We start from the raw sequence: 144179 nt of genomic DNA on the forward strand, positions 1-144179 counted from the left end.
GAGGTGCTTCCTTGGCTCCCAGGTTGTCTTTTGGTAAAAAAAATCTCCAAAAAGTTTCGCTGCGTTTGGACTCCGTTTGGTAGGGATATTCTGCGAAGTAAAAAACAAGCAAAAAACATCAACTGGCACTGGGCACTATGTCAATAGGTTAGTCCCAAAAATGATATAAAGTTGCTATAAAATGATTGTAAAACATCCAAGAATGATAATATAATAGCATGGAAAAACAAAAATTATAGATACCTTGGATACGTATCAACATCCCCAAGCTTAATACCTGCTCGTCCTCGAGTAGGTAAATGATAAAAATAGAATTTTTGATATGGAATGCTGCCTAACATGTTCATCACATATTCTTTCTTTTGGAGCATGGACATTTGGACTTTTATATGGTTCAAAGCAATAGTCTATATTTGATATGAGGACTTCAATACTCAAGCATATCAAGAAGCAACCCTCCCTTTCAAAATATCAACACTAAAGAAAGTTATCCCTAGCGCATCATGCTCAATCATTGATCCATTCACGAAACACAGTCGAATATTAGCTACATCCAATGCTCAAGTATGATCATAGTGCTCCCTAGTTGGTGCTTTATAAGAGAAGATGAGACTCAAATAAAAATAAAAATTGCATAAATTAAATAGATAGGCCCTTCGTAGAGGGAAGCAGAGATTTGTAGAGGTGCCAGAGCTCAATAAATTTAAGTGAAGAACATGAGCTTAAAAAAATTCATGCTATAAAAAGAACTTCAAAGAGTGCCCCAAGATTTCTACCGGAGAAACAAAGACGAGAACATGCATCAACCCCTATGCATAGATTGCCCCAATGTCACCTCAGGAATCCGCGAGTTAAGTGCCAAAACACACATCAAGTGAATCAATATGATACACCATTTTCACCACGGATATTCATAGCAAGGCATACATCAAGTGTTCTCAAATCCATAGAAGTATTCAATCCGATAATAATGACATCTCAAAGGGAAAACTCAATTCATCACAACAAGATGGAGAGGGGAAAACACCATATGATCCAACTATATTAACAAAGATCACGATACATCAAGATCGTGCCAAATCAAGAACACGAGAGAGAGAGAGATTAAACACATAGCTACCGGTACAAACCCTCAGCCACGAGGGTGGACTACTTCGTCCTCATCATGGTGGCTGCCGGGATGATGCAGATGGCTTTGGGTGATGATTTCCCCCATTCGACAGAGTGCCGGAATAGGGTCTAGGTTGGTTTTTCGTGGTTATAGAGGCTTGCGGCGGCGAAACTTCTGATCTAGGTTAACTTTCAGTTTTTTTTGAATATATAGGATTTTCAGTGTTGGAATCACGCTAAGATGGGCCTCAGCGGCCCCACTACCCACCAGGGCGCGCCAGGGGGGGGGGTGGCGCGCCCTGGTGCCTTGTGGGCAGCAAGGGCCCCCTCCAGTGGTTCTTTGCTCCGGTATTTTTCTTTTCTTCCGAAAAAATCATAAAAAGGTTTTGTCCAATTCTGAGAACTTTTATTTCAGCAGAAAAACAACACCAGGGTAGTTTTGCTGAAAATAGCGTCACTCCGGGTTAGTTCCATGCAAATCATACAAATACCATATATAATTATTGTAAACATGGCATGAATACTTCATAAATTATAGATACGTTGGAAACGTATCAGCATCCATGTCGTAGTTTTGTCACGGCAGATGTCCTAGTGTGAGGACTTAGTCCTGAGGCCATCACAACCGGGTGATTAGCTTGTCGGGGTTGAACAGAATCGTGAGACACGAGATACCAGGTTCAACCCCTCATGATCGAGGTAATAGCCTACTTCCTACTTGTTTTCTTATTGCTTGGAGATCAATTACAAGGGAGCGGATTCGCTTGACCTAGCAATTGATCGATTGTAACTTAGCCCTATCTGCCTTTGGGGCTTGCCTTTATATACAGGTCGAGATCCAGGGCTTACAAGAGTTCGGGTTGTACTATGATCCATGACTTAGTATGCTTTTGACTTGTCTTGTTTCCTAAGAAAGGAAACTCCAGGCGGCTTACACTTCTGGGCCTTGAGTCACCGTTTTTGGATACTGGGCCGCGAGCCAGCCTGCTTGGTGAGCCGCCCTGCCAGTCTTGCTCCTCAGCGCTACAGCCCATCTTGAGTTTTGCTCATTAGCCGCCACTTGGATGACCCGACCCAATATGGCGGGTCATATCGTGGGGTCATATCCCCAACATTAGCCCCCAGATTGATTTGAATTCATTCATGTCAATTTCCATCATCTTAACCTGGCAGCTTATCTTGCGGTCATGTTCGCATCCTTTCCGGGTCCTAAAATGCTGGCCTGTGATGCTTCCAGACTTGTTGTTTTCTTCACATCTTATTGCTGACGTCATTCTCCAAAAATTTAGGGAGCCCAGGATGACATCATAACAAATCTTTGAGTAAATCCATTGGAGGCGTCCCTGGCTCCAAAAGTTACTGCGCCCCCTCAATTATCGTGCCTGCCATTTTTCTCATCTCTTCACCTTATAAATACACACGGGGCCCCTCCTTTTCACTTCTACCTTCACCCCCGTCTTCAAACTCAAGCTCTCCTCATTGGACCGCCTTCGCCCTAGCTCGTCCGTTGCCGACTAGCTCGTCCAGGACCGTGACGCTTCCCAGCTTCCACCGGAGCTTGGTCAAACACCTCCGCCGTCCTCAGCAGCAGTCAGGTATACTAGTTCCTTCTCCTCAGATCTACATTAGTTCTTTCATAGTTTGTTTAAGTTCTTCGGCGTTGAGTTACGCTTTGCCTCCATCACCATTTTAGATCTAGTTTTCTTCCATGAATTTCTCATAGAGATGCAACGGAGCTTATTTCAATACCATTTTTGTATTTGCGAACCCTAGATCCTCCATAGAATATGTGAACAGATTAGTAGCCACTTCCGATGCTCGTCTTAGGTTTAGGAAATATTTTCCTTTTTCTATCATTTATAGATCCATAATCATAGGTGCTTCAGTAGAAACTTGTTTGTACCATACTTACCAGAACACAAGCAATCTCCAATTCAGAATAAGACGCCCTTATGTTTTTACCGGCTCATTATTGTAATTGTAACCCGCCAGATATTTAGAGATTGCCCCTGTTGTCAAGCCGGCTTACCTGTTGGGATACTCACTCATCATTAATAGATATGCCGTCTTATCTTTAGCCACATCTACTAGTGCATCGCCTCATCACATAATTCACCTGGCAAGTTATCACTTTGCAAATGACCCGCCATTTATTTTTCTGTAGTTCTTATCCTTACTTAGGCAGCTCGTCATGGCAAAAACCACAATTTGTAACTGGGTGAGTTCCCAAGTTTCTCAACTCGTGCTCAACGATTATAAGGAACAAGGTCTTCTGCCTGCTCAAGAGGAGATTGGCTAGCGAGCTCCTTCTCCAGGAGAGAATCTTCCCCAACCCGGCAAAGGAGAAGTCGTGGTCTTTATAGACCATCTCCTCAGAGGCTTCTCTCCTCCCGGGTCAAAATTCTTCCGGGACTTCTTACATTTCTTCAATCTTCATCCACAAGATCTTGCCTCAAATTCCATATCCAACCTCTGCCAGTTCCAAATTCTATGTGAAGCGTATCTGCAAATGGAGGCCACTGTTCCTCTCTTCAAGGAATTTTTCTACATCAACCGTCAGACAGAATTTGCCAATGGCCCCAGCCTAGAACTCGGCGGGGTCTCGATTCAGGGGTGGAGAGACGGTTCCTTTCCTCCAGTCACTCTACCAAGTCACCCTAAAGGATGGATTAAGACTTGGTTTTGTTGCAAGAACACAGCTCCAGCTGATGAGAACCCCTTACCGGGTTACATATCTGATCGTCTTCCTATTGATTTTGACCTCCCTAGCCGGGTTACCCCAGAAGAGCATGTTGAAGCCCCCATGTATATCCAAAACTCAGGGCCTTATTGGCCAATGGTTTAACGGGGGTTGACTTAACCAGGTGCTGGGTTACTTAGAGAATCCTACCCTTGAGTCGCCGGCCGCCCAATGTGCAATTATTCAGGCGACTCAAATGATGCTCAACGATACAGTCGTGTGAACTTAGAAGTTGGTGAAATAAACAAGATCGTGAAGAAACTTCTTAGGGAGCCTCAGGAGAACCGCAACAAGATGGGGTTGCAACCATTCTTCAAGCTTAACCCGTATCCTCCGGTGAGTGTAACTATTTGTCCGGTTATCAACCTTTACATATTCAGTATTTCACTTATTAACCTTGTTCAACTATACATGCCAACTCCCCATTCTGGAGTAAGAAGAGGAAAACACACGCGACCAAGACTAAAACTGCGCCGGCTCAAGAAAGAATAAACCTGCTGCTGTGAATGAATCAGTAGCGAGGGGCGAGTCACCGATAGATGATAATCAGTCAGAGGTAGAACTTGACTCCCTTGGCTATCTTTTTATTGAGCTCGCTGATGCTTCTTATTCTCAGGGTGATGCTGCAACAAGCCGGGCTGATGATGCTGAGGTAATTTCCATCTCTTCCGTCTCCGAATCCTTGCCTCCCAAGAACACTAGGTGGGTCATTCGAAAAGTAAGATTTTGTCATCCAGATGCTCCTTTAGATCCAAACTTTATTTTGAAGAAAACCTAGCATGAGTCAAGGCGCCAAACCCGGAGCAGCTGTGGAGAGCTGCTGGCCGGCTTATCTCATGAACAATCCGCTCGCAAGCGACGCAATGAGGTGCCACACAGTCCAACTTTTTCTCTTCCACGAGCCAACCGTATTGGCAACCTCTTAATCCCTCTGATTCCAATTATCAGGAGTCGCCGCCATCCTCGGGGATTCGTCTGCTACTCAACTGCCAGCTTTGATTATAAACCCCGGGTAAACAATTTTATCAACTGTTGGCACCTTGTCACAACCACTATTGTGTGCTTTTTGAATATGTTGTCTTGATCGCAGGGCCAAAGCTAAAGCCAAGAAGAGAAAAGTTGGCAAGTCATCAACTACTGCTGAGATCCCTGAGTCAGAGGACCAAACTTTGGTGACCCCTAAGGCCCGCACTGAAAACCTCGAGGACCACCATGATGACTAAGTTGAACCACCCAAGCAAAATGAACCAGCAGCTACTAAAGCAATGGATGCCGAGGCTAACCCGACGGATGATCTTAACCCGCCAAGTCCTGCTCCGGCTTTGAGCCCTGCCAAGGCGGCTGAAGATGTTGCTCCTTATGAAAAGAACCAGGATGAAGTTACCATTACTGGGAAGGCTTATAAATCTCCAGAAACCTCCAATGTGCTGACCAAGCTCACTGCAAAAGATGAGATGCCCGTGTCTGAAAAGGGAAACTTGAACTACCCAACTATGAGGATTTAGCGTGGATGAGCTGCCACTACAAAAAAATACACTTCCGTGATGATGCGTGTTTGTCACCGTAGGTCACGTTTTCTGTCATGCATGTACATCCATGACGATTTTATGACAGAATCAAGATAGTCATACCTATGCTGTCGTAGAAGTGTTCCATGACAATATGAAAATTATCATCATGGAAGTGTCTACTTCCATGATGATAAATGGCGAGTCATGGAAGTGCTTTCGTCAAAGGTAACCGACACGTGGCATCCACTGTAATGGGTCGCCGTTAAGCTATCGGGTTCCGGTTTGGATCCGATAGCCCATTAATAGCCTGGACCAATGGGGATTTTCCACGTGTAAAATTCTGAATGGCAAGAGGAACCACGTATCGGCTCAGTGTTGGGACAGATGTCGTCCACTCATTCGACGGGAGGCGCCTATGATACGTCGACACGTGGCACAGCCCAATAGAGGCCCATTCAGGTGAAAAGGCCAACCCGTTTGAATTGGTCAAAAGGTAGCGGGCCGGCCCACGGAAAGCCTGTAAACGGCCTGTTCGCATATAGCCCATTTATAGCCCGCTAACTCATGAGCCGTTATGGCCTATGTGAATTAGGACCCCTAGCGTCATCTGGGCCCTCCAATATGATTCCAGCCCATTGTAACTTCTGGCCCATGGACGGCCCATGACATGTTTCGGCCCATACGAGGCCCTTTGTAACTCTAGGCCCATTAAAGGCCCATGGTGAAACTGGCCCATAATGAACAATGTAACACTTTACACCAATTAACGACCCATTATTCCTTTGGGCCGTTTCCAGCTTGTGTTACCTTTCGGCCTTCTAAGGGCCCATTTATTCTTGGGCTCATTTCCAGCATTCGGTTACCTATGGTCCATTACTGGACTGTTCCGCTTGTGGGCCAAATTTAGCCTGTGGTTACAGTCGACCCATTTGTGGCCCGGTAACCCGTTGGGCTGTTTTCATAGCATCATCATATAAGGTCCATTAACGACCCGTGATGCATGTCGATAGAATTAAGCTCGTTATACATTTCGGCCTATTAACGACCCGTTATGGTCGGGCCATCATAAACACACGTTTTCCACTCTAGCCCGTTTATGGCCCATTTTGCGAACCGTTATTGCTCCACGACCCATGTTTGGCCAATCGATCATACGGCCCATAGAAGGCCCATTGATTATACGACCCCTAGAAGAACCGTGGATCCTACGGCCCATAGGAGGCCCATGGTCACTGTAGCAGGTAGCAGGACCATGGTTACAACGGTCCATATGTTGTCCATGCTTATTGTGGCCTAGTTATAAAAAATAGGTTATTGTGGGCACTACAAAAACACGGAAAGAGAACTGCAGTGACTACAAGCAAACAACTAAACAAGACAATAAGGAAATAAATAAGCAAGCAACTAATGCTAGGCTATTACAGTTATTACACATATTACATCCACTGGGCATCAAAGTTCACCACCAGTGCAAATAGAGGGAACAAAGCAGCATATCACATACAATAGTTGTCAAAGTTGGCGACCAGTGCAAATAAACGCCGCAGCAAAACAAGTCCGGAAGTAAACCACTTCAGAAGAGTTCAAGAAACAATATCATGGGTACCCAGCATGCTGGCAAGATGCCTATCAAGCTTATTAACTTTCTTGTTTGGCGCTTAAATCCTCCAGCGCTTGCTGTTGCACCAATAAGTATGCGTCTGAATTCTGCAGGGACTTCCTCAGTCCTTTGGCTTCATGTCGCAGCACATTTGATCGATGTGCTTCAACTTGAAGTTGAGACTCAAGAAGACGATCTGATTTAGGCAGCGAGTTCGAAGAGCTTGTGCCAGCAGTAGTGGCCAGTAACTCAAACACTACATAAGACATGACTTTGGGGTTGTCTCACTATCGTCAAGATAGTTTTTATCAGCTTTCTTGGAGACCAACAGGGATGTCTCACTATCTTGAACCTTATCTGCATTATTTCCTTTACCATTTCATAACGGGGTACTCTTCTCCAATATTTTGTCCGCATTCTAATAGAGAAACAAGCAGACACATCACATGTTTACCATGTTGTATATGAAACTCATTTTGGTAAATCAGTTCAGTAGTAAAGTGGACAGGATAACAACATGAAACAAACATATATCTATGTATCATGGTCACTATATGGTCTATATCATTCTAGTTTTTGTTGCCAAATCAAGATAGAGACACAGTTTAAATAATATTTGTTTAAGACAAAGCAACATAGACAGAATATAAGTGTGGGAAACTACAAAACAATAACAACACTTGTAATGTGCATGACATGAGAACATAACTGTTTATTCAATTGAAACTGAAATCAACATAGAGCAACTTACAATAGAAAACCAGTTAAAGAAACATGTTTAAAACATACCTGTTGTGCCATTGGAGTTTCAATTCCATCCTTCAAATTTGGAAATAGTTGGTATGGGAAAATACAGTGATGCAAGAGCAAAGGAGTATGAACCATAGCTACAGAACCTGACATGAGAACAATTCTTCTTCTCCTTTAAGTGTTGAGTTGGGGTTCGGAGTGGTGGTCCTCGTGCTTTGGGCACTGCAGTTGCCTTACTAACTGCTCGTGTTTGGGTGCTCTGTGGTGGAGACAGTGCTGTGTCAACTGGAACTGGGTTACTATCTGCTGGGGTTGGGGTTAGAACGGGTGTAGCTGGTTCTCTGTCCACCTAGGGGTACAATCTGTGAGAGTCTGGGTTATGAATGTTGGGGCTGGTTCTTGGGCAAGTACAACTGTGGTTCTATCTGCATCAACTGGTAGCACTATATTTTCCGAAGACCGTGTTGTTACTCCCTTAGATACTGCCATCACCCCCTCCAATTCAAATGGATGATAAACAAAAAAAGTAATTGGATGTACATACATTGTTTGATAGACAGATGCAATGGATAGTGGGGAATAAAACAGGGCATGAAATAATTCACGTTTATGTTGTCTAACCAAACATGATAGCATGACACAATTTCACATATATGATGGCTAACTAAACAGGATAGCATGACACAATTTCACATATATGATGGCTAACTGAACAGGATAGAAAGACATAATTCAAAATATGATGACTATGTAAACAGGATGACATGATATAACTATATGATGTGTTTATTAAATAGGTTGGCATGCCATAATTCACATACATGCCGCCTATGGAAACATGATAACATGATATAATTCACGGATAGAATGACATAATTCAAAATATGATGACTGTAAACACTAAACAGGATGAGATGATATAACTATATGATGTCTTTATTAAATGGGTTGGCATGCCATAATTCAGGTAGATGCTATCTATGTAAACATGATGGCATGATATAACTCAAATATATGATTTATATACTAAGCAAGTAAGCATATGTCAATCGCATATATGATGTAAAAACTAAGCAATGGAAGACAACATATGCATGATATGAGTAATATAACCCTGCCAAGTTTGAGCATAGACCTCAGGGGGGAAATAGGACTGGTCATCTATCTCTGAATCCTCCTCTGAGGAGCTATCTGTAACTAGCAAGATGTCTGCTTCAGCAGGTAGCATTGTTACTCTGAAGACCTTGTTTTCACTCTAGGTACTTCCATCACCGCTTCAAATGGTTGATGCACAGGAAGAGTAGTTGAATATACAAACATTGTCGAAAAATGGAATACATAATACAAAAAAAGGATAGCATGATATAATTCACATATATGATGATTGGCTGAACAACATGGCATTGCATAATTCACATATATAATGCCTTGCAACAAGATAGCATTGCATAATTCACATATATAATGTCTTGCAACAAGATGGCATTGAATAATTCACATATATGGTAATTAGACACTAAACAGGTGGCATTCACACAAAGCATGTCTAAACTAAGCAAATGACATAACAATGCAAGACACCATATGCATGATATGAGCAACATAACCCTGGCAAGTTAGAGCAAACACCTCGGGAGTGAAATAGGACTGGTCATCTGTCTCTGAATCCTCCTCTGAGGAGCTACCCGTAACCAGCTAGATATGCGCTTTGTCATGGGATATCCGTGGCCACCTATTGGACCGGGTTGCCCCTTGCTGGTTCGGCGGGGGGAGGTCGCGTTGCACAAAGAGCAGATCAGCGTGCGGCAGCACGGCAGAGAGCACACAAGCAATTTACCCAGGTTCAGGCCGCCGCGAGGCGTAAGACCCTACTCCTGCTTTGGTGGATTGATGGTGGAATGAGCATGGTGACGCATAGTACACTTTCCCGGCAGGGTTTGCCTCGGGGCCGCAACGACTACGAGCGGATGGTGGCTTGGGTTCATCAACTTTCCAACCCTTCCTACGAGTGCCATGGGCATCCTTTTATAGATTAAGGGGTCACCAAAGTGGCAAAGTGGTCATTATCCACCGATATGATAGTGAACAGTGCTATCATACCTAACTCTACGGGCTGATAGGTTGCATTAAAAGCACCACTTAGTGTCACATCACCGGTCGCCCGGCAAGGCCTGCCGGGCTATCTTGCTAGCTCTGCACCTGTTCTCTTGACACGTCGCAGGACGGGTGTCATCTGCGGGTTTCTTCTGTAGGAAATGGCTACCATGTGGAGAATGGCTGCCACTTAATCATCTTGCAGCTTGACACCGCACTGATTGATGACGTGAGTCGTGTTTGAGTGGTTGGTGGGGTGGTTTTGCCCCTGCAAGCCCTGGCAGGCTCTGCCGGGGAGCCTTGATTGCTTGCTTCTGGTGGTGGCCTCGCCCCTTGCCGGGCTCGCCTGCCCAGCAAGGGAGGCCCTTCTCTTGCCGGTATCTTGCTCCTCAGGCTCGATCTTGGTCCCTCTGGGCTGCATGTTGGTTCTTCAAATCTCTTGGTTCTTCAATATCTGACTTAAGCTGATGCTTCAATCTTGATCTTGTGCCTATGCACAGTTGGGCAACAGACCCAGGGTTTGTTACACCGACAGAAGCCCTCGGGCCTACCCCAAATGCGCTGCCGAGCGTCGTCGAGGTAGGGCCTAATAAGTGCATAGGTAGGATCGCTGAAGGGGTTGGCCCCTTAAGGTTTCCATTGCTGCTTCATTAGTCTTGATTTCGGGGCGGTTTCCGATTTCCCCGTGCGTGGTGTGAAGCCAATAATGGTGGGGCCGCTCCAGTGATGGCCTGTGAATGACTTTAACACATGGGGTAGAAATTGCCAATTTACTCTTCCCACAGTGCGCCCTTATCCTTGGCCACGTATGCTGCATGCATCGCGCGGGGTAGGTAAGGGAGGCGCGTGGCGCGGGAGAGCATCTTGGAGAGGGTCCGCCCGCCTTGAATTGGCGGAGGAGGGCGGTGGTCACCCATTAATGGAGCAGCTGCCCTTCCCCGCCTGCCCTATAAAGGGAGGGGCGGAGGAGGGCGGAGTCATCCATCTTTGTGTTCTCCTTCTTCTTCTCTTGTTTTCTGCTTTCGCCGGCGATGCCGAAGAGAGGAGCCTGGGGCCAGCCCCCGGGCTTCTGCTTGGGATTTCCCTTGGATCTAATGGGGAGGTTCGGGCGGTGCGGCGTCGACGCCGGGAGTGGCAACCCCGATGTGCTTGCCGCCAGGTCGCCCGTGGCCTTGACTTCAGTGGGAGGGGATGCAAACAACACCATATCGTGGCTCAAGATGAGCACGGCGCGTGGTAGTCGACCGCTCCCCATTCTCCCTCCTTCTGCGGCAACCGGGAGGAGCCGTAGGAGAGATTCGCCGCTAATGGGGGCGAATCTGGCTCCTCCTGGGCGCGATCTTCTCGTCGAACAGGAAGGTGCCTTGCTTTCTCACACGTCTTCAGGACATGTGGTGACTTCCAACGCCAGGGCTCCCGGGGGCGACCATGCTCTTTGTAGAAGGGCTTAGAGAGCATGGTGCCCGGCGTGGTGGTCGTGCTGAGGTCTTCGGGTGGTAGTGATGTGGACGGCAGCGACAACCCACGACACGTCAAGAAAGGGGGCGACCATCCCAACGAGTCGTGTTTGTCGGTGACTCCGTACCTCCCATCTGGTCCTCCGGCAGCGTCACCATCCACGCCTGCCCTCTGGTTTCTTCCTCCTTGCTGGGGAGCACGCCGTCCTAATCCTTGGGAGGCGCCGAATCCCAGCTGTGCCCGCCTCCGGCCCCTTCGACCTCTTCCTGCAGGGGATGGACAGGGGCAAAGGTGGGGCACTTATCTTTTTTTTCAATCTTAAACTAGCCGGCAATTGCCAAATTTTAATTCAAATAATGTAATCTCTCGAGTCCATTTTTGTGTTCTATAATGCTTGTACTTGTATTAGCATATAAACGAAAAAGATGAACCTTGCCGGGAACCCTTGCATGTGTACGTCCATGCAGAGGTGGAGTGCCTCTTTAATAAAAATAAATGAGTTTTTCCTGGCAGGATATCCTGCCAGCACCCTCTTTGTCTGTCGAAGAGCTCCGTCTGCCGGGGAACAGAAAGAGGGGCCAGCCCGCCAACTCCTTTTTACCAAAGGCTACTGCGACCATCCTGGCTGAAGCAACGTTCGAGTCATAGATGGGAGCACCTAAGTTTCAAAAGAGAGGCGAGGTTTTCTCATGCAAAGTTATAGCTTTACAGAACACTAATGGACAAGAGGTAAACTTATCTGTTTTGGCTTGCCGGGGATCGTTGTGCCGTGCAATCTTCTCATCCTTTGTCGAAGTCAAGTTCACGACAGGAACCTGCAACTCCATGTAGATGAGAATGAATGCAGGATGCAATCCTATCTATATGCATATGCAAATGCTCATGAAATGCTTATGCACTGATCTGGGTGTGCTCATGCATGCATGCAATCTTAGTTGGGCCCCCCTACAACGCTTCTTTATTTTCTCTTGCACGGGGTCATCGCCCCGGATTTGTACAAGGGGTTACATGTAGCTGAGGCAAGTCCTGTACAAAAGGGTGGCTGTCGGGTAGTGCCCGGCAGCCTCGCGCCTTACGGGTAGTACTTACGGAGATGCTCAATATTCCATGAGTTTTGCAACTAAGTGCCATCCCCGGTCTCCAGATGGACTGTGCTAGGTTTGGTGACTCGTACCACCCGGTAAGGGCCTTCCCACTTCGGTGACAGCTTGTTTGTACCCTTGGCAGACTTAACGCGCCTAAGGACAAGGTCACCTTCCTCAAAACACCGGGCATGAACCCTGCGGCTATGATAGCGACGCAGGGCTTGCTGGTAGCATGCAGCACGCGTAGCAGCCCGGAGACGGTTCTCCTCGAGTAGCACAGTGTCGTCATGCCGGTGCTGATCTTGCGCTACTTCATCATAGGCAAGCACTCGAGGGGACACGTAAATGAGTTCCGTGGGGATAACTGCTTCTGCCCCGTAGACCAGGGAGAAGGGAGTCTGCCCGATAGCTCGGTTAGGTGTCGTTCTGAGGGACCAGAGAACTACCGACAGCTCCTCGATCCACCGCCTGCCATGCTTCTGCAGCATATTGAAAGTTCTTGTCTTGAGTCCACGAAGCACTTCAGCGTTCGCCCTCTCAGCTTGTCCATTGCTCCGGGGGTGTGCCACAGAAGCGAATTAGATCTTGCATCCGAGGGCATGAACGTATTGCATGAAGGCGTGGCTCGTGAACTGGGTGCCGTTGTCAGTGATGATCCTTGCCGGAACTCCGAAACGACACACCAATTCTTTCAAGAACTTGATAGTTGACTGAGCAGTCACCTTTCTCACGGCAGTCACTTCCGGCCACTTTGTAAACTTGTCGATGGCAACGAACAAGAATTCAAAGCCCCCGGTTGTTCAGGGGAAGGGGCCGAGGATATTGAGCCCCCAGACCGAAAATGGCCATGATAGAGGGATTGTCTGAAGGGCTTGGGCAGGCAGGTGTGTTCTCTTGGAATGGAACTGGTAGGCTTCACATGTCATGACGAGCTCGACTGCATCTTGGAGGGCTGTGGGCCAATAGAATCCTTTCCGGAATGCTTTCCCAACAAATGCCCTTGATCCAATGTGTGAGCCGCACATTCCTCTGTGAATCTCAGCCAGCAGTTCCTTTCCATCCTCCCGGCAGACACACTTCAATTTCACACCGTTGGGTCTCCTTCTGCGCAGAGTGTCATCGACAAACTGATACATACTGGCCCTCCGGGCTACTTTCTCAGCTTCATCTTGGTCACCAGGGGGTTCTCCAGTTCGGAGGAAGTGGACAATGTGCCTTGCCCAAGTTGGAGCCTGGGGCTCGGCAACGAGGACTAGCGGCACCTCCTCTGCTGCGGGAGCACCAGCCTCGTTCGCGGGGTCCATAGGCCCGGCTGGAGGGGGTGGTTTGGTAGGCTATGAGGAGTTGTTTCCAGCAGGGTCTCTGCCAGGAGCGGACGGCTCGACCGGGAGAGGCTTACCGTAGTCCAACTTTCTCCTTTTCCGGCCACTGTGGCTAGTGATACGGAGGGCTGAGAGAGATGGAGAACAAAAGTTCCTGGTTCCACAGGAAGCTTCTGCACAACACACTTTGACAGGTGATCAGCTATGCTGTTTTCCGCACGGGGTACGTGCTCTGTTTGCAACCCATCAAAGTGTTCTTCCAGTCTCCTCACTTCCTCGACGTATGCTTCCATCAATGGGCTTTGATAATCCTTGTTGACTTATCTCACCATAAGCTGTGAATCTCCTAAAATGATCAACTTCTTAATTCCCAATTCTGCTGCAATCCTGAGCCCGGCAAGGAGCCCTTCATACTCAGATGTATTGTTGGTGGCTTCTTCCTGGGCAAAGTGTAGTTGGACGATGTACTTCAAGTGCTCCCCGGAGGGGGCAACAAGAAGCACGCCAGCCCCCGCACCTTGTAGGGAAAAAGCACCATCAAAATACGTAATCCATTCTTGGGGTGATTCCTTGCCGGGGAGAGATGTTTCTGTCACTTCCCCATCAGGGGTTGGCGTCCATTCTACAATAAACTCTGCCAGTGCCCTGCTTTGAATAGTAAATGTGCTCTCAAACTTCAAACCAAAGCTGAATAACTCCAAAGCCCACTCCACTATTCTGCCGGTGGCCTCAGGGTTTCGAAGTATCCTTTGCAACGGGAAACGAGTGTCAACCGTGATCTCATGGGCTTGGAAGCAGTGGCGCAGTTTCCTTGAGGCCATGATGAGGCCAAATATCAAATTTTGCACGCCAGAGTACCTCGACCTAGCCCCTTGTAACAAGGAGCTGACGGAGTACACTGGGCGCTGCACCACTTTCTTCCTTGCAGCGTCCTTGGGGTTGCTCTCATTGCCCTGCTCATTGCTATTATGATCCTTTTCTGACTCTGCCGTGATCTGGCCACTTTCTGCCTCATCTACCTCTCGCTGTGCTACCAAGGCCGCACTGACCACTTGGTTGGTTGTCTCCAAGTAAAGCAATAACGGCTCTTGGGGTTTGGGTGCAACCAAGGTAGGCACAGACGATAGGTAGGCCTTCAATTCTTATAGAGCCGCATCTGCTTCCGTGGTCCACTTCATAGGCCCTGCTTTCTTCAAAAATTTAAAGAACGACAGGGCACGCTCGGGACTTGGAAATGAATCTGCTTAGCACGGCAACGCATCCCGTCAAGCGCCTTACATCCTTAACTGTCCTTGGTGCTTGGATCTGCTCAATGGGCTTGATCTTGTCGGGTTTGGCTTCGATCCCCCCATGGGACACGAAGAATCCAAGTAGCTTTCCGGAGGGAACACCGAATACACACTTCTCCAGATTAAGCTTCAAGTTGATCTTGCGCAGATTAGCAAATGTCTCCTCCAAATCCTGGATAAGGGTGGTCTTATCCTTGGTTTTGACCACAATGTCATCCATATAGGCTTCTATATTTCTGTGCAACTGTGGCTCAAAACCAATCTGGACTGCTCTTGCAAAAGTGGACCCGGCACTCTTTAATCCGAAAGGCATGCGGACAAAGCAGTACATACCACATGGAGTGATGAACGATGTCTTCTCCTCATCTTCTTTGAACATGAAGATCTGGTGATATCCGAAGTGTGCATCCAGAAAGGAGAGCAAATCACAACCTGAAGTGGAATCCATGATCTGGTCGATGCGCGACAAGGGAAACGGGTCCTTCGGGCAAGCCTTGTTGAGATCTGTGAAATCAATGCAAAGCCTCCATTTCCCATTCGCCTTTCGGACCACCACTGGATTTGCTAACCACGTAGGATGCAGTACTCCTCTAACCTAACCAGCTGCCTCTAGTTTCTTGATTTCCTCGGCAATGAATTGTTGCCGCTCAAAGGCCTGCTTCTGGACTTTCTGCTTGATGTGTCGGGCATGTGGGCAGACAGCAAGGTGGTGCTCGATTACCTCACTAGGAACACCGGGGATATCAGATGGTTGCCAGGAAAACACATCGATATTGGCCCGCAGGAAGGCAACGAGCGTGCTTTCCTATTTGTCATCAAGGGTGGCACTGATAGTGAAAGTACCATCAACGCCAGCCAGCCCTGCCAGGACCTTCTTCACTTGGGCTGCAGTAACCTTGGATCTCTTGCTGTTGGAACACTCCGACACGTCGTCAATGGGTGTCGTGCACTCGGAGGGGGCACGCTTCCCGGACTCCTTGCCGGAGGTCCTACAATCCCTCTTCTTTCCTTTGCTTTCCTTGGTGGCGCAGCCTCTGCTGCGACTGCATCCCGGTACATCTTGTCCACGCAGATAATTGCATCCTTCTCATCTGACAGGATAGTGATGACTCCCAGTGGCCCAGGCATCTTCAAAGTGTTATAAGCATAGTGGGATGCTGCCATGAACTTAGCCATTGCCGGGTGTCCCAGAATCCCATTATACGGCGGGGGAGATCAACCACATCAAACACAATCTTCTCAGTCCGATAGTTCAGTTCTCCCCCAAACGTCACCGGCAACGTAATCTTCCCCTTGGGGTGGCTCCTGCTGGGATTGACTCCTTGAAACGTGTCGGTGACTTCTAGCTCCTCTTCTCCTATTTGAAGCTTGTTGATGACTGCCAGGGAAATCAGATTCAACCCGGCCCCGCCATCCACTAACATCTTTGTGACCTTGAGGTTGCGAATTGTTGGGGAGACCAACAATGGCAAACACCCTACTGCTATGGTGTGGCCAGGGTGATCCTCCTCATCAAAGATGATGGGCATGCGGGACCACTTGAGCGGCTTCCGGGCCTCTGGCGTTGGTTCCACAGCATTGACCTCTCGTGCCCATCGCTTGAGTTGGCGATGAGAGGTGTGCAAAGATGCACCTCCATCAATGCACAGGGCGTCAGTGGCCTTCTGAAATTCCTGCTCACTGGTTTCCTCTTCATTCCATTCATCACTCACATCATCACAGATTTCCTTCTCTTGGCCCCTGGCGTGTCTTCCTTGGTTCCGAAAGGGTTTGTCGGGGCGATTCGCTTCACCGCCTCGACCCTTACCACCAGCAGCATTCTGACCTTTTTCCTTATCAAGCCTATCATACTCTGCCCTCCGTTTCTTGACAAGCTGCTCAACCTGATAACACTCCTCAAGGTCGTGGCCTTTGGTCCGGTGGATCTTGTAGTACGACCCATCACCTTTCCCAACTTTTTCCGCGGCAGCGGCTTCCCGGCAGGCAGCGCACGTGGCAGCTTTCTTCCCCGGGGCCTCAGCCTTGGCCTTCTTGCCGGTACTAGGTGTGCCCGAACCTTCTACAGTCATCATTGCCTTATCTCTTGGCTTCTTACTGCGCTTCTTGCCCTTTCTCTGACTGGTTGATTCATCTTCATCCTCTGAATCAACATTGATGCATTCCTCCTCTCCGGGAAACTTCCTTCCTTCCTCCATCCGAGCACACTTATCCATCAGTGTGTATAGCTCCTTCACAGTCTTGGGCAACTGCACATTCATCTTAGAACGAATGCGACGGTTGCACACATTGGACTGGAAGGCTGCTATAACGGCTGCCGAATGGATATTTGGAATATTTCTATGAACTTTACTGAATCTCTATAAATACTTACGGAGGGTTTCTCCTTCCTTCTGCTGGAGAAGTTGCAGGTCGTTGGGACTGCCGGGCTCTTGGTGGCCACCGGTGAAGGCACTGATGAACTCGTGGCACATATTTGCCCATGACGAAATGGAGTTCTCCGGCAGGTGCATCAGCCAAGACCTCACATTGGACTTGAGGGCCAAAGGGAAGTAGTTGGCGAACACCTTCTCATCTCTTTCCCCGGCAGCCTGAACAGCGATGGTGTAGATGCTCAAGAACTCTTTCGGGTTCAGCCTCCCGTCGTATTTCTCAGGTATCTCTGGCTTGAACGTGCGAACAGACGGCCAACGGACTTGCCGCAGCTCTCGTGTAAAGACAGGGCAGCCGACCTCGAAAGGTAGGCACCCGCCAAAGCAGGCTCATCGACTTTGAGGCCGCCACACCAGTCGGTCTGGCGGAGGTCGTCGTGGCGCCGATCCATGACGACGCGCGCGTCTCCCCGCTGCCTATCCTTCGGGGCTCGACGTTGGCCTGGACGTGCTTGAGGGTCGGAAGAGGCCATCGAGATGTCATCGGGGTCTTGATTCGGCTACGCCCGCGTCGGCTGCCATGGTGGGGACTGCACGGTGGGGACGGTCCCCTCCGTCTGGCCAGCAGTACAGGCGGTTGCTGTCGCTTGGGGAGGCCGTGGTGGGCCAGCCCGCTGTGAGCCCCCAGCCTTAGCAAAATCGAGCAGGCTCTGGATAGTGGCATGCCATTCATCCATCTGCTCGGCTGCTGGCGGAAACCTTAGCAGTAACTGAGCTCGAGCCATAGCCTCAGTAGCTGTGCTTGGCATAGATGTTGATGACGTCGACCGCACCGTCGCCCGGCTCCTGATGGTGCCAGCGGCGGCGACGGTGACGGTGGGGGTGCCGTGTCCACGTAGCTGTAGGACGACCACCTGGGCAGCGGGGTCACGCGGCGGTGGTGCTTAAGGGTCAGCGGCTCCGTTGAGCGTAGTGGTCTGGTCGACTTGTCCGGGAGGAGGCATGTTGACCGCGGTCGCTCCCGCGGTGGGGGCGGCCGGAGGGCGATGGTTCACCCTGGACCGAGCGTCGTTGCTGTGGCTGTGCTCGTCAGTGGGGGGGGGGGGAGGGTGCAGACGGAGTGACCCCCTCGCCCGCAGATTGTGGAGTATGACCGCCAAGGCGTTGCTGATGCTGTCCTCCTTCGACGTCTTCAGCCCCTGTGTCGGCCGCAGGGGGAGTGGAGATGGCGCCACCTACTCCAACCACGCCCCTAGCAGCGTTCACGTCCTCGCCCGCCCCCGCATCCACGGAGCCTTCGAGGTGGGCGGATGGGCCGAAGGGTCGGACTTCTTCTTAGGCACCATGGTCGATGGCGTCGTCGAAGGTGAAGATGGCGATGAAGATGACGCGCTGTGCACGCCTTCAGGTTCGCGTAAGCGAGCCCCCTACCTGGCACGCCAAAGATGTCGCGGGATATCCGCGACCACCTATGGGACCGGGTGGCCCCTTGCTGGTTCGGCGGGGGGACGTCGCGTTGCACATAGAGCAGATCAGCGTGCGGCAGCACGACAGAGAGCACACAAGCAATTTACCTAGGTTCGGGCCGCCGCGAGGCGTAAGACCCTACTCCTGCTTTGGTGGATTGATGGTGGAATGAGCATGGTGACGCATAGTACACTTGCTCGACAGGGTTTGCCTCGGGGCCGCAGCGACTGCGTGCGGATGGTGGCTTGGGTTCATCAACTTTCCAACCCTTCCTACGAGTGCCATGGGCCTCCTTTTATAGATTAAGGGGCCACCACAGTGGCAAAGTGGCCATTATCCACTGATATGATAGCGAACAGTGCTATCATACCTAACTTTGCGGGCTGACAGGGTGCATTAAACGCATCGCTTAGTGTCACATCACTGGTCGCTTGGCAAGGCCTGCAGGGCTATCTTGCCAGCTCCGCACCTGTTCTCTTGACATGTTGCAGGATGGGTGTCATCTGCGGGTTTCATTTGTAGGAAATGGCTGCCATGTGGCGAATGGTTGCCACTTAATCATCTTGCAGCTTGACACCGCACTGATTGACGATGTGAGTCGTGTTTGAGTGGTTGGTGGGGTGGTTCTGCCCCCGCGAGCCCCGGCAGGCTCTGCTGGGGAGCCTTGATTGCTTGCTTCTGGTGGTGGCCCCGCTCCTTGCCGGGCTCGCCTGCCCGACAAGGGAGGCCCTTCTCTTGCCGATATCTTGCTCCTCAGTCTCGATCTTGGTCCCTCTGGGCTGCATGTTGGTTTTTCAAATCTCTTGGTTCTTCAATCTCTGACTTAAGCTGGTGCTTCAATCTTGATCTTGTACCTGTGCACAGTTGGCCAACAGACCCAGGGTTTGTTGCACCGACACGCTTCATCAGATAGCATAGTCTTCTCTGAAGACCTTGTTTGCACTCCAGATTTTTCCATCACCGTGTCAAATGGCTGATGCACACGAAGAGTAGTTGAATGTACTAACATTGTTGACAAATGTAATACGTAATGAAAAAAAGGATGGCGTGATATAATTCACATATAAGATGACTGGCTAAGCAGGATCGCATTGCAAAATTCACATATATGATGCCTGGCTAAACAAGACAGCGTTGCATAATTCAGATATACGATATAGAAACTAAACAGATGACATTCACACAAAGCATGTCTAAACTAAGCAGATGACATATTTGATGTATAAAGTAAGCAATGCAAGGCGCCATATGCATGATATGACCAACATCAGCATGCCAAGTTAGAGCGAAGACCGCAGGGGGTAAATAGGAGTAGTCTGCTCCTTCTGAATCCCCCTCAGAACAGTTATCTTCCTCTTGATTACAATCTGGAATGGGTGGAGGGGGGCTGCCTTTGCGCCCACCATGGAGTGACGTCTTCATGAAATTTTATTGCCACGCAAGGCTCGTCTCTTTTGCTCTACATGTTCAGTTCCATTGTGTACAATAACTGGCATGCATAGGAATAAAACATAGTGAGATTATGTCAGGAGTGTTTGTAGAAATCTAGAGTGATGGTAGCAACCTGTGGATAAACCCAAAACCAATGATAGCAGGTAGATAACGGCTTCAATTAAAAAATATAGATAACGGCTTCCTTACTGTTTGTTTCCCACCCAACATGAAACTCATAGTAGACATCAGAGATTAACCAGATAGTAGACACATACTATTGATTGCGGCCCCGTTATGAACCCAACAACCATTTAAAAACTCAAGTTTGAGCATTAGTTTGGAGTTGACTCAGAGTCTAATCGTTGAACATGACGATAAAGTAGCATGTAATATTAAGCGATGCATAACGTAAGCAAACACGAAAGAGTGCGACCTCTCTTGCTGACCCGTGTAGTCCTCGAGGTCATCTCCTCGGTTGATGATGGTAATGCAGTTGTCATGGCTGCCGGCGGCGGGGAAGAAGATCTAAGGCGGCAAAAGACAGTCTGGAGGGTTGATCCCTGCTGTGGTGGACCCTTTTGTCGTTCGAGCAGCTGAGCTGGGGTGGATGATGGCGCAGCAGAAGCGGGACAAACCACACAAGGTTTTCTTTGACAACTATCTATAAGAGAAGTAATTCTGTAAGGGCTCGTTTGAATTGGAAGATTCTAACAACGCAGGGATAGGAAATACACAGTAATAGGATAGGAATGCATGTGCAAAATGGAGAATTTAACATCATAGGATTTCTGTCAATATGGGTGTTTGGTTCACAGGAATTGGAAGGTCACAAGAATGCAAAGAAGCATGGTAAATTAAGTCAAACCACAAGAAAATGTACAGTTATAATGCTATTATGCTACTATCACTTAGTCTTGTTCTTCATGAATAGTAATTTGAAAAGGAGGGCCAAGTGGATATTAAAATTCCTACGGCTTTCCTTCGAAAGAGACACTAAAGGAACAAATCCTATAGTTTTCATTTGCTCCACTCCTTTGAACCAAATGCATTAATAATAGTACCATAGGAAACTTTCCAATTCCTATGTTTTTCCTTCATTTCTCCTTTCAACCACTGGCAATTCTAGTAGGCAGGCTTGAACAGGCAAAAGCCTACACTCCAAAAATGTTTTTGTGCTACTTTTACTACTTTCGACACAAGCCACTGCCCTACTAACTCAACTCCCAGGCCCATCTACACATGCACAGCTCAAACACGCAGAAATAAATAATGATGGCTTTCGAGTGAGTCCATCATGGATAGCGAAGTTGCCTGGTACCTCACCGCATGTCACATAGGAGAAACTAATCGTATTTCATGTTACTGCGTGTGCTCAATGGACAATATATATAACATGTAGAGTAAAAAAAACGTTGCGACAAGTGTAGAACCTCTTTGGCGAAGCCATGTAGATCTCAGCATCATTGGGTTGGTCGCTGAGGATGCTGCAGCTGATGTGGCAGTCGGAGGAGGGGAAGAAGATCTTCAGCGTCTGGAGATGGATCCAAGGGTACTGCTTCGCTGTGATGGAGGGTTTCGTCATTGGAGCAACTCCGGTGAGGTATACGATGGTGAGGTTGAAGCAGGACAAGAGAGACAACGTTAACCTAAAGTGGTATTCTAATAACATCTTCGATAGATGATGTAAAATACATAACCAAAAAGTGCTAGATGTAAAATACATCAACCGCTCATCTTTGAACATAACTGTGGAAACTAAATTTAACAGTGAAACTAATTTTACTGTCGAAACTGAATTTTGCTGTCGAAACTGAATTTTACTGTCCAAAATGAATGCACTAGTAGCAGAAAAGCAGTGCACTAATAGTTTTGGCTGCTCGAGCACTAGTGGCAGAGTAGCAGTGATCTAAATCGGTAGCCGCTCCAGCAGGGACCGTACTACCAGAGTGCAGCCGGGGCAGAGCAGCAGCAGCGCCCAGAGTAGCAGCGCGTGCGAGAGCCGGGGCGGCTGGTCGTGTAGCAGCATCTCGGGTAGCAGCAACAGGAGCTCGAGCGAGAGCCGGAGCTGCTGCTCGTGCAGTAGCAGTGCGTGCAAGATTAGACCAGCAGTGCAAGCAAGAGCAAGAGCAAGAGCAAGAGCATCAGTGCGAGCAAGAGCTAGAGCAGACTAGGCAGGGGACCGAGAGAAAGAGCAGCAACGTGAGTAAGAGCGAGAGCAGACCAGGAAGGGACCGAGAGCAAGAGCAAAGTAGCAGCACGAGCGAGAGCCGAAGTAGCAGCAGCAGGGCCAGCGAGAGCTAGAGCAGCAGCAGCAGCTTCGACTGATGTGGACGTCATCGCCGAGGGAGCGACGCCGTGGAGGAATTGGCTGCGACGCCGCCGTAGATGGAGCCGCGCCATGGCGGCTCAGGGCTGAGCGCCGGCAGCACCGTGAGATTGAATCAAGAAGAAACTGCAGCGATTAGTGTAGAACCTCTTTGGTAGCGCCGATTAGGCCTTAGCTTCATCCGAGGAATCGATGATGGTGCTGCTCTTCCGGTGGTGCAGGTGAAGACGATGCTGTGGGAATGGAGGTGGCACGAAAGACGAGGCGAACATCGGTGCAGCTCCTTGGAGGTGGAGGATGGGGTGGCTGAACTGGCAGGATGATGAGATCGACGACGGATCCTCATCCGGTGCGGTGAATGAGGGACGTCGAGCTATTGCGGTGGACGATGTCGTCGGGGAAGAGGCTCCGGCTCGGTGGCGGACGGAGGAGGCTATGGGGCTTCGCCGATTTTTGCGGCCTTGGTGTACGAATGTGAGGGGGGGGGGGAGGGGATGTGAGGGGGAACCATGGCTTAGGGACGCGCTTGTCCAAAATGTGGGGTAAGTTATGAAAGTAGCCCCACCAATTTGAACTAGGTGGTTCTTTCGGTTCAGGGGTATCACGGGAATTTTAGGAGCACAACGAGACAAAGAGATATCTTAAATTTCAGGATAACAAGGCGCGGGTTGAAATTAACGGACAAGCCTAACGCGTACTGTACCAAATCAATTCGCGCTTCCCTGAATGAAAAAAAAACAAAAAGAAATCAATTCACACCACACAAGAGAGTCTAGTCCCGTGTACTGTACCAAATCAATTTGCACTACAAATGCCATTCAAAACTTTCAATCCATGTTATGTTCAATTAAAATATTTCACTACTCAAATGAACATTTAGTGCATTCCAAACGTATATACTACCGCTTCAATATGAACTAAATTTGAATTCATTTCTCTATTTGAATAAGATCTACAATCATGATTGTTGTCAAGTTAAACCATTTGAATTTGTTTCTCTATTTTAATAAGATCTACAATCATCATTATTGTCAAGTTAAACCATCGTTTGTATATTATCTTCACAGCACACCACATGATTATTGTCGAGTTAGATATAAACTATGTGTACTATATGAACTCGAACTCGATTTTTCGAATCCACTTTATGTTGATTTCATATCACAGTACATTTCAAGCTCTAGCTAGATCTTCATAATCTAAACCATGTTTCATATGTATAATGTGTTTATCACATAATGCATGGTGCCCCCCTACGCCTACAAGTATTTAGCTGTGAGTTGCAAACGCCACACATTATCACAAATTCAAATAAAATGTGAGATTGTTCGATATATATAGTATGGTTTAGATTGTTCAATATTTAGTTGTGAGTTGCAAACGCCACACATTATTACAAATTCAAATAAAATGTGAGGTTGTTTGATATATAGTATGGTTTAGATTGTTCGATGTTTAGCTATGAGTTGCAAATGCCACACATTATCACATTATAGTATAACATGTCCAAAACCACCCATATCACATCTATATTCATGCATGCATAGGTTTATAACACTATGATCTCTTATTCAAATATATGAATCCACTTTCATATCGAATTATGATCTTTGTTAGTCTCTTACACCCACATAATCCTCTAACCTTTGTAGCTAGCACTAACTTTCTCTCGTGCATGCACACGCCCTCCTCACCCTCCCACCTCAGCATTTTATCCATTGTGCACATTCATTTTTTCTTTAGGTCGTTCTCCCACAGTCTCCACAACTCCTTCTTTCCGACACACACCGATCGATAAACCTCTCTAGCGATGTCTGCCTACCACATACACACACACACACTTTCCATCTCCTCCTTTCTCTGTCCATGCCTCATGTCTCTCATACTGTCCCACACACAGACTCTCTCTCCCCAGCCTGCCTACCCAACGATTCCATGGCCTAGCTCGACGAACCCGAAGAACACGAGACACAGAGGTTTATACTGGTTCGGGCCATCATGTGGTGTAATACCCTACTCCAGTGTGGTGGTGGTGGATTGCCTCGAGGGTTAGTATGAACTAATACTGTGACGCCCGGATAATCAAGCTACAATAACCTCTGCTAATGACGCCACGTCACTTCGATTACTGTTGCTAACCTCGCGTTAGTTCGAAACTGATTAAAATTCAAATTCAAAATTTGGCAAATAATAAAAGTTTTCAAAAGTTAAAACTATAATGTTCCCAATGTGACAAATAAATCATAAGTAATTATGGTGGAGGATCCACATTATTATAAAATAATTAAAGGCACTAAAATACATAAAACAATGATCGAAACAATAACTTAAATGTCTTTTTAATTAATAGAGAATACAAGGTACTTTACTTTTGTCCCGAACTTTTTGTGAGAACAGTTGATTTTACAAATCTAATTGAGGGGTGGGTTTCACTTTTTCTAAAAACTATAAACTATTAAATAAGTAAAAGAAAACAAAAACAAGGAAATAAATAAAAAACAAAAGTAAAACAAAACAAAACGTAAAAGAACTCCCCATGGCCAACTGGGCCTTGGTCCAGCCGGCTGGCCACAGCCACCCCGGGCAGGCCGGCCCACCCCCACCAGCTAACCCTAGCTCGATCTACCCTCTCGATTCCCCATCTTTCCTTTGTCTCCCTGTGAGCGCCGCCTCACACGCACACGCAGTCGCATGGGGGGGGGGAACGCCTCTACTCGATCCCCTTATCCCTCCCTCGCTTTCCCTCCTCGCGCCACCGCTGACCAGCGCCTCCCCGTCGCCTTGCTGCTCACCTCCTAGCCGCCATGCTACGGTGCCCTCTGCCTCCGCCATGCGCTCCATCCTTCCCCACGCGGCGCATCTCGTTCTACTGCTCGCCTCCTTCCATGACCAGTCGCTGCTTGCGCCATGGTCGCCGTGTGCGTCTTCCCCGCCGCCAAGCATCACCGTCGTCCCCGCGCGGTGAGGCCATGTCTGGCCACTCCGTCGTCATCCACTACACCGTCATCAAGGAGTAGAACGAGCTGGGATGTGCCAAGTCGAGCAGATCGACTTCAGCTACCCGCTTCAGCCGCCGGCGTTCGTCGTCGACTATGGCGAACCCCTGCTGCTCCTAAGCTTTCGCAGAGCCTCCATGAGCTCCCTATGTGAGCTTCGTTCGTTTTTCTTCTCCCAAGTACTCGAACCCCTACTGCTGCTTGCTATTGGCGTTGCCATCGCTCCGGTCGTCGCCTCGCTCATCCACTAGACCTCACCGCTGCCCGCACGCCGTGGCCGCCGTCCCCACCCGGGGCCGCACCCTCCCTCCTGGCGGAGTTCGCTCCCCTGGTGGCCATGGGCGCACGCCCGCGCCCGCACGCCCGCGCCCGTAACCCGACGCCTAATAGGCCCCCTGTGCCTATGACAGACGGGGCCCACGCCCAAAAATAAAACAAAAAAAGATTAATTAAATAATAATTGTTAATTAATTAATTAATTAGTTAGTAAGTTAATTAGTCAACTTAAATAACCTGCTACATAACCTAATCAACCATATTAGTTAATCAAATGTTGTTTAGCAAAACATGTATCAATGACATGCGGGTCCCATGGGCCCTTTTGACCAGTTAATGGTCCAGCCAATCGCTGACTGGTCTTTTGACCAGAGCCCCACCTCTCAGCCATTAGACACACTCTGGGTACACTTCCTGTGTACCCGTAGCATCTAAATACAAATTTAATTTCAAATTAAATTAAATCCAGAAATTAGAAAATCATTTTAATTTTTTTATAAAATTAATATAAAATAAATCGTAGCTCGGATGAAAATACTTTGTACATGAAAGTTGCTCAGAACGACGAGACGAATCCGGTTACGCAGCCCGTTCGTCCGCCACACATCCCTAGCATAGCGAACACGCAACTTTTCCCCTCTGATTCATTTGCCCGAAAACGCGAAACACCGGGGATATTTTCCCGGATGTTTGCCCCCCTTCACCGGTATCACCTCATACCGCGTTAGAACACGTCTAGCTCTGCCTGTTGTCCTGTTATGCACTTGCTTGCTATGTATTTACTGTTTCTCCCCCCTCTCCTCTTCGGTAGACCCCGTGACGATGCTGATGCCCTTGTGGTCGACTACGTCAGCAACGACCCCTCCTTCTTGTCTGAGCAACCAGGCAAGCCCCCTCCCCTTGATCACCAGATATCGCCTATCCCGTTCTACTGCTTGCATTAGAGTAGTGTAGCATGTTACTGCTTTCGGTTAATCCTATTCTGATGCATAGCCTATCATTGTTGCTATAGTTGTTACCCTTACCTGCTATCCTACTGCTTAGTATAGGATGCTAGTGTTCCATCAGTGGCCCTACATTCTTGTCCGTCTGCCATGCTATACTATCAGGCCATGATCACTAGGGAGGTGATCACGGGTATATACTATATACTTTATATACATGACACATGTGGTGACTAAAGTCGGGTCAGCTCGTTGAGTACTCGCAAGTGATTCTGATGAGGGGGCTGAAAGGACAGGTGGCTCCATCCCGGTAGAGGTGGGCCTGGGTTCCTGACGGCCCCCGATTGTTACTTTGTGGCGGAGCGACAGGGCAGGTTGAGACCACCTAGGAGAGAGGTGGGCCTGGCCCTGGTCGGCGTCCGCGGTTACTTCAAAATAACACGCTTAACGAGCTCTTGGTATTTGATCTGAGTCTGGCCATTTGGTCTATACACACTAACCAACTATGTGGGAAAGATATGGGCACTCGACGTCATGGTATCAGCCGAAGCCTTCGTGACGTCAGCGACTGAGCGGCGCGCGCCAGATTGGACCGCGTAACGTGACTTCCTTTGTAATGGAGGTTGCTAGGTCTGCTTCCGGCCGCCCACGCAACGTGCAGGTGTGCAATGGGTGATGGGCCTAGACCCCTGCGCGCTTAGGATTAGACCGGCGTGCTGACCTCTCTGTTGTGCCTAGGTAGGGCTGCGACGTGTTGATCTTCTGAGGCCGGGCATGACCCAGGAAAGTGTGTCCGGCCAAATGGGATCAAGCGTGTTGGGTTATGTGGTGCACCCTTGCAGGGAAGTTTATCTATTCGAATAGACGTGATCTTCGGTAATAGGACGACTTGGAGTTGTACCTTGACCTTATGACAACTAGAACCGGATACTTAATAAAACACACCCTTCCAAGTGCCAGATACAACCCGGTGATCGCTCTCTAACAGGGCGACGAGGAGGGGATCGCCGGGTAGGATTATGCTATACGATGCTACTTGGTGAACTTACCATCTACTCTCTTCTACATGCTGCAAGATGGAGGTGGCCTGAAGCGTAGTCTTCGACAGGATTAGCTATCCCCCTCTTATTCTGGCATTCTGCAGTTCAGTCCACCGATATGGCCCTTTACACATATACCCATGCATATGTAGTGTAGCTCCTTGCTTGCGAGTACTTTGGATGAGTACTCATGGTTGCTTTTCTCCCTCTTTTCCCCCTTTCCCTTCTACCTGGTTGTCGCAACCAGATGCCGGAGCCCAGGAGCCAGACGCCACCGTCGACGACGACTCCTACTACAGCGGAGGTGCCTACTACTACGTGCAGTCCGCTGACGACGACTAGGAGTAGTTAAGGAGGATCCCAGGCAGGAGGCCTGCGCCTCTTTCGATTTGTATCCCAGTTTGTGCTAGCCTTCTTAAGGCAAACTTGTTTAACTTATGTCTGTACTCAGATATTGTTGCTTCCGCTTCCTCGTCTATGATCGAGCACTTATATTCGAGCCCTCGAGGCCCCCGGCTTGTATTACGATGCTTGTATGACTTATTTATGTTTTAGAGTTGTGTTGTGATATCTTCCCGTGAGTCCCTAATCTTGATCGTACACGTTTGCGTGCATGATTAGTGTACGATTGAATCGGGGGCGTTACAAGTTGGTATTAGAGCCGACTGCCTGTAGGAATCCCCCTTCCACACTCCTTGGCCGAAGTCGAGTCTAGACATTACAAAACTTTTACTAACATGGCTGTGTGTCTTATGGGCCCACGTCGCCATTGGGTGGTATTAGGATCTTTTACTCCTCGTCTATACTCTGGGACTCTGATCTCTCTCCTATTCGGGTTAAATGATCTTGCTAACCCTAACTCTAGGTTCTCGTAAATACTTTCTCCCGGAGAGCCCCTCGGTACGAACGATCGCTTGCTTCACCAGAAGATTCCGAAGACACCCTACGATGTTCTCTCGAGACTATGTGCCATCGCTTTTACAATTCCCTACCACCGATGTATCCTTATGGATAACTACCTACATTTGTCATTCATACATTCAACCCAGTTGATCTTGTTATTACAAGATACACCGAAATTCTCTCTATTGTTCCGAGAATGCTTTGTGCCTACTGCCTTGCAGTTCTTTGCCACCTGAATACCCCTACGAATAATTTCTCGCACTTATCGAGTATCCGCTCATCCCCGGATGATTCATGTATTTCAAAAAATTCTTTGAAATACCATTCGGTTTTCCGAAAATCCTGAGCAGCCTATTGCTCCTGAAATTCTTGCTTGCTTGCGTTATGGTTAATACCATAAATCTCGTAATCTTATTGGCATCCCTCATCATTTTCATTTTGATTCTGTTGAATCAATATGTTGTGAATGCTCGCAATCCTTAATCAGATCCTTCATTTCGTCCTTCCGGCTCAGACATCATTTTAAGCATGAGCTGGATCTCGACCAATCAAATTGCCATCGATTATACCCCTAAGGCTCTTCAACTTACCCATCCTTAATCAGAGCGTTTGCTTCCGATCCCTTGATTTGGAAATCATAATTCCTTGGCATTTGAGCATTGAATTAGTCGGTTGCTTCTATAATCCAATGTCTTTGCATTATTTCTTCGTCTGGTTGTGAGCCGATGCTCACATCAGCTCCGTTATGGACCGCCAGATCCTTTGTTGAATTATCATCTGACAACGTCCTTCGTATATAAAAACCTCGAGAATTTCTTTCCCTGATACATAATGCCTTAGGTAAGTTGTATCCTCTGTTTTTGTCAACCATGCTCTACTATCGAGCTTGTGTTATTTACTATTGAAGCTTGTGGTATATGTTTCCACGATACCCTGATGGGTTGAACCTATGCCTTCCTTAATATGTGTGAACTCGAAATTTTTCACGAGTCATACTCTTTTGGTATTTTGCCAGATAAAATTTCAACACTACAACTTCTTCAAAATGAGAAGTGAATGAAAGGTTATGCGTTGGAGAAGTGGGAGTCGACCTTGAACTTGTGTTCATGCCCATGGACCCGATGTGGAACTTATCATGGAAGCTTCTTGCAAAATATTTAATCATTTGGGTAATTCTTTTGGTGTCATTAAATTGGATCCCCTGCAGTTATGGTTCCGACCATATTCTTCTTCTTAGATCCCATTTCCCGGACAAGTTGAAGTACTTGTCTTCTGCAGGTCTATACATCTATCCAACCTCTATTCTGCTCTACCTTCGAGTATACCCTCAGGTATCTCGAGAATATCACGGCTTCTTATGAGTTCTTCATCAACTATTATTCTCGCCGATTCCAGTGCCCCCGAGTTATGAGTTAATAGTCATTTGAGAACACCGATAAGTGAATTGATTCAGCACGCCGATTCAATAACTCTATTCGTGGCTTATGAGTTTAATAATCCTTCAAGTCATTCCTAGCTTGATTGGCTATATCATTATCGTGCTAAATTTTAACCGTGCCACCCGTTCCTTATTACCGGAGCACATCTTTCGACAATAAGCTAAGCTTACATCGATTTCCTTGTCTTATCGTTTCACCTCGAACCACAATCTGGATTCTGAGTTTATGACGTACCCTTGGTTCGAATAACCCTTCGCTTCATCATTCCTTTGGCCTGATGTCATCACTGATTGAATACATCTTCATGAAATCTCTCGACAAATGTGTCGTGATCATCATCAACCTTATGAGCTCTTCCAGGATATCAATCGGATTCATGATGAGAAATACCATCCTTGCCCTCGATGAATTGTGTTATCATCGGCCACTTTATTGCCTTCCCTCCAACACAAACTTGTTTGTGTTTTGTGTTATACTTGAGTTCCTTGCTATCCAGCATTTGTTCTTCTTTACCTTGGAATATTACCACCTTTTATGTCAAGAATGTCGTGGGAATTTTACCACCTCTTGAGAATTCTTGATACAATTAATACTTCTCACCATCACCATTCCTTCTTGGCCCCATGTTGTTTCCAATCGAAAAACCGACAATTGAACTTGGATGTGCGAATTCAAAACTTCTAGCGGTCCTATTGCTTTGAAGTTAATGGTCGACATTTCATTCTTAGACCATTGGTTATCGAATCACCATTCTAAGCATTGATCGTACTACCTAAGCCCATATTTCGGGTGCACTTTTCAACCAATGTTTAATTGTCTATGTTTTCCTCGAGCATACCTCATTATATCATTTGATCCGACAAATGTTATCTCCTTGTTCACATAATTGTGGAAATCCATCTTTTGGAAATCCCAGTGAATTGTCGCTGAGATCATCAGCCACCTCCTTGTCCTCTCCTTGATTTAATGATGACGAACCCTTGTCTCAGAACTCGCTCCCTTGGTTCAATTCCCGAGAATCTTACAATGTCGTCGCGACAATTTGGGTTGCACCTTTCCTCTCAGGCATCCTGACTCTGAGTTATCCTGACACCAATCAGATCTAAATCTCGGTCAGATATGATGGTTGGAACATATTTCCAAGAGTTATAACATCTTTACATGACCGGGTAAGGTGATGTCATGTCTAGCACACCCGGCCGGAGCACCTAGTGTTATAGTTTCCTTTTCTACAAGGTTATCCATTCATCCATGAGGAAATTGCAAGACTTATTCTACAAGTTGTTCCTGATGGATCCTTCCTGCATCCAAAGTCCGACCTTTGCTTGAAGACCATGTCAATGCTATCTCGAAGCTTGTCTGTGGTACTCCGATTTTCAACAAGAACATTTGAAGCCCAATGCTAAATGTTTCTTGCTCAATTATCCAAACACTGTTGTATGGATAATGGCATGGAATTTCTCTTCCTTTTCCTAAAGGGTTTTCTACGTTATATCCCTTCATGGATATCATGCTTTGCTTGCCCTTGGGAAGGATATACCCCTGAAATATGTGCTTAAACACATTTTCCTTTCCATTGTTTTGTTAATCTGATAAACACCTTTTCCTTTCCATTGTTTTGTCTAACCTTTATGGTGATCATTATGATCTAAGCAGTATTAATTCCCTGCTTATGTTAACACCTCAGTGTACAATTCTGTCAGTAAGACCCTGTTGCTTTTGTTGATGACATTCCGGTAACCACCGATGGACGAGAACCTTGCCTATTGGTCCGCCTCGTTCAACGAGCAGGAAAATGGTTCTCTTCGTCCCTCGCCCTTGGTACCGACGTTGTTGCCGACATAATCGACAGGCTACCCTCTGACATGCCTTGCTTGCATGATCACGCAAGATGTCTCCGCCCTTCCTACTTTTAACCCACATGGTGGGCCCATAACCCACAGTTCCACAGGATCGAAACCTGACTCTCCTATACCCCCCTGTTTCCTAATTTATTCCTCGCGCTTGGCTTCGTATTTAATTCACGGGCCACCTTCCTAGTGCTCTTTTTTGGTATCAGACACAATACTTACTCTCGCTGCTCTGAACCCCTTTCTCACTCTGGTTCAGACTTCGAGCAACTATCTATCCGCTTGGAACCTCTTAATTGTACCTTCGTACCTTACTCTTGATGTACTTTATATGTTCAACTCGAGAGATAATCTTATGCTCATTCATGGGTTAACCCCAGATTGTTTCCCTCATAAGCATTCTGTCGTAGCCGAGCTGTCCCTTACCTATTCATAAGTACGATGGAGTTCCCGAAGCAAGGATGCCTACTTCATCATGATGACCGAAGCAGAGAAATGAAGACATCAACGAAAGGGATTAACTTCTTCGAGAAGAGCAGCCAAGACCGAGAAGATCCGTTAGAATATCGTAACCAGACCTCTTCCCCTTGCTCTACCTCTTAAATCTCCGGACGAGATTTCTTATAGTAGAGGAGAATTGTGACGCCCGGATAATCAAGCTACAGTAACCTCTGCTAATGATGCCACGTCACTTCGATTACTGTTGCTAATCTCGCGTTAGTTCAAAACCGATTAAAATTCAAATTCAAAATTTGGAAAATAATAAAATTTTTCAAAAGTTAAAACTATAATGTTCCCAATGTGACAAATAAATCATAAGTAATTATGGTGGAGGATCCACATTATTATAAAATAATTAAAGGCACTAAAATAAATAAAACAATGACCCAAACAATAACTTAAATGTCTTTTTAATTAATAGAGAATACAAGGTACTTTACTTTTGTCCCAAACTTTTTGTGAGAACAGTTGATTTTACAAATCTAATTGAGGGGTGGGTTTCACTTTTTCTAAAAACTATAAACTATTAAATAAGTAAAAGAAAACAAAAACAAGGAAATAAATAAAAACAACAGTAAAACAAAACAAAAGGTAAAAGGTAAAAGAACTCCCCATGGCCAACTGGGCCTTGGTCCAGCCGGCTGGCCACAGCCACCCCGGGCAGGCCGGCCCACCCCCACCAGCTAACCCTAGCTCGATCAACCCTCTCGATCCCCCATCGTTCCTTTGTCTCTCTGTGAGCGCGCCGCCTCACACGCACACGCAGTCGCATGGGGGGGGGAACGCCTCTACTCGATCCCCTTATCCCTTCCTCGCTTTCCCTCCTCGCGCCACCGTTGACCAGCGCCTCCCCGCCGCCTTGCTGCTCACCTCCTAGCTACGGTGCCCTCTGCCTCCGCCATGCGCCCCATCCTTCCCCACACGGCGCATCTCGTTCTACTGCTCGCCTCCTTCCATGACCAGTCGCTGCTTGCGCCATGGTCGCCGTGTGCGTCTTCCCCACCGCCAAGCATCACCGTCGTCCCCGCGTCGTGAGGCCATGTCCGGCCACTCCGTCGTCATTCACTACACCGTCATCGAGGAGCAGAACGAGCTGGGATGCGCCAAGTCGAGCAGATCGACTTCAGCTACCTGCTTCAGCCACCGGCGTTCGTCGTCGACTATGGCGAACCCTTGCTGCTCCTAAGCTTTCGCAGAGCCTCCATGAGCTCCGTATGTGAGCTTCGTTCGTTTTTCTTCTCCCTACTACTTGAACCCCTACTGCTGCTTGCTGTTGGCGTTGCCGTCGCTCCGGTCGTCGCCTCGCTCATCCACTGGACCTCACCGCTGCCCGCACGCCGTGGCCGCTGTCCCCACCCGGGGCCGCACCCTCCCTCCTGGCGGAGTTCGCTCCACTGGTGGCCATGGGCGCACGCCCGCGCCCGCGCCCGTAACCCGACGCCCGATAGGCCCCCTGTGCCTATGACAGATGGGGCCCATGCCCAAAAACAAAACAAAAAAAAGATTAATTAGATTATAATTGTTAATTAATTAATTAATTAGTTAGTAAGTTAATTAGTTAACTTAAATAACCTGCTTAATAACCTAATCAACCAGATTAGTTAATCAAATGTTGTTTAGCAAAACATGTATCAATGACATGCGGGTCCCATGGGCCCTTTTGACCAGTCAACGGTCCAGTCAAACGCTGACTGGACTTTTGACCAGAGCTCCACCTGTCAGCCCCTTAGACACACTCTGGGCACACTTCCTGTGTACCCGTAGCATCTAAATACAAATTTAATTTCGAATTAAATTAAATCCAGAAATTAGAAAATCATTTTAAATCTTTTAAAATTAATATAAAATAAATCGTAGCTCGGATGAAAATACTTTGTACATGAAAGTTGCTCAAAACGACGAGACGAATCCGGTTACGCAGCCTGTTCATTCGCCACACATCCCTAGCATAGCGAACACGCAACTTTTCCCCTCTGATTCATTTGCCCGAAAACGCGAAACACCGGGGATATTTTCCCGGATGTTTCCCCCCTTCACCGGTATCACCTCATACCGCGTTAGAACACGTCTAGCTCTGCCTGTTGTCCTGTTATGCACTTGCTTGCTATGTATTTACTGTTCCCCCCCCTCTTCTCTTCGGTAGACCCCGTGACGATGCTGATGCCCTTGTGGTCGACTACGTCACCGACGACCCCTCCTTCTTGTCTGAGCAACCAGGCAAGCCCCCCCTTGATCACCAGATATCGCCTATTCCGTTCTACTGCTTGCATTAGAGTAGTGTAGCATGTTACTGCTTTCGATTAATCCTATTCTGATGCATAGCCTGTCATTGTTGCTACAGTTGTTACCCTTACCTGCTATCCTACTGCTTAGTATAGGATGCTAGTGTTCCATCAGTGGCCCTACATTCTTGTCCGTCTGCCATGCTATACTATCGGGCCATGATCACTAGGGAGGTGATCACGGGTATATACTATATACTTTATATACATGACACATGTGGTGACTAAAGTTGGGTCAGCTCGTTTAGTACCCGCAAGTGATTCTGATGAGGGGGCTGAAAGGACAGGTGGCTCCATCCCTGTAGAGGTGGGCCTGTGTCACGCCCAATATGCGATACTATCCTAAAGAGACTCGAAAGTCCCACCAAGGATAGAACCGCATATTGACATACTTTTGCAAGGTGGATATCATTACATCGACATTACATAATATATGGGGATACGTACAAGGCATACAAATGCCGCAAGAATACATCAATATACATGAGAACAACATCCGACTATGGATGAAACATAAACATAAACTCAAACAACATCCACCCTGCTAAGCCAGGCTGCCGACCAGGAACCTAACCCAAGATCGACGAAGAAGAAGAAGGAGAACTCCAACACAAGTAACATCGCTCTCGCGTCATGATCTTCGCAAAACATGTACCTGCAACTGTTGTTGTAGTAATCTGCGAGCCACGAGGACTCAGCAATCCCATTACCATGGGTGTCAAGACTAGCAAAGCTTAATGGGTAAGGAAGGGGTAAAGTGGTGAGGTTGCAGCAGCGACTAAGCAAGTATGGTGGCTAACATACGCAAATAAGAGCGAGAAGAGAAGCAACAGAACGGTCGTGAAACTAGCAATGATCAAGAAGTGATCCTGAACTCCTACTTACGTCAAACATAACCCAAAAACCGTGTTCACTTCCCGGACTCCGCCGAAAAGAGACCATCACGATTACACACGCGGTTGATGTGTTTTATTTAAGTCCAGTGTCAAGTTCTCTACAACCGGACATTAACAAATTCGCATCTGCCACATAACCGCGGGCACGGCTCTCGAAAGTTTATACCCTACAGGGGTGTCCCAACTTAGCCCATTATAAGCTCTCACGGTCAACGAAGGATATTCCTTCTCCCGGGAAGACCCGATCAGTCTCGGAATCCCGGTTTACAAGACATTTCGACAATGGTAAAACAAGACCAGCAAAGCCGCCCGATGTGTCGACAATCCCGATAGGAGTCGCACGTATCTCGTTCTCAGGACACACCGGATAAGCTAAGCGTACAGGTACCGACGTAACCCAAGTTGCCAAGGGATGGTCCCGCACAGTGCTCTAGTTTGGACCAACACTCTGAGGAGCACTGGCCCGGGTGTGTGTGTGTGTGGGGGGGGGGTAAAATAAGATGACCCTCGGGAGTGCGACTCCCAAGGCAAAAAAGGCTAGGTGAGGCAAATGTAAAACCAAGGTTGGGCCTTGCTGGAGGAGTTTTATTCAAAGCGAACTGTCAAGGGGTTTCCATAAACACCCAACCGCGTTAGGAACGCAAAATCAAGGAACATAACACCGGTATGACGGAAACTAGGGCGGCAAGAGTGGAACAAAACACCAGGCATAAGGCCGAGCCTTCCACCCTTTACCAAGTATAATAGATGCATTAATTAAATAAGAGATATTGTGATATCCCAACATAAACATAAACCAACATGGAGGAATCTTCATCTTCACCTGCAACTAGCAACGCTATAAGAGGGGCTGAGCACAAGCGGTAACATAGCCAAACAATGGTTTGCTAGGAAGGGTGAAAAAGGTTAGAGGCTGACATGGCAATTTGGGAGGCTTGAAGAGCAAGTCATAGGTAGCGCAACATAGCGATAGAACGAAGCAACTAGCATAGCAATGATAGTAATGAGATCCAAGGTGACAGTCATCTTGCCTGAAATCCTGCTAGGAAGAAGAATGAGTCCATGAAGAAGATGAAGCCACGAAGACGAACCAAGCGTAGACGAACGAATCCTCACGATCGCAACGAAACAGGAACTATCGAAACTATCGAGAAGAAGCACAACCGGAAAGAAGCAAACAACAAGGTAAACACACAACACATAACCAAACATGATGCTCAACCAAGTATGATGCATGACAAGGCTATATGATGCTACTCATGGCAAGGGATGATGCATACAAGAGCAACACATCAAAGCAAGTTTAAATGAGGCCGGAAACAACATATAACATTTCCGGTAAATCTCCATATGCAAAATTCAAAATTGGTCCAGATCTGAATAAACCTTATGTTCAAGTTGTTAAACAACAATTTATGATGCACCAAGATGATCTACACGAAATTCTAGTCAAGTTACCTATAAAGTTCATTAGATTCAGAGCTACGGCCTAGAATATATGAGCAAACCAAGTTAAACATGGCATTGATGCAAAATGCATTCAATCATGAAGCAAACACACTCAAAACATGGATGAACAAGGTAACATGAAACTACATGCAAAACTAAGCAAGTTTCATATAGAGCACACTCAAAACGGAGCAACGGTGCAACACACACACTCCAAACAAGATATAACAACGATCTGTCCAAAACAGCAACTAGGCATCTTGCAAGTATCAAAACAACATGCTACAACACCTCAACATGATAAGAAAAGGCATGGACATGATGTACAGGTAAAGCATGACAAAACATGAACACTGAGCTATCTCCAGAAATCACTAGAACATGCTCAAAAGGACATGGCAAGATTACAACTAATAACAGTTTCACAGACTTGGCAGAAAATCACTGGACACGGCAGAAATAACATCAGGTTGCAAAGTTTAGAGCTATCAAACAACATGCTTGGATCTCAGAAACCACTCCGATCTAGGGTTTGCACGGTTTCTAAAGCAGCGCGGATCTCGCCGGGATTTGCTCGCCGGAGGAAGTAGACGGCGGCCGGAGCTCGGGGAAGGAGATGGCCGGAGAGGGGGGGAGGGCGCTAGACGGATCCGGTACTCCCGTGGCCGGATCTGGCCGGAGGAGGAGCGGCGCCGGTGGAGGAGCTCGATGGCGAGGGCGGCGGCCTCGGGCGCGGGTGGCGGCGCGGCGGACGGAGCAAGGCGGCGGCAGCGGGGGCTCGGGCGGTCGGCGTGCGGAGGCGGCGCGAGGCAAGCGGTGCGGGGCTCCTCCGGCGAGGCGGACGCCGACGGGAACCGCGGTCAACGGCGACCTACGGGAGGCGCGGGGCGCCAGGTGCGGCTGCGGGAGCCGGGCAGCTTCGGGGGTGCACGGGCTCTTGGCGGCGAAGGACGGGCCCGGCGTGGCCCGGCTCGGTCTGGGCGGGCCGGATCTGGGCCCCGGTCGGCGCGGCGAGGTGGGGCTTGGGGAGGCGACGTGGAGGCCTGGGAGTGGCCAGGGGCGCCGGATGGTGGTGGCTGGGCCAATCGGGGCGCGCCAAGTGTCGCGGTGGAGGTGGAGGGCGCCGGAATCGAAGGGGAAGGTGGGAGGTGGCGGCGGCTGATGATTGGGACGGCGCGGAAATCAAGGAGGGAGGTTAGGGGTGACAAAAATGGCAAGGGGGCTGCTATTTATAGAAAGAGGGGGTTAGGGTTGGGGGTTTGAAGCTGTTTCACAGCCTTCGATCGTGATCCGACGGATCCGATTGGGAGGGGGGTTAGGCAGGCCTAGGTGGGTTGTGGAGAGTGGGTTGGGCTGAGAGGAGAGAAGAGAAAGCAGCCCGGCAATGGTTTCCATGGACCGAAAACGCCCGACGATTAAACCGGCAACGGTGCCGCTACGGATGACGGTTGGACAATCAAATGGACTCCGAAAGCGACGAAAATTGACAGAAGGCCAACGTACACTATAACAACACCGTAAGCCAAGTTTCATCCCATTCCGAGAACATCTTTAAGCCACTCATGAAACGAGGTCTGAGAGGGGCGACGGGCGCGTGCGAGTGTGGTTGGGCTCAGAACGGACAACAGAGAGAACCGACGGAACCCGAACGGATGCAAGTTTTGAAAAACCTGCAGATGAAAAGCAGATGATGACATGGCAAAATGCAACACGCAAGCAAATGACATGGCAATGACGACGAATAAACAGAAGACACCTGGCGCATCGAATCCGGGGCGTTACAGCCTGGGTTCCTAACGGCCCCCGACTGTTACTTTGTGGCGGAGCGACAGGGCAGGTTGAGACCACCTAGGAGAGAGGTGGGCCTGGCCCTGGTCGGCGTCCGCGGTTACTTCAAAATAACACGCTTAACGAGCACTTGGTATTTGATCTGAGTCTGGCCATTTGGTCTATACGCACTAACCAACTACGCGGGAAAGATATGGGCACTCGACGTCGTGGTATCAGCCGAAGCCTTCGTGACGTCAGCGACTGAGCGGCGCGCGCCAGATTGGACCGCGTAACATGACTTCCTTTGTAATGGAGGTTGCTAGGTCTGCTTCCGGCCGCCCACGCAACGTGCAGGTGTGCAATGGGCGATGGGCCCAGACCCCTGCGCGCTTAGGATTAGACCGGCGTGCTGACCTCTCTGTTGTGCCTAGGTAGGGCTGCGATGTGTTGATCTTCCGAGGCCGGGCATGACCCAGGAAAGTGTGTCCGGCCAAATGGGATCAAGCGTGTTGGGTTATGTGGTGCACCCATGCAGGGAAGTTTATCTATTCGAATAGCCGTGATCTTCGGTAACAGGACGACTTGGAGTTGTACCTTGACCTTATGACAACTAGAACCGGATACTTAATAAAACACACCCTTCCAAGTGCCAGATACAACCCGGTGATCGCTCTCTAACAGGGCGACGAGGAGGGGATCGCCGGGTAGGATTATGCTATACGATGCTACTTGGTGAACTTACCATCTACTCTCTTCTACATGCTGCAAGATGGAGGTGGCCTAAAGCGTAGTCTTCGACAGGATTAGCTATCCCCCTCTTATTCTGGCATTCTGCAGTCCAGTCCACCGATATGGCCCTTTACACATATACCCATGCATATGTAGTGTAGCTCCTTGCTTGCGAGTACTTTGGATGAGTACTCGCGGTTGCTTTTCTCCCTCTTTTCCCCCTTTCCCTTCTACCTGGTTGTCGCAACCAGATGCCGGAGCCCAGGAGCCAGACGCCACCGTCGACGACGACTCCTACTACACCGGAGGTGCCTACTACTACGTGCAGCCCGCTGACGACGACTAGGAGTAGTTAAGGAGGATCCCAGGCAGGAGGCCTGTGCCTCTTTCGATCTGTATCCCAGTTTGTGCTAGCCTTCATAAGGCAAACTTGTTTAACTTATGTCTGTACTCAGATATTGTTGCTTCTGCTGACTCGTCTATGATTGAGCACTTATATTCGAGCCCTCGAGGCCCCCCGGCTTGTATTATGATGCTTGTATGACTTATTTATGTTTTAGAGTTGTGTTGTGATATCTTCCCGTGAGTCCCTAATCTTGATCGTACACGTTTGCGTGCATGATTAGTGTACGATTGAATCGGGGGCGTCACAAATACAATGGGTGAACAACCTCCGGAGGAGAGGTGTTCTTGAGCTCTATGAGCTGGTGAGGTGGCCTTGGTGGAATGGATCCAGTCCAAGATGCGTTGCCTCCTATGGTGGTGGCTAGTCCTATTTATAGAGGCCCTGGTCCTCTTCCCAAATGTTGGTGGGAAGGGATCCCACAACGGCCAATTTTGAGGGAGACAACTAGTACAAGTTATCCTGACAAAAGTAGTCTTCGCCTGCCAAAGGCTCTGATGGTGACGCTGCCGTGGGCTCTGCGATGCCTCCGTCCTATCGTTCTGCTGGTCTTGGTCTTGTTGCACGGATATGGAAACCTTTGCCTGATGCCTCAGGACTCCTTGCCTGCGCCTGCTTCTTTAGCACCAAAGAGGAAACTGGTACGCTGCACCCGCTGGCACCCGCCTGGCCTTGGTCGTCACGGCTCACCTCATGTGAACCTCGCGAGGTGCCCCTTGCACAGATATCTCCGCTCCTCGGGAGCTAGCCTAGCGAGGCCGTCCCCAGGGAGGTATTGGTGTCATCCGCCTCGCGAGGGTCTTGAGTCGTTGCTGCTAAAGCTGGGCCGTACCAGGCCGTTGGTGGAGCCACGCCGTGGGCCGCAGGCAGGCAAGTCTGGGTACCCCCGTTCCCAGGACGCCGACAGTAGCCCCCAGGCCCAAGGCGTGCTCGGACTTGGCTTCGAGGCAAAGCCAAAGGGCAAGTGTGGAGCACCGCGGGCCCCAAGCACCTGCGGCCCCGGTCGACGTGTGGCGATTGACGGTACGCGGGCGTCTCCACTCCCCCATGCGGCCTTGATATCCGCCTAGCTAGGCAGCTGTCGTGGTCTACACAGCTCCACCTTCATCGCTGGCAGCGCGCTCCCCAACTCCCCCGTCTTCCGGAAAACAGCGATCTCCTCCTGCAACCTGACCAGGATCCACCCCTCTCCATCGCCATGGCACCGAGCCGGAAGAAGGAAAGAAGAAGCCCCGAGCCTCAGCCGAAGCGCGGCCGGCCTTCGAGCCCGCCGTCGAGCGGTCGATGGTGCTCAACCAGGAAGGGCTGGACAAGGTTCACCCAGCGCTCGACGCCGACTCCAATGAATGGGGGAAGATGGTGGCTTGGCCCGCGTCCCATGCCGCGATCGATAGGATGGCCACTGAGATCCCCATCCACTTCACGCCCTCTGGGCTGGCCTGATTCCCCCTTTCTCCGCCTTCTTCAATTCCGTGCTCTCTCATTACCAAATCAACGTGCTGCACCTGGATCCCCAGTCCATCATTTTCCTTGCCGTCTTCGCCTTCGTCTGCGAGGCCATGGTGGGCATTGCTCCCTCCGTGGCTTTACTTCGCCATTTCTTCTCACTTCATCTGACCGATGCCCGACAGTGCTCAGGGTGCTTGAGCTTCCAGGCCGTGGCGGCGACAGCCGGCTCGGAGATCGACTTCGAGCTCTCGCCGGTTGTGAGCGGATTCCGGAAGCAATGGGTGTTCGTGGACGCCGGCGTGCTCAGCCCCCTGCTCTTGCTTCCGATGGCACCAGCTGCTCCCAGCTCCGGCTGGGGGCATGTGAGGCTCGCTGATCCGCGACCTGCCCACGTCTGGCATCGGCTGACCAGGCTGAAGGATCTTGGGGTGACAACGCCCATGGTGGTAAAGGAGTTCATCCGGCGCCGCATTGCCCCGCTCCAGCGCCACTCTCGACCAATGTGGACCTTCTCCGGCAGCATGGACCCCATCAGGCTCCACGCGCCCGGGCTTCCTCCTGAGGCGCAACAGACTATGCTTGAGTTCCTGACGGGTGACCCGACGCCAACCAATCTGCCGGAGGAGGCTTGCATCTTGTACTGCTGCTCGAACAAGGTGGAGTTCGCGAGGCAGATGCCCCCATTCGACGAATGGGGTCTGCGCCCCGTCAGCCTTCAAGGGCCTTGGGAGAGCCCTGTCTTCGTGGTTCCCTCGCTCGCCACCAGCGTGACACTCACTCCAGAAGTGGGCGCGGGGGGGGGGGGGGGGGGGGGGGCGATCGCTGTCGGACGCTAGCGACGCGGCTGCTGAAGAACCTACGTTGCTCGGGGCTCCTGAAGTGACGACCCCTGGGGCTCGGGTGAGCCGCCCTGAGGAGGCGGCCGGAGGGCTAACGCAGCCCGAAGCTCCTGAGGCGGAAGCCCCCGAGGCCCAGGCGAGCCATCACGAGGCGGAGACCGAGAAGTCGGCGTAGCCCGACACTCCCGAGGTCGTCTTTTCAGGGGCCACTCCAACCGCCCCTGGCGCTGGTGATCTCACCCAGGGCTTCGGCCAGCTTCGCCTGAACTTCGAAGCACACCGCAAGTGGAAGGGGTCTCCAAGCTGCAGTGGTGACGCCTCCCGGCCATTGAAGCAGAGGAAGTAAATTGCCATAGACGAGTGAGTACCTTATCTTCGCAATTTCCTAAGCACTGCATCTCCTCCTGACCGCAACTCTTTAGGGTCCCTCGGCTAGGGCGGCGAAATCTCCCGTGAAGCGACCTCCGCCCGCTCCGGGCCCTCTGCTGGCCCTGAGCGCCCCCTGCCAGGCTGCTGCGTGTCGCGCGAGGCCTGCTGGGGAGGTGGACGCGCTGACCAGGTGTCTTGACCCTGCCCTCTTGTCGTCCCTCCTTCACGGTCCTGCCTGGGGTGCTGAAGGCGTGCCGAGGGCCCCTCAACTGGTCATCACCCGTGGCTGGGTGACCTCAGCCTTGGCCTTGTCCTCGAACAACGAGGCTCCACCCCGCAGGGCCTCCGCTGAGGCCCGGAAGGTGGCGGGGAAGGAACCGGTCTCCAGCCCTTGCTAGGAGCAGGTGAGCCACCTCAAGTGTCCTCAACGGTTCTTGGTGCAGAGGACGAACCCGGCCGCACGTTTGAGCTTGCGCGTGGGCGCGGCGCTGTCCGCCACAAGCTCTTCTAGGAAGCGATGGGCATGTTGAGCCGGCTCGGGGAAGAGCTTGTCGATGTTGACGCCCGCCTTGTGACGGAAGGCCTCCGGTTGGCGGATGAGTGGCATCAATTAAAGGTGGCCATCAACCTTGGGCATCTTTAGTGCGAGCGCGCCAGTGTGAAGGCCGAGTCGTCCCTTGCGACCTCGCGCGAGGGCAGCGCCCGGGCCCTAGGAGGAGGCCAGGGAGGCTGATCGCTACCGCGTGGCCGCCGAGGGGCGTGAACGGGAGCTCCAGGCCCTGAACGCCATCCTCGAGCAGCAGGTTGAGGTGCGCAAGGCTGCCTTGGCGTCGATGAGGGGAGAGCCTTCCGAAGAGAAGGAGATCTTGAAGCGTGAGGAAGCGCTGATGCTGGAGGCCTCGGAGCACAGCCCCGAGCTTGAACGGTTGGAGACGAGGGAGCGCCAGGTGACCTAGGCTGAAGACGCCGTCAGTGCGCGCGAAGTCGGGATCCAGGAGGAGGTTGACCATAGGGTGGCGAAGGCTCGCGCAGATCTTGCCAACAGGTACGACCTGAAGCTGAAGCTCCTGGAGGCTGAAGCTGAGGGCAGAACCACCACCCTCAGGTTGAGGCAGACGAGGCAGAGCAGCATGAGAGAGTCGCGGCGGCGGCCCTGACCTCTGTCCAGGCCGACTTGGCCTCCGCTCGTGCTGATCTGCTCTCGTTCCAGCAGCAGGTTGATGGCGCTGCGTCCCTCGCGCATCAGAACAGGGAGGAGGCGTGTCGTCGGCAGACGCTGCAGCGTGAGCACGCTCCTATGCTCCAGGACCTCAGGGTGAGGGCCAACCGGGCGCTGGGCGTCATCTGCGAAGAGCGCGCCCCTCATCCCCACGTGGAAGACTATGCCAGCCCTCTCCGCTTCTTTACCGATGTCGTGACGCGCTTGGAGGACTGGGCCGCGAGGGCCCGCGAGCTTGTTGAGGAAAGGAGGCGAGGCCTCCTTGGGCGCGCGTTCTCCCGCGTCTTCAGTCATCTCCAGAACATCGACCCCCACTTCGACTTTGACGCCTCCATCGCCCCAGTGCCTGGGGCTATCCGGGACAACCTGACACGCTGGGTGGACGATAACGTGGATGCTCTAGTCAGGGCCTTCGCCATCGAGGACGACGCGGTGGTGGTCGCGGCGGACGAAGACGGCGCGGTTGATGACAGTAAAGACGACGCCAGCGCCAGCACCAGCAACGTGTATGAGAGCGATCAGGATGACGCTATGAGTGGCATGTCCAATTGAGCCCGTGCTCCCTCACTTGAACCTGCACGCAAAGACTTGGACACTGCCTCGTGAGGCGTGAGAGCATTTTGGAGGGGGAGCCCCTCGTGTATGTAAATTATTGTTCTATTTTTTTAGGCTGGACTTGAAACGCGCTTCTGCAAGCTCACGAGCTCCCCAGCAGGCTTGCTGCTGTAACTTACCTTGACTGAGCGGGTCTTGAGCTAGTTTTGTGGTTGTTGATGCGCTTTGCTCTTGAGGGGGGCCCTCCGGGGGCTCACGAGGTTTAGATTTCCCGAGGGGCCTGCTAGTCCGCCTGAGAGGGCCTCGCGAGGAGCGAATGCCAGACCATGGCAGGGTGTGTGCGCGGTGGCCCTATGGCGATTACATTCTTGGTCCTGGGGGGGGGGGGTTGGGTTTGCGGCCACCCGGGCTCGCGTGAGCATGGGCGACGTGCGCATACCACGCCCAGCCCCCGCTCGCGAGGCGCTAGCAAGGGGAGGGGTAGCAGGCTCAAGCCTCAAAATAAAGCACGCAACCAAAATGCAAGAAATCCATTCGAACAAAGAAGACTCCCCCCGCAGTTGACAACAAAAATGAGACTCCAAGTTCACCTCAAAAAGGCGGCAAATCGAGCTACAGAAAAAGGGATGAAAGTGAATGGCCGCATCCGGCACCTAGCTAGTCTTCTAGTCTTCCCACCAACGCGGAGCTAAGTGCTTTCACTTGCTGTGAGCATAGTCATTGGGGGACAGTGTCGACGGCCAGCGCAGAGCATGGTGCTTCCACTAGGACATGGGCGGGAGCCCCCGAGGCCCGAGGGCGGCACTCCGGAGACTCCGGGACGTGTACAGCCCCACTCATTATTACGTGAGACTGTCACAAGCGGAGACCTTCACAGGCGCGAGCCTTACTTCATATCGCCAGGCGAGGGCCCCGCCCTGCGCCACCCCCGACCACCATTGGGGCGTCCGGAAACCAGAACGAGACCAAGGGGCAAGGAGGACGCTGGCGGCGCCCTCGGCGACCATGGGCCCTCTGCCGGGGGGGGGGGAGGAGGCTCGCCGGCGCTTCCCCCAGCAGAGGACCTACCTCCGTGCAGCGCCTTGCCCCGTGCAGCGCGGGGGAGGGCCTGGCTCCGGACCTCTCCCGTGCAGCGCGGGGGAGGGCCTGGCTCCGGGTCTCTCCCGCGCAGCCCCCAGAGCACCACTCCCACCGGGGGCAGGGCCAGCGCCCTGGGGTCTCTAACTGCTACTTCGGCCTGGTTCTACTGCAGTTCAGGGTTAGCATAAGCTTGCTCCTGAGATATTGGATGTACCCCGCCGTCGTCGTCGTTGAAGGGGTCGGCGAAGCCTCCGGGCAACTCATGGAAGGCTCGCGCCTCAGGCGCTCCAACCGCCCATCCTGGCCCGGGGAATGGGTCGGGGCCTTCCCCCGGAGGTACTCCAGTTTCACAATGCGGGGCATGTAGGCGTCCGCGGTCGCCTCGACGGAACTGTCACCCAGGTGCCCCGCATTTGGCCCTGGTGGCCGCTGGGCGGCATTCCGGCGCATCCTCGTGGCGGGCCACCAGCACTTGTCCCTCCTAGTGGTGGCGTGGTCGAGGCAGGACGGACCGTGCCAGGGCCTGTGTTGGTGTTGTCGGATCCCCCTGACGCCCCAGGGGGCGCGCGAGCTTGCCGGGGCCTCGCGCGCGCTTTCGCCACAACCTGTGGTGTGGCCAAGGAGTAGAAGGACGGCGTACCCCTGCAGGCGGCATCCAGCAGTTCAGCGACTCGTTCCAGCAGTGCATCGCGGCCGCTCTCTGCCAACCTGCACCGCAGCAGCTCCTGCGCCATGATGAGCGTGGCTCGCATGTTCGCTTGCTCCCGTCGGGTGTGTGGTGCCGTTGCTGCAGCGCAACCTGAAGATCACGCGGCGGCACGCGTGCATCGCGGCACGAGGGCGGTGGGTGCCGGCACGCGCCGTCCGCGCTAGGGGGTGTTGGGCGGCGCGCGGGCCGCCTGGAGCCCAATGGTCAACATGGGTCCTCAGATCATCAGACATCAGAACCGCGGGGCGATGGCGGGTCGATCGACGGAGAAGGAAGCTTTGGCGCACCCCTACCTGGCGCACCAAATGTCGGATTCAGGTCTCCACAGACCCTTGAGAGGTTCGAACTCTGGGGTGCACACGAAGGACTCTCTCTCCCCAGCCTGCCTACCCAACGATTCCACGGCCTAGCTCGACGAACCCGAAGAACACGAGACACAGAGGTTTATACTGGTCCGGGCCATCGTGTGGTGTAATACCCTGCTCCAGTGTGGTGGTGGTGGATTGCCTCGAGGGCTAGGGATGAACTAATACAATGGGTGAACAACCTCTGGAGGAGAGGCGTTCTTGAGCTCTATGAGCTGGTGAGGTGGCCTTGGTGGAATGGATCTAGTCCAAGATGAGTTGCCTCCTATGGTGGTGGCTAGTCCTATTTATAGAGGCCCTGGTCCTCTTCCCAAATGTAGGTGGGAAGGGATCCCACAACGACCAATTTTGAAGGGAGACAACTAGTACAAGTTATCCTGACAAAAGTAGTCTTCGCTTGCCAAAGGCTGTGGTGGTGACACTGCCGTGGGCTCCATGACGACCTCCGTCCTGCCGTCCTGCTGGTCTTGGTCTTGTTGCACCGATACGGAAACCTTTGCCTGATGCCTCGGGACTCCTTGCCCATGCCTGCTTCTTTAGCACCAAAGAGGAAACTGGTATGCTGCGCCCGCTGGCGCCCGCCTGGCCTTGGTCGTTGCGGCTCATGTCATGTGAACCTCGCGAGGTGCCCCTTGCATAGATATCTTCGCTCCTCGGGAGCCAGCCTAGCGAGGCCGCCCCCAGGGAGGTCATGGTGTCGTCCGCCTCGCGAGGCTTGGCCCCTCGCGAGGGTCTTGACTCGTTGCTGCTGAAGCTGGGCTGTGCTACGCCGTTGGTGGAGCCACGCCGTGGGCCATAGGCAGGCAAGTCTGGGTACCCCCGTTCCCAGGACACCGACAACCTCCTAGCTCCATCTCTCTCTCTCTCTCTCTCTCTGGGCCTTATTTGCCACTAGTACAATGAGGTGATATACAAACGGTTTTTAACCCCTTTCGGCGACTACATTTGGAACCGTCGCCTAGTGAGTGTGAGCGATAGGGGGTCCTTCCCACACGACCCAGAAACCATCGAGGATATTCCCTCCTGGCACACACGCTCGACAAAATGAGGTCGTGTGCGACCGGCGAGTGATCAAATACGGTTATACGTACAATAGTGCTAAAAATTACAATTATATAGGCGAAATCATTTCCGGTCGTAAGTACATCCCACATAGTCAGTCCCCGCTAAACGTTTCCGTTTGTATATACATCCCACACAGTCGCTCCAAGGAAAACGTTTCTGTGTGCAGGTACATCACACACAATTTTCCCCGTTATATCGTTTGTGATAGCGTTTCCATTGCACACGGTATTAATAATTTTATCGTTTGCGTTATTCAATGCATCACACACGGTGCGTAGAAGAAACTGTGTGGCAAAGGCTGTCCATCACAAATAGTTTTCAAGAGGATGTCATGTGTGATTGTTCATTAATCCAACACGATTTATTCCTAGAAACTGTGTGCGTTGCGTGAGGTCATCGCCCACGGTGTTTTCTCAATAACCGTTTGCAATAGAAAAACCCAATTAGCAGGCTAACTATCATATTATTAATAATCCATTTATTAATCTAATTGACATTTCATATGAAGCACACAATATATTTCATTTTCATAATTAAAATACATCAGAGTACAACATCATATAGCTTCAGCACTCAGCTACCCCATTACATAACTGCACCAGCACCAAGTTTCACATGCAACATTTATAACCTTTCGAAATTAGCATCATAGATGGTACATAGACAGATGTATCTCATCTGGAAAACTGCTAAAGCAGAAGGCGAATATTGAGCCTTCATTGATGTTGAAGGTCTTTGCAACCTTAGGCCAGTGCCTGTGGATGATTGACCGTCCATCCTTCGTCCTCTTCTGGAACACTTCAATATTGAACCGTCGGAGTTGTATGAATACCTTCCTCGCCTCCTGACCATACAGGTGGTTTGAGAGGTAATCATCAATGAACTGCTTTGGAAAGGCCTGAAAACAAGGATGTGCATAAATATCTTCTCTATACTGGAAATGGGGCAAAGGAATAAAAAAGGCAAGGTATAATAATTAGTACCATCCTGTAGTGAACTGATGTCTTCTTCATTGTGCAGACAAAGATCTTGTTGTTTTTTGTCGCTAATTTCTTTATCCTAAGAATCTTTTTGAGTTTCTTGACTTGACTGATATTCATGGACAACTCATTTCCCCATATGCAAAAAGGGTCGAGCAGTGGGTCAAAACCTCTGACAGCAGGACCTACATGTGCAAGACCAAATCGATAAAAACCTAAATATCAGAATGGTTCCTGCAATTGCACAATAATGTGCTATTAGACAACGGACCATGCACGTGCCAACCTCGATTCTAAACCTCAGTGCTTCCCATTATTTCCCTGCAACACATATAAGGTAGTTAGTCATCAGGTTAACTAAGGGTTCGCATGCTATCAGTAAAATATGTTGATGAAAAATAAGCACATTGCAGATTCATCAGATTAATAAAAGCCACATGGAAAACCCATTTATCCAAACCAAGCATGATTAAGTCCTAGGAAATATAGCACTTGTATATGTTTCTCATGTATTAAGTGCAGCCAAATTCGATTTATTCCTCACATGCACAACAATACAAAATTTCTACCCACGACAATTGGACATCGCATTGCAGAATTGAACCAAGCAGTTAACTAAACACCACAACAAATGAACCAAACATTAATTGAGCACCACATTGCACAATATAACATACTCCTAATAGAAGATCAGACAGTTAACCAAACCAAGCATGCTTAACATCTTGGAAATATAGCAATTGTATTTGTTTCTCATGTATTTAGTACAGCCAACTTCGATTTATTTCTCACATGGTATACAATAACAAAATGCATCCACAACAATTGAACATCACATTGCAGAATTGAACCAAATAGTTGGCTAAACACCACAACAAATGAACCAAGCGTTAACTCAGCACCACATTGCACAATGTATAACATACTAGAAGATCAGACAGTTAACCAAACCAAGCATGCTTGACAACTTGGAAATATAGCAATTGTATTTGTGTCTCATGTATTTTGTAAATAAAAATTCAATTTATTTCTCACATGGAAGACAATACAAAATTGCACCCTGAAGAATTGAACATCATATTTGCATAATTGAACAAAACAATTAACTGAACACGACAACTAATTAACCAACAGTTAATAACTGAGCACCACATTGAACGACATATAGAACATATACACCAGAGCAACAGATTGCATGGTAAAAGTAGATAGCACAATTCACTAGAATTTGTTAAGGAAAGGCAGTAGCTAGCAAACTGAACATGGGTCCTTATAGTGAGCTAATAAGACAAGCTACTCCTCATTGTCGGAGATATCGATGACAATTGGATCCTTGGACATGGAAGTGGGCAAGGCCTCCGCATCTTGGGTGCCCTCGTCATAGTGGTGAGTTGCCTGAGCCGCTCCGGGCACCAACCTGCTGGCTCTCGAGATGAGGTAAGCACGTGCACGCTGAGAAAACAGCTCGTAGTCTTCGTTGAAGGCACCGAGGGTGGCCTCGAGAAAACGCCATGAACTATCGTTTAAAGCAGCCAACCGTGTCGCGGTGTAGGCGCGCGAGGCGTTGATGGTGGCCTCGACTGTGAGGTGCTCCTCCAAGATCTGGGGATCGGCACGAATGGCAGCTATCGCGACCTCATCCGCGCGTGCGGCCGCGATTTGCTTCTCCGCTGCCAAATGCTCCTTGAGACCCTGGCTATACTACATGCACCATGGCTTAGCGCGGCGCTTATTTGGTGGAGGGGTCAGTGATTTGGGTGGAAGGTGTCGCGCCGGCGGTCGGGGCATGTGGGATGTGGAAGGAGGAGGAGGATGGGGGTCGGGTATGGATTACCTGCCTGGATAGACGAGGCCGAGCTGCGTGAAGGAGGGTCGCCGGCGAGGAGGCAACGCTGCAAGCAAGGAGTGAATGTTTCAACTTGGAAAGGAAGGCGGGAACTGGGGAAATGTGGCTTTTGGTAAGGGGGAGGGGTCGGGGAGGTAGATATTTCCGCGGAAGCCGAAAATTTGGAATCACTTCAGCGAAAAAACTGGCGCGCAAAGTGTCATCAGACACGGTCCCTTATTCAGAACTGTGTACGATATGTGAACATCACAAATGATTCAGATAGCTTAACCCGTGTGTGATGAGTTTGAACTTCAAAAATTTTGGTTCGAATTTCCCTGGTTACAGTGGTCATCACGTCATTGCACACAATTTGGGCACACAAAGGAGACTACAGCACACTTGGTTACAGTGTCAACATAGAACAACAGGAGTCTTGTGTTAAATTTTGGAATTTTTTAGGGTTCATTTGGACATTTTTATACATTAACCGGGGTTTCTAGGCATTTTATGTGCATAATTCAAATTTGAACTACATGCACATGCTCCAGTGCATATAAATTGGTTGAAAAATCAAATATGTGTCCTTGGTTGCATGCTTAGGTCCCATGCGAGAAATGGGAATGAATGTCAAACACCCTGCCACCGTCACTCGGCCGCAAACAGTGAGATACCTGGTTTTTTAATTCTAGTAAATCCAAAACTCGTCTGAAATTCATGAAACTTGGCATGCTATCATGGAGCGGCATCGACATGCCGTGGTAATTTTTTTGTCCCATTTGGGCAGGTTTGGGTATAAGCTTCTCACAACAAGTGTGATGGTTTCGGTAGGGAACGTGCCACCTTTGGGGACGAAACGATACCCGTTGCCTCTTATTGCTTTCAAAAATTTTCTAGTGTTAACATAGAACAACAGGAGTGTTGTGTCAAATTTTGGATTTCCTCCAGTTTCGTTTGGACATTTTTATACATTAACTGGGTTTTCTAGGCATTTTATGTGCATAATTCAAATTTGAACCACATGCACATGCTCCAGTGCATATAAATTAGTTGGAAAATCAAATCTATGTCCTTGGTTGCATGCTTAGGTGCCATGCAAGAAATGGGAATGAATGTCAAACACACTGCCCCCGTCACTCGGCTGCAAACATTGAGATACCTGGTTTTTTAATTCTAGTAAATCCAAAACTCATCTAATATTCATGAAACCTGGCATGCTATCATGGAGCGGCATCAACATGCCGTGGTAAATTTTTTGTCCCATTTGAGGTAGGTTTGGGTATATGCTTCTCACAAACCAGAGCTTGTCACAACAAGCGTGATGGCTTCGGTAGGCAACGTGCCACCTTTGGGGACGAAACGATATCCGTTGCCTCTTATTGCTTTCAAAATTTTATAGTGTCAACATAGAACAACAGGAATGTTGTGTTAAAATTTGTAATTTTTCGGGGTTCATTTGGACATTTTCATACATTAACTGGGTTTTCTAGGCATTTTATGTGCATAATTCAAATTTGAACTACATGCACATGCTCCAGCGCATATAAATTGGTTGAAAAATGAAATCTGTGTCCATGGGTGCATGCTTAGGTCCCACGCAAGAAATGAGAAATAATGTCAAACACCCTGCCACCGTCACTCGGCCGCAAACATTGAGATACCTGTTTTTTTAATTCTAGTAAATCCAAAACTCGTCTGAAATTCATGAAACCCGGCATGCTATCATGGAGTGGCATCAACATGCCGTGGTAATTTTTTTGTCCCATTAGGGGCAGGTTTGGGTATAAGCTTCTCACAAACCAGAGCTTCTCACAACAAGCGTGATGGTTTCGGTAGGGAACGTGCCACCTTTGGGGACAAAACCATATCCATTGCCTCTTATTGCTTCCAAAAATTTTCTAGTGTCAACATAGAACAACAGTTGTGTTGTGTTAAATTTTGGAATTTTTTGGGGTTCGTTTTGACATTTTTATACATTAACTGGGTTTTCTTGGCATTTTATGTGCATAATTCAAGTTTGAACTACATGCACATGCTCCAGTGCATATAAATTGGTTGAAAAATCAAATATGTGTCCTTGGTTGCATGCTTAGGTCCCATGCAAGAAATGGGAATGAATGTCAAAAACCTTGCCACCATCACTCAGCCGCAAACATTGAGATACCTGGTTTTTAAATTCTAGTAACTCCAAAACTCGTCTGAAATTCATGAAACTTGGCATGCTATCATGGAGCGGCGTCAACATGCCGTGCTAACTTTTTTGTTCCATTTGGGGCAGGTTTGGTTATAAGCTTCTGACAAACCAGAGCTTCTCACAACAAGCGTGATGGTTTCGGTAGGGAACGTGCCACCTTTGGGGACGAAACGATATCCATTGCCTCTTAATTCTTTCAAAAAAATTCTAGTGTCAACATATAACATCATGAGTGTTGTGTTAAATTTTGGAATTTTTCAAGGTTCGTTTGGACATTTTTATACATTAACTGGGTTTTCTAGGCATTTTATGTGCATAATTCAAATTTGAACTACATGCACATGCTCCTGTGCATATAAATTGGTTGAAAAATGCAATATGTGTCCTTGGGTGCATGCTTAGGTCCCATGCAAGAAATGGGAATGAATTTCAAACACCCTGTCACCGTCACTCGGGCGCAAACATTGAGATACCTGGTTTTTTTAATTATAGTAAATCCAAAAATCGTCTGAAATTCATGAAACCTGGCATGCTATCATGCAGCGGCATCAACATGCCATGGTAAATTTTTTGTCCCATTTGGGGCAGTTTTGGGTATAAGCTTCTCACGAACCAGAGCTTCTCACGAACCAGAGCTTCTCACGACAAGCGTGATGGTTTCCGTAGGGAACGTGCCACCTTTGGGGATGAAACGATATCCGTTGCCTCTTATTGCTTTAAAAAAAATTCTAGTGTCAACATAGAATAACAGGAGTGTTGTGTTAAATTTTGGATTTTTTTGGGGTTCGTTTGAACATTTTATACATTAACTGGGTTTTCTAGGCATTTTATGTGCATAATTCAAATTTGAACTACATGCACATGCTCCAGTGCATATAAATTGGTTGAAAAATGAAATGTGTGTCCTTGGGTGCATGCTTAGGTCCCATACAAGAAATGGGAATGAATTTCAAACACCATGGCACTGTTGATTGCCGGCAAAACATTGAGATACTTTGTTTCTAAATTCTATTAAATCCAAAACTTGTATGAAATTCATGAAACTTAGCATGCTATCATGGAATGGCACCCGACATGCTTTGGTATTTTTCGTGTCCATTTTGAGAGAAGGCGCACTCGAATAACAGCCAACAAAGGCATTTTTAAACAAATAGCTGCCATTGTAACATCTCAAACGTTTTGTATAATTTAAATCATGTGCGTTCTGTTAACCATTCACGTGACACCACGCCTCACTCTTTTAATGGCTAGGAGGTGCCGTGCGGACAGGTGCTTGAGTGCTTGACTAAACGGGAGGCGTGCGAGCTGTACTACAATGCGGAGGCTCGCCGGGAAGCGAGCCCTTTGACTTCCATGGCCGCCCGCCTTGCTCGCATCCTCTCCATTAATGGCGCCCAAGCCGCAGTTTAATACGGTTTTTAAATATAAAACACACATCACAAACGTTTTAGTTAGAACACCCGTATGCAAACTGACAGCTTCCCCAGGAAGCCAAAGGGAAAATGTGCCCAGCAGGATTTGTGTAGCTCTTGATCACAAACGTTTTAGTTAGAACACCCATATGCAAACAGACAGCTTCCCTAGGAAGCCAAGAGAAAATGTGCCGAGCAGGATTTCTGCAGCTAATGATCGCAAACGTTGTAGATAGAACACCCATATGCAAAGTGAGAGCTATGGTTTTCCCCCTTAAGTCGAGGGAAAATTTTCAGCGCAGGATTTGTGCATTCCTTTAACACAGACAGTTGTTTTGGATGACCCGTGTGCAACCACGTACAAACAATTTGGTAAGATTTGCACCTGTCATATTGGGTATGTTGCCATTTGTCAAACTGGAAAGATTGACATCTGTTGATCTAGTAACATTGCCATTTGCCAATCCTTGTAACACTGCGATTTGTCAAAATATGCAGCTTAAAATCACTAGCACTATCTAATTTTTGCAACTAAAATTCTGTAATTAAGCATAGATTTCATTCATAGATTAAGCAGTCGTTCTTAACTTATACAAAAGTTCAACTCAACAGCTGAACTGACCAAACTTTTCCCCAATTGTTGCCAACCACGTACTGAAATAGCTAGTTCAACTATATATACTAGCTAATTTTAAGTACATTGTACAGTTCCACCACATCTACAGTCAGATGAACTGAACAAAATAGCCCATAAATACCACTACTACCACGGAGGGGCTTTGTACTACTTCCGGCAGCCTCTCCTCTGCCGAGTGCACTCAGTAAGTGGCCGAGGAGGAGGAGGAGCCTACCGACGAGCTGGACAACTGCAATACTGCATGCCGCTGCTACACGTTCAGCAACGCTCACCAGCTCGAACGCCCTCTGGCGCTCCAGACGACCTCTCTCGAAGCGCCCAGACTGCTTGTAGATCTCCTGATTCCTCGCCTCTGCGTCGGCGTGTGATGCGGCCAGGACTGCGTTAATGCTCTTTGCATGCTCGACGAGGGGCTCCTCCTCCTCCTGCAGGAACTCGATGTAGCGCGCAAGGTCACTGATGCACGTGCGCGCCTCCACCTCCGCCTCCCTCCTTCGGGTGGCGGTGGTGGAGTGAGTGATGATCTCGGCGGTCGACGGTGGGCTGGCGGCCACGGCGGCTGACGATGGGCTGGCGGCCACGACCACCACCTCCCGCCTTCGGGCCGCGGTGGCGGAGCGGGTGATGGCCACGGTGGCTGGCAGTGGGGTGGCGGCCACGACGGCCACCTCCTGCCTTCGGGCCGCGGCGGCGGAGCGGGCGATGGCCCTGGCTTTCGACGGTGGTGTGGCGACAACGGCGACCGGCAACAGCTGCAGGCGGGCAGCGGCAGTGGAACGTGTGGTGGGTGTTCTGCGCACACCCAATAGGGACGCCACACGCACTACACTACGTTGGGGACTGCGCCGCCACAACGGTGTAGCCTCCCATGTCACGCCCAATATGCGATCCTATCCGAGAGGAACTCGAAGGTCCCACCAAGGATAGAGCCGCATATTAAAACGGTTTTGCAAGGTGGATATCATAACATCGTACCATTACATAATAGTTGGGGATACTACAAAGGGCATACAAATGCCACAAGAATACATCAAACATCATACATGAGAACAACATCCGACTACGGATGAAACACAAACAGAAACTCAAAAGACATCCCGACGTGCCGACACCCTGATAGTAGCCGCGCGTATCTTGTCTCAGGCCACAACGGATGAGCAACGCGTACATGTGCCAAAATACCCCAAGTTGCCAAGGGGCGGCCCCGCACAGTGCTCTAGTTTGGGACCAACACCATCAGCACTGGCCCCCCTGTATTAGGTTGAATAACGAACATCGGGTAGCGCTAACTCCCTATGCGTCAAATTTATTATCATGTTTAGTTATTATGTTGAGCAAATGGTAAAACCAATGTTGGGCCTTGCTGGAAGAGTTTTATTCAAAGCGAACTGTCAAGAGGGGCCCATAAACCCTCACCATGTTAGGGACGCAAAATCAAGGAACATAACGCCGGTATGACGGAAACTAGGGCGGCAAGAGTGGAACAAAACACCAAGAAAAAGGCCGAACCTTCCACCCTTTACCAAGTATATAGATGCATTAATCAAATAAGAGATATTGTGATATCCCAAGATATCCATGTCCCAACATGGAACAACCTGCAACTGCACCTGCAACTAGCAACGCTATAAGAAGGGATGAGCAAAGCGGTAACATAGCCAAACAACGGTTTGCTGGGATGGTGGAAAAGGTTAGAGGCTTATCATGGCAATTTGGGAGGCTTGATAAACAAGTGGTAGGTAGCGCGACATAGCGATAGCATCGAGACAACTAGTATAGCAAAGATAGTAGTGAGATCCAAGGTGACGGTCATCTTGCCTAAAATCCCACTAGGAAGAAGATCGAGTCCATGAAGAAGACGAACCCACGTAGTCGAACGAATCCTCACAATCGCAACGTTACCGGAACTATCAAGAAGAAGCAACACCGGAAAGAAGAAGCAACACGGTAAACATACAACACATAACATGGCATGATGCTCAACCAAGTATGATGCATGACAAGTCTACATGATGCTACTCATGGCAAGATATGATGCATACAAGAACCCCGTATCAAATTCCGAAAAATTCCCATATGCAAATTTCGAATTTGGTGCTGATCTGAATAGAACATTATGTTGAAGTTGTTAAATAGCAAGTTAAAGTGCTTCATGTTAATCTATTCATTTTTCTACCCCATTTACATATAAAGTTTACTTAATTCGGAGCTACGTTTATTTAGTTAAGAAATAAATCATTTTGACATGTCATTTATGCAAATTAGATGCAAACAGCAATTTAAATATTTTTAGCATGGATGAAAGTTGCAGATTATGGATGTACAAGAAAATATGAGCATTTTAAATATATATAGTTTGTTTAATTTACATGAATGCATATTTATTTATTAACAATTCAAAATAATGGCATTGCTGTGAATATGCAAAAACAAAAAGGAAACAGTAGGGGACAAGGACTGGGCCAGCCACTGTTAATGATAAGCGGGCCCCGGGTGCTGAGGTGTATGTGTGGACAGAGAGGATGACGAGTGGGGTCCCACTGTCAATGAGACCAAAATGGTAAAAAATGGGCATTTTCGACATTGGCCCGATGGGGATTCGGGCCTGGGTCTGCTGGGTAAGCGGGAGAGTGTTGAACCACTAGGCTAGGCTCGGGGTGTTCGACATAGGGGAGGCAGGGTTTCTTTAGAACTAGTACCAAGCGGAAGCTGGCTTCCTCTTCGTTGTTAGAGTAGAAGGCGACGACGCTGGCGAGCAACGGCGGCGCAGCAGGGCTCAGGATGAGGCAGCGGGGTTGCGGAATAGGGGAACGGTGAGGCTGCAAGGGCGCGGAAACGAACTGCTGCTGCTAGCCGGTGTCGTGTGCGTGCGCGAGCTGCAGAACAAGGGCTTCGAGAACGAGCTCAAGCAGGAGCTCGTCTCGGCCGTGGCAGCGAGGCACGGCGAGGCGCTGGCTGTGCTGGGTGATGCAAAGGTGCGGGCATGCTGCACGAGCGTGGGACGTGACCTGCGGGTGCTGTAGTGTGTGGACCAGCGAAGCAAGCAGCGGCATGAGCATATAAGCAAGCGGTCGCGAGCGTACGCAAGAAGCAGAGAAGAACAAGGCGGGCGAGCAGAACAGCGGGCGACCTTGTCGGAGGAACTCCGGCGACCCAACTCGCAGAGGAGGGCACCAAAAGATGCTGCGCTACATGGCGATCCTAAAGGTGCTACGGATGCAACGAAACACGGGCGGGAACCTCGCCGGCGATGAGGTCCCGTAGGTGCGCGCGGAAAATGGCAACGACGATGACGGAGGGGAGCAGCGAGTGGCTAGAGAGCGGCGGCGGGCGTGCGGGATCTGGAGGCGGTGCGGTTCACGGGTTCGGTGCAAGCTCGGTGCATGCATGGCGTGTGCACGAAGCTCCCGAGTATTCGGCCATGGTGGCTTTAGCTCGGTGCCCAGCACGAGGTACTCGGGTGCGTGAGGGGGAGGCACAGCAGCGTGTGGGTGCGCGCGGCTGCAAATGCGGTGTGCGCTGCTGTGGGTGAGCAGATGGACGTGCGCGTGTGTGTAGAGGGCAAAGCTCGAGCTTTCGCTCGCTGCCATGGTCGTTCATGGCGGATGAGCATGACGCTCACGGATCGACGACCTACGATAGTGCAGCTTTGGTACAAGAGAGAAGGGGGGCGTGGATCATCACCGTGGGGCTGTAGGCGTCGTCGATTGGGTTGGGGAAGCGACGGAGACGACGGAGAAAGGCGCGGACGCGGCACTGTCCGTGAAGTAGGCGTAGCCGAAGACGACGAAGAGGATGTCATGGAAGGAGCTCCCGGACCCGAGTGGACGCGGGTGAGGTAGAAGGAGACGTCAGACGTCGAGGAGGTTACCCCCCGCGTCGACGAATGGAGGCGGAAGGCTCTGCTCAGGCCGGGCTCAAGCTCGAGCTCGGCACAGCCATGGCGTCGGCAGGTGCGTGGGTGGACTTACCTTGGCGGCGGTAGGCGGAAGAGAGGGGTGGAATGGAGGGAGGAGGAGGTCTAGGGCGCCGGGGCATATTTTATAGGGCGTAGGGAGCTACTACGACCGTCAAATCAAGGGGTTGGTCTACGTGGCTCTGGCGGATGCCCTGCCATACGGGAGGAGGGAGATGAACAGGGGCTGGAGTGCTGGTGGGCTGTCTGGATTGAAAGGTAAGTGGGCTTTGGAGCGCGTAAGTGTGGCTGGGCTGCTCTAGCCCTGAAGCTGCTGCTCCTACTCTCTCTTCTTTTTTCATTTTCCTCAGACAGGAAATAAACAGAAAAGCACAGGGATAAAAGAGGGGGGTATGAGAGATATAAGAATATCCCCAGACGCTAGAATTATGAACTATTTCAAATAATTGGTTTGGGAATTTTTAGAGAAAGAAAATTATTGCAAGTTTGAACTAAATTCAAACTTGAGGCAATTTTGATTCCAACCAAATCAAGTCCAAAAGAGCTGAAAATTGGCAGAGAGGGTGTAGGCATGGTTTAGGATTTATAAAAAAACAGTGAGCATTTTACTGAGACAGGAAAATGCCACTTGCAATAAATGGGTGAGAATTGGAAGGAAGAAGCTAGTGATGGGGTGTTGCACTAGATGATGGGTTAGATGGAAAGGATAAGATGAAAAAGCAAGGAATATGAGGTGAATTGGTTCACAAAGATAACAAGCCCACCACAAATATACACACGATAAATATGCACACTACAATGATGATCATGATGCAAAATGCAACAGAAAAGACAAAGGCAATATCACATCATGAAGCATATAACAAGGCAAGGATGGCGCAATGCAATATAATAAAAGATGAACATGATGCAAGAAGAAAAAAATGACAAGGACACTCATCATAATCATGGCAACAACATATGGAAAAGAAATATGCAAAACAATTGTGACAATGCCACACACAATAAACACACGGCAACAACTAAAATAAATGGAAGGCAACTGGAGCATTGGTCTTGTGGCATCACATCCCAGTTGGAGCTGTCCTCTGATGACGGTGGAGTGGCTGAGCGACGATGACGGATCGGTGCCATTGGCGATTGTGGGAAAAGCAGACGATATAAGCTACATGGAGGGAGGGGAAAATGCGACGCAGGACTTGCCGGCCATGAGGGTTTATATAGCAGGCCGGTAAGCATTGGGAGTTTGGGGGATTTCACCGAGTCGGGCGAGAAGATTGCGCAGGAACCTGCGAGGTTGCGCAGGAACGGGCTCACTTACGATTCATTGGCGCCACTTCGAGCCACCGTTTGGCCAAAAGAACGCCCCCGCACGCTGCGCAAGCTTGCGCTGTAAGCGGTCTGCAGCAGCGGGGTGACAAGACGTGCGAGAGGAGGATGAAAGGACACGTACACATACGGTTAATACAAAAAAAAACGTTTGTGATTTAATTACCTACTATACCCCCGTCCTGGTTTATAAGTAGGATTTAACTAATAAAATACGAATGCATGTCGCCAAATATTATATCGTTGGATTCATATTTGAACATAGTTTCCAGTTATACAATTTTTGTAACATGCATTAACATTTTGTTGGTTAAATTTAAGGTTATATACCAGCAAGCGTTTGCCCGCAACACACATGGCTTATTCCATCACAAACAGCTCGGATGGATCAACTGTATGCCACGTATCGCACACGCAACTCTAATATGATTCGCGCTTGACGTCTCCAACATCGCTCACACAGTCCATCTTGTTTCCCACGTATCACTGTGCCGGCCTCTGCTCGCCGTTAGGCGCCGCAGCGCGCTGTGCTCACCATTAGGCGCCGCTGTCCTCGACGCGCTCAGCTTGTGGACAGCTTTTCCTTGCGTGTTCAACTGCTATATGCATATATATGGTTGCTCGCCGTTGAGGCGACCGCGGAGCGCTCTGCTCGCGTCCCTCCGCACGCGCTCTGCCAACGGTTGGGCGTGCGCACGATCACGTCGGGGGCCCCATATGCATGCAGTTGTGCCGCGCGTGTTGCCACGCGATGCAGTTACGTGTGACACAATGGAGTTACGCGCTGCAAATTAGAACTGCCATCAGGGCCTGCCGATATTCCAGGCTTTCCGGCTTCCCCTTTAATTCATGCGGCCATTATAACCTTAGTCTCTTCAACCTTTCGATCACGCCCCACAACACAACAAGCACACCCACGACGACACATAGAGAGGGGATGTCTAGCGGCGCTCCAATGGAGTTCAGCGAGCATAAAGTGGAGACCCACGTGAGGGAGACGGATCTCTCGGTGGTGTACACCATCGACCCGGCCGTGGTGGATGACTAAATCAACACCGTTGAGCAGTTGCTTGCTCGAGACAAGTACAAGGTGGTCGGCATCGACCTCCAGTACACCGCCGGTCGTCCCGACATAGATCAGAAGGTTGCAGTCGCCCAGTTGTGCGTGTGCTATCATGTCCTCATCTACCACTACTGCATGGCCACAGAGCCTTGCGACCGTTTAAACAGGTTTGTCAACAGCACCGACTACAAGTTTGCCACGGTGGAAATCACCGACAATGTAAAAGCGCTCAGGGTTACGGGCTTGGCCTGCCAGAACCTTGTCGAAATCCGTGAGCACTACAAGGTCTGGGGCAGCACGAAGAAGGACTCCCTGGTTGAACTCACTTCGGCCATCATCGGCCCATACTACGAAAATATGAAGCATGATGCCAATAGAACACATCCTGTTTCCTGGCACGGGGCCTGGATGCGGCAACTGGATGAACCTCACCTCAGGTTCACGGCCAAGAGCGTGTACACATGCTACGAGATGCACAGGCGGATCGTTGCCATGAGGAAGTGCCTTGTTATAGAGATCGACGAGGCCGGATCGAGCCACAAGCAGAGCAAGCGTCACAAGAAGTAGATGATGATCAGATGATCGTTTGTCCTAGTTAACCATGCATGTAATATATAGTTTACTTTGGTGTGTGGAAATGTCATGTGTGTAGTAGCCACCTATGTAATTATGCATGTAATAGTTTACTTTGGTGTGTGCAAATGCCATGGTTGTAGTAGCCACCTATGTAAGTGGATGTTTAGTTTCGTTATGTAACCATGTCCTTATAAGTGTGTGTGTATATATATATATATATGTTGTTGTTCTGTATGCAATCCTATCGCACAACACACACGTCTTATTAGCAGCAATCGTCTGTGTTATTATCGGTTTTCGCACACATTTATGATTACAGACCTGTTTGCCACGTATCACACACATCTTGTTATATTGACCCATTTCTGTTCTCTTGTCTCAACGCAAACAGTTCATCCGAGTGAACCGCATGCCGTATATTGTACACACCTTGATCTCTGGCTGACCGTTTCTCTTGTGTTGCCTAATCACAAACAGTTCATCCGAGTGAACCGTATGCTGTATATCGCAGACACCTTCATCTGGCTGCCCGTTTCTTTTGTTCCTCCTCATCACAAATAGTTAATAGAACTAAACCGTATGCCCTGCATCGCACATGCATCTAAAATCTAAACCGTGTTTGATGCATCCATCATCGCAAACGTTTTGCACCTTTTTTGATAGTTTTTTTACACCACCGTTTGCGATTATTGCATCACACACAGTTTCGTCGAAGGGTCTCTGATCGTAGTGTCGCGTTAGCAGCATCCTGCAGTAGTGTGCCTCTAACAAATGGATGTACACCGACCGATCTCCCACTATAGATATAGCTAGCTAGGTCGTTTATAACTCGTTTTCCCCACACGCCGATCGATCTACCTCATTAGTTATGTCTCTCCCTTCCTCCCACACACAACAATTGATCTACCGATCTAGTTAGGTCTACTTACCATACACATGGTCCCCCTTCATCATCCATGCATTCCTCGTGACACATCTATTATGCACACGCACACACAGAAACACATCCCCACTCTTCTTGATATTGCAGTTGTACCCTCGGTTTATCTAGTAGGCCCGTCCCACCATCTCCGAGAAGCAACTCCACCACCCCTCCAGCACTCTACCTCTCTCTCTCTCCCAACCTATTTCCCGTCCTTCACTTATGTATGGATGTCGACCGATCTCCCTCAAGAAATAGCTAGGTCTCTCCTTCTGACCACATATACGAGTCGATCTACCTCTCTAGTTAGGTCTCCGTTTCCCCCCTCCCCCACCCCCACAGACACATCGATACATCGAGCGCTCTAGTCATGTCTCCCTGCCGCACACAAACTTACCCTCTGCCCTCTAACGTTCCGGTAGGTCAGTCGCCCTATATCTGTGACGTGCACACACACAATTTTGATGTCTCTCTTCATCGATCTCTCACCCACACACTTGATCCTCTCTTCGACTCTATCGATATCTATGACCCCTCCCTCTCTTCTCGTGGATCGCCCCCTCTATATATGATATAGACTGGCCTCTATTTCAAACACATTGCATTGTATCACATTTTTGTTTGAGATATCATCAACACATATCCTCTAACCTTTGTAGCTAGCACTAACTTTCTCTCATGCATGCACACGCCCTCCTCGCCCCCTTCCCTCAGCATTCTATCCATCGCGCACATTCATTATTTTCTTTAGGTCGTTCTCTCACGTTCTCCACAACTCCTTCTTTCCGACATACACCGATCGATAAACCTCTCTAGCGATGTCTGCCTACCACATACACACACACTTCTCATATCCTCCTTTCTTTGTCCATGCCTCATGTCTCTCATACGGTCCCACGTGCGTGTAAACTCTTGCCCCTCTTTTCACCGATCTCACAATGCACACTCCCCCCTATCTAGTAGGCCTCTTGCACCACCTCCTAGGTCCATCCCTCTCTCTATATCCGTCTCTCTGGGACTTATTTGCCTCTAACAAATGGATGTACACCGATCGATGTCCCACTATACATATAGCTAGCTAGGTCGTTTATAACTCGTTGTCCCCACGCGCCGATCGATCTACCTCATTAGTTATATCTCTCCCTTCCTCTGACACACAACAATCTACCGATATAGTTAGGTCTGCTTACCAAACACATATGGTCCCCTTCATCATCCATGCATGCCTCCCGACACATCTATCATGCACACGCACACACAGAAACACATCCCCTCTCTTCTTGATATTGTAGTTGTACCCTTAGTTTGTCTAGTAGGCCTCTCCCACCATCTCCGAGAAGCAACTCCACCACCCCTCCAACACTCTCTCTCTCTGTCTGTGGGTGTGTGTGTGTGTCCCAACCTATTTCTCATCCTTCACTTATGTATGGGTGTCGACCAATCTACCTCAAGACATACACTGGTACAACGAGGTGCTATACACATGTTTTTTAACCCCTTTCCACGACGGCATTTTGAACCATCGCCAAGTGAGTGACTGTGATAGGGGGTCCTTCTCACACGACCCAGAAACCGTCGGGGATATGGAGCCATGATGCGGAGGCCTTGCCAAATGTAATCGTATGCGATGCATCACACACTAAATTCTTTCACACGTGTGGGATCAGTGATTAAACGTTTCTAATGATGCAGTGAAACCAAACGGTGTGTCGTAATGAACCGTTTGGGAAACAATATGTAAGGCACACGGGCCAACATATGAACTTTGTGCGATATGTGTCCCATCGCACACGAGTTTTCTGCGGAACCCGTCTGCCATGCAAGACTCCATCACACACGTTTCCCAACAATTACCGTGTGCGATAATGTTCTATCACAAACGGTTCAAGAGCCCCTTCACACACATACAAGTGCTGCGGACCATTTGTGATTTGTTGTGTATCACCGACGATTGCGACAAGAGTGGCGTGTGCTTTTCGTTTGGGATCCCACATGTTTCCTGAAAAATTTACGACCGAGATTGTATTTTACATTGGGAACGGTTTACTCTGAGCTCTCGTGTGCGATAATGTGATATCACAAACGGTACCGGAGCCCCTACGCACACGTAGTACTACTGCAATTCGTCCGTGATCTGCTGTGTATCACCGACGGTTCCGCTACGATTGACGTATGCTTTCCAATGTGGATCACACACTCTCATTTAGTTGAATTTTGTGCGGAGCAATTGCCAGGTTAAAACAAAAAATATCCCATTTGAATCGGCATGCAAAAAGCAAATTCGCCACAATATTCAATTGAACAAATAGTATCCATAGGAAGAACATTCATCAGATTTTCCAACAATTGCAATTGAACAAATGGTAGCTTCCAATGATTTGTCATCATATATATGCATTACATAATTAATCATAGTGTACGAAATATGAAGACCTCATCAGATGGAAAACAATGGATCCATGCGTATATGTTTAGCGGCTAACTCTTACTCAATGTTTCAGGAGAAGGCATGCTGAAATCTTCATTATCACCAGTGGGATTGATGTAGTGATTTAGGAAGTCGCTGATAAATCTCGGAACCATCAGCAATTCACCAGCCAGGAGCGATTCAGGGGTCCTCGGTTCTAAGGTGAGCTGTAGTATTTTTAAGATCAGAATGTGCCATATGAGTGGAGTAGAAGATATTAATTAAGATAGACTTACTGGTACTAATTCACGAGCATCTTCACAACTATCAGCAGATTTGTAGATGGAGATCATGTGTCTGCAAACATAGTATCCACAAAGGTTGGTCCCTCCTTGTAACTGAGGACACTGAATTTTTTGTACAAAATTAGTCATGTATTTGTCCTGTTAGGAACAACCTAACCGGTGTTAGATGTATTTTTTCTTTGGACATAAATAGAAAGAGGTTTATTTAGAAGCTTGAACATTTGATTAGGGTAAGAAAAGGTATTTGCATACTATTGGATATATTTTCCAAAAATAACGGGTTTCAGTGTGTTACCGAAGAAATGATCTCGTGCTGTAGAGGTAGTTCCCTCTTGAACGTGTTCCCTGCTTTAGTTTTCCACAGTGCGAGCACACTGCAAATGAAGATGAATTTTGACAACATCAATTATTGAACTAGATATGAATGCAAATTAATTTCAACATCATAGAATTCAATACCTATCCATGAATTTCTGAAGATGCGTCAGATCCTGAGCGCTGGTTGACTCTCTGAGAGAATCCATGTAGTAAACTGTGTTCTTGTTTGGAACAATGAATACCAATATCCAGTGATTGCTATATATTAAGAAAGCCATGAACTTATGAATTATGTCGAAATCTGAAAAACAATCAGTGTATGCATGGTTGTTTACTTGACTTACCGTTCATGATATGGCCAGAGAAATGATTCTGCATGGGACGTGTTTTCGAAGATACAGACGACGGTGTTAATGGCCCAGTCCCGTTGGTCCTTACCATCTAATGTTGTGCCATTTGCTAATGCAGGATCTATGAAATACACACTCTCCCTTTTTATTCTCTGTGCGTTCAATCCCCTGAGAGGAATAAAATGCAGTTAGCTGTTTATCATTTACAGCCTTGTATGGAGAAGTTGATCAGAGTTTGCTAAGTACTTACAAAATTAGGCATCTAATGAGAGTGGCATCAAGCTCGTTGAAGTTGAAGAAGGGATGTAAGTCCTCGAAACTCACACTAATGGAACCAGCATCATGTCGGAAATGATCTCTGTTGTAGTGGGCTAGCAGAACATGATGACCTACTAACATTTGATCCATGCAATATTTATGTAACTCGCGGCAACTAGAGCTGCACTCATCAAAGTATTCGCCAACAAGAAATGGCTTGCCATGGCGTAATTGCATGCTTCAAGTATGTCTGCTTTATTTTTAGCAAGCAGCAAATCTATTTCTTCGTCATCCCTGCCGTCAGAAATAATATTTCTCTCCGATTCAAACAACTTGCTGTTAATTTGGTTCTGAGCGATGAGTGCTTTAAGTAAGAGGCAATCGTTCTCTTTCCTCTTCGCTCTCATGGCGCGCTTCCTAATGGGTGCAGCTTTTTTGCCCGCTTCCTTCTTGGTACTTGAAGCATTTCTGGTAGAACGTCTGGTTGGCTGAAAGGCAGACTGCCAAGCAGACAGAGAAGCTTCGACGGACTGCTTAGCAGCCGGTTTAGCTATGCCGGACCGCTGAGCTGGTGGTGCTGCTATGACGGACTACTCGGCTATAAGAGCAGAGGCATCAGATTGCTGACCATGGGTTGAAGCTATGTCGGGTTTCTGCGCAAGTGGTGCCAACTTGTCAGTGTGCTGAGGAGGCCATGCCAACGTGTTGGTTTGCTGAGCAAGAAGTGCTGACGCATTGGTTTGCTGATCACGCGACTGCAGACCGACGGACTGATGAGCAGTCAGTTCTGGACCTAGAGACTGCTTAGCAGGCAGTTCTGAAGCATCAGTCCGCTTAGCAGTCCGTTCCACCAGGTTGGTCTGCTGAGCATGTGCTACAGTTGTGTCTCCCCCGCTGCTTCAGCGGCCGGCATATGAACCGGTGGTGCATCTTCAACAGTTGTAGGCCTTGCCACTAGCTGCTCTGGGGCTGACGATGACATGGCCTGTACGACACAAAGTCGGGCTGGCTGATCATAGGTTGATCACAGGAGAGCGTCACCGGTTGAGGGGCGACATTGGTTGCTCTTGGCGGGGCTTCAGGGATCTCATCCATGAACTCTATTTCCTTTCGTGGGCACTTGATGTGATGTAACAGTGTTTCTCCCAAGGTCCTTTGCTCATCAAAGTCTCCTAGGACATTCTTCAGGGCAAATTCATTGAATCCAGGCTTTACTTCAGTCAGGTAGCACGTCACACAGCCCGGTTTCAATGGCACATTGTCCAACAAGAGGCCATCTTCCAAGAAGGGTGGGCAAACCCAGGCTGTTGCACATTTTAATGTACCTTCATAATGTGTAAGCACGCCCATCAGTCTGTCTTTCATTCTAGATAGATCAGATATAGCATCATCATGAGCAGCTGCAGTCTTAGTGTCGCTGGGGTCAGCTGATGCACAGCTACTCTTGTGCGGTGTTGTCGCGCAATAACCAGCATCCTCCATGCCCGCCTCCCCTCCCATCTGCTGGTTATATGTCAGTGTTAGAGTCTTTTGCATCATCATTGACTCCTCAATATCCTTTCGAACAGCCGGATACATGTCCTTCCTCAACCTTTCATACAATTCATTCTGCTTCACTTCACTCCTCGCTTTTTTCATGCTGAGTCTCTCTTCTTTGCTGAGTGTGAAAGCCCTCTTGTGCGGGACATTAATACATATACCCCTTGCATGGCCAGGGGGCTCTCTTGTTTCCAGAGCATCAGACAGAATGTCACATGGCCATAAGTTCCTGTAGAACCTTCCAGGGATCTGGGAAGCCTTTAACATCACGCGATACCGTTTTTCATCATGGCTCCTTGCACATGCTCGCAAGTAGTCTCTAGCGCGTTCGCCCCTGATTTCACTAAAGGCCGATTTCCCACCCGCAGCTACTGCTTCTTTGTCCTCCTGATCCCATATCGGTTTCATGCCATAGTATCCTGCCACACACATACGATGGGTGTGTGTGTTTCTCTTCTGAAGTTCCGATTGCTTGGCACTCTTCGTAGCAAACTCTATAGTTGCCCTGACCCTTTTGAATTCTGCCCAGTCTGCCTTTGTAATTTGGGGGTATGCGGGGATTGGGTCCTTGCCTTCACTCAAGTACTTCTTGCATAGCACATGCTTCCAGTTTCTCCAAGCATCCCTAGCCTTCTTCAGTGTAGCGTGTTCCACCTACATTCTCCACTGCTCTGGAATGTTGGAGTGATCCATGATTTCTTGGACTATCCTTTGTCATGTTTCCGTGTCAGCCTTCCGAAACTTCGGCAGATTAATGTTGAGCCTTGCCCTGCCAACCAAATCCACACACACTCCTGAACCTCGTGCATGCTTTATCTGGTTTACTTGGAGCCCAAGACTTTAAATCGATATTGATTACTTCATATACACCTTTAGGCTGGTGTGTGGCCTTCCTTGGAGCGTTCCTCCGTGTCCTGACCGGAAGGGTAATTGCTGCAGCTCTATCCCGTTCCAGATTACTTGATCCCTCACCATCTACTGAAGACCTAGGGTTGTCGGAATCAGATGAAGATACATCGCCTGAAGCATGAGTGTTGTTGCTTCTACTCGGCATCTACAGAGAACACATGCGAAACTCGGGAAAGGAGGATAACCATAAAACTAACAACTTGGTATCAAGCTGTCTAAACATGTCATGCAATAATTTAGAAAATGTATGGCTTATTTGTTAAGTTTGTGTGACTCGAGCGCCGACGGTCTGTAAATCGGCAGTAACTTATTGGAACAAATACAACTTATATGTACTAGTTAGGAAGGTAGATAATGAACATATATACGCTCTCCATTATTCTATAGCCAATTTGGGAACATACATAACAAAATAGGAAGAGGGATTGCGAGGAAATATGCCTCACCACGATGGAGAGCAGTAACTAACATGTTTCTTAATGCAAACCCGGCAGGACCACAGGATAAGTGAGGGTTACAGGATCGATATGCTCGAGGGTGGCTGGTGAGCAAACGAAGACGACGAGGCGCATGCAGCCGCGTGTTGGGAACGGTAGTGGAGGTAGGGTTGACGCCAAAGAGCGGACACATGGCCGGGGTGAGCACGCCGGCGCCGGAGAGGGTTCTGCTATGGATCTGGGGGAGGGGGAGCTGGCGATGGAGATTGGGTGGACTAATTGAGTGAAACGCGAGCGGGCGGTGGGAGGGGGTGTTGGCGGCCTAGGTGAAAAGGGTGAAAAAATATCCCTAGTCGCCGTGCGGAAAGGCCTATGCAAACGGTTGCCTCTAAGCGCTCATGTGCACAAAGAGCATAATTTTGTTTGAAATGAAGACGTGCTAATTTTGAAATGTGTAAGCAATCACCATTATACCACAGGTTTGATTTGCTGGCGCATTTCAGGTCTCGTGTGCTATATTTAAGACATTTTTTGGCATTTACCGTGCATTTTGGCATATAAATCAAATCCTAGCCAGACTGCATTTGCCGTCGATAGGGATGAGGATTGCCGTTCGATTTGGGAGCATCCAACGGTGCAGATGTACGATCTGTGGGGTTTGGGTTGTGGCCAAGCAGAACGCACGACTCAGATCGCGCGCGCAGCAGGGGGCATCGGCCACGGTTTGGTAGGCACACGGCTTTTGTGGGTGAACCGTGTGCTGTTTGAAAACATTTACATGAACTAACATCATATTTTGGTTTGAATGAAAGCATGAGTTCATCGTTTTGCCTCCATTTTTTCCACGATAAGAAATCACCATTGTACCCTATGGTTCGATTTTCTAGTGCATTTGAGGTATCGTTTTCTATATTTGAGTCATTTGCTATAGTCGCAACTACACGTGGTTGCTAGAAAGTTCATTTGTGTGTTGCTTTGGGAGTTTTCATTCATTGTTCGACAAACGGCAAAAAAATTCAAACAGTTCGGCCGCAGTGCGCAGCCAGAGGCGTAGGCCTTGTTGGTATTTTAATTATAGGAAATGCATATAGAGTCCAGAAAGAACGAAAATCGGTGTGTCACCGTGGCATGCTCTCAGGATCCCATGGAAATTTTTTGGTAAAGTTTGGCACAAGTTTTGATGCTCACACCTTCCAAATCGTAGCATATCACAAGAAGGATCATAGTTTCTAAAAGGAGACGTGACACTTCGGACTCCAATCGTCGGTGACTACATCATTCCGCCTCGAATTGTTTCATGGTAAACAATCACGTACATACCATAGGTTTGATTTTCTGGCCCATTTCAGGTCTCGTTTGCTATATTTAAGTCAGTTGTTTGCACTTACCTAGAATTTAGTGCATATAAAATCAAAACCGTACTACAACAACATCTGGGTGTTAGTTAGCAAAGAAGGTGTACAAATCATTTGTGTGTCACTTTGCGAGTTTTCATCCATTGTCCGAGAAACGGGGAGAAGTTTCAAACGTTTCGGCCACGAGGTGCGGCCACTGGCGTAGGCCTAGTTTGTATTTTAATTACAGGGAATTCAGATGGAGTCCAGACGTCATCAAAATCGGCGTGTGCGCGTGGCGTGCTCTCACGACCCCGTGGAAAAAATTGGTGAAGTTTGGCACACGTTTTGATGATCACTCCTTGAAAACCGGAGCATCTCACAAGAAGGATCATGGTTTCCAAAAGGAGACGTGTCAATTCAAACTCTAGTGGCCGGTGACTTCATCGTTTGGCCTCATAAAAAATTTCACGGTACACAATCACCATTGTACCACAGGTTTGATTTTCTAACGCATTTCAGGTATCGTTTGCTATATTTAAGACATTTTTTAAATTTAAAATGCAATTTGTGGATATTAATAAAATCACAACCGGAACTGCATGTGCTGTCGAAAGGGATGAGGATTGCTGTTCGATCAAGGAGAATCCAACGGTGCAGATGTACGATCCGTGGGGTTTGGGTTCTGGCCAATCAGAATGCACGACTCAGATCGCGTGCGCGGCAGGGGGGCATCGGCCACGGTTTAGTAGGCACACGGTTTTCGTGAGTGAACCATGTGCTGAAAACATTTACATGAACTAATAACATATTTTCGTTTGAATGAAAATGTGAGTTCATCGTTGCGCCTCGAATTTTTTCCCACTGTAAGAAATCACGATTGTACTCTATGGTTCGATTTTCTGGTGCATTTGAAATCTCGTTTGCTATATTAGAGTCATTTTTTGCACACACACACACACATAGTCTCAACTACACGTGGGTGTTAGCAAGATCATTTGTGTGCCGCTTTGCGAGTTTTCATTCATTGTCGGAGAAACGGGAAAAAACTTCAAACAGTTCGGCCGCAGGGTGCGGCCATAGGCATAGGCCTTGTTGGTATTTTAGTTACATAAAATGCATATAGAGTTCGGAAATAACGAAAATCATTGTGTCACTATGGCGTGCTATCACAATTGCATGGACAAAATTTGGTAAAGTTTGGCACAAGTTTTGGTGCTCGCACCTTCCATACCGGAGAACTCACAAGAAGGATCATAGTTTCCAAAAGGAGATGGGGCACTTCGGACTCCAAATCGTCAGTGACTACATCGATCTGCCTAAAAAATCATGGTAAACAATCACGGATATACCCTTGGTTTGATTTTCTGGCCCATTTCAGGTCTCGTCTGCTATATTTAAGTCATTTTTTGCACTTACCTTGCATTTAGTGCATATAAAGTCAAAACCCTACAACAACTACATGTGGGTGTTAGTTAGGCTACTTATAGTGGGGAGTATCATATACTAGTATCATGCATATGATACTAGTGTATGATACTACCTTCACAGTGCATAGTATCATAGAGTAGTATCATAGATGACCGTATTTATGGCCATGCATGACACAAAGTAGTATAGCATTTATTATGTTACGGTATCTACCTATGTTACTCTAACCCACTCTCCCTTCTTCAATTCTTTGCTACATCATCATATTTGCTATTTCCGAGTGCATGATACCAGCTATGATAGCCCCACTATGGCTGACCTTAGCGAAGAAGGTGTACAAATCATTTGTGCGTCGCTTTGCGAGTTTTCATTCGTTTGTCCGAGAAGCGGGGAGAAGTTTCAAACATTTTCGCCGCGAGGTGCAGCCACCGGTGTAGGCCTAGTTGGTATTGTAATTACAGGAAATTCAAATGGAGTCCGGACATCATCAAAATCGATGCATGCCCGTGGCGTGCTCTCACGACCCCATGGAATTTTTTTGGTAAAGTTTAGCACAAGTTTTGCTGATTGCTCCTTCCAAACCGGAGCATCTCACAAGAAGGATCATGGTTTCCAAAAGGAGACGTGTCAATTCAAACTCCAGTGGCCGGTGACTTCATCATTTGTCCTCATAAAAATTTTCACGGTATGCAATCACCATTATACCACGGATTTGATTTTCTGGCCCATTTCAGGTATCGTTAGCTATATTTAAGACATTTTTTGAGTTTAACGCGCATTTTGTGCATATAAATAAAATTACAACCGGAACTGCATTGGCTGTCAAAAGGATGAGGATTGTCGTTCGATCTGGGAGCATCCAACGGTGTAGAAGTACGATCAATGGGGTTTGGGTTCTGGCCAATCAGAACGCAGGACTCAGATCGCGCGTGCGGTTTGGTCGACACATGAATTTCATGAACGAACCGTGTGCTATTCACAAACCAGATTGCATATCTTCCGTTCATACATACTAGAGTGAGATCAATTGAGTGTGATACCTCTATGGTATAATAATAATAATAATAATAATATAAAACAATAATAATGAACAGTTCATATTCATTGTCTGAGCTGACAACATATCATGGTCAACAGATATAACGGTCATTACATCAACAGAAAATCGGGCATAACTCACAAATTCAGTACACACGACAGTTCTAAATTGAGCGAATTAAGTTACAGGATAGGCATAAAGACTAGTCTGACGGCTTAATTCCCATGTACATGGGGGAACTAGGATCATTACGTTGAGCCCGAATGAACTTGGGTTTTCTGATGATTTTACGCTACTCTGTTAGAGGGGTGCGTGATCCCTTGGCTGGCAACTCAGCAAATTCATCGTACCTGTCATCATCGGCAACATCCTCGACACCCAGTACCCTCCTCTTCCCATGCATCACTACATGGCAGTTCTTATGCAAGGGGTCTTTTGCATAGAAAATCTGGTTAGCATCGCTGGCAAGAATGAATGGGTCCGCGTGATATGCCATTGTTGCCCTGTTAACACAGGTCTTCCTTTAATCATCAGCCTTTACCTGACCAAGAGGGATCTATGTGGACCTGAATAAATGCCACCTTGATAATCCACAAGTATAGGGGATCAATTGTAGCCTCTTTCGGTAAGTAAGAGTGTTGAACCCAACAAGGAGCTAAAGGTAGAACAAATATTCCCTCAAGTTCTATCGACCACCGATGCAACTCTACGCACACTTGACGTTCGCTTTACCGGAAACAAGTATGAAACTAGAAGTACTTTGTAGGTGTTGTTGGATAGGTTTGCAAGAAAATAAAGAGAGCGTAAATAAAAAGTAGGGGCTGTTTAGATAAAGACACAACTAAATTAGTTTTAGTAGAGAGCTTGTTGTCACGAGAAAGTTATTTGTCCCTAGGCAATCGATAACTAGACCGGTAATCATTATTGCAATTTTATTTGAGGGAGAGGCATAAGCTAACATACTTTCTCTACTTGGATCATATGCACTTATGATTGGAACTCTAGCAAGCATCCGCAACTACTAAAGATCATTAAGGTAAAACCCAACCATAGCATTAAAGCATCAAGTCCCCTTTATCCCATACGCAAACAACCTACTTACTCGGTGCTGTGCTTCTGTCACTCACGCCACCCACCATAAGCAAATCATGAACATATTGCAAACCCTACAGCGGGAATCCCTCACGCTTGCGCGACACGGAGAGCACCATAGGACAATACCAATAATAAAACATGCAACTCAAACCAATCTTGATCACAAATAACCCATAGGACAAAACGGATCTACTCAAACATCATAGGATAGCCATACATCATTGGGAAATAATATATAGCGTTGAGCACCATGTTTAAGTAGAGATTACAACGGGTAAAAGAGAGGCTACACCGCTGCATAGAGGGGGGAAGAGTTGGTGATGATGGCGGTGAAGTTGTTGGTGAAGATTGCGGTGATGATGATGGCCCCCGGTGGCACTCCGGCGCCACCGGAAGCGAGGGAGAGAGAGCCCCCCTCCTTCTTCTTCTTCCTTGACATCCTCCCTAGATGGGAGAAGGGTTTCCCCTCTAGTCCTTGGCTCCCATGGCGTGGGAGGGGCGAGAGCCCCTCCGAGATTGGATCTGTCACTCTGTCTCTCTCTGTTTCTGCGTTCTCGTCTGCTGCCCTTTCACCGTTTCGTGTATATATGGAGATCCATAACTCCAATTGGATTGGAACCTTCGCCCAGATCTTTTTCCAAAAATTAGCTTTCTTGCGGCCGAAGAAGGGCATCAACCGCCTTACGGGTGGCCCACGAGGGTCAGGGGCGCGCCTGCCTGGAGTGGGCGTGGGCCCCACCCTCATGGCCACCTCGGGCACCGTCTCGTGTTGATTTTACTTCCCAAAAATCACAAATAATCCAAAATAATTCTCGGTCCGTTTTTATCCCGTTTGGACTCCGTTTGATATGGGGTTTCTGCGAAACATAAAACATGCAACAAATAGGAACTGGCACTGGGCACTGGATTAATATGTTAGTCCCAAAAATAATATAAAAAGTTGCCAAAAGTATATGAAAGTTGAATAATATTGGCATGGAACAATAAAAATTATAGATACGACGGAGACGTATCAGCATCCCCAAGCTTAATTCCTGCTCGTCCTCGAGTAGGTAAATGATAAAAAAGATAATTTTTGATGTGGAATGCTACCTAGCATAATCTTGATCATGTATCTAATCATGGCATGAATATTAAGATACGAGTGATTCCAAGCAATAGTCTATCATTTGACATAAAAACAATAATACTTCAAGCCTACTAATAAAGCCATCATGTCTTTTCAAAATAACATGGCCAAAGAAAGTCCCTACAAAATTATATAGTCTGGCTATGCTCCATCTTCACCACACAAAATATTCACATCATGCACAACCCCGATGACAAGCCAAGCAATTGTTTCATACTTTTGATGTTCTCAAACCTTTTCAACTTTCACGCAATACATGAGCGTGAGCCATGGACATAGCACTATAGGTGGAATAGAATATGGTGGGGGTTATGTGGAGAAGACAAAAAAGAGAAAGTCTCACATCGACGCTGCTAATCAACGGGCTATGGAGATGCCCATCAATTGATGTCAATGTGAGGAGTAGGGATTGCCATGCAACGGATGCACTAGAGCTATAAGTGTATGAAAGCTCAAACTGAAACTAAGTGGGTGTGCATCCAACTTGCTTGCTCATGAAGACCTAGGGCATTTGAGGAAGCCCATCGTTGGAATATACAAGCCAAGTTCTATAATGAAAATTCCCACTAGTATATGAAAGTGATAACTCAAGAGACTCTCTATATGAAGAACATGGTGCTACTTTGAAGCACAAGTGTGGTAAAATGATAGTAACATTGCCCCTTCTCTCTTTTTCTCTCATTTTTTTGTTTTTTCTCTTTTTTTTTCCTTTTTTTGGGCCTTCTCTTTTTTTGGCCTTTCTCTTTTTTTTCGTCCGGAATCTCATCCCGACTTGTGGGGGAATCATAGTCTCCATCATCCTTTCCTCACTGGGGTAATGCTCTAATAATGATGATCATCACACTTTTATTTACTTACAACTCAATATTACAACTCGATATTAGAACAAAGATATGACTCTATATGAATGCCTTCGGCGGTGTACCGGGATGTGCAACGATCTAGCGTAGCAATGACATCAAAAAACGGACAAGCCATGAAAACATCATGCTAGCTATCTTACGATCATGCAAATCAATATGACAATAAATGCTCAAGTCATGTATATGATGATGATGGAAGTTGCATGGCAATATATCTCGGAATGGCTATGGAAATGCCATGATAGGTAGGTATGGTGGCTGTTTTGAGGAAGATATAATGAGGCTTATGTGTGATAGAGCGTATCGTATCACGGGGTTTGGATGCACCGGCGAAGTTTGCACCGACTCTCGAGGTGAGAAAGGGCAATGCACGGTACCGAAGAGGCTAGCAATGATGGAAGGGTGAGAGTGCGTATAATCCAACGACTCAACATTAGTCATAAAGAACTCACATACTTATTGCAAAAATCTATTAGTCATCAAAACAATGTACTACGCGCATGCTCCTACGGGGATAGATTGGTAGGAAAAGACCATCGCTCGTCCCCGACCGCCACTCATAAGGAAGACAATCAATAAATACCCCATGCTCCAACTTCGTTACATAACGGTTCACCATACGTGCATGCTACGGGAATCACAAACCTCAACACAAGTATTTCTACTAATCCACAACTACCCACTAGCATGACTCTAATATCACCATCTTTATATCGCAAAACTATTGCAAGGAATCAAACATATCATATTCAGTGATCTATAAGTTTTATGTAGGATTTTATGACTAACCATGTGAATGACCAGTTCCTGTCATCTCTCTAAATAGATATAAGTGAAGCAAGAGAGTTTAATTCTTTCTACAAAAGATATGCCCACGCTCTAACAAATATAAGTGAAGAAAAAGAGCATTCTACAAATGGTGGTTTTCTATGTAAAGAGAAACAGGCAATCCAAACTTCAAATGATATAAGTGAAGCACATGAAGCATTCTATAAAGCCATACTCAAAAGATATAAGTGAAGTGCAAAGAGCATTCTATAAATCAACCAAGGACTATCTCATACCAGCATGGTGCATAAAAGAAAAATGAAAACTAAATGCAAAAGATGCTCCAAGATTGCACATATCGCATGAACGAAACGAATCCGAAAACATACCGATACTTGTTGAAGAAAGAGGGGATGCCTTCCGGGGCATCCCCAAGCTTAGACGCTTGAGTCTCCTTGAATATTTACTTGGGGTGCCTCGGGCATCCCCAAGCTTGAGCTCTTGCCTCTCTTCCTTCTTTTCACATCGAGACCTTCTCGATCATCGAATACTTAATCCACACAAAACTTCAACAGAAAACTCGGTAAGATCCGTTAGTATAATAAAGCAAATCACTACTCTAAGTACTGTTGCAAACCAATTCATATTTTGTTTTTGCATTGTGTCTACTGTAGTATAACTTTTCCATGGCTTAATCCACTGATATAAATCGATAGTTTCATCAAAACAAGCAAACTATGCATAGAAAACAGAATCTGTCTAAAACAGAACAATCTGTAATAATATGAACATTCACCATACTTATGATACTTGAAAAATTCTGCAAAAATTAGTAAAAATAAACAATTTGTACATAAAGACAGTGCAAAAATAATCAGAACCATTTGACGTTCCAGTAAAACATTAAAAATCGCGCACTAGAGCCAAAGTTTCTGTCCCGCACCGTACAAACCAACAAGTATTGTAAACATCCTAAAGGCAAACCTTGGCACATTATTTTTATAATACAATGGAATTGTACAAGGGGATAATTATTTTTGTTGAAAATTTTCTGTAATCAAGTTTCACAAAGTTGCCGTGAGCATGAACAAAGTTCAAGGAGCTCTCCCACTTGAACAATGCTTGTCTTTCTCACTTTCACTTTCCTTTTTGAAAAAGTTTTGGGTTCCCCTCTTTATTTTTGTTGTTTTTAAACTATATAAAAGCACTCAAGAGAAATAAATGACTCTCTAAAACTTCCGGGTTGTCTCCCTGGCAGCGCTTTCTTTAAAGCCATTAAGCTAGGCATATGGTGCTCAAGTAGTGAATCCACCCGGATCCCAAGGTATATCAAAGCCAATTTTAATTAGCAATGATTTGTAATATAGTAGTGAGCACAAAGTAACATATATCATGTAATGACAAAGTCTAACTCTCTTCATATGCATCGGCATGTCATAAAAGAACAATTCATGCACACAAAGTAAAGGCCAATGCATAGTATAAACAGTTTCTTGCAATTTTATCGTGTGGGAAACATAGAGAGGTGGAGATATAGTTCCTCTCTCATAATAATTGCAAGCAGGAGCAGCAAGCACATGCATATTATATTCATCAAAATCATCATGTGCAACGGTAAAAGGCAACCCATCAATATAATCCTTAATAAATGCAAACTTCTCCGATATAGTGTAGTTTGGAGAATTCAAAAAGATAATAGGACTATCATGTGTGGGTGCAATAGCAACAATTTCATGTTTAACATAAGGAACTATAGCAAGTTCATCTCCATAAGCATAATTCATATTGGCATCTTGGCCACAAGCATAGCAAGCATCATCAAAAAGGGATATTTCAAAAGAATCAATGGGGTCATAGCAATTGTCATAGCATTCATCCTTCGGTAAGCATGAAGGGAAATTAAACAATCTATGAGTTGAAGAGTTACTCTCATTAGAAGGTGGGCACGGGTAGCTAGTCCGCTCTTCCTCCTTTTGTTCTTCGCTCTCCTCCTCATCTTTTTCATCCAATGAGCTCACAGTTTCATCTACTTCTTCTTCCATAGATTCCTGCAAAATATTAGTCTCTTCTTGGACAGCGGAGACTTTCTCAATAAGTGCATTAATTTCGTAATTGTATTCATAATTCTCATAGCAATATTTGAGGATAGCTAAATTTTCAGGTCTGTAAACAGCATCATAAATATTTTCATATTCTTTGAACATAGATTCAATTTCATAAGCACCCATAAAAGCAACAAATTCTTCTATTTGTTCCACATCATAGTAATCATATATACCTCTAGCATAAGAAGCCAAGGTTTCATTATCATTAAATTTGCATGAAAAGGGAAGGTGTGGAGCCTTCATCCTAGAGCAACAAGTATAATCATATCTCAAGCATAGTTGCCTAGCATACCACTTCAACATATAAATTTGATCCCATAATAGTTTCCCTTTTTGTGTCAAGCGATAATCCCTAAAGTATTCACGTTGATCCAACGCTACTCCCATTACAAAGTTGAATGGGGTTTTATCAGGATTATCAAAGTAGTACATAATATCTATCACATTATGAGCATCGAGGGTTTTAGGAGGTTCCCCATCTCCATGAGCAGCAAGTACACCTATTTTTTTGGTATTTCGTGTTCCATATCCATAACTAAAGATAGAAAACAACTAAGAATAGAAAATAAAAATTACTTAGTGATAAAGCAAAAAAGCACACACGAGAATATTCACCCCACGCTATTGCTCCCCGGCAACAGCGCCAGAAAAAGGTCTTGATAACCCACAAGTATAGGGGATCAATTGTATCCTCTTTCGATAAGTAAGAGTGTCGAACCCAACAAGGAGCTAAAGGTAGAACAAATATTCCCTCAAGTTCTATCGACCACCGATACAACTCTACGCACACTTGACGTTCGCTTTACCGGAAACAAGTATGAAACTAGAAGTACTTTGTAGGTGTTGTTGGATAGGTTTGCAAGAAAACAAAGAGAGCGTAAATAAAAAGTAGGGGCTGTTTAGATAAAGACACAACTAAATTAGTTTTAGTAGAGAGCTTGTTGTCACGAGAAAGTTATTTGTCCCTAGGCAATCGATAACTAGACCGGTAATCATTATTGCAATTTTATTTGAGGGAGAGGCATAAGCTAACATACTTTCTCTACTTGGATCATATGCACTTATGATTGGAACTCTAGCAAGCATCCGCAACTACTAAAGATCATTAAGGTAAAACCCAACCGTAGCATTAAAGCATCAAGTCCCCTTTATCCCATACACAAACAACCTACTTACTCGGGTCTGTGCTTCTGTCACTCACGCCACCCACCATAAGCAAATCATGAACATATTGCAAACCCTACAGCGGGAATCCCTCACGCTTGCACGACACAGAGAGCACCATAGGACAGCACCAATAATAAAACATGCAACTCAAACCAATCTTGATCATCAAATAACCCATAGGACAAAACGGATCTACTCAAACATCATAGGATAGCCATACATCATTGGGAAATAATATATAGCGTTGAGCACCATGTTTAAGTAGAGATTACAATAGGTAAAAGAGAGGTTACGCCGCTGCATTGAGGGGGGAAGAGTTGGTGATGATGGCGGTGAAGTTGTTGGTGAAGATTGCGGTGATGATGATGGCCCCCGGTGGCACTCCGGCGCCACCGGAAGCGAGGGAGAGAGAGCCCCCCTCCTTCTTCTTCTTCCTGGACCTCCTCCCTGGATGGGAGAAGGGTTTCCCCTCTGGTCCTTGGCTCCCATGGCGTGGGAGGGGCGAGAGCCCCTCCGAGATTGGATCTGTCTCTCTGTCTCTCTCTGTTTCTGCGTTCTCGTCTGCTGCCCTTTCACCGTTTCGTGTATATATGGAGATCCGTAACTCCGATTGGATTGAAACCTTCGCCCAGATCTTTTTCCAAAAATTAGCTTTCTTGCGGCCGAAGAAGGGCATCAACCGCCTTACGGGTGGCCCACGAGGGTCAGGGGCGCGCCTGCCTAGAGTGGGCGTGGGCCCCACCCTCGTGGCCACCTCGGGCACCGTCTCGTGTTGATTTTACATCCCAAAAATCACAAATATTCCAAAATAATTCTCCGTCCGTTTTTATCCCGTTTGGACTCCGTTTGATATGGGGTTTCTGTGAAACATAAAACATGCAACAAACAGGAACTGGCACTGGGCACTGGATTAATATGTTAGTCCCAAAAATAATATAAAAAGTTGCCAAAAGTATATGAAAGTTGAATAATATTGGCATGGAACAATCAAAAATTATAGATACGACGGAGACGTATCACACCTTAACTTTCACATAGTTAAGCTCCGAAATCTCTTTGATGGTTCCATAGTATACCCTTTTATCAGCTTCATTTACAGTCATGCATTCTATTTGAACAGAGCTGTTCTGATATGAGGTCTTCTCATCACATTCCTCAGTGTAGAACATGTAGCCATTTATGTCATATGCTTGGTACGTCAACACCGCAGGTGATGGCTTTTGTGCTAACCACGTAGCAATATCATCGTTGGATCCTTGTGCCAAACGATTCTTCAGCCATTCGGCGTATTTCTTAGTGTGCTCCTTCATCTCTAGATCTGATGGATACACCATTGGTAAGAAGCTTTGGCGTATCTCCACCAAGTGTTCTTCGGCATAAGCACTGAGAACTGGTTGTTAAGCAGTACCGTCAAATGGTCTTTCTCTGCCAATTCTCTGGGTGGAGCCATTTGCGTGCCAGCAAGGACTGGCTTACCTTTCAACCTTCCCTCGTGACGAGAGAGGGGCAAACCTATAGGTCTTAGTTTCATGTATTTTGTGCAAAACTCAACCACCTCCTCCGCTGTATAACCTTGTAGGATGCTTGCCTTTGGATGGTTTTGGTTCCGACAATAGCGCTTCAGTATTCCCATGAACCGCTCAAAGGGATACATGTTCCGAAGAAACATAAGACCACAATACTTTATCTCCCCGACAAGGTGCACAGTGAGATGGACCATGATGTCAAAGAATGACGGTGGTAAAAACATCTCTAGGTTGGACAATATTCTTGCAATATCCTCTTGCATATGATCCAACTCTTCAGGATCTACAATTTTCTGCCATAGTTGGTTGAAGAAATCACAGAGCTCAATGAGTGTGTTTCTTATATCTTTGTCCATCAGATTCCTGATGGCCATCGGGAGGATTTGGGTCAACATTACGTGGCAATCATGTGAATTCATGTGTCCCAACTACATTTTACCTGAGCTCACATCCACGAGACTTCTGATGTTTGTGGAGTAGGAAGAGGGTGTCTTAATTGACAACAAATAGGTGAAGAACTGTGTTGCTTCTTTTGTACTGAAATTGTAACTCTGGCGAGTGTGGATGAATTTGTTATTATCTTCTGCTTCACTCTTGCATTTTGATTAATCAACAAGCATATCGAGCCGTGCACCGTCACCATCCTTTGTTTTACCTTTAATCTTGACTTGAGTACCAAGGATGCTTTCACATATGTTCTTCTCTACATGCATGACATTGATGCAGTGACGTACATGTAGAATCTCCTAGTAAGGTAATTTCCAGAACACCGATTTCTTCTTAAACAGTTGACCCTTGGGTGTTTGTTTCACCGTCAAAGCGTGCTTCTTGCCTAGCACAACATTAATTTGTTTAGCCATGTTGTGGACCACCTCCCCAGCATAGGGTCTTGGGCCCACATCTACCTCTGCCGTACCATCAAATTCAGCTTTCATCTTTCGATATGGGTGATTTCTCCATAAGAACCTACGATGACGCAAATACACAGTTTTGCGTGAGTTGGGAAGAAATATGTGATGTCTACTACACAACCTTCTTCTTGTAGACGTTGTTGGGCCTCCAAGTGCAGAGGTTTGTAGGACAGTAGCAAATTTCCCTCAAGTGGATGACCTAAGGTTTATCAATCCGTGGGAGGCGTAGGATTAAGATGGTCTCTCTCAAGCAACCCTGCAACCAAATAACAAAGAGTCTCTTGTGTCCCCAACACACCCAATAAAATGGTAAATTGTATAGGTGCACTAGTTCGGCGAAGAGATGGTGATACAAGTGCAATATGGATGGTAGATATAGGTTTTTGTAATCTAAAAATATAAAAACAGCAAGGTGGCAAGTGGTAAAAGTGAGCGTAAACGGTATTGCAATGCGTTGAAACAAGGCCTAGGGTTCATACTTTCACCAGTGCAAGTTCTCTCAACAATAATAACATAATTGGATCATATAACTATCCCTCAACATGCAACAAAGAGTCACTCCAAAGTCACTAATAGCAGAGAACAAACGAAGAGATTATGGTAGGGTACGAAACCACCTCAAAGTTACTCTTTCTGATCGATCTATTCAAGAGTTCATACTAGAATAACACCTTAAGACACAAATCAACCAAAACCCTAATGTCACCTAGATACTCCAATGTCACCTCAAGTATCCGTGGGCATGATTATATGATATGCATCACACAATCTCAGATGCATCTACTCAACCAACACAAAGAACTTCAAAGAGTGCCCCAAAGTTTCTACCGGAGAGTCAAGGCGAAAACGTGTGCCAACCCCTATGCATAAGTTCACGGAACTCGCAAGTTGATCACCAAAACATACATCAAGTGGATCATGTGATATCCCATTGTCACCATAGATAAGCACATGCAAGACATATATCAAGTGTTCTCAAATCCATAAAGACTCAATCCGATAAGATAACTTCAAAGGGAAAACTCAATCCATTACAAGAGAGTAGAGGGGGAGAAACATCATAAGATCGAACTACAATAGCAAAGCTCGATACATCAAGATCATACCACCTCAAGAACACGAGAGAGAGAGAGAGAGAGAGATCAAACACATAGCTACTGGTACATACCCTCATCCCCGAGGGTGAACTACTCCCTCCTCGTCATGGAGAGCGCCGGGATGATGAAGATGGTCACTGGTGAGGGTTCCCCCCTCCGGCAGTATGCCGGAACAGGGTCCCGATTGGTTTTTGGTGGCTACAGAGGCTTGCGGCGGCGGAACTCCCGATCTATTCTGTCCCCCGATGTTTTTAGGGTATATGGATATATATAGGCGAAAGAAGTCGGTCAGGGGAGCCACGAGGGGCCCACGAGGGTGGGGGGCGCACCCAGGGGGTAGGGCGCGCCTCCCTGCCTCGTGGCTTCCTCGAAGCTTCCCTGACGTCTACTCCGAGTCTCCTGGATTCCTTTTGTTCCAAAAATAACTCTCCCGAAGGTTTCATTCCATTTGGACTCCGTTTGATATTCCTTTTCTTCGAACCACTGAAATAGGCAAAAAACAGAAACTGGCACTGGGCTCTAGGTTAATAGGTTAGTCCCAAAAATCATATAAAAGTGCTTAGTAAAGCCCATTAAACATCCAAAAGAGATAATATAATAGCATGGAGCAATCAAAAATTATAGATACGTTGGAGACGTATCAGCATCCCAAGCTTAATTCCTGCTCGTCCTCAAGTAGGTAAATGATAAAAACAGAATTTTTGATGTGGAATGCTACCTAGCATAATTTTCTAAGTAATTCTCTTTATTGTGGGATGAATGTTCAGATCCATAAGATTCAAGACAAAAGTTTAATATTGACATGAAAATAATAATACTTCAAGCATACTAACAAAGCAATCATGTCTTCTCAAAATAACATGGCCAAAGAAAGTTATCCCTACAAAATCATATAGTCTGGCTATGCTCTATCTTCATCACACAAAATATTTAAATCATGCACAACCCCGATGACAAGCCAAGCAATTGTTTCATACTTTTGATGTTCTCAAACTTTTTCAATCTTCACGCAATACATGAGCGTGAGCCATGGACATAGCACTATAGGTGGAATAGAATGGTGGTTGTGGAGAAGACAAAAAGGAGAAGATAGTCTCACATTAACTAGGCGTATCAACGGGCTATGGAGATGCCCATCAATAGATATCAATGCGAGTGAGTAGGGATTTCCATGCAACGGATGCACTAGAGCTATAAGTGTATGAAAGCTCAACGAAAGAAACTAAGTGGGTGTGCATCCAACTCGCTTGCTCACGAAGACCTAGGGCAATTTGAGGAAGCCCATCATTGGAATATACAAGCCAAGTTCTATAATGTAAAGTTCCCACTAGTATATGAAAGTGACAACATAGGAGACTCTCTATCATGAAGATCATGGTGCTACTTTTAAGCACAAGTGTGGTAAAAGCATAGTAGCATTGCCCCTTCTCTCTTTTTCTCTCATTTTTTTTGTTTTTTGGGCCTTCTCCTTTTTATGGCCTCTTTTTTTATTTTTTTATTTGGGCTTCTTTGGCCTCTTTTATTTATTTATTTTTGTCCGGAGTCTCATCCCGACTTGTGGGGGAATCATAGTCTCCATCATCCTTTCCTCACTGGGACAATGCTCTAATAATGATGATCATCACACTTTTATTTGCTTACAACTCAAGAATTACAACTCGATACTTAGAACAAAATATGACTCTATGTGAATGCCTCCGGCGGTGTACCAGGATGTGCCATGAATCAAGAGTGACATGTATGAGAGAATTATGAACGGTGGCTTTGCCACAAATACGATGTCAACTACATGATCATGCAAAGCAATATGACAATCATGGAGCGTGTCATAATAAACGGAATGGTGGAAAGTTGCATGGCAATATATCTCGGAATGGATATGGAAATGCCATAATAGGTAGGTATGGTGGCTGTTTTTAGGAGGGTATATGGTGGGTGTATGATACCGGCGAAAGGTGCACGGTATTAGAGAGGCTAGCAATGGTGGAAGGGTGAGAGTGCGTATAATCCATGGACTCAACATTAGTCATAAAGAACTCACATACTTATTGCAAAAATCTATTAGATATCGAAACGAAGTACTACGCGCATGCTCCTAGGGGGATAGATTGGTAGGAAAAGACCATCGCTCGTCCCCGACCGCCACTCATAAGGAAGACAATCAATAAATAAATCATGCTCCGACTTCATCACATAACGGTTCACCATACGTGCATGCTACGGGAATCACAAACTTTAACACAAGTATTTGTCAAATTCACAACTACTCAACTAGCATGAATCTAATATTACGATCATCATATCTCAAAACAATCATAAGGAATTAAACTTCACAAGTATTCAATGCACTTTATATGAAAGTTTTTATTACATCCCTCTTGGATGCCCATCATATTAGGACTAAATTCATAACCAAAGCAAATTACCATGCTGTTCTAAAGACTCTTAAAATAATATAAGTGAAGCATGAGAGTTCATCTATTTCATCAAAATAAAACTACTGTCGTGCTCTAAAAATATATAAGTGAAACACTAGAGCAAATGACAAACTACTCCAAAAGATATAAGTGAAGATCAATGAGTAGTTGTATAATTATGTAACTATGTGAAGACTCTCTAACATTTAAGAATTTCAGATCTTGGTATTTTATTCAAACATCAATCAAAACAAAAGAAAATAAAATAACGCTCCAAGCAAAACACATATCATGTGGTGAATAATAATATAGCTCCAAGTAAAGTTACCGATGAACGAAGACGAAAGAGGGGATGCCATCCGGGGCATACCCAAGCTTAGGCTCTTGGTTATCCTTGAATATTACCTTGGTGTTCCTTGTGCATCCCCAAGCTTAGGCTCTTGCCACTCCTTATTCCATAGTTCATCGAATCTTTACCCAAAACTTGAAAACTTCACAACACAAAACTTAACAGAAAACTCGTAAGCTCCGTTAGTATAAGAAAATAAATAACCACTTAGGTACTGTTGTGAACTCATTCTAAATTAATATTGGTGTAATATCTACTGTATTCCAACTTCTCTATGGTTCATACCCTCCGATACTACTCATAGATTCATCAAAATAAGCAAACAACACGTAGAAAACAGAATCTGTCAAAAACAGAACAATCTGTAGTAATCTGTATCAAACGTATACTTCTGGAACTCCAAAAATTCTGAAATAAATTGGTGGACCTGAGGAATTTGTCTATTAATCTTCTTCAAAAATAATCAACTTAAAATCACTCTTCTGTAAAAAATGACAGCTAAACTCGTGAGCGCAAAGTTTCTGGTTTTTACAGCAAGATCACATTAACTTCCACCCAAGTCTTCCCAAAGGTTCTACTTGGCACTTTATTGAAAAAAAAGCTATAAAACATGATTACTACAGTATCTTAATCATGTGAACACACAAAAACATTAGGGTAAATATTGGGTTGTCTCCCAACAAGCGCTAACGTTTAACGCCCCTAGCTAGGCATGATGATTCCAATGATGCTCACCTAAAAGATAAGAGTTGAAACATAGCGGGAGCATCATGAAGAATATGACTAGCACATTTGAGTCTAACCCACTTCCTATGGATAGGGGTTTTGTGAACAGACAACTTATTGGAGCAAGAATCATCTAGCATAGGAAGGAAAAACAAGCATAGCTTCAAGATTTTCAACACATAGATAGGAAACATGATATTATTGCAATATGTAGAAGCATATTATCCTCTCTCATAATAATTTTTAGTAGCATCATGAATGAATTCAACAATATAACCAGCACCTAAAGCATTCTTTTCATGATCTACAAGCATAGAAATTTTATTACTCTCCACATAAGCAAAATTCTTCTCTTTCGGAATAGTGGGAGTATCATAAGAGACTCGAATACTATAAATTGTTTCCACATTAAAAGAGTAATGTTCAGAAAAAGGGTAATCATAATCATGACAAGTTTTATAAATATAATCATCACTACTTTTTATAGCATAAGTGTCATCACAATAATCATCATATGTAGCAACTTTGTTCTCATCATAATCGATTGAAACCTCTTCCAAGATAGTGGAATCATTACTAAATAAAGTCATGACCTTTCCAAATCCACTTTCATAATTATCACAATAAGATTCAACATCCTCCAAAATAGTGGGATCATTACTTCCTAAAGTTAACACTCTTCCAAACCCACTTTCATCAATATAATCATCATAAGTAGGAGGCATGCTATCATCATAACAAATTTGCATATCAAAACTTGGGAGGCTAAAAATATCATCTTCATTAAACATAGCATCCCCAAGCTTGGGACAAACATTAATTGCAGCAAATATATACTCAAATATGTCATCCTCATCAAACATAGCATCCCCAAGCTCGGGCCTTTTCATATCATAAGCATAATCACTCTCATCATTAATAGTGTGAATAGCACCAATAGTATAGCAATTATCATCATCACAATGAGTAATAGGAGCAACATCATTTGGGAGGGATACCTTTTTACCTTTGTTTCTCCATCTTTTCTTTTTCTTCTTCACATCATGTGTGGGTTTAACCCTCTTTTTTGAGCTCCTTATTAATGAGATTGGTTGAATAGAAGGCTCCTCCTCGTTACCTGATTCATCATAAGAAATAATAGGAGGATATTGGGAAGCCTCTTCCCTCTCGTTAGTATTCTCTTCCTCATCTATTTGTTTTCTTGTCTTTATGTAATTGGCAATATAAGGATTTTCAATGCAATTCACCGCACAATACATAAAAATTTCTTCTAGATCTAAATCAAGAACTTTATCCAGGACAAATTCTGGAAGATCCTTAGTTATACGTTTCATTTCTTCATAACCCAAAAGCAAACTAAGTTCATTATGATGTGCAAGGGAAATCAAGTCATCACAATTTTTGGACACGATACGATCATGAAACAATTCACATTGGGTATTGAAATGATCACGTTCATTGCAAAGTTCACAAGGATGGCAAAGAAAGTTTAAATTATCAGCACAAACATCTAGCCTTTCTTGCAACCATTTAGTTTCCAAATACTTATGCCTCTTGCAAAATCTATTTTCCCTATTTGGTGTGTACTTGCAAACTCTATGCACTCCACAAAAATTGACATGCTTATAAGAGACATTTTCATCATGACTAGTGCAATCATCATTAGTACCATGGATATTCAAAGAGTTCATACTAACAACATTGCAATCATGCTCATCATTCAAAGATTTAGTGCCAAACATTCTAATGCATTCTTCCTCTAGCAATTGAGCACAATTATCAGAATCCTTATTCTCATGAAAGATATTAAAAAGATGAAGCATATGAGGCACCCTCAATTCCATTTTTTTGTAGTTTTTTGTTTATAAACTAAACTAGTGATAAAACAAGAAACTAAAAGATTCGATTGCAAGATCTAAAGATATACCTTCAAGCACTCACCTCCACGGCAACGGCGCCAGAAAAGAGCTTGATGTCTACTACACAACCTTCTTCTTGTAGACGTTGTTGGGCCTCCAAGTGCAGAGGTTTGTAGGACAGTAGCAAATTTCCCTCAAGTGGATGACCTAAGGTTTATCAATCCGTGGGAGGCGTAGGATGAAGATGGTCTCTCTCAAGCAACCCTGCAACCAAATAACAAAGAGTCTCTTGTGTCCCCAACACACCCAATACAATGGTAAATTGTATAGGTGCACTAGTTCGGCGAAGAGATGGTGATACAAATGCAATATGGATGGTAGATATAGGTTTTTGTAATCTGAAAATATAAAAACAGCTAGGTAGCAAGTGGTAAAAGTGAGCGTAAACGGTATTGCAATGCGTTGAAACAAGGCCTAGGGTTCATACTTTCACTAGTGCAAGTTCTCTCAACAATAATAACATAATTGGATCATATAACTATCCCTCAACATGCAACAAAGAGTCACTCCAAAGTCACTAATAGCGGAGAACAAACGAAGAGATTATGGTAGGGTACGAAACCACCTCAAAGTTATTCTTTCTGATCGATCTATTCAAGAGTTCGTACTAGAATAACACCTTAAGACACAAATCAACCAAAACCCTAATGTCACCTAGATACTCCAATGTCACCTCAAATATCCGTGGGCATGATTATACGATATGCATCACACAATCTCAGATTCATGTATTCAACCAACACAAAGAACTTCAAAGAGTGCCCCAAAGTTTCTACCGGAGAGTCAAGATGAAAACGTGTGCCAACCCCTATGCATAAGTTCACGGAACTCGCAAGTTGATCACCAAAACATACATCAAGTGGATCACGTGATATCCCATTGTCACCACAGATAAGCACATACAAGACATACATCAAGTGTTCTCAAATCCTTAAAGACTCTATCCGATAAGATAACTTCAAAGGGGAAACTCAATCCATTACAAGAGAGTAGAGGGGGAGAAACATCATAAGATCCAACTACAATAGCAAAGCTCGCGATACATCAAGATCGTACCACCTAAAGAACATGAGAGAGAGAGATCAAACACATAGCTACTGGTACATACCCTCATCCCCGAGGGTGAACTAGTCCCTCCTCGTCATGGAGAGCGCCGGGATGATGAAGATGGCCACCGGTGAGGGTTCCCCCCTCCGGAAGGGTGCCGGAATAGGGTCCCGATTGGTTTTTGGTCGCTAGAGAGGCTTGCGGCGGCGGAACTCCCGATCTATTCTGCCCCCGATGTTTTTAGGATATATGGATATATATAGGCGAAAGAAGTCGGTCAGGGGAGCCACGAGGGGACCACGAGGGTGGGAGCGCGCCCAGGGGGTAGGGCGCGCCTCCTTGCCTCGCGGCTTCCTCGAAGCTACCCTGACGTCTACTCCAAGTCTGCTGGATTGCTTCCGTTCTAAAAATAACTCTCCCGAAGGTTTCATTCCATTTGGACTCCGTTTGATATTCCTTTTCTTCGAAACACTGAAATAGGCAAAAAAACAGAAACTGGCACTGGGCTCTAGGTTAATAGGTTAGTCCCAAAAATCATATAAAAGTGCTCAGTAAAGCCCATTAAACATCCAAAAGAGATAATATAATAGCATGGAGCAATCAAAAATTATAGATACGTTGGAGACGTATCAATATGCTAGCTGTCCAATCCATGCATGTGACACACCCTAAATCTCCCTTTGTTTTCTGCCCCGATGTGTTGCCTAATGCCGGCATATCTTGAATGGTGTGCAGCAGCATCGCATGTAGACCAAAAATCTCCTTTTTGTAAGCATCATAACATTTTACAGCAGGCACATCTATCCACACTGTCAACAGTTCTTCTACCAGTAGCTAAAATTAAATGTCGATGTCATTTCCAGGTTGCTTTGGGCCTGGGATAATCATTTACATCATAATGTATTTTTTCTTCATCCACAACCAAGGAGCTAGGTTATATATGCACAGAAGCATCGGCCATGTGCTGTGATTGGTGCTCATATCGCCAAAAGGATTCATCCCATCAGTACACTCCCCGAGCCATATACTTCTAGGATCCTTGGCAAAGTCTTTAAACTTGTTGTCGATTAATTCCCACTGAGCCCCATCTTTCGGGTGCCTCATATATTTATCCGCAGTTCGCTCATCATGATGCCACCACAACCTCGTTGCCTCTCTAGGGTTTGCAAACAAATGCCTCAACCTTGGAATTAAAGGCAAGTACCAAACAACCTTGAACGGGATTCCTGTCTTGATCTCGTCGTCCAATTTTTACTTGTCCTTCGCTCTCCTGCGCTTGTATCATGCATGCATGCATGTGGGACATGCACGCAAATCTCTGTACTCACGACGGTACAATATAGAATCATTCACGCAAGCGTGTATCTTCTGTACTTCAAGTTCCAATGGACAAACAATTTTCTTGCTTCGTTTGTGCTTCTGGGAGCACATTATATTCTGAAAGAATTTCTTTGAAAAGACCTAACATCTCTGTGAAGCCCTTGTTTGATAGACCGTTTGCTGCTTTAAATCTGAGAAGCGCCAGGGTGGCACTCAACTTGGTATATTCTTTTTGCAACCTGGATACAATTCTTTCTTGGAGTCCGCATCAATGGTTGGCAGATCCTGGTACCCAGTCATATCCTTTTTTGGGCCCTTGAAATCTGCAATCATAGCAGCAAAATCTGGCATATCAAGATCGTTGTTATCTGTGTCCCCGTCTTGGTTTTCCAGTGGGCGTTTCGGTTTTCCGGTGTTCCATTGGTAGGTTGACGCCTCAGCCCTGATGTTAGATTCAACATCCATGTGACACTGACCGGGGTTCGGCATCTCACAGCCCTGGGTATATTCATCCATGACCTGCTCTTCACCGTTTCTGGTCCAACATGTATATCCATCCATGAATCCCCGAGAGAGTAAGTGCCACTGGACATCTGCAACTTCACGTGACTCTGTATTGGCACAATGAGTACATGGACACATGATGTAATCCGCATCACCAATTCTCCTTTTTGTACTTTCAGCCAAATTCATGAACTCTGTCATGCCACTGATAAAATATGTGGTTCTCCTATTTTTCATCCATTGAGATCGTTCCATCTGCACCACATGAATGGTAATTAAAAATAAAACAACAACATTAATACACAGATTAACTGATGCCCAAAGATGCGTGCATAAATCACAAGGTTTTATTTTCATAATTACTGAGGGCACTCCATATTGTTATCCAGATGTGCAATGACAAAAATTAATGGCCTATCAATTTACACGCAGAGTACTACAACACTACCCTTAGGAATTGAATACCTTAATTAAGCCAGTCACAAAAAGAATACCTTAATTAACTAGCCGTGCGGCGACCTCCACCCAGCAGACAGAGAAGCGCAATGCGGCACCATGCCGAGACAGCAGGGTCGAGGAGCAAAGCTTAGTGTGGCTGCCGCCTGAAGTTTGACCTCCACTATCCCGCCATCGACCGCGATGGATGTGCTCCAATCACGCCGCCGCCTACATCGATGGTTGAGCTCCTCCTATCTCCCTCCGCAGACCGAGGATTGACCTCCTATGATGCCGCCACCGCCCGCCGACCGAGGATTGACCTCTCTATCTGTAGAGCGGCTATTTTATTTTTTGACGGATATCCGCAGAGCGACTGTTTACACGGTAGCACTGTAACTCAATTATATGTACAGGGAGGATCCGTTCTTCAAGCTGATGAAGAAGAAGGATCCGTTCGAGTGGACCTCGGAGGCTGACCAAGCATTTCAAGATCTCAAGAGATATCTGACCAGCACTCCGGTGATGGTGGCGCCCCGCCCTCTCGAGCCCCTGGTGCTTTACCTCGCCGCCACTCCTCACTCAGCCAGTGCAGCTCTGGTGGCGGTTCGGGAAGAGCGCCAGGCCAAGGACATGTCGCGTCGAACCGCGTCCCCAGCCGGGGCGATGCAAGACCCGAAGGAGACCACGGGGGCTGCAGCAACGCCAATGGATGACCCAGCTCAGCAGGATGGCACCTTAGGCCCGCCGAGGCCCCAATAGGCGACCAGGCTCCGAAGGTCCCATTGCCTCAGGAGGCGCCTCAACCTCCGACAGACGCGGGTCCCGTTGACGCGCCTGCCCTCGTCGAGCACCTAGTGTATTTCATCAGGACGATACTGCGGGACACAAGGGCACGGTACCCCGTGCCTCAGAAGCTCTTGCTCGCGCTTTTGGCGGCCTCGCGCAAGCTACGGCACTACTTTAGAGGTCACCCAATCAAGGTCGTCTTGGCCTACCCACTGGAGAGGGTACTCAGGAGCCCTAACGCTGCTGGAAGAGTCGCCGAGTGGAATATTGAGCTACAGGAGTTCCAGCTGGAGTTCAGCACAACCAGGGTCATCAAGGGAGCCGCGCTTGCTGACTTTGTGGCAGAATGGACGGATGCCCCGGAGCTTGAAGCAGGCGAGGATCGGTCCCGCTCGCCAGGAAGTGAAGCGCCGGACGGCTGGGAGATGTATTTCGATGGCGCATTCGCATGCCAGGGCGCGGGGGCTGGAGTAGTACTCATCTCGCCCACTCAGGACAAGCTCTACTACGTCGTGCAGCTCTACTTCCAGCAGGGTGAGAAGGTCTCCAAAAACATAGCGGAGTACGAAGGCCTCATAGCTGGCCTCAAGGCTGCGGTGGCCCTGGGGGTGAAGCGCCTCACCATCAAGGGTGACTCGCAGCTCCCTGTCAACTTCTCCAACAAGGTATACAAACCGAGAGACGAGCACATGGAGGCATACCTTGCGGAGGTACGCAAAATGGAAAAGCAGTTCTTGGGCCTGGAATTGCAGCACATGCCTCGCGGCACCAACAAGGAAGCCGACAACATCGCCAAGAGAGCATCCAAGCGGCTACTCCAAGAGCCTGGCGTCTTCGAGGAGCGGCTCTTCAAGCCATCAGCAACACCACCACTTTCGAGGCCAGCGGTGCCTCGGGAGGAGCTCCCCCAACCACCTGCCTCGGGAGCCCCGGCCTGCGGCCCGACATCGGGAGCGCGCCTACTCTTGGTGCTCGAGCCTCAGGAGGGGTGCTGGACCAAGGAGTTCAAGGAGTACTTGACGCAAGGGATGCTGTCGGAGAAGGAGGACGACGCAGAGTGCGTGGCTCGGCAGGCCACGGCATACTGCATCCAAGACGGTGAGTTATACAGGAAGCGGCCGAATGACGTTTCCCTGCGTTGTATCTCTAGGGAACAGGGAAAGAGCTACTGGCTTACATACACAACGGGGACTGCGGGCACCACTCGTCGTCACGCACCCTCGTCGGCAAGGCGTTCTGCAGTGGGTTCTACTGGCCCACGGCGCTCAACGACACGACTGAGCTGGTGAAGTCTTGTAAAGCCTGTCAATTCCACGCCAAGCAGATCCATCAACCAGCTCAAGGCCTCCAGACCATCCGACTCTCATGGCTGTTCGCGGTCTGGGGGCTGGATATCTTGGGCCCGTTCCCTCGGGCACCTAGGGTCTACCGCTACCTCTACGTCGCCATCGACAAGTTCACCAAGCGGGCGGAAGTAGAAGCCGCCCGCACCATCCCGGTCGGATCTGCGGTCAAGTTCATCAAGGTTCTCGTGAGCCGGTTTGGTGTCCCCAACCACATCATCACCGATAACGGCTCGCAGTTCACTAGCAATCTCTTCAAGACATATTGTGCTAACCTTGGAACGCAGATCTGCTACGCTTTGGTGGCACACCCCCGGAGCAAGGGTCAGGCCAAGCACGCCAACGCAGAGGTCCTGAGAGGCCTCAAGACCAGGACCTTCAAGAAGAAGCTCGAGGCCCATGGCAGGGGCTGGCACGACAAGCTCCAGTCTTTGTTGTGGTCCATCCGCACCACCGCCACCAAGCCAGCAGGCGAGATCACGTTCTTCCTCGTCTACGGAGCAGAAGCGGTTCTCCCTCACGAGGTCAAGCATCGCTCCGCGTGGGTCCTGGCGTTTGATGAGGCGCAACAGGGCGCCATGCGGGGGATGGACCTCGTGCTGGGGGAGGAACGCCGCCGTGAAGCCACACTTCGGGCGGCAAGATACCAGCAAGCGCTGCAGCGGTATCACTGTCGCAGCGTCCGCTCCAGGACGCTCGAGGTGGGTGACCTCGTCCTGTGGCGGGTGCTCTCTAGGGAAGGGCTACACAAGCTCTCGCCCATGTGGGAGGGCCCGTTTAAGGTCGCCCATGTCTCGAGGCCTGGCGCCGTGCGCCTGGAGACCCTGGACTGGATACCTGTCCAGAACGCCTAAAACATCCAGCACCTCCGGAAGTTCTACCCATGAAGAAAGGCCCAGTGCCTGTGAAGAAGGCCCAGTGCCTGTGAAGGTCTCCGCTCGTGACACTCTCACGTAATAATGAGTGGGGCTGTACACGCCCCGGAGTCTCAGGAGTGCCGCCCTCGGCCTCGAGGGCTCCCTCCCACGTCCTAGTGGCAGCACTTAGCTCCGCGCTGGTGAGAAGACAAGAAGACTAGACTAGGTGCCGGACGCGGCTTTTCATTTGCTTTCCGTAGTTGGCTCGCCTCTCTTCAATGAAAAATTTCTTTCTGGTGTTCCTTGCCGGTTTGGTTCCATCGCCTTTTGCCTCCGTCTCTGCTTTTGGTTCCTTGTTTCGACCTGTACTCGCTCTCGCATGCCTCGCGAGGGGGCTGGACAGGTGCCTTCGACGAGGGGGCTGGACAGGTGCCTTCGTGAGCGTTTTTCCTGTTTTTCGTGAGGCTCCCTCGTTCGAGCTCGTAAGCTGGTGCACTTCTCTCAATCCGTGCCCCTCGGGTACCGTGATGTGAAGCGCTGGATCGTGGCCAGCGGCGCCTGGGACCAGGGCTCGGAAGAATAAGAGTTTCCTAATGAATTTTTGCAGTTCCTAGACAGCTTCCAGGCCAAGGAGGCCTCGCCAGGTACTGGGAAACGTGCACCTCACAATGCGAGAACTACTTCGAGCGTGTCAAGCTAAGTTATTTCTATGCACCTACATAAAACGTTAATGCTGCAACGCGACACAGGAACAATAAACATAGCATAGCAACTTGGAAACCATGGTTCGTTGCACGCCCATACGGGGCCCCGTACTTGTCTCTCTCTTAATGCATGAAGGAAAGGAAGAACGAAAGAAAAGTGGCGCATGCCCCTGCAGCAGCTCGCGAGGATGGACCCATGGTGCTCTCCTGAGCTCAGCCGGACCCCTCCTCGCGCTTCACTGGGGTGCAGCGACGAGACGACCCGCTCCCGCCCTCGAAGCGGGCGCGGCGGCTGGTTGTAGCCGCCGCTGCTGGAGCTGTCGCCGGAGGGAGAATCGCCGTACTTGGGCGAGCAGCGGCCAGCACCGAAGGCAAGGCCATCCTCACCCTCGTCTGGACCATCGCCGAGGCCAAGCACCTCGTCACCGTCGTTGTCCTCGGGGCAGCACCCGACGCGGCGGCCATCTTCTCCGAACACCCTCACATAGAGGGTCGCATTGCCGTCATATTTGAAGTGGAGGGTGCATCGCCTGCCCAGGCCGCGCGCGCGGGCAAACGTCTGCCAGCCGCGGGCCAGGGTTGCGTTGCCTGCGACGGAGACCTCGACCGCAACCCACGAAGCTTTGCTACAGCAGCCGTCCGCCTGCAGCCATAGCCCGCCTGGACCTGTGGCCGGCAGCTCGCCGATGAAGAAGCACGGGAGCTGAAGCCAGGTGCCGGCCGGGTTCTCCGACCACACGACGAACTCTAGCAGCACCTCCGCCGAGTGGAAGCATGGCCGGGGAGGCCGAGCGACCATGGCGCGCCTCCCTTCATCGACGGGGCTGCCATGATCTGGGCGAGTCCCACCGCGAGAAGAGGCGCCGTCGTGGCCGCGAGGGGCCGCGGTGGGGGTCGCGGTGTACTGACGGGGACGGCCGCGCCCACGCTTGGGCGGCGGAGAGCTGGGCCCCTCTTGGCGGGCCTTCCCCTTCTCGGCGGCCGAGAACCTCTTCGTAGGCGCCATGGGAGTCGCTACTAGCAATGAAGCGAGGAAGAAGAAGCGAGCGGAGCAGGAAGAGATGATCAACGAGGGCTCCGCCCCCTCCTCATTTATTGCGGGAGAAGGCCAACCGGCGACCCCCACGATCGCAGGTAATGATGATTTTTCTCTGCATGCAGCAGGGACTCGTTAAGTCGGGCAGTTGCCGAGGCAGCATGAGGAAGTGGAGACACCCACGCCCAGTCAATCGCCACGCGCCGAGCGGGGCCGCAGGCTGTTGGGGCCCGTGGCGCTCCGCATTTGACCCTTGGCTTCACCTCGAAGCCAAGTCTGAGCGAGCCTTGGGACCGGGGGCTACTATCGGCGTCCTGGGAACGGGGGTCCCCAGACTTACCTGCCTGCGGCCCACGGCATGGCTCCACCAGCGGCCCTGTACGGCCCATCTTCACTAGCAAGCACTCAAGACCCTCGCGAGGGACCAAGCCTCGCGGGGCGGACGACACAAGACCTCCTTAGGGACGGCCTCACCAGGCCGGCTCGCGAGGGGCGGAGATATCAAGGCAAGGGACACCTCGCGAGGTTTCTGTGACGCAAGCCATGACGACTGGAGCCAGGCGGGTACCAGCGCGCGCAGTATCCTCGTTTCGTCTTTGGTGCTAAAGAGGCAAGCGCAGGCGAGGAGTCCCGAGGCATCAGGAAAAGGTTTCCATATCGGTGCAACAAGACCAAGACCAACAGGACGGCAAGATGGAGGTCACCGTGGAGCCCAAGACGGCGTCACCACCAGACCCTTTGGCAGGCGAAGACCACCTTTAGTCATGATAACTTGTACTAGTTGTCTCCCTTTGAATTTGGCCGTTGTTGGATCCCTTCCCGCTCAATATTTGGGGAGAGGACCAGGGCCTCTATAAATAGGACTAGCCACCACCATAGGAGGCACCTTGATATCATCTTGGATCAGAGCCATTCCATCCACACAAGCTCACCAAGCACAAGAACACCTCTCCTCAAGAGGCTGTTCTTCCCTTGTAACGGTTCATCCTCAGTCCAAGAGGCAATCCACCACACCACACTGGAGTAGGGTATTACTCCACATCCGTGACCGAACCAGTATAAACTCTTGTGTGTCTCGTTCTTTGGGTTCGTCTAGCTAGGCCTTGCGATTGTTGCGAGAGTGATCTAGGGAGAGAGAGATCTTCGTGCGCACCCCAGTGTTCGAACCTCGAGGGTTTTGCCGGAACCCGAAATCTGACAGATGTATCGGGACGCAGTCGTGGCAGAGGCCGCTGAAGTCGCTGTTCCCACCAAGGAAAGCAATAGAAAGAAGAGAGGTAGCAAAGATGTCAGCAAGGAATCCAGGAAATGTATCTCCTCGGAGAACATTGCGCAAGAGATCCAAGGCTGCTGCACCCCCTGTGAAAAAGGTCCCGATAGGGCTGGCTGGCATTGATGGTACTTTCACTATCAGTGCCACCCTCGATGACAAATAGGAAAGCACGCTCGTTGCCTTCCTGCGGGCGAATATCGATGTGTTTCCCTGGAAACCATCCGATATCCCTGGTGTTCCCAGGGAGGTAATCGAGCACCACCTTGCTGTCTGCCCACATGCCCGACCCGTCAAGTAGAAGATCCGAAAGCAAGCCTTGGAGCGGAAGCAGTTCATTGCCGAGGAGATCAAGAAACTTGAGGCAGATGGTTTGGTCTGAGGAGTACTACATCCAACATAGTTAGCAAACCCAGTGGTCGTGCGCAAGGCTAATGGGAAATGGAGGCTTTGCATAGATTTCATGGATCTGAACAGGGCATGCCCGAAGGACCCATTTCCCTTGCCGCGCATCAACCATATTGTGGATTCCACATCCGGATGTGATTTGCTCTCCTTTCTGGATGCAACTCTGGATATCATCAAATCTTTATGTCCAAGGAAGATGAAGAGAAGACCTCGTTCATCACCCCGTGTGTCACATACTGCTTTGTGTGAATGCCTTTCGGGTTGAAGAGCGCCGGATCCACTTTTGTAAGGGCAGTCCAGATTGGTTTTGAGTCACAATTGCACAGAAACATTGAAGCTTACATGGATGATATTGTGGTCAAGACCAAGGACGGATCGACCCTCATCCAGGACTTAGAAGAGGTGTTTGCTAATCTGTGCAAGATCAACTTGAAGCTGAACCCGGAGAAGTGTGTGTTTGGCATTCCCTCCGGCAAGCTACTTGGTTTCTTTGTGTCCCACCGCAGGATAGAGGCCAACCCCGATAAGATCAAGCCTATCGAGCAGATTCAGGCACCTACGACAGTTAAGGATGTGAGGCGTTTGACTGGGTGCGTGCTAAGAAACTAGGGCGTATTGAGAGTAATTGCCATGCCGTTTATTTGTAGGGACACTTGCAAACTATTAAAGTCTATTCTCCTCTTATTTAGTGAGATATTCAATTTTAATTATTTAGTTTGTACACTTTGCTCTCTTCCAATAATTTTGGGCACTTGTATTCGACCTAAGTCAGTGTGCCACCGTATCTCGTACTACTCCTTCCGTCTAGGTGTAAGTCACGTTAGAAGGTGCAGCGGGACCAAGGTGCAAGCAGATTGGAGGAGAAGGTGAAACTTGATCGGTCCTTCCTCCAATCAAAGCCCTGATTTCTGTCTCTAAACGCAACAATTAATCACAAAAATTAAGAGATGCCATTTGAGCTACCATGCAGGGCCAGGTATTAACTCGCATGCAAGCTGAATTTGATTCCTTGGCTGATCAACGCGTAGTTGGGCTCCATGCATTGGGTTTCTGGGGGATATAACAAGGTAGAGTAAGTAACAACGCTCGCTAGCAACGAGGCTAGGAGGGGACTGAGATGCGAAGTTAATGGACGACGCCTAAACATTTTGGGAATATCTGATTTTCGTAAGATGACTTAACACCTAGACGGAGGGAGTACTACACCTCAGTCGAGGTTTGATGGAATATTCGTCACCTCTTCTCTTCTTGTAAGTACTCCATTTATCTCACTTCCCGTGGCTTCCCACTCGCATGATATTCCTATTCTATGAACCTGTGTGTGTGTGTTTTAACAGCGTGTGTGTGTTAGAGAGAGCGACACATCGACCTACTCCTATAGAGATACGGTGTGTAGTGTATGATTTAGCCACGAGAGTCGGTGCATCCTCTCATTTCCGGGCGTCCGGACGGGACAGCTGCCACGCCCGCTCCTGACCAGCCTGGCCCACCCAAAGCCCCTCCATCGCCCGCGCGCGCTTCCCGCGTGAAACGGTCAGCCCGCTCCAAAGAATCGGTGCCGCATTCATGCTCGGGCAGAGTGGACGCGACCTCTCACTGGCGCCTACATTGAAGGGAGAAGCAGATTCAAGAGTGATGGTTTCTTCGTCCGTCCAACTTACTGCTGGGTCTATGTGATTTGATGGCTCATTGGTCATTATTGCTGAGGTGGTACGACTACTCGATGTCCCACATTTCGACGAAAGGACATACTAGATTATAATTTTCTACATTCTTACAGTAGAGGAGTGCGAAAGCAGTGAAAACACGCAAGCTCAGTGATTACATGGCCCACCTTACACTGTCACCATATTTTCTGGTCACCATGCGACACCTAACTGTTTACATAGTGAGGGAGTCCAGTATTAGGGGGTCCTCGGCCAGCCGGACTATATCCTTTGGCCGGACTGTTGGACTATGAAGATACAAGATTGAAGACTTCGTCCCGTGTCCGGATGGGACTCTCCTTTGCGTGGAAGGCAAGCTTGGCAATTCGGATATGTAGATCTCCTCCTTTGTAACCGACTCTGTGTAACCCTAGCACCCTCCGGTGTCTATATAAACCGGAGGGTTTAGTCCGTGGGACAACAACAATCATAATCATAGGCTAGCTTCTAGGGTTTAGCCTCTACGATCTCGTGGTAGATCAACTCTTGTAATATACATATCATCAAGATCAATCAAGCAGGAAGTAGGGTATTACCTCCATCGAGAGGGCCCGAACCTGGGTAAACATTGTGTCCCCCGCCTCCTGTTACCATCCGCCTTAGACGCATAGTTCGGGACCCCCTACCCGAGATCTGCCGGTTTTTACACCGACATTGGTGCTTTCATTGAGAGTTCCACTGTGCCGTCACCGTAAGGCTTGATGGCTCCTTCGATCATCGGCAATGATGCGATCCAGGGTGAGGTTTTTCCCCCCGGACAGATCTTTGTACTCGGCGGCTTCTCACTACGGGCCAACTCGCTTGGCCATCTAGAGCAGATCGAGAGCTACGCCCCTGGCCGTCAGGTCAGGTTTGGAAACGTAAACTATACTGCCGACATCCGCGGAGACTTGATCTTTGACGGATTCAAGCCCGTGTCAGGTGTGCCACGCAGTCACGACGAGCATGACTTAGCTCTGCCGCCTGACAGTGTTCGGGAGATCACCCCTGTGGCAACTCCGGCCCTCGACCCGGAGCAGATTGCGCCATCCGAGGATGGGTGGATGGACCCCGTCACGGAGGCCGCACAATCAGTGGCGATAGAGCCGTATACTGACTTCACCTCCTATGAGACCTGTGGCGCCGGACTCTTGGATTCGTCCCCGGCCACGGGCTCCGAACCGCCTGCGTTAGTGCCTATCGAATCTGATTGGGCACCGATCATGGAGTTTTCCTCTGCGGATATCTTTCAGCACTCGCCCCTGGGCGATGTGCTAAATTCATTAAAGTCTTTCTCCTTGTCAGGAGGCCCTTGGCCGAACTGTGTCCGGCTTGAGTGGGAAGCGGACGACGAAGAAATTGGTTCCCCACCCACCACCCACTTAATAGCCACTGTCGACGATTTAACCGACATGCTTGATTTTGACTCCGAAGACATCGACGGTATGGACGACGATGCAGGAGAGGAACAGGAACCACCGCCCACAGGGCGCTGGACAGCCACTTCATCACACGATATATATATGGTGGATACACCCAAAGAAAACAATGACGAGGAACGGAAGGATGCAGCGAAGGATAGTTCCCTCGAGAAGCAACCGAAGAGACGGCGTAGGCGCCGCTCTAAACCCTGCCTCGGCAAAAACAGCGATAACAGCGCAAGAAAGAATAATACCCCGGTCGACTCCAAAGGAAACGACGACCACATGGACGCAGCGACAGAGCAAGATGAGCCAGGGGACGGCAAACATAGTACGGAGCCGCTGTCCGATCACGGCGACGCCGAGGATAAAGCTAATCAACCTGTCTCCGGAGAGGAGAACAGTCCGGACGACGATGCACACATCCCGGAAAGGCACTTGGAGCAAGAGAACCTCCATAGAAGGCTTATTGCCACCGCGAGGAGTCTAAAGAAGCAGAAGCAAAGGCTCAAGGCCGCACAAAACACACTCAACAGTAGATGGAACAAAGTGCTCGACACTGAAGAAAAGTACGGTGGCAGTCGCCACACAAAAGAGCTATCCAAAGCGCAAGCTGCTGCCTGAATTCGATGACGAGGCTTTAGAGCCTATATAGCCGAAAAACAAAACGGCCGATCAGTCGGATTGACCACCCCGTGGCCACGATAGAGCGGGTAACGATGTCGCACATAAGTCAGCACACGAGGACTTGCACCAAAAAGCCGGTATGGCCAGGTCTATCTATGGATCTAGGAAGCGCGCTCCGGCACAGAATCAAAACCGAACACTACAACCGTCAGAATGCCATGACACATCCAAATACAGGGGTGCCGCGCACCCCCTATGCTTCACCGATGAGGTGCTGGATCATGAATTTCCAGAGGGATTCAAACCCGTGAACATAGAGGCATACGACGGAACAACGGACCCTGGGGGTCTGGATTGAGGACTTTATCCTTCATATCCACATGGCTCGCGGAGATGATCTCCACGCCATCAAATACTTGCCCCTCAAATTGAAAGGACCAGCTCGGCGCTGGCTAAAGAGGCTCCCCGAAAACTCAATTGGAAGTTGGGAAGAGCTTGAGGATGCTTTTAGGGCCAATTTTCAAGGGACTTATGTCCGACCTCCGGATGCAGACGATTTAAGTCATATAACTCAACAGCCCGGAGAGTCAGCCCGAAAGCTTTGGAACAGATTCCTCACTAAGAAGAATCAAATTGTCGACTGCCCGGACGCCGAAGCCTTAGCGGCTTTCAAACACAGTGTCTGGGACGAATGGCTCGCCAGACACCTCAGACAGGAAAAACCGAGGACAATGGCAGCCCTAACAAGCCTTATGACCCGCTTTTGCGCGGGCGAAGATAGTTGGTTGGCCCGTAGCGGCACCAGCGACCTAGGCACATCCGAAGTTAGGGATGGCAATGGAAAACCACGACGCAATAAAAGCAAGCGTCGAAACAATGAAGACAGCCCAGACAACACGGCGGTAAACGCTGGATTCAGGGGCTCTCGACCCGGTCAGCGGAAAAAGCCATTCAAAGGCAGCAGAGATGGACTGTCCAGCCTAAACAAGATTCTAGACAGATTATGTCAGATTCATGGCACCTCCGACAAACCTGCAAATCTCACCAACAAAGAATGCTGGGTCTTCAAGCAGGCCGGCAAGCTAAATGCCAAACACAAGGGGAGGGAAACACCAAGTGAAGACAAGGATGGTCGTCGCCAGCAAAACACTGGGGGACAGAAAAAATTCCCACCAAAGGTCAAAACAGTGAACATGATTCACGTAATGAAGAGGAGGAGAAAACACGCACTCCAAGACGTATGCACCATAGAGCCCGCACCCCCAAGTTCAACCCTTGGTCGGCCTGCCCGATCACTTTTGATCGCAGGGATAACCCGACCAGTATCCGGCATGGAGGATCGGCTGCCTTGGTACTAGACCCAATAATCAACGGATACTATCTCACCCGAGTCCTTATGGATGGCGGCAGTAGTCTTAATCTGATATATCAAGACACAATCTGCACAATGGGGATAGACCCGACAAGAATCAGCCAAAGCAATACTACCTTTAAAGGAGTAATACCAGGCCCAGAGGCCCGCTGCACGGGCTCTCTAGTACTAGAGGTTGTATTCGGCTCTCCCGACAACTTCCGAAGTGAAAAGTTAACCTTCGACATCACTCCATTCCGAAGCAGCTATCAAGCACTACTCGGAAGAACGGCCTTCACTCGTTTTAATGCAGTACCGCATTACGCTTATCTTAAGCTTAAGATTCCCGGTCCACGCAGCATCATCATAGTTAGTGGAAACACAGAGCATTCCTTACGCGCGGAAGAATGTGTGGCGGCTTTAGCAGCCGAACACTGAACGACCTCTCCAACCAGAATAAATGACCGGTCGTCAAGACCGCGGACACGGCTAGACGAGTCCGGCGCACCACTAGCTGTAACAGCTCAGATAAACCTGAGATTGGGTCGATGGATATACCCATAGGTGGTGCTAGGGGCTTCCCGCATGTAAAAAGGACTATAGTTCGCCTTGACATTATTTAGATTGAATTTTAATGGTTTATTAAAAATAACCAATTTTTCGCACGAAGACTTTCACCTGGGTTTTTCTCTTTTACAGATGATAATAGTGCTATACCCTTCTAGGATACGTCACAACGGAGACACAGGCACAGACGTGCAGCAGGGCCCCGCTCAAAGGTTTTCTTTTTAGATTAAGACCCTATGTAAACCTTTCTTACTGTCTCTTGTTGCCTCACACCCTCCGGATACTCAACACAAGCGAGAGCGATGCTGGCGTTATTGGCATTTCGCCACGTCAGACTAATGCATGTACCTGGAAATTCAGGGTTCATTATCAAGGGCATTACTCAGCCCGGTATATGTTGTAAATACCGAATACCTTAGGGAGTGTTTGGCATCGCGAGTTTGGCCTTATATGCATCAGCTCTGAATCATGTCTTTGGTCAATAGTTGGGTTTGCCCGGCTCCCGTGTTTTGCTACCTTACGTTCCGCTCTATCGGCTAAGGCGGCACCGGGAGAACTACTGCGATTGTGCCCTGGTTCATCTGGACAAGCACCTCAGTAGAGAAAGCCGAAAACTGACTCTCATGATAAAGCGCGAGACTGGTCAATCCCTCGATGACTCAGCGGAATCTTCGCGATTCCTCTGCATAAACGAAGGGCCGGTTTCTCGGCCATGTGTGTACGCGCCCCGTATTCGGATGAGCGCGGAAGTACCAGGGGCTATATAGTAGCCCCACCGTCAAACTCCTATAGCTAAGTGAAAGTGTTAAAGCTATATAGTCCGATTGCCTTGTTCGCCGCGCCATCACCTCCTTAATGGACCAAGACGTTGGATCAAGTGTGAATTCGCGCTTTTCCGAACACCCCCGCATTATATGCGTGGGGGCTGAAGCCGACGACTGCAAACTTTCAGGTTATATACATACATAAACGGCCGTACAGGAGGCACCATAATACTTTCAGGCAAAAGTATAAACATAGCCTTATAATCCAAATAACATTGTTTTTACAATCGGGATACATGTCACTCGAACATGATACTCTTCGAGCACTGAGCCTCTATTAAACGAGCACCTTCTAGGACTTCTTCAAAATAGTGCTCGGACGAGACTTGGCCTACGGCCGGGCCCCCGGTTGCAATAGCGGTGGCCTCCATCTCTGCCCAGTATGTCTTAACACGGGCAAGAGCCATCCGCTCACCCTCTATGCACGCCGCCTCTTTATAGCGTCGATATGCGGCACAGCACCAAGGAATCGTTGCACTAAACCAAAATAACTATTCGGCCTTGGTCCTTCCGGCCAAAGATGATCCACGACAGACCTCATGGCAAGTCCGGACAATCTATGGAGTTCAGCCCACTCGGCCATTTCTTCATTTAACAGCAGCGGACGCGTTGGAGCACTGAACTGCGACCAGAACAAGTTTTCCACTTCGTGATCTTTTTGATCTTTGAAAAACTCCGTCGCATCAGCAGCACTCATTGCCAATTACAAGTACGCGTCTGCAGTACTCCATAACTGATCCAGAGGGGCATATTTCGGATCTTTGAACTTCGACCGCAACAAAAAGGGCTTCCTAGCCGTGATATCTCCGGCTTGACGAAGCTCCTCCTTCGCCGCTCTAATTTTAGAGCGGGTTTCCTTGGCTGCTACCATGGCTTTCTTCAGGTCCGCCGCTTTTCGCTTGGCTTTCCTTTTCAAGAAGCTCATACCGGTCGGCGGCATCCTTCAGCTCAACAGCCATCTTGGCTATCTTATCTTCGCTTCGGCCCTTAAATCTCCGGCCGCCTTTAGGGCGGCCGCATCGCTTCTCCTGGCTTGTTCCTTGGCTCGGGCAAGTTCCGCCCAAAGGGTCTCCATGGCGGCAGCTCCATCTGCAGTCACAGCATATTACAAATACTAGCATCATGTTCCTCTTAATATCTGTTGACCACCGGAGAATACATACCTTGTGCCTCGTCAAGCCGCTTGTTTACAAGCATGATGTCGGCATCTGCCGCATCCAGTGGCCGCCTTAGTTCAGCAAACTCACCAGTCCGGCCAGCCACCGGACCCTCAGCAGCCTGCACATAAAAGCAGCAAGATCATTACCTGGGACTATGATCCTCTGTTTGCCGCCTTTGGACAGCAACCGGAGTCTCAGGGGCTACTATCTGCATAGGGCACACCTAGCGTGTGCGATACCGTCAATATATATATATATATATATATATTACTTTGCGTACCTCAAAGCCTCTTAGCAGGCTCATCAAAGCTTCATGCAATCCACTTTCGGCGGATGAGATCCTCTCAACCACCGTACCCATTAAAGTACGATGCACCTCTGAGATAGCCGCTTGCTCCAGAAGACTCATCAGTGCGTCCGGTCGTGCACCAGACAGTCCCGGGCTCTTTCTGTTGTTCTCCTTAGGAGCCGAATACTCCGGAATTCGGGTGGCCGAAGGGTTACCTTCTGGCCTTGGTGGATCAGGAGAAATCCTCCGTGACGACACCTCAGGGTCTTCCGCCTCATGAGGCGGGGAGGCACCGGGGGGGGGGGGCGTTTCACTCTCCATCATCTCTGGAAGAAGATCCCCCGAAGACGAACTCTGTCGAGAAGGGCTACGATTCGAACTACAAGACATACGTCTCGGTTATTGCCCTCAGAAATGATGCAGGATATATTTACTATAAAGTACTCTTGTTTACTTACAGCTCGGTGGAGGGCTGATCCCCTTGCGGGCACTGTGCGGTAAGGATGCCCTCTGGGGCAGGACTCCCTGGAGAAGGCTTCTTCCCTCGTTTGGAAACCCTTGTTTCCAATTCTTCAGAGGCGGTCCTTTTCCTTCCTTGGGGAGAAGGGATTTCAAATTCTTCTCCCCGGTTATCCTCCTTCGCGGAGACACTAATTCCCCCGGTTTGGATGAGTAATGCGTGAGGCCCGCTTTCGGCTTCTTTATTCCTCCCTTTATCTTCCTCTGATGGCGCTCGATAAGGTGCACGCTCAAGCATTCTGGCTAGTACACGGTCCAGTGAGCCTTCGGGAAGGGGAGCCGAACACCTGATCATCTTCGCCTTTTTTATCCAGTCCTGGTCAAAGAGCGATTTTTCAGAATGATGTGGTGATAAATAAAAAGACAGCGTGTTCGGCCGCAGAATTACTTACGTGGGTATCTGGACGATTGCAGTTCAGACCCGCATCCTCGGTGGTGTCCGGACACTTTATTCGTGATCCGAAGAACAATCCATACATCTCTTCAAGCGTCACGCCAAAGAATTGCTGAATAGTTCGCCGTCCTTCCGGGTTGAACTCCCACATACGGAGAGGTCGACATTGGCATGGCAGGACCCGACGAACTAGCATGACTTGCATTACCTTGACAAGGCTGACATCTCTCTTGAGGAGATCTCGGATGCGACTCTGCAATGTTGGCACGTCATTAACTAGCCCCCAGTCCAGTCCCTTGTTGACCCATGACGCCAGTTGTGGCGGGGGGCCCGAACGAAAGGCGGAGGCAGCTACCCACTTAGTACTACAGGGAGCTGTGATGTAAAACCACTCCCGCTGCCATAAGTCGGACATCTCCGGGAAGGAACCCTTTGGCCATGGAGCATCGACGCCTTTGCTTATTACGGCACCTCCGCATTCTGCGTGTCGCCCATCGATCATCTTCAGCTTCACATTGATGTTCTTGAGCCATAAGCCGAAGTGTGGGGTGATGCGGAGGAAGGCCTCACACATGATGATAAACGATGAGATGTGAAGGATGGAATCCGGAGCCAGTTCATGGAAATCAAGCCCGTAATAGAACATAAGCCCTCTAACAAAGGGATCAAGACTAAAGCCTAGCCCTCGAAGGAAGTGGGAAACAAATACGACACTCTCGTTGGGTTTGGGAGTGGGGATGACCTGCCCTTGAGTAGGCAGCCTGTGCGGGATTTCAGCGGTCAGATACCTGGCTTCTCTTAGCTTCTTGATGTCCTCCTCTATGACAGAGGAGGCCATCCACCAACCTTGAAGGTTGGATCCGGACATGGTTGAAGGTCCGAAGAGTTTAGCCTACGCCTTGGGTGTTGGAATTCGAGGTGGGGGAAGGGAAGGATCGAGCGTGAGAAGAAAAGGACAGGCCTTGGCCCCTTTATAAAGAGGATGCATATCAAGTGTCCTCTGCGTGGCCGTTTGGAACTTGCCCAAAATCGAGGAGTCATACCAGCGGGCACGATTGGGTTACCCACACCCGTATTGATGAGAATCCCGTGATAAGGGGAACACGATCTCTGCTTCGACAAGACGTGCCAATAAAACCGCCTCGCAACACGTGTAGTGGCAGGCTAGGAAAAACGGTTCGTAATGACCGGACCACGGCAGGATGTCACGCTATGAAAAGTTGTCAGCAGATTAGATTTGTGGAAATATTATGCTCTCTACGGTGGTATGTGGAATTTGTTTTGCAGAGCCGGACACGATCCTTGTGTTCAAAATCTTCTATGGAGTATTCAGAGGAAGAACCTGCCTTGCAATGCCGAAGACAATCTGCGCGCCGGACTCATCATCATTGAAGCCTCGTTCAGGGGCTACTGAGGGAGTCCTGGATTAGGGGGTCCTCAGCCAGCCGGACTATATCCTTTGGCCGGACTGTTCATATCTGTGTTTGAAGTCTTTGACTGAAGACTTTCTCAATTTCCTCAGTTCAATTTCTCCAGTCTGTTTGTCTTCATCCTGTGTTATCCTGTGTTTACACTTTTTGTACTCTGTGCTTGTTTTCATTTCATCATGATGACCATGCATGTATTCTGTTGTGTTTACTTTTGAGTACTTATTCCGCTGCAAGTAGTTCTTCGCTAAGGAATTTCCTCACCGGCAAATTCCTCAGTGAAGAATTCATAAAAATCGCCTGTTCACCCCCCTCTACTCGATATAACGCACTTTCAATTGGTATCAGAGCAAGGTACTCCCTTGTTCTGTGTGATTTTGGTTTAACCGCCTGGAGTTTTAGTTATGTCGACCACAGGAATGAAGACTGTGTCATGCCCCATCTTTGACGGTCACGAGTATCCCAAGTGGAAGTCCATGATGAAGAAGCGCCTCATCGCGATGAACAGCGAGCTGTGGACCGTCACTGAGATTGGTCTGACTGATCTGTGCAAGATGGGGGAAGCTGATGACATTCGCAAGTACACTCTTCTCAACCTCACGGCGAAGGACGTCATCTGCTCCTGTCTGTCTCAAAATCAGTTCAGGAACATCATGCATCTCGATCATGCGAAGCTTATCTGGGACCGTCTCTCTGAGGTCTATGAAGATCATCGAACCCGTCATGATCCTTGGTTTGAGGACTTCAAGGAATCTCTCAAAGCGATGACATTCGAACCAGAATCATCATCCTCTTCATCATGCCTTATGGCAAAAAGTGCTGAGGTAACTGAATGCTACCTATCCGAGTCTAGTGATGATAAATCTGGTGATGAATTTGGACCCAGCTATGTCAAACTTGCTTCCCTTGCCACTAAACAACAAAGAGCTTTGGAAAAAGTTCAATACATGCTAAATAGGAGCGATGATATGTTGGGTGAAGAAATGGATCAGTCAAAAGCTTTGGCTGAAAGTCTTCAGAGACTTCATACTAAGTATGACACCCTTCAAGATCAACATAACACTCTTTTATCTGATCATGAGAAGCTTTCTTATGAATTTCTTCAAAGAAAGCAAGATCTTGAAAAGCTAAGAGTGAGTTATGATGATCTTCAGAAGGAGCGCGATTCATTACTTGCTCAACAAATCAGCGCTGCTCAGGAAGAATTTGTTCCTCCATGTTTGAAATGCATTGAACGTGAATCTGCTAATTCTTCACCTGAATGTTCAAATGCTTCTAATGCTACAAATTCTTCACCTGCCTCTGCTATCACTAATTCCTCATCTGAGGACTCTGCTAGTATCACTGACGATGCAGGGTTGAAGGAATTGTACATGACAGGCATGTACAAAAGCCTCAAAGGGCATCAGACTCTTTGTGATGTGCTTAAAAAGCAGATCCTCAACAGGAACCCTAGGAAAGATGGTATTGCCTTTGAGAGGAAACTCAATGCTTTACATGTGAATCTCCTCATTCTTCTGATGAGTCATTTGACTCCAACTATAAACTGTTCAAAAATCAGAATGGTGAACTATTTGCTAGATATGTTGGGACTAACTGCAGGAACGGTTCCCCTATGAAGAAAATCTGGGTTCCCAAAGGGTGCCTTGAAAGTCTTCAGGTGAATGTCCTCATGACACCACCTGTGAAGAATAGGAACCCCAGATCAAATTCTTCATATGTACCAAATTCTTCATATGGATCCAAGTCCTCATACGCACCGAATTCCTCACGTGGATCAAATTCCTCAAAAGGATCAAAGTCCTCATATGATCATTATCGTGCTAACCCCTCTGTTTCGCAGGGAAGAGCTAAGGGCTATGAATATGAGCATTATTCTTCTAATCATTATGTTCATAAGTCCTCGAAGAATTTCTCTGCTTATTCATATGCTTACCCTAACTCCTCTTATGTGAAACGAAATGGATTGGCTTCTATGCCACCTTTCTCGTATGGAGCTCGCAGAGTGATGAACTCTTTGCCACCCCTTCAAATGTGGGTGGTGAAGAAAAAGAACTAATCTCTTCTGCAGGGTCAGGTCTCCAGACGTGCGTGAACGTCTGAAGAATTTGCTGGAGACCTGAAAAGTGCCTTAAAGGACGCAGGCTAATCATGAAGAAATGAACTTTCATTTCTTACGTCCTCCTACTACGTTATCTATTCTGTTGCTTGATGAAATTGATCTGATGAATTGTGATGTCATATTCTTCACTGATGAAGTATATGAAGTTTGTAAGCTGCACTAATTCATCTGCAGGATGATCAACCCAAAGCCACTGAGTGGGTCCTCGATAGTGGATGTACAAATCACATGACTGGTGACTAGAATCTATTGATGGATGCTCCCTTATCTCCATCGCATCTGAAGCATATCATCTTCGCTGACAAAGGCAAAAGTCAGGTATTGGGTCTAGGTAAGGTTGCGATCACAAAGGATCGACACATGGACAAAGTCATGCTTGTCGAGTCCTTAGGATACAACCTCATGTCTGTCCCAATGCTTTGTGATCTTGATATGGTTGTTGTCTTCGGCAAGTATCGTTGTGTTGTGGTTATGGAAGCTGACAATTCCAAAGTCTTCGAAGGCTTTAGGAGAGGAGACTTGTATATTGTTGATTTCTGTACAGGACCACAACCAGCCGTGTGCCTACTTGCAAAAGCTTCAGAAGGCTGGCTATGGCATCGACGACTTGGTCATGCAGGCATGAGGAATTTGCACACGCTTACGAAGAAGAAGCATGTCATTGGCATTGAGAATGTCAATTCCTCAAGGATCACTTATGCGGAGCCTGTGAAGCTGGGAAGATGACAAAGGCTAAGCATCCAGCGAAGACTATCATGACCACCACTCGACCATTTGAATTGCTTCATATGGATCTCTTCGGTCCTAACCATTATTCTGCGGTTTCAAATGATGCATCTCAATATGGCTTTGTTATTGTTGATGATTACTCTCAATACACATGGGTACACATTCTTACTTACAAACATGAAGTGCAGGAAGTCTTCAAACGATTTTCCTCGAGGGCTTCAACCAACTTTGGTGTGAAGATCAAGCACATCAGAAGTGAAATTGGAACTGAGTTCAAGAATTCTGGTCTTGATGACTATCTTGATGAACTTGGTATTACTCATGAGTTATCTGCTCCTTATACTCCTCAGCAGAATGGCATCGTGGAGCGCAAGAACAGGACTCTTGCTGAGATGGCTCACACTATGCTTGATGAATACAAAACGCCTCGTCGTTTATGGATTGATGCAATTGATACTGCATGCCACATCATCAACAGAGTATATCTTCACAAATTCTTCAAGAATACTGCCTATGAACTTCTCACTGACAAGAAACCCAATGTGAGTTATTTCGAAGTCTTCAGTGCTAAAAGTTGGATTAGAGATCCTCAACACAACTCAAAATTTGCACCGAAATCACATGAAGGTTTTATGCTTGGTTACGAAAAGGACTCGCACACCTACAGAGTCTTCAACAACGTTCTTCACAAGGTTGTTGAAACTGTAGATGTGCGGTTCAATGAAACTAATGGCTCGCAAAGAGAGCACCTACCTTCTGTGATAGATGAACCAACACCTGAGGAAACTATCAAGTTCAAGGCTACTGAGGATGTCATTCGTACCAAAGAATCTGCTAAAGAATTCATTCCAGAACATGAAGAACGTCGAGCTGATGCACCTGAAGAAAATGCTAAAGAAAATGGTGCTGAAGAAAATGCTGATCAAATTCCTCGACGACAACCAGCTCATCCTTGCGTTGCAAAAGAAGTGCAAGTTGAAAAGATCATCGATGACATTGAAGCACCAGGTCCTCTCACACGCTCAAGAGCTTCACATTTATCTAACTTTTGTGGGCACTATGCTTTTGTCTCTATCACAGAGCCCACTAACGTAGATGAAGCATTTCTGGAGCCTGAGTGGATCCAGGCCATGCAAGAAGAATTACATCAGTTCGAGCTCAACAACATCTGGGAACTGGTCAAACGTCCAGATCCTCGCAAGCACAATATCATTGGCACAAAGTGGATCTACCGCAACAAGCAAGATGAAAATGGCCTTGTGGTGAGGAATAAGGCACGGCTTGTAGCTCAAGGCTACACACAGGCTGAAGGAATTGATTTCGATGAAACTTTTGCACCTGTTGCTAGACTTGAGGCTATTCGCATATTACTTGCTTATGCTAACCATCATGATATCACCTTATATCAAATGGATGTGAAAAGTGCATTCCTCAATGGTAAGCTTGAGGAAGAAGTATATGTTGCTCAACCCCCAGGTTTTCAAGATCCAAAGCATCCTGACAAAGTCTTCAGACTCAACAAGGCCCTCTATGGCCTCAAGCAGGCCCCTCGGGCGTGGTATGATACTTTGAAGGAATTCCTCATGAAGAAAGGCTTCAAACCCGGTTCACTCGACCCTACTCTTTTCACTAAATCTTATGATGGTGAACTGTTTGTGTGCCAAATATATGTTGATGATATTATCTTTGGACCAACGTTATAGTGATGAATTTGCCTATATGATGAGTGAAGAATATCAAATGTCTATGATGGGAGAATTGAAATTCTTCTTAGGTCTTCAAATTCGTCAACAACGCAATGGCATATTCATATCTCAGGAGAAATACCTCAAGGATGTACTGAGGAAATTCGGCATGCAAGATTGCAAAGGCGTCAAAATTCCTATGCCCACAAATGGCCATCTGTGCACTGATGAAAATGGTATTGACTTCGATCATAAGGTATACCGCTCCATGATTGGTTCCTTATTGTACTTATGTGCATCTAGGCCAGATATAATGCTTAGTGTTTGCATGTGTGCCCGGTTTCAAGCTACACCGAAGGAATCACACCATAAGGCTGTGAAGCATATTCTTCGGTATCTAGCTCACACACCAACACTTGGATTATGGTACCCCAAGGGCTCGGCTTTCGATCTCATTGGATATTCTGACTCTGACTATGCTGGTGATCGTGTGGACCGCAAGTCAACATCTGGTACATGTCATTTCCTCGAACGATCTTTGGTCTGTTGGTCCTCGAAGAAACAGAACTGCGTATCACTGTCTACTGCTGAAGCTGAGGACATTGTTGCTGGTTCTTGCTGTGCTCAATTGCTATGGATGAAGCAAACTCTCAAGGACTATGGCGTCAACGTGAAGAATGTGCCTCTCTTCTGTGACAATGAGATGACTTAGATGTGCAACACATGAAGAAACGTTTTTCTTCAATCAATGAAGAATAACACTCTAAGTGTGAAGAAATTAATGAAGAATTTGATTCTCAGAGCCCTACGACAATTGTACGCGGTGTCTGAAATCATCATTCTTATACGGTGGGTCACGCCACCACCAAAAGTTGAAAATCTTCAATTTGAGTTTTTCCTCAGTTTTGAAATTCCTCAGTTGTTCATGTTCTTCAACTTTGCATTGTCTTCACTGTTTCCGTCATTTTTCTTCATTGGCTATATATATATTTATGAGTTTATGTCCTCTACAATATTCACTTATGGCTAATTCTTCGAGCTGTTTTTTTGCTAAGTGAATGTGATCGGACCCTCCCCCTCTATGCTAAACTCAACCCAATCTCTTCACAAATTCTTCATGTGCGTTCTAGTTGAAAATCGTTCAAAATCTTCACTGTGTCCTTGTCAGCTGAAGAATATGCGAACGGAACGTTAAAACTTATCTTATCCAAATTTTCGGCTTTGCCGCTCAAACCGTTCCGCATCCCACGAAATACTTATCTATTCACCCACGATCGCACACGATCTCTACTTCTCAGTACGTGGGTGACACATGTCAAGCGAATGAGAAGGGTCAGGGGCACGTTCGTCCAAATTCTTCGGGCGAACAGTTTTTCACCGTGGCTATAAATACCCCCCTCCCCTTCCTCACTTCCTTTACTCCGCTCGACCTCTCTCTCCAGCTCGAGCTTCTCAAACCCTAGCGCCGCCGCTACTTCATCGTCGCCGGTGAGGAAGAGCTTCACTGCCTTGACCTCGTCGCCGCCGTACTCGCGCCGGTCGTGGAAATCTTCACTCCGCCGCCACCGTAGCTGTCTTCCTCCGCCGAGTTAGGGCGTGGAAGATCTGCACAGACGAACTTCACTTCTTCACATTCTAGTTCGTCGTGTTCTTCGTCCAGGGTAATTAAAAGTTACTTTTACTGCCCCCTTTGATTCAAATGATTTCTACAAAATCCTCAAAGGTGTTTATTCTTCAAATCCTCACACACTAAACACCTCACATGTCATTTGTTCTTGATTCATTTCTCTAAGCTTTAATTTTTCTTCAAGATTCCTCAATTGTGCGGATATCTGATCTGTACAAATCTGGAACCTAAGACTAGGAACGCTTAGTGAAATTCTTCAAGACTCGCCTGGTTAAATTCCTCAAACTTGTTCTTTTTGAAAAATCTTCTGAGAACGCATATGACCTCTCCAAATTCCTCGCAACTTTACTCTGTTCACAGGTACTCATGTCCGCTGCTGAATCCCTAGGTTCTCATCAACTTAACTCATTTGCAGCGTTCCTTGAAGAAAAGTTGCATACTTCTTCAGAGAATTCAATTGTTCAACTTCCTCAACTGAAGAAACTGGCTGATGGAAAGAAGCCACAGAAAGGAAGAAAGAGGCCTGAAATCAATACTGCCTTTGAAATCCCTGATGACATATACAAAGATTACTGCACTCCTGATGAGGCCAAGTTTGGAAAACAGGACAAGAATCAGCGCAAGGTGCGCATACAGAGGATAGAAAGGAGATGGGCAAGAGAGTGGAGGGAGTACAGATATGTCACTCCAAAATACATGAAGAAATCCGCACTCAATCCTCCATGCCCAAGACCTCCGTTGGCACCTGGCCAAGAAGCCGATCCCACCAGCCTCAAGCGTGGTGAGGATTATCCTGATGAATGGGCCAAGCGCCAGGCCAAGTTGGCTAGACAAGCCAGAGAAGCAGTGAGGAAATTCAATGAAGACTCTGCTGCTGCTGCTGCCGCTGAGGCCTCTGTCAAGCCGAAGAAATCCATGGCAAAGAACCCTGTGCACAAGTCAAGTGCTTCACCTTCAATGCCCTCAAGGCCAAGTTCCTCAGCAATGCCCTCACGGCCAGAATCCTCAAAGCCCTCACTGCCAATTCCTCATGCTGCTCCAGCTCCAGAGTCCTCAGCTCCTCCTCCAAAGTCCTCAGCTGCTCCGACAAAGTCCTCAGCACCTATGCATCTTGCCACGTGCCAAAGGACTATAGGCATATCTATTGCCTCAGGAGCTTCTGCTAGTTCCTCAGCTGCACCAAATTCTTCAACAGGATCCTCTCTGCTGAAGACAAAGGCCACTGCTGGACGAGGCTCTCGCCCAAGTCCTCACAAGAAGTAGGTCGCCTTCCAAGTGCCGTCTGAAGAAGACGAAGCTGATGATGATGAACTTGTAGAAATCATCAGAGACAGGCAAGTCAGGGCCGCTAGAGCCAAGGGCACAAATGTGCCTCTGCTTTTGGATCCAAAGTTGATCCTCGACTACATTGATCTCTGGCACAAGGACCCAAACACTCCTATGCCTGATTTCAAGTTGACTCCTGGCCAAAACCATATGCTGACTGCCTTCATCCAAGAAGAGAAATGGAAATTTGAGAAGGCCAGGCAGATCAAGAAAGCGCAGTACAGGAAGGAGAAATTCCTGAAGAACAACGTTGTCTCTATGACGACTGACGAACTTGTGAAGATCTAGTCTGAAATCAAAGTCCTCAGTGATGATTTCAATGCTTACTATGCTGATTGGCAAGGAGCCAAGGTCAGGTTTGTAAAACTGACAGAAAAGTTCACTCCAAATGTTGCAGCTCCATCGAACAAGAAATTCCTCAGGCTGAAGCATCTGCTCAGCCGACTGAAGAACATGCCAGCACCGCTGATGACAATCAGGCTATTGAAGAAAATGTGAGTTCCAGGGCTGATGACTGCATTCCAGCCGCTGATGAAATTGCCAGGGCATCCACTAGTGGTGCGCCTAAAGAAAATGAAGAGGTCAGGGCAACTGCATCAGTTGTGCCTGAAGAAAATCAACCACATTCCTCTGCTCCTCCTACGCCTACTCCAACTCCAATCCTTCCATCTGCATCAGATGTGAAGGAGACCAAGGCTTCTGAGCGTGCAGCTGTGAAGAAAAGGAAGGCATCAGCTTCTTCAGACTCTTCAGCTCCGAAGAAAATGAAGTCTATGACCAGCTCATTTGCAAACCCTATTGATGCTGTTCCTATCTCAACCATGCCATCAAAGGAAATCGTCCCTTTTGATGAAGAATATGTGATCCCTAGTGGATCTGATGAAGAAAATCCTTCTGCTGCTACGTCAGAGCAGATGGATGAAGAAATTGAAGTGGATGAAATCCCTTCAACTCCAGCTGTTTCCTCGCCTATGCCTCAGTTTACTGCTGAAGAGGCCGGCGTTGAAGAAATGGAAGATGAAGATGTGGACATTGGCTGTACCACACCCGTGCTCAATGATGATTCCTGGGAAAGTCAGCACCCCAACTCTCCACTCTTCACACCATTGCAACAAATTCCTCAGTCCCCAGCCACTACCGTTCAAATGGGATCTGATGAACCACATGCCACGCCGTCTGTCCATGAAGAAATTCCAGCCACTAGTGCTGAAGAAAATGAAACTGAAGAATTAAAGACCCAGGCTGTCACTGGAGTAGAAGCTGAAATTCCTTAGCATGAAGAACCTGAGATTGCGATTCCTGAGGTGATAATGCAATTGACTGACACTCCTCAGCCCAAACCAAAGGATCCATTCTCAAAGAAGCAGAAATTCAAGGCAGATGATTTCTTCGGCAAGCATGTGTTCTTGACTGACTACAATCCTTATGATTCTGCTCGTCTTAGAAGGAAGCGCTTCTGGACCGCCAGCCAGGCCAACTTCTATTCTTCACTAGTCTTCAACAAGGACAAAGTCTTCGACCACGAGCATATTCCTCATGTGGACATGGAATCACTGCCATGCTTCACTCCTGTCCTCAGTGTGCTTCATGACACAGGCCTCCTCAACTTTTGCACAGACATAGTTGATTGGAATGAAGAACTCATTCTTCAATTATACGCAACTTTGCACATCACAGGAGATGCTGATGATGTGAACTCCTTTGTTTTGGACTGGATGACCGAAAACACTCACTATAAGGCACCGGCCACTGAATTACTTCACGCCCTGCCCTTCAGTCCTCCACCTGAAGGAGCTCGTTGCATGTACCAAGAGCCTGAGCTTACTGATCACTATATGCAAGTGCTGATGAAGCCATTGAAACCTAGTCAAGCCTCAAGGACAAAATTCCTCGTGAAGGAATTACAGTATGTACCAAGGACAGTCTATCGCATTCTGACGAAGACTATGAGTCCAATCAAAGGCCACGACTCATCTGATGAGGAAATTGTTGGCATCATGAAGAATCTGGTATTCAACATCATTCATGGCATTCCTGTCAATTATCACGATTTCTTCATGAGGACTCTGGCAAATGTTGCACTTTCACCGTTTGAGCTGAAGCCTTATGCACCGTGGATTATGAGATTCTTCAGAACAAGGTCTTCACTCAACTACAAGGCTGATTTTCAGAATCACCTCAGCTACCTGCCCCCGATTGAAGTCCTCAACCGGACCTATTCCTCAGCTGACGAAAAGGGCAAGGCACCAGCTATTATTGATGAAGGCATTCGTCCATTGGATGGTCAGTTTCGTAAAGCTGCATCTTATTCCACCAATGATGACTCTGCCACTCATGATTCTGCTGCCCATGCCTCCAAGCCAAATCCTCAAGCTACTGCTCCTCGTGTGATGACTAACCGTGAGCTTCTGCTAAGTCTTCACCAGAAGGTGGATCGAAACCACAAATGGGTTAAGCGTCAGTTTGGTTCAATTCTTCATAACATGACTACTACACATAATGCAGTGAAGAAAAACCATTACTACCTCCATGAAGTCTTTGATCGCACCTGGGCTATTCTGTCACATGTATATGGTGAAGAAGATCTGAAGAACATGGGTCTCAAGGAGGACTTTGACTGGTCTGCACCTCCACCAAAGAAATACAAGAAGGTCAAGGTTCCTTCCTTGGTGGCCAGTTCCTATTCTTCATCGCGCGAAACCGACGAGCATGAAGACTTGGACGACACTGCAGCAGGCCCTACATCAACAAACGACCCCAACAACGCTGGCGCTCCTTCATCAACTTGATATTCTTGAGGGGCGTTAGTCCTCATTTTTCGATCCTTGGTCATTCGATGACAAAGGGGGAGAAATTTGAGTTAGTCTTCAAGCGGGTCTATCTTATAAGTTACAACTCTCGTTCTTCTGATGACTTTGCTGGATCGAGTTGTAAACTTAAACTCTATGGTGGCCTGATACTTTTGCTGTATCTTCTGCATGCTTATTCCTCGTTAATGTTATTGCACACATGCTGAATTACATCAGTCACCATATTTCATCATGCATTTCAAATTCTTCATATTTTATGTCAAATGCGCGTATGAATTACAAGATATAGGGGGAGATCTCCATGATTCAACTCTTCAAGTGTGCATTGCTTCAAAAGCAAATTCCTCACTATGCACATCTTCAGGGGGAGTTCTTCTATATCTTGCAATCAAATTCCTCAATATCAGTATTTACACTTCATATGTTTATCCCCGTTGAAAACTTAACCTATATTGGCATCAATCACCAAAAAGGGGGAGATTGTAAGTGCATCTAGTGCCCCTTAGTGATTTTGGTGTATTGAAGACTTATAGGTTAAGGGACTGATGCGTTTGTGAGTGTACATAGGTCCATAAGTCTATGAGGAGTTTGATATTTACAGAGAAAGTCGACCCCTAAAAATGAAGTTCTTCGACTGAAGACTTTGGATTTCTGAAGACTTTGAAAGTGAAGAAATTGGTGTGAACTTGAAGACTCGGTATTCATTCGAGGAATATGAAGCGTGAAGACTTTTGTTTTCGTAGTTTCATTTTCTCTTTCTCGAGTCATAGGAAACACCGTACCGTTAAAGGGGGTCAAGGAAATACTAAGGAAAAATTTCCATGTGATGCTCAACTCAAAATCCTACACCTACCAATCCCTTCGAGTGAAGCCATTGGAAATCTCATACAGTTCAGTCATATTCTTCAGTGTTAGAGACAAAGTTCTTCTGGTCACTGAGGAATTTGTTCTGACTGAGGAGTTAGGAATTCGCCAGTGCGGATTGCCTACACAGTGAGGAACATGATAGCCCTGAGGAATTTGATACTCAAATTTCTGACCGTTGTTGTGCTATGTGCGAGCTGTCCCAAAATATCTTATCCACCTAACAGTCATATCATTGAAGAGCATTTATGTCTTATCATGTTGGGCTGCTCCCTAGGCTATAAATAGCCACCCCCTACAACCACTAGCTGGTTGGCTGCTCTGAGAGAAACTGACACTTGTCATTTGAGAGCATCCCATCCTCCGAGGACTTTGAGCAAAAATCATCAAGTGAGGAAAACCCAAACCCAAACACCTACAAACCCAAAGTGATTGAGCATCACTGAAGAGATTGATCCTGCGTGGATCCGACGCTTGTTACCTTTGAAGACTGTGCTTCTTCCACACGGTTAGGCTTCATGGTCTAGAGCATCCAAGAGGAACTGTGGATCGCCGAGTGACCGAGTTTGTGAAGGTTTGGAAGTCACCTGAAGACTTACCACGAGTGATTGGACGAGGTTTGTGTGACCTTAGTTCAAGGAGAATACGGTGAGGACTGTGTGTCCTCAGGTTTAAATACCTAGCCGCTCCAACCAGATGTACAACTGAGACAGCAGTTGGAACTGGTCTACCAAATCATTGTCTTCACCAAGCCTACTGGTTCTATTTCCTCAACTCTTTCATTTCCTCATAACAGTGTTGTGTGCTTGTTCATATCTGTGTTTGAAGTCTTTGACTGAAGACTTTCTCAATTTCCACAGTTCAATTTCTTCAGTCTGTTTGTCTTCATCCTGTGTTATCCTGTGTTTACGCTTTCTGTACTCTGTGCTTGTTTTCATTTCATCATGATGACCATGCTTGTATTCTGTTGTGTTTACTTTTGAGTACTTATTCCGCTGCAAGTAGTTCTTCGCTAAGGAATTTCCTCACCGGCAAATTCCTCAGTGAAGAATTCATAAAAATCGCCTATTCACCCCCCCTCTAGTCGATATAATGCACTTTCAATTGGTCGCGTCCAGAGCGTCGTTTTGCTCGGGCACGGCTCGTGGTCGTCGCATTCGCTCACCCATGCATGTCCAGCGTGTTCCCCGCGTTGTCGTCGTCCCCTGGAGCCCTTGTCCCCTCCGTCCGCTTCCGTGTTGTTTTTGTAAGGATCCTTGTCCCCGTTTGGGACCGTTTGCCACGACGGTGGCCGTTGGTGCCTTTGGTAGGCACGGGGCCACCCAGGGCTTAGCCCAAAGGGGAGTTGGTCGGAGTGGCCGGGAGAGTGTCATGGCAGTAGGACGGTTTTGTCGGAACACCATTGGTCCACCCGAATGGGAGTGCGAGGCCATGGTTTCCGTGGTGTGGGTACTGTGTGCTAACCTCTGCAGAGTGTGTGTGTTAAATCTATCGATAGCCGCGCCCGCGGATATGGTCCTAGTTCGTGTTGGTCACACTGTGGGTCAACAATAATAATTTGCTTAATAACAACCCTGGTTCGATGATGAAAGGAGTTGGTTGATATTTATGTGATCGTGGGAGGATCACTGTGGTATCGTGAGTACCAACTTGTTGGATATTTGTGGTGTTATGCGAGAGTCCAGGGTAAAGGTCAAGCTCCTTGTGGTCATGTATTGATTACTACGGTACTGTTAATACCAAGCTTGATTGGATCCCGAGATGATCATGTGATGTCCGTGATGGTAAGTGATGCATGTGATGGTTACGATGTAACCCGAGCAAAGTAAGTTGGTGCATGATAGTTTCATCATGTTGCATGCTAGTCTCATCATGTTCATATGTTTATGCCATGCTCGTATTGTTCTAGCTGTATTATGTTATACATGCCAGGTTGTTCTGATAGTATCATGTTCATCATTGCTTAATAATCTGTAATTGCCATGCCATTGTTTGTCTTGATTGCTTTCGTTGCTGTGAGCTTGCAAGTACATTCAATGTACTGACCTGGCGTGTCATGCCAGTTTGCAGGTCATGCTAGATTTGATTGCTTGTTTGCCGTGGATTCCTTGTTTGCGAGCTAGGATAAGCGTTCCAGCCAGAGTCCGTACGGAGTGGAGTTCACCACCACCGATGTTGTTCCGCTGCCAGGAGGTATTCCTCTGCATCGTGTTGTTCTGCTGCTTGCATGGAGCAACCGTGGCAGGCGTAGTATCACCGTGCCGATGTAATTCCCTTGTACCCATATAGATTGTAATAAAGAGCTGAGTTGTTCTATGCTAAGCAGTGCCGTATTCTAGAAGACTTCTCCTCGATCTCTGGGTTGGAATACGGGGTGTTCCGGTTTCTCTGAGCTGGGGTGCCACAGGCTTGGTATTAGAGCAGGTCTGGCTGTAGGATGCCCTAGCCCACGCGAATGTTAGAATGCGGTAGTATAGAGCCCCGTTGGTTTGTTGCACTTGATTGCTGCATTTGTTTGTTGCATAGCATGCATATAGATTATTATCTTGTCGCTAATGGTTAATCTTGTGAGTGTAGGTGGCATCATTTTCGATCCACTACCTGCACCCTCTTTCTTTGCATGCCTGCTCTTCGGTGTTCGGCGTTATCTCTGTCCCAGCAGAGTGATGCCCTGGTACCGAGTGTTCCAGACACCATTTGCAGGAGTTATGCTCAGGTATTGCGTCGATATCTTTTCCTCCACCCAAATTGTTTGGGCGATAGATGTGTCTTTATCCCGAATTGTGCCCTCCATCTCATCCCTTTGGCAACCCTTACTAATCTTTGTCATCAGAAGAGGGCAATGCCAGCAAGCCTTGCTTTTCCTCCCCTAGTTTGCCCTGTCATCTCGTTCTTTGGACGGGTACGATTCCCTTCGTACGCTTGATGATGAGGTAGTCGTGACCTCCGTGTCTCGCTGCATGATCACCAAGTCCGTCCTCGCCTCCATATCCATCCAGATCCAGCCGGTGCTCAGCCAGCGCTTGGTGTAGCCTTGGTTACGCCAACTCTTTCCACACACAGACTCACTTTCGTGCACACAGCCATAGCATATTAGACCGTAGTACCAGAGCTTCAGCGACAATTGTGTGCGTAGGTGTGCATGCATATTATTGTGTGAGTAGCAGTAATATGTGTTGATTGCTTTATATTATTAGTATGCTTGTGTGCTTTTGTTTTCGTCGTTTCTTTTGTTTCTTTCTTTGGGCCTTCGGTGTTACAAATTTTTCCCCTTATTATAGTTGCTCGTCAACCGACATCGGACCTGAAGAGTCAGCAAGGAATGCATATATTTGGAAGCTCAGCTAAATAGAATGGAATTATCAGCAGACTGCAGTGAAATTGGAATATCTTGTCTCAATGCGAAAGAAATCCTGGATGGACTGTCAGTATCAAGTTTGCATCAGTATGGAATTCTCAGCCGACTGCATTGAGATCTGGGGATATCTGATCATGATATGGATAATCACGTTTGCCTAAGTGTGCACACTTCATAGCAGAAATGATCATGAAGATAAGCTATGTGAAAGATTGACAGTATGGTAGTACATCTCAAGAATCAGATCTGCAACAGTTCAGTCAGAAAGAAAGTTTGCCTCGGGAATCAGATTTTCATATATAAGCGGTCAACATACCACCAAGGTCTTGCAAGTCACTCGAAAGCAGATTTGACAGGCACATGAGGATTGTTAAAAGAAGGAAGCCATCTATACACCACAGTGTGACAAAGGAATGAGCTCAGTACAAGTACCTGAGAACCTGGAAGATGATCCTGATGAGCCCTTGCCTTCTTTCTCCAGTAACGGCTCAACGCCTGTGATCTGAGCCGTTTTTAGCTATCCGGGGTGGATTCCGATTTTTATTTCTCTCTTCAATGACTTTCATGAGTTCTGAGCTGCTTTTCGGCCGTCTCATACAACTGTTGAGTTTCTTTTTTGTGACAGTAGCCCTATAGCTGCTTTTGGCTATTTTAGGGAGCTGCCACTTTCTTCTTATCGACCCGGTCTCATGCTCTGAGCTGCTTTTCAGCCGTCCTGAGCTGTGGTTGAGTTATCTCAGTAATGTCCCAGATCTGAGTTGTAAAGACCGTTCTGGTGGCTACTGATTTATTTGTTGATTTCTTGCAAGGGTTCGTATGATCATTTTCCTACGGTCAGAACTTGAGAGGTGATGAACCGGCAATTTGAATAATGCTACCATGTCAGGAAATGAGGATAAGAGTATGCATGTCCGAATATTGCACCCGACAGAATCCATGGTCACACGAAGAAGCAACATGACCAAGCTCTTTCAGCCAAGGATCCAGTTAAGATGATTCAGCAACTTCTACGATGGGTCAGAATCTGTCAGGAAACGGTTATGCCTCATCTCACAATTTGGAACCCGAAGGACCTGCATTCAATGAAGAAACCCAATGCAAGGAGTCAGAGCTTGGGTGTTCACCAGGAAAATGTGGCCATAACTTCATGAAAGGTTGTCAGTGCTGGATGACGCACCCATCGGAAATCACTCTCGGATTTGTGAGACAGACACATATTTCAGTCATGGGATCTTAGCTAATTCAGCGGATATGAAAATAATTGGGGCCAGTATAAGGATGAACAAGCCAGGTAAGATCTGTCAGAATATGGATATAGTGAATCAGACCATCCAGAGCCAGTCAGGTAAAAATTTAGTGGGAACGACAATAAAGGAAAAAGGATACCCGAGTTGGAAACGGTTTTATTAAGTCAGTATATTCATACTTGTTCCCTGAGCAACCAAATCTCGAGGACGAGATTTCTTTAAGGGGGTAAGCTTTGTAACAGCCTGATTTTGGCCCTTTCTTTTTCTTTTGATTTTTGAGGTTGTTGCCTGGGTTTTCTTTTTCCGTGGCTTTGTGGTCTAGAAACTGAAGACGATGAACTCTTCTTTGCTTCCAGAGTGGCTTGTCATACCCAAATCCACTCCTATTTTTTGTCTATGAACTACTTCCCTAGACCTTTCCATTTTCATCCTAGCCCAAATCCCCATAGTCTTTTTATTGGGGATATTCCTTTTTTATTAAAGGAATAACTCAATTTGCCCTAGGATATGAAGCAACCTATATTTCCATCACTCCTAAAATTCCCAAATAATTCTCATAAATTGTTTGGGTCATATCTTTATCAAATATGGCAAAATATTTCATTGGCCATGTTTCCCATCATCCTCAAATAATTCTTTTCCTATTCTCTCCTGAATGGCAGATTGTGAAGCAAGTGCCATTTATCTTTGCCCAATTGACTCCAAAATTCTTGTACATCTTTTCATGTCCAAATAATCGCCTCATGACAAATTTCAACTTAATTTTCCTAGTAAATATTCCTGAGCAATTTTTCGAATTTCCTGTCTGAGGGAATTGGTTGTGAAGGAAGTACTAGCTAGGTTAATCCAATTGAGTTGAATTTTTGCATGGTCATTCATATCATCAAATAAAAGCTCTCCACAAGATTTGAGCTCATGTCATGCCTCCATGAGGGCACAGCTTCAAATCTTTGTTTCTGTCCAAATTTTCAATTAATGAAGCAAGTATATTTTATATTGCTCCATTATGGCTGTAAATTTTCCTAGGCCTTCTCTTATCCATATAACCTATCTCCACCCAATTTGGGCATAATTCATCTAGCCAATTTTCCTCTAGAATTTTTGCAAGTTTTTGGTCAGTGGATATTCTTGTGAAGCAAGTACCATTTTGGTTTATCCAATTGGTATGAAACCTTTTGCAGCATCTTCATATGACCAAATAACTCAGCCTTGCCCTAGTTGAGCTCAAGTGGATACCCCATGTGAGAGCATCATCATGATCATGTTTCTGGACCTAATCTGAGGTTACAAAGCAACCCTGTTGTTTTGTGATCCATTTCCCCTCAAACTTAACAGGATCATAGTCCTTCCTTATCTAAACACCCTAGACAACACCATTTGACCCAATCAGTTCTCTATTGAGCACAGTGGCTTGATAAAGTTTGATGCAACAAACTTCAATCGAAGACCAACTCAGCTACAGAGCTTCTTATGTCGATCCATCACCTCCCAAAGCCTCAGTGATGCAAGGACTGATCACTAGACAACTCTCGGCAGTGTCTTGCGTCCCCTCCTTCCGGGCACAGTGGTGACCACGTCATTTGCACGCGCTCTGGCAGTATTGGTCGCGTCCAGAGCGTCATTTTGCTCGGGCACGGCTCGTGGTCGTCGCGTTCGCTCACCCGTGCATGTCCAGCGTGTTCCCCGCGTTGTCGCCGTCCCCCTGGAGCCCTTGTCCCCTCCGTCCGCTTCCTCGTCGGCGCTCGCCGCCGAACGCCCACGAGAACACAGTAGCCGACATGGCATTAATGCGCTCGGCCATTTCCTCCTCGTGACCGTGGCGTCGTCTACCTCCCCGTGAGCTCTCCCTTGTGCCTCCCTCGTCTCCTACCTCCTAGCAACTCGCGTGCACACACGTCCGCGACTCCGGCGACGTGTCCCACGGCCGTGCTCACCCACCCCTCATCGTTCGACTATAAATAGCCCGTCCTCGAGCCCTCCGAGCTCACCAGCAGCCTCCCCACACTCCCATCTCCCTCCTCATCCACTTCCCCGAGCTCGAGGAGCTCCTCTGCCTCACTATCGCCATCATGGTCGCCGCCTCAGTCATCTCCGATTCCAGTGAACCGAGCGCTCACTCTCCCTCCTAACCTCACCATGGTGCTTCTCTAGTCACACCTCTCCTCTCCAGTCCACCAGCTCCTCCTCCGGTGGCCTATGGCCGCGTGCCCCCTTCTGCCCGAGGTCGCCGTCCGCCGCGGCTGGCGTTCCGCTCTGCCGAGCTCTCCTCCGCAGTTGTATCCTACCTGAATGGGACCCCCTCGGCCTACTGATTCGAATGGTAGGTCAGTCGTCACCGTTGGTGGACAGAGCTGTGAGCACGGTCACCGGCGTCGGACCTCGCCTCTGCTCGGCGGGCGCGCGCGAGGAAGAAGGAGGAGGCCAGGAGGAGAGAGAGAAGGTCAACGCGGGTCCCACCCGTCGACCGCACGAGGCGCCAACTAACGTAGATAAGTGGACGCGCAGTTCTCGCGAGTACGTCTTCATAAGCTGAAAGCGTATTCTCTAGGTGCTTCAGCTTAGAGTACGTTTTTGTTATTCTGAAAGCGTATTCCTCTCTGTTTTAGCCTACAATACGTTTTTTTGACTGTACACAGTAGGGCAAAACCCCACTGCACTTTTTATATAATAAAAAGGGACAAAAACAAAAAGTTCCACTGTACCAAAGGCTTGAGATAAGCCAAAAGAACAAAAAAAGAAGAAGAAGAAGGAAAACAGGGAAAAAACTAGCTATTACAATTACAACACAAGATTATCAAGCCAAGAACAGTAGGCAGGAGCATAGCTCTTCTTAATTCTAAATCTAAGTAGGTTTAGCTCCTCCAAGAAGATAGCTTTCCATCTGTGAATGCTAGGATTAATTGTTTGGAAAATCAAGTTGTTCCTTGAGATCCAGATAGCCCAAGAAGCAAGGATGATTATTTCCATGAAAAATGGCACATGAAGTTTCTGCTTGAGATCAAGAAAAGCTTCCATAACTGAAACATTTGCCTGTCTTGAAGGGCATATCATGTCCCAACACTGAGCTGCAAAAGGACAGGTCCAGAAAAGATGCTGGAGAGTTTCCTCTTGTGGGCAATTGTTGACAGCACAGTTATAGTTTTCCAAGTGGAAGGTTTTCCTTCTCAGAAGATTCCTAGTATTGAGCCTGTCATGAAGTAACCTCCAAAAAAACACCTTGTGTTTTGGCTGACAGGAGCTGTTCCAGATCCAGTTAAATTGTTGTGGCACAATTTTAACTCCCATCAGAACTTTATATGCTTTAGCAACTGAAAATTGCTCATTTCCCCAAATGTAACTCCAGGTGTAAGTGCAATCTAGAGTGTCAGAGGCCCTTAAAGCAATGCAAATGTCTTCCATAGCTTCAAATTCCTGGAAAGCTTGCACAGACAAAGGTAAATGGAATAGATCCTCCAAGTATTCAGTGTGAATAATGATGTGGACAGTAGCAGTCTTGTTCTTCACAAAGGAGAATAAGTGAGGGAACATGTCTTGCAAACAAGCTGAGTGCCAAAGATCAGTCCAAAATAATGCACTTTTGCCATCACCTATGTTGCATCTGGCCAAGGACTTATAGCTATCAATAAGCTTAAGGTTTGCCTTCCACCAAAAGGATCCAATCCAGCTACTACCAGGCAAAGAATCATTGTTGTAATAAGATTCCCATATCAAGTTGACCCAAGGAATACTGTGTCTGTTATAGAACTTGTGCAGGTTCTTAAGAAGCAGGGCTTTATTTTGAACAAAGATATCCATCACCCCCAAACCACCCTGATTTTTTGGTCTGCAAACAGTGCTCCATGCCACCATGGCAGGCCTATGGTCCTCCAGGTCAGGGCCTCTCTAAAGGCAATGCCTCAAATACTTGATGGCTTGGGTTTTAATAGTGACAGGCACATCAAGGCATCCCATGAGATAGATCAACAAAGAATTAAGGACAGATTTCACCAGCAACAATCTGCCAGCCATTGTCATGAAGGAAGACAAACCCACAAGCTTCTTCTGCAGTCTTGTGACAAGAGGGAAGCATTGCTCAATAGTAGGCTTATGGAGACCTAAAGGTGCTCCTTATAGTTCACTTTAAGGCCAGTGGCATCTGCAAAAGTATTGAGAAGGGCTTTTAGACAATGTAGTTGCTTGGCATCTGCTTGTAGGAGAACCAGGGTGTCATCAGCATACTGGACAATTGGAAAATCAGGACATGACTCCACTTGCAAGGGGGAGTTTAGCAAACCCAGGTGCATGGCCTTATTTAGAACTGACTGAAGTAGGTCTGCAGCAAGCACAAAAAGAAGAGGGGACAGAGGGTCCCCCTGCCAGACACCTCTAAGGCAATAAAACTTCTTGCCAGGAACACCATTGAGCAAGATAGCAGATGAAGCAGAGGTGAACAACATTTTGATCCATGTAATCCATCTGTCCCCAAAACCTTTTGCCTTTAAAATATCCAACATTGCCTGGTGTTCAATGGTGTCAAAAGCCTTTTCAAAATCCAATTTAAGTACAATGATTTCTTCCTTGGACTTATGACATTGGTGCAGATATTCATATGCCCAACCCAAACAATCATGAATGGATCTTTCTTTAAGGAAACCATATTGATTGATGTGAACTAACTTGAGAATCACCTTCTGTAACCTGTTTGCCAGCAACTTAGTAACAAGCTTCAGACAACAGTTCAGTAAAGAGATTGGCCTAAAATCATTTGCTGTCAAGGGGGTACTCCCTTTGGGAATGAGAGTTTTGAATGAAGTATTTAAGCTCTCAAGTGAAATTTGCCCTGCATGAAAATCATATATGAATTTGAGCACATCTACCTTAATAATGTCCCAGCAAGACTTGAGAAATTCATTGTTAAAACCATCAGGGCCTGGTGATTTGTCAGTTGGGAGATCTTTGACCACAACCTCAATTTCTTCTTCAGTGAAAGGTAATTCAAGGTTATCAAAAATTTCAGAATCCTGTCTCTGTCCAAACAAGGAAACCAAATCAAAGTGCATAGAAGTTTTTTGAGACGTGCCCATTCTTTTCTTATATGTGTCCAAGAGGATTGCAGCTTTCCCAGCATGGTCAGATATCTCAACTTGGTCATCATTTTGAAGAACAGCAATATGGTTATGCCTATAGTTGATTGAGGCTTTAGTGTGAAAAAAAATTGTGTTTTCATCCCCAAACTTCACCCCCTTGATTTTCCCCCTTTGCTTCCAGTAAATCCTTTGATTTCTCAACAGAATGAGCAGATGTTCTTTAAGAATAACCCTGCAATTCCATTCATGAATGTCCAACTCCCTAAATTCCTCAAAGAAATCCCACAGAAATATGAGCTCATTTAGCTTTGCAATTTGAGTTTTGAGACAGGACAAAGATTTTGCCCACAGCTTCAGAGCTCTTCTTAAGTTTTTTAACTTAGCATTCAAGGTTTTGACAGCATCAAGATTTCCCACAGGGATATTCCAAGCAGCAGCAACTACCTGCTTAAAATCAGAATATTGGAGCCAATAATTTTCAAATCTGAACACTCTTGCTTTTGGGATGGAAGTACCAACTTTTATAACACAGGGCAGATGATCTGATATAGGCTTTGCAAGGGGGAGCACAATGGTATTTGGAAAAGATGTCATCCATGAAGCAGAAGTGAAAAACCAGTCAAGCTTTACTAGCAGAGGATCATGTTGCATGTTACTCCAACTGAACTTTCTACCATGCAAAGGAAATTCAACTAAACCTTGATTACTTATTGCCTCATTGAACATAAGCATATCATTAACATCTCCACCAGGTCTGTTTCTATCTGAAGGTGCCCTCATAAGGTTGAAATCTCCCATTAGAATCCAGTCAACATCATCGACTTGAATTTTGGTACTTTATGAAACTTGTGTGTCTGGTGATGTACTATTTTAATAGTACTTATGTGATATATGGTTGGATGCTCTGCTGGTCATGTGGTGTGATGTGGATCAAGGCCTTGTGCCATCTTCTTTTATATTTGGTTGATCAAGTGCTGGTGCTTGATCTCTGGTACAAAACCAACATGTGTTTCAATGAATAACACAAACAGAAACTAGAATATTCTCAATTGGAACATTAGAGGAATGAATTCTGAGGACAAATGGTTGGCTTTAAGGCATAAAATTGATGAGAGTGATTGCAATATTGTGTGTCTTCAAGAAACCAAGAGAGAGACTTTTGACACAGCTTACATTAAAAACTTCTGCCCTAACAGAATTAATAAATTTGCTTTCCTCCCCTCTGTTGGAGCTTCTGGGGGCTTCTTGTGTCTTGGAATGGTTCTCAGTTTTCTGGAGAAGTTATTGCACAAAATAGGTTCTCTCTTTCAGTACAGTTTACCATTCTGCTCTCTAATCAGTCTTGGATTCTTTCAAATATTTATGGGCCATGTGACCCACAAGAAAAATTGAATTTATTAACTGGTTTTTGAATATTCTCATGCCTAGAATACGTTTTCTTAGTAAGAAAGCGTATTTCTAATTTTGCGCCTCTGTCTTATCCACTCAGGGACCCGGCTGTGAATATTATTTTTACAGAAAAGTCCCTGATCTTCTACACCTCATATCTCCGCAACCGTAACTCCGATTGAGGTGAATCCAACGCCTACTTCTTCGTCTCTTCGAGCCCGAACTTTTGGTACCATTTTCACTATGGTTTGACATACTGGAAATGACCATTTTGCCCTTGCCCCTAATCAGCCCCTCCGAGAGCGAACCCTTTCTGGCGATTCTTTCCGCGGTCGTTCCGCACTTCTCCCCGGTGCCTTCGTCCCCAGCCAAGCCACAACCACCATTTGCATGATAGCCATGCAGTAGCATTGGTTTTCAACTTAAATCTTTAATAACTGTCTGTTTGTTTTGCTACTGCTGTCGTTATTTCGATTATGCTTACGGATCGGTGTTTACCGTCATGATATGTTTTCTTGCACTTTGTTATTATGTTCTTCATGCTAGTATTACTTTAATATTGGCAATGTTTGGTAGCAGTACATGTTAGTGATGGTCTACGGTGCCTGACTATCGTCTGTTCCGAGTACCGTTGTTATGCATGTTCCTTTGCCTCCAGTTGATTAAATACTTGCATGGTAGTTTTATCGTTATGTTATTGCATGGTATTTATTATAGATGCTAGTGATCATGTTATGCTTTGAATAGTGTTCTACTTGTGATATCCATGTTCGTCAGTATGCCATGCTCATCTGGATAAATGGTTAAATGTTGTTGTTATGCTCGTTGATTGGGATGCACCCCCATGGTTATGTTAATATCATGTTCATGCATTGTACTTGCATCATGTTACTCTTTTGATCATGACTCAGCATATTGCATTCAAGTTTAACCAGATTAAATTGAACTTGAACAATTGTTGGCTGAATCATGGTGCCACCATATCGAGCTGACCAGTGCAACCACGCTTACCCTATGGGGGGGGTCCTAACTGGGTCTATTGTCATGCCTCTCGCTGGTGCCTCCCGCGAGGGAAGGTTATGCGTGGGCGCTACCTTCACTACAAAGAAAAAGACACATCCGTGACATTTTAGGCCGAATGAAAAATCTTTTCTGTCATACTTATGACACTTCTATGACGATAATTGTGACAAAACACGGTATCATCATAGATGTGGTGGGGTCCTACTTCTATGACAAAAAATATGCGTGATATTTGGGCGCGGAAAATATCGGGGAGTCCCCGGTTACGGTGGGTGGTCGGGGGCCGAGCGATGCGCGTTTCTCTCGTACATACACGCGTGTGTGCGAGGCGTTGGGCTCTAACTGAACCCGAGCGAGGCGTTGGGCTCTAACTGAACCCGAGCGATTGCACTGCAGGCTGCGCATTACTGAACCCGAGCGATCGATCGATGGCTGTTAACTGAACCCGATCGAGCGATTCCTTCGCTACTGCTGCTAACTGAAACCGATCGATGCTGCCTCTAGATGAACAATGAGCATTGCGGGGGGGGGGGGGGGGTTGGATGAACAGTTCCCGGTGGGGTGGATGAACATGACACCGTGGCGTTGCCTCTGGATGAACAGTGAGTGTTGCTGGGGGGTTTGGATGAACAGTTCCCGGTGGGGGTGGATGAACAGGACCCCGATCGTTCGAGTCGGTTGGGGCTGGATGAACACGACCTCGTGGAGGGCAGGATGAACAGGACCACCCCGTGGAGGGCAGGATGAACAGTAGACGGTGGAGGGCAGGATGAACAGTAGCCCGTGGAGGGGTGGTTGAACAGGAGCCCGTGGAGAGGGCTGGTTGAACAGTAGCCGGTGGAGTAGCGCGCGGTGGAGGCTGGATGAACAGGAGCCCGTGGATGAACAGTCGTAGGTGGAGGCTGGAGGAGGTCGACGGTGGATGAACAGTAGCCCGTGGAGGCTGGAGGGGGTCGACGGTGGAGATGAACAGTATCCCGTGGAGTCCCGTTTTCCGGTACGCCACACCCCTCCCGATGAACAGGACCCCCTTTTCGACCGTAGCGCTCCAACACAAGTCCGTTTCCTCCGTTTTGCGGTACGCCACACCCCTCCCGATCAACAGGACCCCCGTTTCGACCGCAGGAGGTCCGTTTCCTCCGTTTTGCGGTACGCCAGACCCCTCCCGATGAACAGGATCCCGTTTCGAACGTGGCCGGTCGAACACAAGGCCGTTTCCTCCATTTTGCGGTACGCCAGGCCTCGTTTCCATCGGCTGTTTCGTCCAAGCCGGTTGGCTCCCACGCGTTCCGTTGCCTCATGATGAACACGACGCATTCCTTTGCCTCCCCATGAACACGACGACGACGTTGTTTCTCCGTTTCGACCCAGCCATGTACACAAGCCATGGTCGTACGTATGCGCGAGTAGGCGTTCGAGACCCTGCCCGTATGTTTGTACGTGGCCGTATTTTCTTTCTTGCAAACTGGCCGCTGTACGTACGTGGCCGTATTTTCTTTCTTGCACACTGGCCGCTGTACGTACGTGTACATGCTACGTGCGCGCCTCTACTACGACACGTGCGCGCCTCTACATCGACCAGTATGTACGTACACATTCGCGACCAGAATGACAATGCTACGTACGCTTCGACCAGGTGGGTCCCGACTGTCAGGCACTTCCTTGCGTGCGAAGATGTAGCTGGTGGGTCCCAGCAGTCAGGGGGCGAATCATTTTTTTTGCCCGGACACACTTCCTTGCGTGCGAAGATGTAGCTGGTGGGTCCCAGCAGTCAGGGGAAATGTTTTTTTGCGAAATATGGTGGCCCGTCTGGTGGGTCCCCGCTGTCAGGTGGAGGAATAATTATTTTGCACGTAATAAGGAGGCACTTCCTTGCTGCGGCCGTGGACCCAGCTGTCAGCCTCTCCACGTACAGTCCACGTCCAATGGAAGCCGTTCCTTGACCACGTTGACCACGCCGCGCCGAGAGCACCAGTGCGGTGGACGATGGCGAGGCCTAGGAAGGGGACGACGCGGAGTCGGGGAAGACGCGGCAGTGGATGCCCACGCGTAGAGGTGTACGAGGGTTCACTAGTTCGCTGCGGTGTGAGGCTGCCGTCGCTGCAGAATAACAGGGGGTGTGGCCTCCGCGGCAGCACAACCGGCCACGGGAGGTAGGAGCACGAGGCACGACCGGCGCTGGTTTGGGCGGCTGGAGCAAGAAGACCAGAGGTTGAAGAAGCACTACGGCCGTTGGATGGACATCGTACGGTCACTAGAGCTAGAATCGTTCATATTGACTAAGTTGACAAAGCACTCCATCCCCGTCAACTTAGTAGGCCCACAAGTCAGCCTGCCACTATACTGGGTCCCAGCTAACAGGGGGAGTATTCATTTTTTTGTGCGTAATAAGGAGGCACTTCCTTGCGTGTGAAGATATAGCTGGTGGGTCCGAGCCGTCAGCGGCGGTAACGTTTTTTTCGCGAAATACAGAGGCCCTTTCGGTGGGTCCCTGATGTCAGGTGGAGGAATCATTATTTTGCACGTAATAAGGAGGCATTTCCTTGCGTGCGGCCATGGACCCAGCTGTCGGCCTCTCCACGTACAGTCCACTTCAGATGCATGTCGGTCGTTGACCATGTTGACCAGGCCGCGCCGAGAGCACCAGGGCGGTGGACGACGGCGAGGCCTAGGAAGGGAACGAAACGGAGGCAGGGAAGACTCGGCAGTTGTTTCCCACGCGGAGGGGAGTACGACTGTACAAGGGTTTACTGGTTCATCTGCCGTCGCCCGAGAATAACAGCAGGTGTGGGTGAGTAGAGGGATGGCTAGGCCAGCGATGGGAGCACGGTGGGGCGGTGAGGCCTGCGCGGCAGCACAGCCGGCCACGGGGAGGAGGGAGCAGGCAGTCCCGCCGGCGCTTGTTTGAGCGGCTGGAGCAGGAAGAGCAGAGATTGAAGAAGCACGACGGCCATTGGATGGACATCCAACAGTCACTGCTTGTGCGTCAACCTTTTTTTTAGGAAAGCCGCAAATCTGTGGAAAACAACATACAACCCATCTGCCATTATTTCTAATAATTTACAGCCCATTTGCTAATTCTTAAGGGTTTTTTTGGAGCCCATATTCTTTTTGTTAGCATTACAGCCCATATTGTGGCCACGGTTAAAAAATTATATGAAATTTTGCATATTTCGGTGCGGTCCGAACTGTTTTTAATCCCGAAATTTTGAGTCACATTCAAACTGATTTTAAAAATAAATGTATATCAATATAAAATCCAACAAATTGTCCACGCATAAAAATTAATGCAATTTAAAATCTCGAAATGAAAAAAAGAAATTTGAAACTAATTGCTGGTTTGATGTGTTTAAAAAATGTACAACCCATTTCTCATTACTGATAGGCCATTTTTTCGGCCAGCCGAATGAAGCTCTCCTCGTCTTGAAAGATTTGCAGCCCTACAGGCCTAACAAAGCGACTTACTTGGCAAATCACAAAAAAACTGGGTTGTGGCCATGGACCCAGCTGTCAGCCTCTCCACGTACAGTACTCTTTCGATGGAAGATGGTCGTTGACCACATTGACTATGCCGCGCCGAAAGCACCAAGGCGGTGGACGATGGCGAGGCCTAGGAAGGGGACGACGCGGAGCCGGGGAAGACGTGGCAGTGGATGCCCACGCGGAGAGGAGTATGAGGGTTCACTGGTTCGGCTGCGGTGTGAGGCTGCCGTCGCCGCAGAATAACAGGGGGTGTGGGTGAGTAGAGGGATGCCCTGGCCAACGGTGGGAGTAGTAGGGGGTGGTGAGGCCTCCGCGGCATCACAGCCGGCCATGGGTGGCAGGAGCACGCGGCACGACCGGCGCTGGTTTGGGCGGCTGGAGCAAGAAGACCAGAGGTTGAAGAAGCACTATGGCCAGTGCGTAATAAGGAGGAACTTTCCTAGCGTGCGACCATGGACCTCGTGGGTCCCAGCCGTCAGGCTCTCCACGTACAGTCCTCTTCCGATGACTCTCGTATGTTGACCACGCCGCGCTGAGCGCACCGAGGCGGTGGACGACGGCGAGGCCCCAGACTGGAACGACCCGGAGATGGGGAAGACGCGGCAGTGGAGTCGTAGACGGAGAGAAGTGGGAAACTTGACTGCTTTGGGTGCGGGCTGGGCCTACACTTGGCAGAGAATAGCAGGAGGTGCGGAGTGGAGGGATGGCCTGGCCGTCGGCGGGGTAGCGTTTCGCTGAGGAGCGCAAAACAATGCCGCTGGACGCCGGAGGCTAGAGCAGGCGGTCCCGGCAACACTGGGGGAAGAAGACGAGAGATTGAAGAAGAATGCCGGCCATTGGATGTAAATCCAACGCCTTCTTAGGCTTCGACTTACTGGCCCACATGTGAGCCAGTCCATTTGTTTTTTTAGTCCATTTGGTGGGCTGGGTGAAACAATGATGTAGCATCTATGCAGCCCGTTTATATATATGGTAGAATTTAAAGCCCATTTGCATTTTTCTCGAAATCCGCGGACTTGCTGGGCTGGGTGAAGATATCATGTTGGGCTAGACGGAGAAATGTTATAAAAACATAAACACATGATTGCACGTCTATTACTACATTGGCTAGTAAAATCTTTGCAAGCTTATGTACGCAATCACTAGGAGTTAACTTGTCAAGTTATATATAAACAATTATTATTATTATTTTGTAAGAACTTTCAACTTACGAAATAAAATATCATTTAAATTTGATGAGTTAATAGTACGTGGGGTATTATTATTTTTTAGGCTAGACGTGGGACAGTTGAGTTGGTTCTAGGGAAAAGTACTGGGAGAAAACTCAGTTTACATCGAAAAAGAAAGTGGGAGAAAATTCAGATATAGGATTAATGAAAACGAAAAATAGAACTGAGCTGTATAGGAAGAGGACGAAGATTGAACAAAATAAAGAAATACAAATGGATAGGTGGTTGGTCCCATATGTCTGTGGACGAGACCTGCCAGGTCCACCTGAGGAGGGGAATATGTTGGGAGGAAGGAGATTCAAAGCACGGCAGCCGAGTGAACTAGTTTTTTTTAACGGACAAGTGAACTAGTTACATACATAAGCAAATAGGCACTAAAAAAGCAAATAGGTTAATGGGTTCTTAAAAGAAATATTTCAGACAAAACAGATAATTACGACACTTAGGCTAATGCATGAAACACTCAAATGATAAAGGTGCTTATAAACAGATAAATTACAACATCTAGACCTTCTTGGCACGCTTGATCATGACGCTGCGGCTGTCCGTGTACTCGTCGGCTACGGGAAGCAGACACGCCCTCATGTCCAAGATCTGCCTGTACATGTCGTAGCATGCGTATGCGTCCTTCGCCGCATAGGTTATGTAGGCTAGATTCAGAGGTACCTGTAACGCCCCGAGACCAAAGCTCCAGATGCCTTACTTGTTTTGCGAGTCAGTTGTGTTATTTATTTGTTTATTGCATCTCATCTCATAGCATCATGCACATTGCATCTACATGTTTTCATAAAACTTGCATTGGCTCGTCGTTGCCGTTTCTCCCTTTGCCTTCATCACCTTCCCTCGGTCCGCTTTGCCTTCGTTGATCGTTCCGAGACCAACCGTGTTTTCGGTTCCCTCTTGTCAAACCAACTAACCTCTCTCGTCAGCCCGCGATCCCCTCCCGCGCGTCCGAAAGTTGTCCCGTACCCGACCCGGTTTGTTGTTACCGTTGGGTCCGGATCATCCCCTAACATCTGCAAAATATCTCCGTTTTCTTAATTGGACTTTCTAACCTATGTATCTCGGACCGTCCGACTTTAATCGGACGATCCAAAAAACTCCCTCCTTTCCTTATTTATAGAGCAGCCCCCAACCAAATCAGACAAACCCTAAATTCGAGGAGGTTTGTCTCATCGCCGCCGCCACTCCACCAAATCCTCTTCCTCGGGATCCCCTCGCCCGATCTCCCTCGATCCCCTCGCCCAGCCAACCACCGAACCCTGCAGCCTCCTCCCACCTTGGGATCATCTGCCAGCCAACCCGAGCCCCTCCTGTGCCCGAGCCCTCCGGCCTCGAGCTCCACCACGCCTCCTGTTGTGCCGAGCACACGCAGGACTCCTCGCTCCCGTCGTCAGCCATGAGCCCCGTCCCCGAGCTCGTACAGCCCCATGGCACCCCGACCTCCAAATCGAGATGATCTCGATCCCGAGTCGCCAGGCCAGACTCCCTCGCCCTCTCTCCTGCCCTCCTTCCTTTTCTTCCCCATCTCTCTCCCGTGTTTCACCCTCTCTCTCCCTCTCTCTCATTGAAACAGGAACTCCCGCAGGTTCCCGTCGCCAACGGCCGCCATGGATGCCTCCCGAGCTCCAGTTCATCACGCGGCCGCCAGGAACTGGTGTCCCGCGGCCGGATCCATCAAGCTCCGCCCCTCGCCAGGCCTCGCTCGCTCGCTGCCATCGCGCCAAGTCTGCCTTCACCCTCTGCTCTACTGCGCCTCGTCCCCGTCATTTCGGCGTTGCCCTTCGTCGAAACCGCGCCCAAGTCCCCGCCGCCGTTGTTGTCCCGTGCGCTGTGCCCCTGCTTCATCTGCATCGAGCAGCAGGTCGAGCACTGCGCTCGCTCGCGTGCATCTGGTGGTAGTGGCCCGCCTACTTCCTCTGCAGTCCGGCCGCCATCTCGCCGGAGTACGTCGTCCGCGTCGCCGCCTCGCTTCATCTCCGCCACGATCCGGTGCCATCGACCACCCCCGTGCCTCTGCCGCCCCGCCATGTTCCTGGAGCCACGGCGCCCGCTCGTCCTCTGCTTCCGGCGACAGGGAGATGCGCTTCCCCTGCCTCGCGTGTTGACCAAGTGCAGCGCCAGCGTGGCCAGCCTCCCAAGGCCCAAGCCAGCCGGCCTGCTGCCTCCAAGTCCCAGCGCTCCCTGCCCGGCCTCCTCCTCACCGACTGGGCTTAGCCCATGGTGAGCCACCCCAAGCCCAGCTCCCCAGCAGATTTCGTCCCATGTGATGTTTTTTCAGGATCTGCGAATTTCTCTATTATCCAGAGAATTACAGTTTTACAGAAAACCCCATGTTCTTCATGCATTTAATAACTAATAAACCGTGCACCGGATTAAAATGATTTAAACATGTAAAATGCTTAGAATTTTGTGTAGTTTAATAATATGCCACTTTCACCCATGTTAAAATTGTTTAAAATGCTGTTTGATTAAATTTCCTCAAATAACATGCTAAATGCTTTAATTCATAACTAATTAACCGTAACTCGGATTTAAATAAACTATATATGTAACTTTCTTGGGAAAATGCCTAGTTTAACATGGTGCACTTCATTTTGCTGTTTAACAAAATTAAAATTGCGTTTATGGCAGAACAGTACCAAATCAAAATATGGACATGACGATTTTCCGGATTTGTCGTTTGTTATTTCCGGCCTCATTTAAACTTGCCTAGATAGGTTGTTTAATTATGCTTCACCCCTTGCCATGGTTAACAACATTTAATATTGTTGTGTACTTAAACAAGAGCGAACTAAATAATTGATGTGGTGTTTCGTCAATATGCAACTCGTTGCATATTGAGCTCCACTTAATTTGTAGTGTTGATTGGTGCATTTGCCATGCCATGCCTCATTAAACTGGACATGCATCATACTTGATTGTGCATCATGCCATGTTTATGTGGTGGTTGTTTACTATGTTGTCTGTTTCTTTGCGGGTTGCTTCTCTCGTTAGCTTCGGTTTCGTTCCGGAGTTGTGAGGATTCGTTCGTCTACATCCGTTTGTCTTCTTCATGAACTCATTCTTCTTCCTTGCGGGATCTCAGGCAAGATGACCATACCCTCGATATCACTTCTATCTTTGCTTGCTAGTTGTTCGCTCTATTGCTATGCCGCGCTACGTACTACTTGCTATATCATGCCTCCCATACTGCCATGTCAGCCCCTAACCTTTTTCACCCTTCCTAGCAAACTGTTGTTTGGCTATGTTACCGCTTTGCTCAGCCCCTTCTTATAGCGTTGCTAGTTGCTGGTGAAGATGAAGATTGCTCCATGTTGGATTATGTTTATGTCGGGATATCACAATCTCTTATCTTAATTAATGCATCTATATACTTGGTAAAGGGTGGAAGGCTCGGCCTTATGCCTGGTGTTTTGTTCCACTCTTGCCGCCCTAGTTTCCGTCATACCGGTGTTATGTTCCTTGATTTTGCGTTCCTTACGCGGTTGGGTGATTTATGGGACCCCCTTGACAGTTCGCTTTGAATAAAACTCCTCCAGCAAGGCCCAACCTTGGTTTTACCATTTGCCTACCTAAGCCTTTTTCCCTTGGGTTCTGCAGACTCAAGGGTCATCTTTATTTTAACCCCCCCAGGCCAGTGCTCCTCTGAATGCTGGTCCAAACTAGAGCCCTTTGCAGCGCCACCTCGGGGAAACTTGAGGTCTGGTTTTAGTTGTACGGACTGCTCATCCGGTGTGCCCTGAGAACGAGATATGTGCAGCTCCTATCGGGATTTGTTGGCACATTCGGGTGGTCTTGCTGGTCTTGTTTTACCATTGTCGAAATGTCTTGTAACCGGGATTCCGAGACTGATCGGGTCTTCCCGGGAGAAGGTTTATCCTTCGTTGACCGTGAGAGCTTATAATGGGCTAAGTTGGGACACCCCTGCAGGGTATTATCTTTCGAAAGCCGTGCCCGCAGTTATGTGGCAGATGGGAATTTGTTAATATCCGGTTGTAGAGAACTTGACACTTGACCTTAATTAAAACGCATCAATCGCGTGTGTAGCCGTGATGGTCTCTTCTCGGCGGAGTCCGGGAAGTGAACACGGTTTCTGGGTTATGTTTGACGTAAGTAGGAGTTCAGGATCACTTCTTGATCATTGCTAGCTTCAAGACCGTCCGTTGCTTCTCTTCTCGCTCTTACTTGCGTATGTTAGCCACCATATATGCTTAGTCGCTGCTGCAACCTCACCACCTTACCCTTGCCTACCCTTAAGCTTAAATAGTCTTGATCTCGCGGGTGTGAGATTGCTGAGTCCTCGTGACTCACAGATACTTCCAAAACAGTTGCAGGTGCCGATGATACTAGTGCAGGTGACGCAACCGAGCTCAAGTGGGAGATCGATGAAGGTCTTGCTCGTTGTGTTGTTTCTTTTCCTGTTGATCAGTAGTGGAGCCCAGTTGGGACGATCGGGGATCTAGCAATTGGGTTGTCTTCTTTTCTTTTGGTTCCGTAGTCAGACCTATGTGTGTACTCTGATTGATGTATGATTTATTCATGTATTGTGTGAAGTGGCGATTGTAAGCCAACTCTTTATCCCATTCTTTTTCATTACATGGGATTGTGTGAAGATGACCCTTCTTGTGACAAAACCACAATGCGGTTATGCCTCTAAGTCGTGCCTCGACACGTGGGAGATATAGCCGCATCGTGGGCGTTACAAGTTGGTAATCAGAGCCATCCCCGACTTAGGAGCCCCCTGCTTGATCGAATCGCTGACGTTGTTGAGTCTAGAACAAAAATGTTTTGAGTCTTAGGATTATATATATCGGAGAGTAGGATTCTTTTTACTCCTCAGTCCCTTCGTCGCTCTGCTGAGGTCTCCTGACGTAGAAGTTTTGACTTTTCTCTCCTCAAATTTCACTAAATTTTTTTTTAGGATCACGCGGGTATCTTGGAATCGTTCCAATGGTTTTGTGACGAGAACATTGTTCTTGGTGCCTCCTGACATTTAGGGGTTGTGGCAGTGTCCCGAGGAGTTGAGCTCCGAGGTGTTGTCGTCACAATTTTATCGTTGCAGTTCTGGAATACCTGAGTTTCGCCGACATCGAAATCTCTTTTATGCAGTTGTTGGTGAGATCACCTCGACACCACCCAGTACTGGGGCGGGAGTTCGGGAGTATTGCCATAACTCGTATAACGGATGCTTTTCGAAGGTTGAGGTACACGATTTCCGAAGGTTTCTTGGTTATGTGTTGACGGATGGATACAACTGGATCTAGGGATTGCTAGTTTGGGTGATATATTTTGTGTCCCCTGTATCCCCAACACCTGATTGCATAACCAGAAAGTTTCGGGAGTTTATAAGTGGGAATTCAAGTAGCTCTTAGGATATCTTTCCGACAGACGCATGATATGAGATTGGGGTTCGACGTCTAGTGGTCCGCCTTTCCACGGTTGGTTTTACAGTGGTCTCGTAGTGTCTTAAAGAGTCCTTGGCTATGCCGACTCGGGGACGCTTCATATGTCATGTGCACTGCCTTGTACATGATGGTGCTGTACGATCGAGCCCGTGTGGGCCCCACCACGAAAACTTCGGACGAAATCTCTATCATATGTTTGTTCCGGCTTATTCTGCAAGCCAAATCCTTTGTTTTGTTTTAAGTTGTGGTATTCGAGTTGCTTCGGAGTCAAATGTTGAATCCATACCTTTCCTAAACGGTGTTCTCATATTGCTATGTGAATACTAATCCTTCTTGATCATCGAGGTCGTCATGTTAATTCTTTTCCAACCGGCGTGTTTCTCTTCAAGTGCATCCAGTCATTCCAACATTCGCAAGATTAATTCTAAGCTTTTCTCAACGGTGTTTGTTTCATCTGCCCCAAGGTGCCTTTGTTTTTCCCGCCCTCCCACCCTTTTCCTTCAAGGAATCAGATGTCTTAACCAAGTATCCATTTTATTCATGTGAAGTCCCTTCATTCTTTTCAATCAATGTTCTTACCCGGTGGTTCTCATGAAGATGTTCTTCAAGTTTTTCATTCTTCATTCATTTTCTTCTCCGGTGGATTCAATTCAAGCTTTCGGTATTGGTCACATTCCTTTCCTTGTTTCAAATGCTTTCTCATGCCGGTATATCTCTTAATCATTCTTCGCGTGCTATTCAATTGTTCCGGAGTGCTGAAGACGCCTCAGGAGATTCATGTTTTTCATTTCTAATCCGTTCAAGCGATTTTGAGGTTGTTATCTCATTCAACTCATTTAATTCAACTAGCGCAATCTCTCTTTTAAATCATTTCAACGGTGTTTCTCTTGAATGGGCCCTAACCCACAGGTCTTTTCCCAGGATCTTACCTGACTCTTCTAATTTTTCTGGAGTTATTCTCAAATTCATTTCAAAGTTTGTCGTAAGAATAACTTTTCATCAGTCATATGTCTTTCTTCAAGATCTTTCAAACTCTTTTCATTGTTGGTTCAATCTTTCTAATTTTCATCCGGAGTGCCTCAAAAATTCATGGTGGTGTTTCTTGTCATCTTTCTCAACATTTGAAGACCGAAGAAGAGTTTCTCTTCAATCTTGGCCGTTCTCTTGAAGATTCATCGTTCTAACTTGTTGCCATCCTCTGAAATTGTTTCCAATCGCGCAATTCTTTTCATACCCATCTGGAGCATTTCAGAGTTGTTTTCACTTCTTGATCATCCAAAGGCCATCATTTCAGAAGATTTCTTCGTTCTAAGTTTTCAGCTTCGTTCTCCAATTATTCTAAATTGATGAAGCTCTCGTTCTCCAAATCTTACCGGTGCATCATTCAAATATCCTCTAATCAGTTCGTGATCTCTTCGTTCTCATATATTTATATTCCGTCAAGTATCTTTATTCATTTTTCTAAATCTTCTCGGTGAATTGTGCCTTTGCTACTTTCATTTTCAATTCTTACGGTGGTTTGTTCAAGATTTCTCTTCCTTCATTATCATATCAATTTATTCGTTGTTTCTATTCTACCGATGGTTCGATGAAGACCTTCCCAAGTTTGCACAATATCTATCTTAATCCTTTCTACGAGAATAAGTAGTATGCAAAAATCCGTTTCTTGTCATCAATCTAAATTGGTGAAGGATAAGCGTAATGTAATTCTTATCCTTGTTTCCTCCAAGTGATTTATTCCTTCTTTCGGAGTTCGTTCATGATACCAAATTCTTGATTTCATTTGTTCATCTTTCTTTCCGGAGTTCCAAGTTTTCTCGGTTATATCATTTCAAAGCTCCACCCACATCATTGCAAGGCTTGACCTTGTGTTGTCAACTTCTCTTTCTTTTTATCATCC

This window comes from Aegilops tauschii, chromosome 3 (genome assembly GCF_002575655.3).
Source record: "Aegilops tauschii subsp. strangulata cultivar AL8/78 chromosome 3, Aet v6.0, whole genome shotgun sequence".
Lineage (NCBI taxonomy): Eukaryota > Viridiplantae > Streptophyta > Magnoliopsida > Poales > Poaceae > Aegilops > Aegilops tauschii.